The sequence below is a fragment of the Nannobrachium achirus genome, assembly GCF_963921795.1.
Source record: "Nannobrachium achirus genome assembly, chromosome: 13".
Taxonomy (NCBI): Eukaryota; Metazoa; Chordata; class Actinopteri; order Myctophiformes; family Myctophidae; genus Nannobrachium; species Nannobrachium achirus.
Genome location: NC_137833.1, coordinates 57,395,443 through 57,539,621, shown reverse-complemented (window position 1 = coordinate 57,539,621; position 144,179 = coordinate 57,395,443). Strand labels below are relative to the sequence as shown.

At 42.0% G+C, this 144,179-nt stretch overlaps 4 protein-coding genes across 10 annotated transcripts; 3 read left to right on the top strand and 1 right to left on the bottom strand.

The window, feature by feature from the left end:
• Window positions 1-43,899: 43,899 nt before the first annotated feature.
• Window positions 43,900-81,621, bottom strand: LOC308296578 (lysophosphatidylserine lipase ABHD12-like). 2 transcript variants are annotated; one of them, XM_080739890.1, is made up of 14 exons: window positions 81,530-81,621; window positions 80,383-80,602; window positions 60,840-60,961; window positions 58,115-58,220; window positions 56,693-56,812; window positions 56,440-56,470; window positions 55,119-55,164; window positions 53,118-53,247; window positions 50,966-51,003; window positions 48,100-48,179; window positions 46,464-46,546; window positions 45,865-45,943; window positions 44,785-44,912; window positions 43,900-44,030 (listed from the first exon to the last, which is right to left on the bottom strand). In XM_080739890.1, the coding sequence occupies exons 2-14, from the start codon at window positions 80,598-80,600 to the stop codon at window positions 43,997-43,999; spliced, it is 1,215 nt and encodes a 404-aa protein (XP_080596016.1). In that variant the 5' UTR covers window positions 80,601-80,602; window positions 81,530-81,621; the 3' UTR covers window positions 43,900-43,996. The 2 variants fall into 2 exon arrangements, with proteins under 2 accessions (XP_080596016.1, XP_080596017.1); XM_080739891.1 differs by lacking the exon at window positions 81,530-81,621 and having other exon boundaries at window positions 80,383-80,619.
• A 652-nt stretch (window positions 81,622-82,273) lies between these two features.
• Window positions 82,274-99,345, top strand: gins1 (GINS complex subunit 1 (Psf1 homolog); the record flags this gene model as incomplete). Of its 3 annotated transcripts, XM_080740527.1 has the most annotated exons (7): window positions 82,274-82,348; window positions 84,004-84,068; window positions 84,727-84,825; window positions 86,303-86,393; window positions 88,000-88,116; window positions 89,845-89,919; window positions 99,242-99,345. In XM_080740527.1, 7 exons carry the CDS (start codon window positions 82,274-82,276, stop codon window positions 99,308-99,310), a joined length of 591 nt encoding a protein of 196 aa, XP_080596653.1. In that variant the 3' UTR covers window positions 99,311-99,345. The 3 variants fall into 3 exon arrangements, with proteins under 3 accessions (XP_080596653.1, XP_080596654.1, XP_080596655.1); XM_080740528.1 differs by lacking the exon at window positions 88,000-88,116; XM_080740529.1 differs by lacking the exons at window positions 84,004-84,068; window positions 84,727-84,825; window positions 86,303-86,393.
• Window positions 99,346-101,764: 2,419 nt separating this feature from the next.
• LOC308296440 (uncharacterized protein) lies at window positions 101,765-112,020 on the top strand. Of its 3 annotated transcripts, XM_080739727.1 has the most exons (7): window positions 101,765-101,885; window positions 102,461-102,542; window positions 104,554-104,611; window positions 104,723-104,850; window positions 105,255-105,342; window positions 106,677-106,808; window positions 108,361-112,020. In XM_080739727.1, the coding sequence occupies exons 2-7, from the start codon at window positions 102,475-102,477 to the stop codon at window positions 109,771-109,773; spliced, it is 1,887 nt and encodes a 628-aa protein (XP_080595853.1). In that variant the 5' UTR covers window positions 101,765-101,885; window positions 102,461-102,474; the 3' UTR covers window positions 109,774-112,020. The 3 variants fall into 3 exon arrangements, with proteins under 3 accessions (XP_080595853.1, XP_080595855.1, XP_080595854.1); XM_080739729.1 differs by lacking the exons at window positions 101,765-101,885; window positions 102,461-102,542; window positions 104,554-104,611 and having other exon boundaries at window positions 104,735-104,850; window positions 105,322-105,342; XM_080739728.1 differs by lacking the exons at window positions 101,765-101,885; window positions 102,461-102,542; window positions 104,554-104,611 and having other exon boundaries at window positions 104,813-104,850; window positions 105,259-105,342.
• Window positions 112,021-131,507: 19,487 nt separating this feature from the next.
• LOC308296935 (uncharacterized protein) lies at window positions 131,508-135,842 on the top strand. Of its 2 annotated transcripts, XM_080740291.1 has the most exons (5): window positions 131,508-131,606; window positions 131,731-131,858; window positions 131,970-132,057; window positions 133,213-133,344; window positions 133,910-135,842. In XM_080740291.1, exons 2-5 carry the CDS (start codon window positions 131,833-131,835, stop codon window positions 135,386-135,388), a joined length of 1,725 nt encoding a protein of 574 aa, XP_080596417.1. In that variant the 5' UTR covers window positions 131,508-131,606; window positions 131,731-131,832; the 3' UTR covers window positions 135,389-135,842. The 2 variants fall into 2 exon arrangements, with proteins under 2 accessions (XP_080596417.1, XP_080596418.1); XM_080740292.1 differs by lacking the exon at window positions 131,508-131,606 and having other exon boundaries at window positions 131,777-131,858; window positions 131,974-132,057.
• The last annotated feature ends 8,337 nt before the right edge of the window (window positions 135,843-144,179 follow it).

The following is a 144,179-nucleotide window of genomic DNA, read 5'->3' as shown; positions in this document are numbered from 1 at the left end:
TTTTTGATCCAGTATTTATATTTGATATTAATTTAAAGGAGCTATAGTCAACTTTTTCATTGTAGGGCCAACACTTTGTTTACATCCTAGTCTATAGACTAGAATGTAAACAAAGTGTCGGTCTGACAATGGCCAAAATGATTATTTTATCATTATTTTACGCTTTTTGTGGTCATTTCTGAATAGAAACACATACACAAAGCTTATTTTTTTATAAAATATTTTCGAAACATTATTTTTATTTTAGCATCCGTTTTTCAAGAAAAAGTTGACTATAGCTCCTTTAAATATTCATGACACTCCCCTTTATAAACCCATAGTAACTCTATTTTACCCATTCTGGTGACTCTCTCTCTCTCTCTCTCTCTCTCTCTCTCTCTCTCTCTCTTCACTTTTCACAATGGTGTGGGGACCGTTTCTAGCCCAAGGAATGTTTTTTTAGTGCAAAATCATGAAAAAACCCTAGTTTGATCCCTCACATGCTACTTAAAGCAGATTTTATTTCTTTTGTATTATTTTACTGTAGCCTATAGAAAGTCAATGGGACCCCAACCCTTGTGTTTAAAGCTATACTGTGTAAGTTGCTCAACTAGTGGTCAGTAGCGTCCGCGTCTTTCGGCCATTTTTCGCCGCGGACCGGGCCTCACACCCCCGCGTCACCCCCGCGTCTGCCTCCACCTCGCCGAGATCTATCTTTGGAGGGGTCCCTGGTTCCTGTGCGTTCAGGCATTCCGGAGAAACGGAGTGTTTCACCCGAGTATAGATAGAGACATGCGCGCAGCAGATAGGGGGGGATGGGGGGGATTAACACCCCCACTTTTTTTGGGTTGGGGGGATATCCCCCCCAGTGTTCAGGTCCAAGAAAAAGCCGCAAATATGATCGATTATACTGTACACACTGAGTAGTTCTCATTTCAAGGCGTATTACTGCCCTCTAGAGGCACAGTCCCACCAGTGCAGTGCAGTCGGCAGCTCAGCTCAGCTGTTCTGAATGAGTTTAATTAATGCGATGCGATAGTGACAAGCAGGCAGGCAGTGGCAGAAGGAGACCGTCATTGCAGGTGCTGGACCTGCTGCTGGTGTGTGTAGGCTAGTCTCACATCATTCTCAGTCAAAATGAAACGGTCAAAAAACCAAAAAAACGTTTTCTGACAACAACAACAACAACAACAACAAAAAAAAGACAGCAGCCGACATGTGTCTTTGGTTTGACACTTGTCAACATGCACAGAACATAGTGATTTAATTTTCATTGTTTATGACCAGGCAAATTCAGACGACAACAACAACAACAAAAAGAAGGCAGCAGCTGGAGGGCAGCCAGTACAGGCTTTGGAGGAGGTGAGGAGAAACCTACAAATTATTAATTATACCATTAATGGCCCCCTTTAACCTTTATTTTCTTTATATTGCATTGTGTATGAAACTACTATTTCCTTCATGTTTTCAGGACATTTCTAATCATTTTAAAAATGCCTTGAAATCTGCGTAAAACAACTGTGTAATTCAGCTCAAGTGGAGGGGATATGTCCCCCCCTCCTCGGGGCAAAAGTGGGGGGATATCACCAAAAGTGGGGGGGATACCCCAAAAATTTTCGCGCGCGCTACGCGCGTGCACATACCTCCCAGATATGTCCCCTTCACTTTTAAAATGCCTCCTGCGCCCCTGGATAGAGACACACGGGCGCCTACAAATATGGCCGCCCTATTGTGATAGCTAGCGACCCCACTTCAAGATGCGCTGTGATTGGCCGGCAGTGTATAACCCTCGCTGTGATTGGCCGGTAGTGTATGATGACGTCATTTTGCCGGGAAATCCCGCCCCTGTCACTGCTAGAAGAAAATATATAAAGAGAAGGCTTCAGAAGCTGAAAATAACGGAGTGGGTGTTCTAAAACTTTAGCGATTTAAGAGTTAGGACAATTTTAAGATTTGTTTTATAAAAAAAGTTACATGGTATAACTTTAATTGAGTGGCTAACATGCTTTTTGGGGAAAAGTAGGTCCAGAGGAGCACAAAGATGCAAAATGTGGTGCTTGTATCACAAAGTGAACGATTCTTCCAAAAAAAATTAACTTAATTTCCCGCATTGATAAGGTGGGTTCCCCTTTTATGTTTCGCTTAATTTCCCCTTCATTAGGTCACCTTGGCTGCAAAGCTGAACTGGAAGCACACATGACACCTTAATGTGTCAAAACAGGGAAGTCAATAACAGTACTACTCATTTAGTTTGGTTCCCTTTTATCCTGAAGCCAAATGTTCACCTTGTACTCAAGTGACATGTTGAATTCAGGCCTTTAAGTTGTGCAAACAGTGGGTCGGGACCCATTTGTGGGTCACACTCGAGTTACAATGTTATTTTCCTATATTAATTATATTTCTTTAAATAATTGTTTACGTTTTTAACTGGAATGTCCGTGACAGGACATATCACGGACGTTACACAAACAAATCTAAGAAATTCCATGAATAAAATAATAATGATAATTTTGTATGTCTGTTAAATGGGAATGGAACGGAGCAGTGAGGCGTGGTCTAGACCAGTGGTTCTCAACCTTTTCAGGTCGCGACCCGCAAAACAATCATATTTCAACTGGGGACCCCCAAAATAATCAACTTTTCTAGATCTACATGCTCACAACGTCTCACGAGACGTTGTGAGCATTGTAGCTCGGCTATTTTCACAATTTCTGCCTCTAACATTTGACAATTTGGCCAATAGTCATTTCAGAGGTATTAAAAAGTCCTCAAATTGTCACTTTAGAAATGTGCAGATGCCCTCTATACACTTAAACTTTATGTTGGTTCGTTTACTGTTGAGAGACAAAACAATGTTGCAAATTAAGTTAATCATCTGGGGGTCCCGACCCCCAGGTTGAGAACCACTGGTCTAGAGGATGACACAGGAGTGGATTTTCACTCCCGTCACATCCCACTCCCGCAGAAAAAGATCCCGTCACGTCCCACTCCCGGTACAATGACTCCCAAATGTCCCAATCCCATACCACTCCCACTCTAAAAGCATCAATTTTTATTTGTAATATATAAATTCCCAGACTCTTCTCCCTCCTGGCCTACTGGCATACTGTGGAATGAATGAACTCCCCATTGCAGTCAGAACTGCAGACTCACTCCTTAGTTTCCACGGTGGTCTGAAGACTCACCTCTACAGACTCCACCTCAGTCAGAACTGCAGACTCACTCCCTAGCTTCCACTGTAGCCTGGGATCACATCACTTTTCGGGGTTGTAACCGGTCTGGAGCGGAAACCACAAAACGTCATGTTGTAGTACTCAAAGAACTACAATTTGCCGGAACTATCCACCGGAAACAGTTTTAACCCAAAAGAATTCCCCTGCGTTCAAGGAAATACTTTTAGGGGCCTACCAAATAAACTCCTTGATGCGGATTAGTTTTGCTTTTGAAAAAAATAGTTTGGTATAGAATAGTGAAGTCTGACGTAATTTACACATCCTACGTGGTTCGCGGTTTTCTTCCCCCATTCTGAATTCCCATAGACCTTTTTCATATGGCGTCATATAAGAACTGTGTTCCAATTATAAACAAATTATCTCAGCGGTTTGACTCATATGGATATGAAGAATCAACTGATGGTGAAAAAACGCTTATGTTACTGTCGCCGAATTAGTTACATTTTCGCTAGAAACAGGCTTTATCACTTATGAGTGACTGACTATCATAAACCATACAGAGCCACCTCGCCGATAATTCGCAAAGGCCGTTTGTTTATTTTTGGACCACAATGCCTATATGAGACGATTTAAGGTGACCCAATGTTATTCTCCATAGATAATTACTTCCGTGGAACCACGGGATGAGCGAGTCACGTCATGACTTCGCTATTCTATAATATGCATCTTTTAGTCCAACTCATAAGACTGGCAAGACTACACTAGGCTACTCGAGCATTATAATAGGGATTGGGGAAACAAACGGGGGGAACCAAATCAAAGCGACACCGCTTCTTCTAGTGGGTTCTGCGCTTTAGGCGGAAACCAAATGGCCTGTTGTGTGAACGAACACCAGGCTGCGAGGTTACTTCCACTGTGGTCTGATGACTCACCTCTACAGACTCCACCTTAACCTGTAGCACTTACCTTATACAGTATAGCACATGCCCTACAGTATAGCCTCGATGACCTTTGGCTTATGCAAAAGTGAACATGTACCGTAATTGCCGGACTATAAGCCGCGGCTTTTTTCCCATGTTTTGAACCTTGCGACTTATACAACGGTGCGGCTTATATAGAGATTTTTACAGCTAACGGCCAGTTAGTTAGTTTTACAATGGTCTTTAACTAGGATTTATATATCGATTTTTACCAGGGGCGCTCTAGCAGGGAGCAGGAAGGACACCTGCGGCTTATAGTCAGGTGTGGCTTGTATATGTAAACATTTGTTTTTTGTTCTAAATTTAGCTGGTGCGGCTTATATTCAGGTGCAGCTTATAGTCCAGCAATTACGGTACTTTAGATATCATGTTACATAGACTACCAGGTCAATGTGGACCCGTCATCCTATAGAACAGGGGTCTTCAACAGGGGGTCCGCGACCCCCAGGGGGTCCGCGGAGGTACTGCAGGGGGTCCGCGAAATTATTGGTTAAAAAAAAAATAATAATAATAAGATTTCAAAAAATGTTTTTTTTTTTTTTTTACATTTATGTAAAAATATAAATCATGATTCTATCCATTTTGAATAGCTTGAATACATGATTACTATGCAATTGACAGATTGTTGAAATTATTGACATTGGTTCTCAGTTAATAAGTAGTAGAGCTTAGATCGGGCCTAAAAAAGTGAGCCCGGCCCAACCCAGCCCGACAGAATTTCAGCCCGGACCGAGCCCAAGCCCGATACATAATTGACAATTGGAGACCGGCCCAGCCCGAAGACCGACATTTTTCTAAACAATTAGAAAATTACATTTTAAATGAATTGCTGAGTGCATGCAGTGGCAGCCTTTTTTTTGCATTACATTTTAAATATTGGTGAAGACAGAACGCTTTTCAATCAACTGTCTTTATTAGACAAGCAGCTTGGAGCAAATGGGCATATAATTGTATAACAAATCACAAAAACATTTCGAGTGGAGCCTCCCTCCGCTCCGGCCAGGCAGGCATATTATAGCAGTGAACTGTAGGCTACAATCATGAAACTGTTACAGTACCTTTTCTTATGCAAACTTCTAATAAACTCTTCAATACAGTACCTTTTCTTATGCAAACTTCTAATAAACTCTTCAATACAGTACCTTTTCTTATGCAAACTTCTAATAAACTCTTCAATACAGTAAACAAACAAATAAAATCGCGATTCAATTGTAAAACAGAGGCCCCAACTCCCGCGGACAATTTAACAAGCAACAATCCTTTGAGTTTACGTTGTGCGACATTAATGTGTGCTACTAAAATAAACAATCTCAAGTAAAATATGACATGTGGCTGTGCACATGAAATTAGCCTATAGGAAAAAATAAATAAAAGCCAAGATTAACGATTAAACATTACAGGAAACAATAACCAAAATATTAGAATGAATAGCCTTAATCAGTCACAAAACGAAACATTCCCTGGTTAAATTAAAATATATAAATAGGCTAAACAAATAAAATAACCAGCATTTGTTATTTTAGTCCGTAACACAACACTTTTCTTTGTATGAATCAACACTTATTCGTTGAGTTTAATAGTCCCAAAAATCCAGCGCAGGGCGCAAGGAGGCCGCAGGTCGCTCGCTCCATCGGCGAATAATTCAATCACACAGCAAGCAGCTGAAATTAAATAAAAGAAAAGTATAAATAAATTATAAGATCACAAGAGACCAAGAAGACTACATTCTACATTGGCCATTTATTACCAACAGTTAAAGGCTTGGCTACTACTCACCGATTTTATTTCTTCAAATTGTGATGAAGAAAAAGGATGGAATCCACCGTCTCCGTGTTCAACGACGTCCTTCGCTCGGAGATGGTTCTCCCTGCGGCGCTGAACACCCGTTCACTGGAACTGCTGCTGGCCGGGATGCAAAGCACAGATCTTGCCAATTGTGCAAGCTTTGGGTACACCTTCTTGTTGTCTCGCCACCAGGCAAGGACATCTTTTTCATCCTTCATGACAGGCGTCTGGGCGACATACAGAGACACCTCGTCAACCTCCGCTCCTTCTCCCTCGTAAGCTCTGTTCTCATTTTGCCACTCTGCAAATTCGTTGTCTTCATTTTGGGCAGGAGGAGCAGCGGCGGCGGCATCCTCATCCTCTGGTCTTGCTGCAGGCATGTCACGGAGAAGAGCGCGGATGTGCGCATACACATTGTCCCTCTCTGCAAGTGACAGCATTCTCAACTGATTATATATAGGCCAGAGGAATATGGCGACTTTGTGGCGGTCGTCTATTTTAACTTTTCGAACGAGCCACTCTTGGTGCCTTTTACGCACGGCGGCCTGCTGTGCCGAGTCAAGTGCGTGGGGTTGAACATGGCGAGTGAGTGACTGATTCTTAAGGAGCACAAGATTGAGTGTAGGATACTTGTCTCCTTCGAGTACTTTCTGTGCGTCGTAGAAAGGCTTCAAGAAGTCAACTAAAAAGCTCAGTGTGTCCGGCGCTATTCTTTCGACCCGTCCACTCTCTCCTCGCCTATCCAGTTTCTCATGCAGCTCATGGTAAATTGCCTGAACAGAGTCCAGACTGAGATAAACGGTACTGAAGCGGGTGTCCACCATTTGCAGCAGTGTTTTGGACAGTTGAGCTGCCAGCCCTGTCTGTTTCACATACTTCACCAATTCTTTGGCAGCAATAATTGTATCTGCTATGTCGGGAGCAACATCCTTCAGCTGTGCTACGTCAAGTCCATGGCGCAGCACTGTGTTGAGTACGTGATCAATGCAATCCAGTCGGTGGTATGGACGCAGAGCCAGTACAATGTTAGCTCCCTGGTCGGTAACCCACACAATTCTGGCCAGAGAAGCAGCATCAAGGCCAAATTGCATCAGTTTGTTGACAATCTCCCGTCGTATGTTCTCTCCAGTCTTGGCCTCATCTAAAGGGAACGACGCAGTTGAAAGTGTTTTTGACACAAGCTCCATCTCCTCTGTTATGTAATGGCATGTGATCGTCAGGTAACTTATCTTGCGATAATCGTCCGTCCACATATCTGTTGTCATGGCAATGGTTCCATCTTTCAACAAACTCTGGAGCTTCAGTGACAAATCTCCCCTCTTCTCGTCTGCCATCTTCGTACACCAATTTGCAATTGTAGAGTTATGTGGCATAACTGAGCTAACCGCAACTCTTCCATGTGCAGCCCCCACGTTAATGAGCTCTTGTGCGAGCTCTCCAAAGCCCTCTCCATTGACGATATTAAATGGCCTAATATCTTTACAGCACATGTGGACACATTTCTCTGTCACACTTTGTTTCACCTTTGCAGGCAAGGACACGACTTTGGGGACGGTTGAGAAAAACGATGCCACACTTGGTTGATTTGCCTCGGGAGGCGGCAGTCCCGTGCCTTCACACCGATCTGTGTGCCTTCCTAGCGTGGAAGTCCCCGTCTTTTTGCTGCTGTGAACCAACACAGTTTTGCAGCTTTTGCATTGGACAAAATCCACCGGGTCACCATTCTCATCGTGCACTTTGTCAAAGTGATTCCACACCTCGGACTTTAGTCTTTTGCTTTCTTGCACAATTAATCCGTAATCGCCACTTGCCAGTCTCCTTTTCACTTCATCAGTCTCTATGTTTGCTGTTTGTTTTCCACCTTTACCGCGCAGTCGTTTGCTATTATTGTTTCCTGGTCAACTCAACGCATCTGACACGTTATTGGTCAAGGCAGGTCAGGTGCACCTCACTCACTCACTCACTCAAACACACACAGACACAGTCAGTCAATAGCAGCGGCGCTCGAGCGCTCAGACCGCAGAGCAGATCAGACAGAGAGACAGAGAGACGCTTGCCTGCAACCGATCTGACTTATACATGTTGTTTATTGTGAATGTGAACACACACAATGCATACACACAGAGCTAGCTACAAATGAGTTGAATATATAATTTAATCTAAATTTATATATTTGTATAAATATATATATTTTTTTTTCTTTTTTTTCCCTCAAGCCCGACCCAGCCCAAAGCCCGACATATGCGTGACAAATTGAGCCCGGCCGGCCCGCGCCGCGCCGACCCGTCGGGTCCCGTCGGGCTCGGGCTGAAATTCTAAGCTCTAATAAGTAGTATGTTTAGAAATGGTAGTGGTACGGCCCACCCTGCTCGCTGTAACTTGTACATGTTTAAAATAAAAAATATGTCGTAGCCCCGACCCCCCCACCCTACGAGGTGGCAGGGGGTCCCTGCTCCATCTCCCCATCAGTTTGGGGGTCCCCGGCCTGAAAACGTTGAAGACCCCTGCTATAGAATATACATGTTATGTTTGTTTTTTTTTCCTTTGATTTCTTCATGAAATTATGAAAAAAAATCATTGAATAAGTGTTTTGCAAAAATCTGCCTGCTGGTGGCATGATTCTAGGCCAGCGTAAAATATGTCTTCCTCGGCAAAGTTTCTCGGCAATCGGACACTGCTTTCGTGATTGAGGCACAGGCACGTGCACACATAGACATCAAAAATGGTAAATGGTAAATGGTGCATTTATATAGCGCTTTTAATCCAAAGCGCTTTACATAGATTGTGCATTACATTCACCCATTCACACACACATTCATACACCGGTGGCGGAGGAAGCCATGCAAGGCACCAACCTACTCACCGGAGGCAATTAGGGGTTCAGAGTCTTGCCCAAGGACCCTTCGACATTAACTCAGGGGGAGCCCGGATTCGAACTGGGAACCCTTCGGGATTTATACCCTTCGTGCTCTAATACCAGTTTCTCTACCCCTGAGCTATGCCGCCCCAAAGGGGGCTTGAGCCCCTGCCCTTTTATCTGTCTGTAAAAAGTGCCCTTTCCAGACCATGAATTCAGTTTTAACTTTGGTGAAAGAAAGAAATTGATTATGCTTAGTTCAGTGGTATCACGCACCGAAAATTGCAGACCTCCAAGCTCACAATGCGTCGCAGCGCCAAAAGGCCCTTTTCGAAATTTCAGCCCCTGCCTCTCTAACATTCTCCGCGCGTCCCTGTTGAGGCATTTTGTTCAAAGCCAGCAACCCTTGATAATCTTAGATGGGCGCTCATATGAAACATGGGACAGATCCGTCTTGATCACAGGACTATAGAGATACTGTGCACCAATTTGTGTGATGTTTGTACAAAATCTGTAAGAGTAATAAAAATAAAATAAAACATGTTTTTGCAAAAATTGGCCTCCTGGTGCCTGAGTTTAGCTGTTCACAGACTGACTGACAGACAGACGGACGGACGGACAGATTGACGGACAGAGAGGGGTCAAAACATAATCTCCGCCTCGCCATCGGCCTGACGAAGACAATAAAAATACAAATGCATGAATGAATTCACAAGCTTTTCAAAAACAAATAAAACTGACTTACATTAATGGAATGATACACCTTGGGGTCATGGAATACGACCCCAAATCACCCCGACTATTACAGTACAGGTGACGTCTTAGAACACAGAGGATTCCCGAAGGGTTCCCAGTTTGATCCCGGGCAGGGGCGTCAATTGGGTATGGCAGGGGTATGCAGCTGCCATACCCTGGCTCCAGGGGGGAAAATAAAAGTTACTTTTAAATATAAATCCATGAATGTCTCTGCGCTGGTTATTATGTTGTTAAATTACAGTAAAATAACTACAAATGCAAAATTCAACATAATCACTTTAACAAGGTATTATAATTATATTCTCCACACTTGTATTCTCCCCAGCTTGACAAAATGGTATATTCCCAGGTAGCGTAGGTCAGCTGCACAGGTGCAATGCATTATTGTTAATTGTGGCACGTTTACTAACATGCTAAGTTTAGCTGCACTTGAACAACCGTTCCAGCCTGCCATATCCAGCCCAAGAAACCTGTGTAAAAAAAACTCGTTTTTTTCTTTCTTTTCTTTTTCTTTCAGACATTGTGAAAATAGCAGATCTACATGCTCACAACGCCTCGCGCTGCGAGGCGTTGTGAGCATGTAGATCTGCTATTTTCACAATAGAGCTGTGTTATCCAAAATGTAATGCCTATTTTCCATGAGGACTCCCATCTTTGCCATACCCTGGCTTTTGCTGAACTGACGCCACTGATCCCGGGCTCCCCCAGAGTTAGTGTGGAAGAGTCCTTGAGCAAGACTCTGAACCCCTAGTTGCTCCTGATGAGCAGGTTGTTGCCTTGCATGGTTTCCTCCGCCATCAGTGTATGAATGGATGAATGCAATGCACAATACGGCACAATACTCTATATCAGGGGTTCCCAAACTTCTTGCTCAGGGCACCCCTGTAAAAAGAAAAAAATCATCCGAGGCACCCCTAAATTATATTCATAATTTTCACAACCAGCATCTTAAATTCATGGCATATTTTAGTGATTATGTTGCAAGGAAAACTTTGAGATAATAGCCATTTGTAAAATTATTTTGTACTTCAAGTTTAAAATGATACAAATATCATTGGACAAGTGTCCAAATAAATTCCAAATATTATCAAAGTATTTTGCGGCACCCCTGGACTGCCGTCACCGCACCCCAGGGTGCCCAGTCACCAACTTTGAAAACCCCTGCCCTATATAAATGCACCATTTACCATTTATCATAAGGTATATTTCCTGCGTAAATACTTAATTAACTGTCTAATTAATGAACAAAAACCAAAAAAACACAACCATGGCAACATAAAATAAAAAGCGTTTCTAAGCGTGAGGGAGGAACACCCCAGATAAAGGGGAAGAGAGACAGAGACAAAAGAGAGATGATACTTCACTCTTCTCCAGTGTGTGTTTCACATTAGTCGTAATAAAAAGTGGACCGTATCACTTTAGAATCTAAGTCGTAAAGGTAAAGAAGTGGACCGTATCACTTTAGAATCTAAGTCGTAAAGGTATAGAAATGTCCGTGGCTTTGCATTCTGAAAACATTGAGATGGAGGAGAATGATGATGCAATCTATGACGACATCGACATCCCTCCACCTCAGCAGCAAGGTGATGCGGGCCATATCAACGTGGGCGACCCTCCACCGCAATGGCCACACCAAGGTTATAATAGTTTTGGATTTTTCCCTTAGTTTTTATTTTTTATTAGTTTTGAGGTTTTGTTTTCAATTACAGTTTAGTTTTAATTCGTTTTTAAAGTGAGGTTGCTAGTTTCGTTTCGTTTTTATTTTTTGAAAATGCTTAGTTTTAGTTTAGTTTTTATTAGTTTTAGTGTTAGTTTTAGTCTTTTACGTAATATGGGGTATTTGTCAGGGGTGAGATTAAAAAAGCTCCGGAAAAAGTATTGTCTAATAAAGAAAATCAATAAAACATCATATTTTTGAGAGTGGCAGGAATGTTGAGTTTTTTATTTTTTATTTCCACAAAAGACAAAAGACTAAAACTAAGGAGATTTTCTCTATAATTTTAGTTTATTTTAGTTAGTTTTGTAAACACACAATACCGTTTCAGTTAGTTTTCGTTTTTTTTAAAAGCTTAGTTTTTATTTTTATTTCAGTTAACTAAAATGTTTTTCCATTCTAGTTTTCGTTTTTTAGTTAGTTTTCGTTTACTATAATAACCTTGGGCCACACAACGTACTGAAGCCTGGTAAGATAAGTTACCATATAAAACTATCCCTTTATATGAGTTAAAGATATGTTATCACATAAAACAATCCCTTTATATGAGTTAAAGTTATGTTATCACATAAAACAATCCCTTTATATGAGTTAAAGATATGTTATCACATAAAACTATTCCTTTTGAGTTAAAGAGGTGGTGCCATAGTTTTGTACTGTTTCTGTTTTGTAGTCTAAGGAGTTAAAGAGGTGGTGCCATAGTTTTGTACTCTTTCTGGTTTTCATGTGTCTAGGAGGTTGACAGTATTTCATTAGACCCCCTGGTGTGGTTGTTATGAGCAATTATGAATTCCCTTTGCATTTTGAATTTATTTATCAAGGCTGCCACCTTGTGGGTCAAAAGTGCAGATCCAAAAACACAGATAGAGTGACATCACTCAATCTGGAGATAATCATCCCCTCCCCTTTTACCATTCACCCGACACACGTGGGTGTGGCTAACTTCAGCTGGATCACCATCCACCATGACAACCAGGCATACTTAATGAACTGGTGGGTGTGGCCACATAAAAAAAAAAATGATAATCATAATACCTGTTAATCATGCTTTTTTTCTATTGATTACTCACGCCATGGAGACTTCAGTTCAATGATATATATTTTTTGTCGCATTCCTAAGGCTGAAATTTGATTATGGTAAATTGATTCAATAAATGTACAGTACCACCATATTGATTCCGCATGGAGACCCAAATGCATTTGGGTCTCCATGTGGAATCAATTTGGTGGCACATTTATTGTAATCAAATTTTTGTCTTAGGAATGCGACAAAAAAACTAAAAATATTATTGAACTCAAGTCGTGAGTAATCAATAGAAAAAAGTGATGTTGGGGGGTGAACTACTCCTTTAAACATCTGCATTACGTACAAGATGTCTAGAGAATGAATAAGAACTTTATAGTCAACGCGTGTCTGTCATCTCTCCTATGGCACCAACATCAATACAGCATGGAAATGTGGACAAAATGTTCTCCAACGATAACAAAATATTTATTCTACGTTTTGGGTCTGAGAGGCTAAATGTCATCAAATGGTGGTTCCTGAATATATAATGGATAATGGATATGAAAAAGTTTGAAAACCACAATATTAATTGTGACATTACATCATCAACGATGAGAAGTACTGTACTCAACCCATTTAGGCCTGAACACATTATGACGCAATATTTTATGCTTTAAATATAAAAAAAATAGCAGATATACAAGCTCACAGCGCGGCACCGAGTGCCGCGCTGCGAGCTTGTAGATCTGCTATTTTTGAAAAACTCGTGAAAATGTGTGCAAATCTGTATTTTCAAAGTGAACGTTTGTAACTCCAATTTTGCTTCTGGGTGGTCCCTGGAACTAGATATTTTGAAATGGGGGTCCGTGGCCAAATAAATATCAGTTTGGGGGTCCTTCACATGAAAAGGTTTGAGAACCACTGACATAGTAGTCTCTCAAGAACAGACTAACTGAGCTCCAGTTAAGTGAAAAGGACCTTTTCTTTGACGATGGCTGGCCAGATTGCTGACATAGAAACATAGGTTTTTTCCAAAAATCTTAGAAGGATTCAAAAGACACTTATAGAATCGGGTCAAAATTCTAATTTTCACGACTTTTAAAAAATAGCAGATCTACAAGCTCGCAGCGCGGCACTCGGTGCCGCGCTGTGAGCTTGTATATCTGCTATTTTTTTTTATATTTAAAGCATAAAATATTGCGTCATAATGTGTTCAGGCCTAAATGGGTTAAGTACAATTTTGAGGTATTTGTACTTTACTTGGTATTTCCAATTTCCAACACTTTTACTTCTACTCCACTAGATTTCGGATCCAAACATTGTACTTTTACTCCACTACATATATTTGAGGACTTTAGTTACAAAGTTACTTTTCAGACATGAATTAGAATTATAAAAACATACGGAAACCACTTTAGCCCTATTTTCTACCGTGGCTATTTGAAAATAGCAGATCTACAAGCTCACAGCATGTCGCAATGCGACGCCTTGTGAGCTTGTAGATCTGCTATTTTCAAATATTTATGTACTTTTACTTTAGGTACTTTTACTCAAGGACATTTTGAATTCCGGACTTTTACTTGTAGTATTTCTATATTGCAGGATAGATACTTTTACTTGAGTAAAAAATGTGAGTATTTTTTTCCAGCACTGCTGACAGCATTGTGCGCGTCGTTGCCATTCACATGTGGCTGGCTGTCAGTGGTGGAGAAAGAAAAAGAAAATGATTTACTTAAAAACCATCAATACTGCAGTGTAGAAATACTGTGTTTACACCTGGTCAGGAATTCAAAATGTATACTGTAGGCTATTGAGTAAAAGCACTAAAGTATTGGCCTCAAAATAATAATACCAAAAGTAGAAAGTGCGCAGAATGTCCTATTTCATACACAAATCGTACCCAATTGTATGTAACATATTTTGGAAAATAGCTCAAGTATTGTGCTTTTAATTGATTGTTTGAAGTATGTATTAGAAGTTTGCGTAGTTTCATGATAGTACAGTTCACTGGTACAAGGTCAACTAAAATAATTTAGCATTGTTTTTAAGGGCAATACAAATCTGTCTGTCTGTCTGTCTGTCTGTCTGTCTGTCTGTCTGTCTGTCTGTCTGTCTGTGTGACCTCAGTCACTCCAGACAGGAAGTGCAGCTCCATGCTTCCTGTGTTTGCTGTGGGTCTGCTAGGTCTGCTGCTATTGGCTGGAATCACCATTGGAGTTCACAGTAAGCATCCATTCATTCACCAGTTATATATTCCACAAGGATGAAGGAGTGACACTGCTTTATTGAATAGATCACGATCATAGCCAGGTGCTCAGCTAATGTGACCAATTTTGCAACCCATTTTTTCACCCAGTGCCAATTGCCTCTGCCACGCCTGGGGAGCCCCGGCTGGCCAGGGGGAGGCAGTATAGAGACCATCATTACTGCATGTTTTTGTGAGGGTACTCCAAACAGAAAGCCCCTTTCGCCAACCCCACCTCTAGGGTGTGGGCGCTGATGACGCGGAGGAGGGAACACACCGCACAACACAGCGTCCCCTATTCTAGCTGTGAGGCGACAGCGCTACCCACTGCGCCACCAGGCCCCCCCCCCTCCCTCCCCCATTCTACAGTAGCTCTACAAGTAGCCCCCTGGACCACGTTAGGTACAACGTCTCGCCTCATGTCCCTGATGTTATCATAATTAAGCCCATTTCTGGGAATGCCCATATATGGACATATTGTGTCAGTCTCATGATAACCAGTGTGGTTGTCGCGACGCGAGTCACTTTCCGTCCTTGACCCTTTTATGCCCATACATGGAGATCCCTGATGTCATAAGCCCATATCTGGGAATACCCATACTGTATAAATTATGGACATATTGTGTCAGTCTCTGTTGTTTCAGCGCGACCTCTCCCTTTAGGGCGAGGTCGCTTCTCGCCCATAGGGCGTCTTACTGGTTTAATAAGAAGTGTAGGTTCATTATAATATACACGTATTGGGTTTGTGTGCGTTGCATGTATTTCCCCATATTTCCACACAATTTGTAACTTACACGACTACGAGAGAACAATATCTCTGCTGTGGCCGGGCAGAAAACAAATATGTCCAAAATATTAACATGTTTTTCAGGAAATGTAACTCAACACTTTTTGCCCCATCGAAGTTTGCATGGTGACACATGGTTTACACACTGTCAGATGCTTTGAATGTGTCCTTATTGTGACCGTCAGGTCGCACTTACTATCAAAACCTCCACCGGCTGTCAGTCCGTCGGTCAGTCCGTCTGTCACGCCACGCCACGTCACGTCACGTCACACTTTTGCCTTACTCATATCTCCGCCACCGTTGCCCCATCCATGCCAAACTTTGCACACACACTCCTTGCCTGCCAATCCACAACCTCCACCCCTCCAGGGACCCCCAGAGCTCCAGGGACCCCCAGGGACCCCCGCCAAAAAGCTAAAAAACTACCAAATGACACCCCCAAAGTAGCGGAGCAGCTAAGTACTACGATCTTTCAATTTATGATAAAAGCGTGAAGATTGGTATGAAGATTATTTTAGATTATGTTAAAGAACAACTTTTAACATAGATAGATTAGAAAAGTACCTGCACTACCAGGGCACATTGGTGATATATCACTGCTGTTAAACTCAGAATGGGGTTCAATGTCATCTAGTTAGATAGCCGCACCTGAATTGACAGGTTGTGCCAGTGCGGGAGAGCCGAGCCATGGGGTTTTAATTAAAAGGATGGTGTACAGATCGCACAGGATTTAAATGGCATTGGAAGAACGATTGGACTAAGTGTAGGGTTAAGGCATGAACTTAGTTGTAACCCATACATCAAAGTGCTTGGTAAAAGGTGGTAAAAGGATAAACCCTCTGCCTCTGCCTAAGACATGGCAGAAGCCATCATAACACTTGAGAAAACTAATTGGGACAGATGTTTCATTTGTCAATAGGTCACTGAGGAAAAACTAATTTAGCCGAGTTTATTCAGCAGAGAGCACAATCGTACTGGTTATGATACCATTGCAAGAAACGTTCCATTATTTCAGAACAAAAAAACATCCCATGGATGCACCTGGGACGTATCATCAGTGATGTAGCCCAAACTCATCGGGGTTTCGGGTCTCGCAACATCATGCCCCTCACTTGGGTGACCCAGCTGGGGTTGATTAAAGAGGTGGTGCCATAGTTTTGTACTTTTTCTGGTTTTCATGGTCTAGGAGGTTGACAGTATTTCATTAGACCCCCTGGTGTGGTTGTTATGAGCGATTATGCATTCTCTTTTTATTTGGGTTTTTAGCTGGAGGATGCCACCTGCTGGGTCAGATGTGCCGTTTCAAAAACACCCATACTTATTACATCACACAATCAACTCCTCCCCTAATTACCATTCACCCAACACTGTGGGGTGTGGCTAACTTCAGCTGGGTCACCACCACCATGACAACCGCGCATACTTAACTCATCTACTGCCATTTCTGAACCTTGACATTGAGGATTCCCTGCCAGGCATTTTAGCCATTTTTGAAGATGTTCAAGGACCCACCAAATATTCAGTATTGGCATGACAATGTCATGCCCCAATGGAAATGAAAGAGGAAAGTCTCTAGTTTTTTTAGAAAAATATTTGATGCATTTTGCATTTACCATTCTTTAGTTACAGCCATTTAAAAAAAAAGAATACTCAAATCAAGCCCTTTTGAAACATCAAATTGAGATAAATGCATTTTTGTGAATGCTGTCTTTTCAAGCAGAAAACTGACTTGAACATTGCCACACAATAGCTCAGATGAAAGGGGGGAACCTCTAATGTATTTTAGAAACATAATCAAGTTGTTTTTCATGTACTGTACTAGTTCTATTCAATTCAAAACCCCTGTTTCACCAAAATCAAGGCCTGGAGGCCTGGAGGCCTTTCACAACAAACTGGAGACAAAACAAAAATGTCCCTTTTCAACTGACTTTATTCAGTGACTGCAGTGACAGATCAGATACAGTAACTTCAGTGACAGATCAGATGGATGGATACAGTATGTCTTCCAAAAAATAAAATAAAATAATAAAAGCATTCTCAATTGTTTCTCAAAATCACATGCATTTTCCACAGATTACATAAGACCTTTTTAGACCCAGACACACACATGTGTACAAGTGTACAGACACACAAATGGAACCAAATGGACCTTTCCCCCCCCTTTCCCTCTGTAATGGAACCATAATGGACCCAAATGAACCCCTCTCTCTCAAATGGAACCAAGTTCATCTACACACAATGAATCTTCTCTTTGCACTCAAAATGTCTATTTCTTTACAGTTTATTCTACACACAGTGAAATTTTGCTCTTTGCACACAAAATGTCTCTTTTTCTTTACAGTTTACAGTTACACACAATGAATCTTGCTCTTTGTGCACAAAATGTCTCTGTTCTTTACAGTTTACACACACGTTTTTTTTTTTTTTTTTTTTTTTGTCTTTTTTGTACAAATAATGTCTGTTCTTTACAGTTTACACACACGTTTTTTTTTTTTTGTTTTTTTAGTTTTTTTTAGTCTTTTTTTTCCTTTTTTGTACAAATATAATGTCTCTCACCTCGCACAGGTTTGGCCGGTTACTTCATGGACTTCGTGGTACCGCTGGAAGCAGAATTTGCGGTGCAGGGGCACCAAGCACACAATGCATTGAAATGCAGTTTCACTCCGCAGTTTTGGCCGACAAACGTTGTGGTTGTAACTTGTAACACATGTAGCAGCGTTTGGTTGGGTGACGCTTCTTGCGAGTGGGTGGGAGATGGGCAAGGCGATGGATGCTGGCTGGGCCCCGGGGATCTGGTGCATGACGATGCCGCTGTGGTCCGGGGGTCTGCTGGGGACGGGGGGCTGAGCCTGGGGCATGGTCCAGGCCTCGACGATGAATCAAGCGATCTCCGGGGCGCATGTGTGATTGTCTCGAAGGCGTCCACTCCGAGCCGCTGTCTGAATCCGACGTTGACAAGGATCTGAATGGATTGAATGATTTAGTTAGTTAGAAAAGTTTACAAAAGGAACAAAGTAGGCTACAGTTCACTGACACAAGGCCAACGGATTATAAACTTACCTATGTGAATCGTAAGGGCTTTCAAGCACCCCCCTGGGTATCGGTACGGGGGTTCTGCGTCTCCTCAGCCCCAGCGAAGACAACTGTTCCGGCGTCACAGCCGGCGGCGGTGTGTGCCAATCTGCCACTTGTGGTTCGTCTTCCAGCTCGTCTTCTGTAACTGGAGCCGGGATAGACGCGAGTGTACCGGAGCTCTGCTTCGCTGTCCAGGTACAGCTCCATGTCGCCCACGGCCAGAACTACCCGGGGTCGGAGACCCACGGCCTCGTTGACTGAGAGACCCGCGTCTTCGCTGACTGCGAGACCCACGGCCTCGTTGACTGGTAGACCCGCGCCCACGTTGGCCAGTCAACGGCCAGTTGGCCAGTCAACGGGCTCATTGACTGGGAGACCCACGGCCCTGTTGTCCAGATGAACCCAGAGTCCGGTTCAGAGGCGCCCGCGGTCTTTTTTTAAGTTTTTTTTTATTTTTTTTTTTGCTTTTTTCTAAAAAAAAAAAAAAAAAAAAAAGGCTAACAGAAGAGAAGACTCAAAGGAACTATAAACTGTCTTTCAAATGGTTTGCTCTGCTGCTGCTTGCTTTACACGTCTGCACGGCTCGGCTTCAACTGGCAAATGCAAAGGTACCAAATGATTTCTCTTTGTATAGTAATCTCTTTCATGTGGGTTTGTATTCGTTTGTGTGAGCGTGTTGTTTATCTTTTGAGGCACCAGAGGGCCAGGGGCGTCAATTGGGTATGGCAGGGGTATGCAGCTGACATACCTTGGCTACAGGGGGACATGATAAAAATTTAATTTTCATCGTGCCTGTTGCTAAGGTATGGCAACATGACTGGTGACACCAGTCATGTTGCCATACCTTACCTTTTTCTGAACTGACGCCACTGCAGAGGGCGGGCTAAGCCTTTGAAGTGTCTGTGAAGTGTCTGTGTGTGAGTCACGTCAGGTCACACCAGGTAATTAGGTCTGTTTGTTCATGCAATCTTTACTGTGGGAAAATGGGGTTATTTTGCTGTTTTTCTCAAACAAATGGGGTTATTTTGCTGCTTTTATCAAACAAGCCAACTTTGATTTGTGATATTTTCATTGTTTTACATCACAGGAGCCTCAGACTTGGTCAGGGGGTAGATACAATTATAATTTATCATGCACCTGTCCAATTACAAACTCGTCATACTCGACATAAGCAGAGTGGACCCATAAATATAGCTCGTCAAACTCGACATAAGCAGGGGATGAGTTAATGAACTGGGGGTGTGGCCACATAAAAACATAATTTTAACTCTTTCTGTACACTTTTTGGGAAAAAATCTTCCTCCTAGTATAATCATAATAGTTGATAATCATGTTTTAGAGGGGGAATACATCATGGCACCCGCACTTTAAGTTATTAAAGGACAACTTTAGTTTTTTACAACAAGGGTTCATATTTTAGATTGTAATTAAAGAATATAAAAGATGAGTGTTAAAATTATTTAATTTACTTCTTTCTATTGTTTTAGGGATTCTTATTTCAGTGGTTAGGGGCATGCGTACAAGTGGCTAAATATGTCATTTTACACAAAATAAGCCCATTCCCAAGATACAACGCAACCTTTCATGGTTAGATGTGACTTATGGGTGCTAGAAGTGTTACTGTAAATAGCAATAAAGAAACTGCTGGCTTATTGTGTCTAAAAATACATATTTAGCCACTTGTACGCATGCCCCCATGCGTACGCATGACCCACATTTTAGCACAGTAAACAAGATAAAACAATAGAACGAAGCAATGAAAACATTTTAACACTCACCTTTTCTTTTCTCTAATTACAATCTAAAATATGAACCCTTGTTGTAAAAAAACAAAGTTGTCCTTTAAGACTTATGTCCCAATTGCTACCCACGATCAGTCCCATTGGGGAAAGACCATTCACTCCACCGCTCCGGAACTACTCTGACGAAACTGGGACAGGAAAATCTCGCGCATGGAGGGACTAGGCTTTGTGGATTGACTCCTGTCCGGGCCCCTCCTATGTCTCACCAGGTCCAGGACCTGTGCGTTGCACCAGACTCCAGCCCCAGACATTTCACTCAGGAGTGGTACATTCTTGAGCTGCAATGGTACTGTAGGCTCCACCTGGCCCAATGGTGGTGGCGGTGCTGCATTCAGGCTCCACTTGCGGCTTGAATGGCCCTCCTAACCGTGGGTTTGTTGGGCTTCTTCCTCACGGAAGACACAAGCTGAGGCACTAACCCAACCTGCTCCCGGATGCCGTCTACATTCCAGCTGTCACCCGTCTCTCCGGTGGTCACCAGACTATTCCTGGTTGTCACATAGTCTATTCTATGAGTCACTATAAATAAGATCAATGCTCTGCCTATCTTATTAAGTCCAACCCAACTAGATGAAGGTGATGGCATAGAAAGCACATTGACAAGACAGGGCAAAATATCATTCAAGCTGTAAACTTAAGTTCAACAACACAGAGCTGGAAAGGGCCCAAAAGAGAGCATCTACCGCTGCTGAAGACATCGAAGATACCAAAACTATCCATGTCAAGAGGCCAAGAAGAACCATGCCCTCAAAAGCTTTGTGCTTTATCTGTGAAGATGCGAGTGCAGCGTCCCCCTTACAGGACACAATGATTATGAAACTTAATGAAAGGGTTAATGAATGTGCCAGGAATCTAAGCGACAAGAAGCTCCTTGCAAAGCATATTTGTGTCCTGTAAAGGCTCTAACAGAGTCCAGGGTGAAGAGCTATTCACTTCACCGCGTTGTAGTGTCCTAGCTATCACCTAGGCTTTGTTATATATTTTTAGGTGATAGCTAGAAAACTACACCGCGGTGAAGTGAATAGCTCTTCACCCTGGACTCTGATAGAGGCTTAAGGTGGATGTTGCACTCTCATCTTCACAGATAAAGCACAAAGCTTTTTGAGGGCTGGGATCTTCTTGGCCTCTTGACATGGATATCTTTGGTATCTTCGGTGTCTTCAGCAGCAGTAGTTTATCCTTTTACCACCTTTTACCAAGCACTTTGATGTATGGGATACAACTAAGTTCATGCCTTAACCCTACACTTAATCCAATCATTCATGCCATTTAAATCCTGTGCGATCTGTACACCATCCGGTTTGTGCCCTGGTAGTGCAGATATTCACTCTTTTCTAATCTATCTTTGATCAACACATGTTGTATTTTGATGATGTGTTAAAAGTTGTTCTTTAACATAATCTAAAATAAAATGACACCAAATAGTCCTTAATGAAAAATAAATACATTTCTATGAGAAAATGGATCTTTTGAGGATCCAGGGGGCTGCCATCTTGAAAATAGAAATTTCAAGTGCCTGGAAGTGATTTCTTGTCATAGAGACTGATCATAATAATTTGCATACTTGTGTCATTAACTAAACAATTATATTGTTTAATGCTCAATTTAGGTGGTGGCAATCTTAACTCACTTACTGCCAATTTAAAATGCCCCTCGAGTGGCACTAGTGCCAGAAGCCTCCATAGACTCCCATGTAATTTATAGTGCACAGATCATGCACGCCCATGCACAGATCATGCACCATGTTTGTGCAGGCTGTTCACAGCTTTCAAACAAAAAAAAAAGATTGGAAATCCGTTCAGGCATTCATGATTTATCAGCCATAATGTTTTCTTCAGATGTAAACAAAAATGGCTGCCATGTTTGAAAGATGGGGTTGTATGGGGGGTGGAACATGCAAAATCGCGATTGAAATCATGTTTACTAGATTTAATTGGGTCCAAAAAAAAAAAAAAATTTTTTTTTTTTTTTTTTTTTTTCTAAGTAAAAGTCGCCCAAAGTCGCTTGGCAGGGAACTCCATAGTGAGAAAGTTGCTCTAAAAGTCGCCTGGCACTGTATGAGTTAAAACATGTCTGCCATCTTGAAATTTAAAGTGGTTGTGAGCATTTTCTTGTCAAATGAGCCTTTGAGACAGCTCATGGCAATTTTCATGCTTGTATCACCAAATAAACCATTATATCACTTAGTGCTCCCCTAAGGTGGTGGCCATCTTGAAAAAAGGCTGCCATCTTGACATTTCAAGTAGCTGTGGGTGGCTTATTGTCAAGTGACCCACAGAGACTGCTCATGCCAATTCCCATGCTTGTATCATCAAATAAACCCTTATATCACTTAATTGCTTCATTACGGTGGTGGCCATCTTGAAAAATGGCCGCCATCTTGAAATTTCAATTGCCTCGGACAATTTTCTTGTCAAGTGATCCATGGAGACTGTTCATACCAATTTTCACGCTTTTATCATGAACTGAAAGATTCTGATGAAAAAGGGCAGTTAGCCGCTCCGCTAAAGCGGCTGCTCACTGGGAATTCCCGGGGACCACCGACTCCTGGTGCTCCAGAACGGATGCAAAAGTGGTCGCGCCCCCTAGTGGAGGCCCCCCGCCACTGCAGCGCACATAAAATACTGTAACTCGAGCTAGGAGCAACCGGGAGAGCCGGGGCCGGTACCGGACATGGAGGGTTTAGAGGGGAGGGGGTAAGGGTGAGGTGAGGGGGGTTGGAGGGGGAGGGGTGGAAGGGGTTAGGGAGTGATAGTGTATCTGTGTTTGTACATGATTCCTTGTATTTCTGTGCATCAGGGGAGGGGGGGTTAGTTGTGGGGAGGGGGGGGGGGGGTGTGGGGGAGGGGGGAGGGTTCGGAATGGGGCTTCGGAAGGGGGGTGTTAGAAGTGGGGGTGACTGTGTGTCTGTGTTTTGGCATAATACTGTGTATTTCTGTGCATCTGTGCTTCTGGGTCAAAATGACCCGAACAGCACTAAAGGTTCAAAAAATATGAAGCGGGTGTAGCATGGGTGTAGTGCAAAAATATTTTTTTTACATGTTCATCTCAGAAGAATCTTTAAGGCCAGTGAGTTTCAGGTGGAAACATTTTTAACTTCTACCTTTTTTTTCCAAATGAAAATGTAAAACGGGTCAAAATGACCCGAACTGCACTTAAGGGTTAAACTTGTTCTGTGATATTCCTCTCCAGTGTATGTCAAGGTGAGCAGCACTGAGTTGGATGAAGGTAATTTAAACACACACACGCACACGCGCGCACACGCACGCACACACGCACGCACGCACGCACACACACACACACACATTGTTTGACAAATGCAATTCATATTAGATCCACGTAATTGACAAGGGAAATCTTTGCGATTGGGTCAAATCACATGGTTCACTCAAATGTGTTTTAATTCTAATGCTGGGATGATTCCAGCCCTCCTTGCTCAGCTGTCCAGCCTAGAAGTGAGGCTCAACTCCACTGAAATGAGGCTCAACTCCACTGAGAGACGCAATGCAGGTATTAGCTTAACCCTAACCCTATTAACTTAAATGTTACACCCGATGTTGTATGCCTTTAATTATAGCGTACATGAACCACTAAAACAAATGTATTTTTAATGTAAACTATTTATGATTTAATTCTAATTCTGGGATGATTCCAGCCCTTCTTGCTCAGCTGTCCAGCTTAAAAGTGAGGCTCAACACCACTGAAATGAGCCTCAACTCCACTGAAATGAGGCTCAACTCCACTCCACACAATGCAGGTATTATAACTTTACGTTTAGTAATTAAATGTTACACCTGGTGTTGTATGCCTTTATTTATAGCGTAGTGGTAATGTACCGTAAATTCTCTAATATTCAATAAAAAAACGGACCTCCTTTAATTTCCGGGGTGCCGTTGGAAAAAAAAAAACACTTACAAGCCGACGTTCCAATACAAGCCTCTAGAAGGCGATGTTTACTATGGTACTTCTGGGTGCATTAGCATGACAACAACAACACATAGGGATGCTAGTTTAGCTATGATGTAGCCACCATGTTCAGAGTAGATTACACCGGTCCGGGGACCCCCGGAGACCGTCGCGGACGATCGCGGACCCCCGCGATGGTCCACGGACCCCTTGATTCAATGCGTGACAAACTCAACCCAGTGTGAAGGATATCTACTCAAAAGTGAGTGATTGAAACATTTCTCTGTCTATTTCTCTCCTCCTCTCTCCCTCTCCTCCTTCTGTCTGTTCTGTCTGCATTTATGTTTTGCTTTGACATTGGAATGTGTTCTTATTTACGTAGTCATATCTGCTTAATTTGAAATGTTCATGTGTTGTTAAAGCTGTTATTTGCAGCTGAACTTAACTGTTAAGTTAAAATGACCAGTGTCCACTGCCCAAGTGCACTGTGCATTTAATACAGTACTTTGTTTCAATAAATGAACCCAGTACATTTTACTTTGTTCAAACTGACAAAATATTGATTTATTCATTCTGATATTTTTGGGAAATAGGAATATAGGCCTTCTCTCTTATACAAGCCTCCTTCCAATATAAGCCTGGTGCCTGCTACTCTTGAGACAAATAAAAGCCCGGGTTTCTATAAGAAGATTTACGGTATTTATTACAACGACCGGACTATATGCAATGATTCACATATATATATACATATGTGAATCATTGCATATAGTCTGGTCGTTGTCAACTATATATATATATATATATATATATATATATATATATTAGTAGATAGTAGATGACTGGACTATATGCAATGATTCATGTATATTTATTTAAGTAGATGACTGGACAATGATTTGGGTCAAATCACATGAACCACTAAAACGCATGTATTTTTAATGTAAACTATTTATGATTGAATTCTAATTCTGGGATGATTCCAGCCCTTCTTGCTCAGCTGTCCAGCCTAGAAGTGAGGCTCAACTCCACTGAAATGAGGCTCAACTCCACTGAAATGAGGCTCAACTCCACTGAGCGAGACAATGCAGGTATTATAACTTTACATTTAGTAATTAGATGTTACACCTGATGTTGTATGCCTTTATTTATAGCGTATAGTGGTAATGTATTTATTACAACAACCGGACTATATGCAATGATTTGTATATTTATTTAAGTAGATGACTGGACTATGATTTGGGTCAAATCACATGAACCACTAAAACAAATGTGTTTTTAATGTAAACTATTTATGATTTAATTCAAATTCTGGGATGATTCCAGCCCTCCTTGCTCAGCTGTCCAGTCTAGAAGTGAGGCTCAACACCACTGAGAGACACAATGCAGGTATAACTTACATGTATGCCTTTATTGCGACCGTCAGGTCCCAGTTACTATCAAAACCTCCTCCGTCAGTCCCTCTGTCCGTCACGTCACGTCACGTCACGTCACACACTCTCGAGTGTAATATTACGATTATACAACCGTTGCCCTTAAAAAAATGTGTCAACTTCATTTCATCGTAATTAAGATATTCGACAAAAATATGTAACTTTTTAATGCCATATTTAGCTACTATGTCCCTGAACTTCACATGAAAACTGCTAGCCTAGCGTTGGGAGAGGGAGCGCTTCACAAAGAAAAAGCTAGATACCTCATCCGCCGCTGCAGTTCATTAGCACGTCTGGTAAAACAGGACTGGCGGAAGTGTGGAACTGTGGAAGGCACTCTGCTGCCCCCTGCAGTGGGATCTGATTGGCCTACCGAGCATCCCATTCTGTTACGCACAAGGAAACGTTCTTCAGAATGTCGGAAGCTTGCCAGTCCTCTTTTACCAACGGCCCCTGACGGAGGAGGCGTCTACCTGTCTATGGCGCTTCAGCTCTTTTGCGACCAGCACAGCTGAGATCTTTGTTTGATGAGAGCCGTGTGGTAATGCTCATTATTCCCATGGGTAGAGACCTATTTCAACCAATCAGATTGCTTCGTCGGAACCTTATTGTATAATGCAGATTAATCTGACTTCATCGCCATCTACACGTGACGTGACATGTTTCTATACTTTAGATCAGTGTTTCTAAAGTGGGGGTACGCAGGGGTACTGCAGGGGGTAACGTGAGAAAAATAACTAGAAAATGAGAATATGTATTTTAGTGTGCACATTTTTAGCTGAAGTATAAAACAATGGTTAAAGTGATTATGCGTAAAAGTGCGTTCCCGGTCTGAATGGGTTGAATCACTGCAGTATCGTCCACGACAGACCAGAAGTCGACCGCCGACACCTGCGTCGCGGTCAGTCCGTGCGACAACGCCAAAAACATCAGCCTTCTGCGATCCACGACGGACAAGAAGCTGAGCGAGCTCCAGGCCGTCACTGATGCTTCGTTGACTCGCATCCAGACTGCACAGGCCGTCACCAACGCTTCGTTGACTCGCATCCAGACTGCACAGGCCGCCACCGACGCTTCGTTGACTCGCATCCAGACTGCACAGGCCGCCACTGATGCTTCGTTGACTCGCATCCAGACTGCACAGGACTCCCTGACCAGGCAGAATGCAAGTAAGCTCTGAAAATCAGACAACTCGAATGAATTTCCTTTTTGATAAAAATAATAACAACTAGAACTGCACTCTGTCGAGGTGCCAACTTGCGCCTCATGCTCAAGCAGGCCACACATGGCCTACTTGAGCGCGCCACGAGGTGTGCACTGCTCGCCCCTCTTGTCCTTAATGTCCCACAAAACTGTGAAAAGTGATCAAAAGTGACTTTTCATCACTAAACCATTGTTTTCTGGGGCCATTTGTAGCCCAAGGAATGTTTTTTTGTGCAAAACAAATGCTTGCAATGGATTCAGCATCATGACAAACCCCTAGTTAGACCCCTCACATCCTACTTAAATACCCAGAAAAAATGTTTTTCTGGGTATTTTCCTCCTGTATAGAAAGTTAATGGGAGCCCAACTTGATTTGGCCGCTGTGGCGACCCCGAAGGTCGCCGACTCGGGTGCCCTAGCTAAATCATTAGAGCATGCCCTGGGCTACATCTGTGCAAAATTTGCCGCTTTTAGACTGATTAGCACAAAATTACAATTCTATCTCCCTAAGGCCTCCGACTTAGCCTGACACTCAGCCTGAATTGACATTTCGTTTCACTTCATTATTCAGTCTGAAATCAGGTCCCACCATGGCATTTGCAGGGATGGGCGTTGCCAAAAAGAGGCAGTCTTCAGCGATTGGTTCACCGACCAACACATGACATAGTGTTGTTATGTGTGACTGGCTAGTGGCTAGCCTGTTGCTTGCTAGTGCTACTTGCTAACCAAAGAAACAGTCAGAATAAGAGCACTACGAACTAGTAATCAAACACAACATAACATGCCTGCTATTGGTGTTTCACAGCGTGATCGATACGATCGCATTTTACCGCAATTTACCGCATTTTACCGCGACACGATGTGCGGTACGGTACGGCGGCGGCGCTGGTGTACTTGGAAACACACATGAGTTCTGGGAAACCCCCACCCACGCTGATCACAAGACGCTGATTCACGACGCTGATTCGCCCGTTTGGATTTTCAACCGAGGCAGGCCTCCTCATTGAGAGCGATTCTAGACCTGAATCGCCGAAACAAAAAAATTAAAGGGGTGTGGCTAGCGATTCAGGGTCTGGAACTAGGCTACCTCCGACTAAGTGTGGAGATATAATTCTTCCAGCTGATCTTTGGTCTGAAATCTAGATATTTCTATGTTTCATTAATTCCACTAAGGGTTTGTTTGGTCATAATTCGGTCAATTATGAAGCGATTTTCTAAAATGAAAACATCTCTATATTCCTTGGAAGGTCCAGTTCCATGACCCATGACTGTATTGTGTCCCTATTAAATCTGTACATATTCAAACGTTGGCCGTTTGAAAATAGACGATCTACAAGCTCACCAGTGAGGCTCTCCAGTCCAAATGGACATTTCCCGACCGTGTTATATAAAACCATATTTGATAGATATAACTATCAATTACACTTACTGATTATAGAGAATGTTATATAATTGTAATCAGGTCTTTATATCCTGCAATGAAGAATTATGCGATGGCATGAAGCACATCGCAACTCATTTGAATAGACTATCGTCTTATATAAACAGAATTGACACAAGGAAATTACACTCTTAATTATGATTATGGGGAAAATAGAATCTCAGAGATGTGTGGATAATTAGGGCAGAAGGAGACAACTGAAGGTTGTGTCAATGTGTGCCAAGGCGCACAATGTGTCAGAGACTCTGGTATCCATGTACTTTCCATTGGCAGTGCGCACTCTACCAAAGAAGTGGCATAGCGGGTGGCAAAGCGTGTGGTATTAGGATCCTATACGCTTTCCAAAATATGTGTTGCCAAAATATCAACGCAACAACAAGCCACACCTCCATGCGCAAAGAACGGAGTCGGCATAATGGCTAGCAGGCATAGTGTCCCCAGAATACCATTTAGGGAAAGAGCAAGTTTCTTGCCCACAATTACCGGTATATATATACCAGGGGCGTAACTACCGCTGACGCAGCCGACGCATGCGCATTAGGGCCCGTGACGTCCAGGGGCACACGCAGGTGGAGGAGAAACTAGACCAGGTCACCTGGTTCTGCCAGACCCGCAATGAAAATCAGAATGCAAGGAAGGGGGGGGGGGGGGGGGGGGGGGGTGGATCAATCTTAGTCTGGCCTCTCTCCTTTGACCTGTCCGGCAAGCGTGACGCTGGCAGGAGTGCAAGACTCCAGCTGGTATAGCTCGTGGGATCCTTAAGGCACGCAAACCTCCCCACCACGATAAGGTGTTGATCCATGGGGAAGGGGGGGGGGGGTGATAGACAGACAGAGGACAGAGACAGGACAGTGACAGTCAGACAGACAGAGGACTAAAACAGGACAGTGACAGTCAGACAGGCAGAGGACTAAGACAGGACAGTGACAGTAAGACAGGCAGAGGACTAAGACAGGACAGTGACAGGCAGACAGACGGCTAAGACAGGACAGTGACAGTCAGACAGACAGAGGACTAAAACAGGAAAGTGGTAGTCAGACAGGCAGAGGGCTATGACAGGAACGTGGTAGTCAGACAGGCAGAGGGCTATGACAGGAACGTGGTTGTCAGACAGGCAGAGGGCTATGACAGTAACGTGGTAGTCAGACAGGCAGAGGGCTATGACAGGATTTATAGTGTCAGCAGCTCGTCAGCCAACTCAACTCAGCTGGTCCTGTACAGGTGACGGCACTCAAGGCAATCAGCCGAGCAAGGGAAGGGAGGGGCAGATGAGCAGTCAGAGGCAAACACAGGCACACTGAGGAAAAGAGGGACCGACCGACCGACCGACAGACCGACAAAGCCTTTTGTAGGCCGACCCCCTGGGTCTGGCAAAAATAAATAATCTAATAATAACAATGTATACAGACGGAGCCGCTTCTGTCCTGATCTGTTGCATCTATTTCCTGTAGTAGGCTGCTACCATTTCAAAATAAAACATGTGTTGAATGATCACTTTACAAATATCCAATACAATGACTCTTGTTTTGAAATGTCCACTGGTATGACAGGAAGCTATGACAGGGCCCCTTAGTGCTGCTGACGGAACACAGGCTGAAGAGACGTTCTGAACTTCTGAAGTAAAAACAACACTCTCGGGCATTATGGAATATAAAGTTTCAACACACGACTTTGGGGAACAGTTAATATTTGCCATGCTCTCTAAAACCAAGACACTGTGGAATATGGAACAAAACGTGCCCAACTGGTCTTGTTGTTGTCATCCACCTTACTTTAGCAGGTGAGTTAAGTAATTAATATAAATAATGCTGGTTTGCAGTGATGCATCACTGTCAATTAAACTGTGTGCTGTCATTAATGTAGGCCTAGTTGTCTTAATGGATGATATTTATAATGCTGTTTTGGAAAAACGGCGTGGTGATGTTTGTAGTGTGAAGACTAATGTCAGAGGCTTCAGAGCTGTTGTGTTGGAGTGCCATAGGGAAGAGTTCATTAGCACCAGAGAGAGATGGAGACAGTGAGACACTACTTGGTTGGGCTACATATTGTCATGAATTAGATGGCGAGTGTGTAGATGTCTTCTGTTGGAGCCTGGTGTCCCGCATTTGCGCTGTCTGCATTTGCGCTGTAGAAAAAAGGTGGTTGTTGTTGTTGTTGTGGGGCACTTGGTGAAAATCTCGCATCGGGGCACACCGGGGGCTAGTTTCGCCACTGATATACTATAGGGTATGGGGTGAGGATAACGGGTAACGGGTGGCAGAAATTAGACCTCAATATCTCTGAAATGTCAGTGATACAATGTGTCAGGGTATTATCATTTTATCTCAGTTTTAATGCTAAACTGTAGATCATTTTGTGCTCGCTGTGCAGTGGGGCTTTGACACAAAGCATTCAGTGAAGCCTTTTTACTAGGGGTGCAACGATACATTTGAACAACGATTCGATACGCATCACAATACATGGTTGAAGATACGATACATGGGAAATATTGGTTCATTCATGGCTATACGATATGATTCAATTCAATGATTTAAAATCGATATAGTAACTTATTTAGGAAAGACATTAAATCTGTGTGAAACGTGTCAATACAGTTTTGTTAAGGGAGAAATCGATTATTATGGATATAAAACACAGTGATTATTTAGCAAATACATGGACGTTATATTACAACACATGGAAAAACACGCACCTTGACATGAACACAGAGATTACACACATTTATCGATAGACGAAGAGTAGCTATATGGAATGGCTAAGTAATTAGACCCCTCTTTTTCATTTTCCCTCTTAAAATTGCTAAATACAAGGCACAAATACTCAGTTTCCATACAATCGATTATTTGCATTGCAACACGATTCGATACCGATATATTCAATACGATACGATATACAGAGCCAAACGGTACGCTCGGTTTGCTTTTGCATATCGATATAGTAGATCATTGCAAATTAAAAAGATTTTTCGATTCAGTTACTATATCGTTACACCCCTACATTTTACTGCATGTGTCTTAATGTGTTCACAGATCTCACGTCACAACTGACCACCTTCAACAGAGACCTGGGAAACCTCAAGAGAGATGGTAAGTTAAGAGAGATGGTAAGTTAAGAGTGATGCCTTGTTACGAATAATTTAATTAACTAGCTGAATATGCTCCTTGGAGCTAGGCCAGGTAGTGGAAGTCAATCTTAGCCAATCAGGATGAAATATGATAAATTGGACGGGTCTGTCTTGGTGACATGACGATAGAGCAGTGGTTCCCAAACGTTTTAGCTTGTGACCCAAAAACTAAATTAGACATAATTGCCTGGGACCCAAACTAGTGAAAACAGCAGATCTACAAGCTCACAACATGTCGCTGTGCGCTGCGTGGCGAGCTTGTAGATTGGCTATTTTCTCTACTTCTAAAACATGTGTGTTCTAATTTATGGAATTTCTTCGATTTATTCATACTGAAAAAATATCATTGAACTTAGTTTTTAATTCATATTTTTTTTTGCTTTTTTGGAATGTTTATTGATAATCTTTTGAAATGATTATAATAATTAAAAACGGATTGTAGGAAACAAAATAAAGGCACCCATAAAATGTGTCTGGGACCCAAGTTTCACGATTATCGGATGCAGTAAAATAGCATCGAAAGCTATGACTTTTCACGGAAGCTTGCCTTTAGTAACGGTTGCTAAGCTAGCATTGGACAAAAGATTTTCGGGAGGGGACAGGCTAACTATAAAAGCTGCAATTGGAAATTGCAAGTATGGTTGCTGATGTGACTATATTCTGCAGTAAGCTAACTGTAAGCCAAATGATTCCCTATCGATTCCCACTCCCATTGATTCCCTACTGATTCCCACTCTCATTGATTCCCTATCCCTGTCAGACAGATGTCTGTCTGTCAATTTCCAATGGCAGCGGAAAAGTTACCCTAGAAGTAAATAAAGTTTCCCCAGGACTGTAATGTGTTGCCCTGTTGGGCAACCACATTAATTTTATGGATTAGACAAATGGCAAATCTGTTTGGATTATTTGTATGGTATTGATTGACTGAACTGATTTATGGATTAACCACAAACGTCAAAGGAAATGTAGTGAAATAATGATAAATTGTATGTTTTCTCCCTGCTTTCTTCCTCTTTTGTTCTCAGTTGGTCCCACTCCCAAAGTGGCCTTTTCAGCATCGTTGGCAGATGACCGAAGTGTGACCGTTGGACCTGCTGCATCCCAAACCATCGTGTTCAAGAATGTCTTCTTCAACAACGGCAACGCCTACAACCCTGCTACCGGTACTGACAGGGGCGTCACAAGCCTTCTTTCCGCTGCTTTTTTCCTTTCCTACCTTTTCCTGGCTTGGCCACTTTATCGCTGCTTGCAGCTATATTTATTATTTATTTTTGTCACATTCACAAGACAATTTGATGGCGGATCATCGATCAATAGGAGACTGTCATCAAATTACTGGATTAGGAATAGGATTAAAACTAATTAATCTCCCTCAGTTAATGGAGAGAGAAGAGGAAAAAAGAAAAAAGATTTGACGGCGCCCCCTGTGGATCTTGATTCCATGGTGGTCCATTATTATTTCACTCAATTCATCATTCAGACTAGAGATCTTCGGTTAGGTCCGAGATCCGAAATTACCCGGGGTCCGCCCCGCCCCGAGTAACGGGGCCATTTATGCGCAGTGAGGTCGGGGCCGGGTCGGAGCCGCCGCCGTATGTCCCAGGTCCTGGGTATCTGATAGTGAAATCGCCGGTTCCTGATACCCGAGGGGAACCAAGTCAGCCGAAATTGAATTGAATTGAAATTGACATTCCGTCATTTCGGGGCCACAGGTTCGGGTCTCGGACCTCTCGTTCTGCGGGGGTAACGGATTTAATTTGCCTAATAACAGTACGGGGCCGTCGGACCGGGTCCATCACGTTTCGGGGCTCCTCGGGTAACGGTTCTCAAATTCCAAATGATAGACGGGGCCATTTGGGTCCGGCTCCATTTTCCCCGAGTCCATTTGGGTTCGGGTAGTTAAAATTGGACCCGTGAAGACCTCTATTTCAGCCATAGAACAGACAGGGCTCTAATGATTCCATGTTGTGTGTCTCAGGTATATTCACGGCTCCTCAGAAGGGGGCGTACCTGTTCACCTTCACAACCTTCGGCCGCAGTACTTACTACTCCGGGGCCAGGCTGGTGAAGAACGGCCAGGTTCAAGTCAGCACCTCTCAATTCCAGGACGATGGCGGCACCACCAGCGGAGCAGTGATTCTGTCTCTCGATGCCAGAGACATGGTGAATGTGATCACTAGGGGGAGTGATTATCAAGTATATGACAGCAGTGGCCACCACACTACTTTCAGTGGTGTCCTGCTCTTCCCACTGTAGACGTTCTGTACTGCAGACCAAGGGTTTTCGACGGGGCACCCTGGGGTGCTGGCTGCGACGGCAGTCCAGGGGTGCCGCGAGATCATTTGATAATATTTGGAATTTATTTGGACACTTGAACAAATATTTAGTATTATTTTGAACTTGAAGTACACAGTTATTTTCAGTCAGTTCTAACCAAACTGGCTATTATCTCAACGTTTTCCTCGCAACATAATAATACTAAAATATCATTACTGTCAGGCAGAAACCTCTGTCGCACAAAACTAGTGAAAACAGCCGATCTACAAGCACACAACGCCTCGCGATGTTGTGTGCTTGTAGATCTGCTGTTTTCACTAGTTTAGTACATTTTATAGATGATGAATACAAAACGAACGGTTTTGTACATACAAGGTTTCCACCCGACAACGATGTTATGCTATAAATATAAGGTGCTGGGAGTGAAAATTATAATGTAGGGGTGCCTCGGATTAAAAAAAAATATTTATGGGATGCCCTGAGACGTTTGGGAACCCCTGCTGTAGACCAAGGGTTCTCAACCTGTTCAGGACATAACCCCCCCTTGATGAATACATAAACAATCATATTTATATAACTGGGGAACCCCCAAAATTATCACATTTGAATTGGGGAACCGTTTATTTTATAATTACACTTGAAGGGGTATTTAACGTCTAATATAATAATACAATATCTAAATACAGTATATTTAGATACTTGATATACAATTTAATATTGATGACACTCCCCTTCCCATATAAACCCATAGTAACTTCAAACTCCATTTTAACCAGTGACTGATATTGTCCTAATGCCATGATTTTTCATTTACTTTTTCTTTTTTATATCTCTATATTTTTTGTTTTATTATACACAGCCACACTGTGAGCTTGTATATCTGCTCTTTTTCAATAGTTAAAGCATAACATAATTCCAGGTCTTGATGGATTAAGACGTTGCGTGGTTTGAGGGGTCATTGACGATGACGCTCTCCCAAAAAGAGACAACTATGGTTTTGATTGCTCCATAAACACTTCTTATAGGCCAGTCAATCTAAGGTTAGACCCAAAAGGCTCTTTTCCATCGGCAGCGATAACAATGACGATAACGATTTAAAAAAGTGGGTCTTCAATTGAAGTGGATCGGCAGCATTCCCCCAACACCGATAAAGACAACGATAGCCAACAACTACATCGTTAGGATCAACAACGATGTGGTTAAGATCACAGTGATATGGAACTGGGTCTCTGACAAACAGCTTGCGATGCAGAGCGGCTGTTAATTGGCGCCTCTTCACATTGATGTCCGATAACTTTATCGGACATCAATGTGAAGGCATAATTATCGCTGTGATATTTTATGGCTATCGTCATCGTTATCGCTGCCGGTGGAAAAGGGCCTTTAGGGTCATCCAAAAAACATGTTAAAAGTTGTAAAATTATATATTTAGTGGATCAAGGTGAATTCAGGGGGTTCAAGTTTGGGTCCATTCACTTACTATAGGCCTACAGGAAAAAAAGAACCCCCAAAAAATCTTCTTTAAGTAGCATGTGAGGGGTCTAAAGCTGGTTGCACACTGCTGCGTTTTTCGGGCCGAATATCGGAGTGAATTTCGGAGCACGCAAATAAAAAAATCAACCTCACGTTGTGTCAGTCACGTTTGCACACTGCCGCCCGTTTCGCGCACCACTCAGTCCCTTGCTCTCTCTATCTCCCTCTCTCTCCTTGTCCTGAAAAACGCATTTCGCAACGAAAAACGCAGCAGTGTGCAACCACCTTTACTAGGGGTTTTTCATGATCCTGAATCCATTGCAAGCATTTGATTTGCACAAAAAACATTTGTCGGGTTAAAAACGGACACCACAAAACGGAGCTGAGCCCAGAAAAGTGATGACTCATCACTAAACCATTTTTGTGCATGGCGTCCGTTTTTAGCCAGAGGAATGTTTTTCGTACAAAACAAATGCTTGCAATGGATTCAGAATCATGGAAAATCCCTAGTTAGACCCCTCACATGCTACTTAAAGAAGATTTTTTGGGGGGTCTTTTTTCCCTGTATAGTAAGTGAATGGACCCAAATCTGAACCCCCTGAATTCACCTTGATCCACTAAATATATAATTCACAACTTTTAACATGTTTGTTGGATGACCCTAAGGATCATAAAAAACCTTGAACCATTACTATTGCAATTTCTTTTGGGTCAGGCCCTTTTTTAGCTTAGATTGACTGGCCTATTATGCGAAGTATGCAATAACGTCTTGCTGCGCGGTCATTATGGCTTATATGGACACGACACAAGGAAGTGCTGATCAGATAGAATCCATTTTCTGACTGCGTCGTCTATTTCTCGCCTCAAATGTTTTGAAAAACATTCTTGAGAGCAACGTTTAGTTGTAAATGACGCTGTGTGTTTGTTTACAAGGCTGACATGTTGGACACTAATAGGCCAGTCAATCTAAGCAAAAAAAATGGCCTGACCCAAAAGAAATTGCAATAGTAATTGTTCAAGGTTTTTTTATGATCCTTAGAGTCATACAAAAAACATGTTAAAAGTTTTCCATTTTATTCTTAGTGGATCAAGGTGAATTCAGAGGGTTCATATTTGGGTCCCTCCACTTACTATACAGGAAAAAAAGACCCCCCAAAAAATCCTCTTTAAATTAAGTAGCATGTGAGGGGTCTAACTAGGGTTTTTTTTCATGATTCTAATTCCATTCCAAGCATTTGTTTTGCACCAAAAACATTCCTCGGGCTAAAAACTGACCCCCAATACTATGGTTTAGTGATGAGTCATCACTTTTCTGGGGTCAGCTCAGTTTTGCTGTGTCCCTTTTTAGCCTGGGGAATGTTTTTCGTGCAAAACAAATGCTTGCAATGGATTCAGGATCATGAAGAACCCCTAGTAAGACCCCTCACATGCTACTTAAATAAGATTTTTTGGAGGTCTTTTTTTCCTGTATAGTAAGTGAAGGGACCCAAACGTGAACCCCCTGAATTCACCATGATCCACTAAGAATATTTTGGAAGATTTTTAACATGTGTTTTGGATGACCCTAAGGATCATAAAAAACCTTGAACCATTACTATTGCAATTTATTTGGGGTCAAACCTCAGATTGACTAGCCTATAAATTCACGCAGTGCAGCCTGACTGCAGTCTGCAGCAGGTGTTCTGAGCCACTGATTAGGCAGCGGTGAATTATAGAGCGGAGCGTCATTATACGCCTATAATTCACAGCTGATTTCAGCGCTCGACCAATCTGAATCAAGCATTCAATCAAGCCGGGTACTAATGCAGTAAAATCCACAGTGATCATTTATCACAGATAGCGATGTGCAAATGTAACCAAATGGACCCGTCAGTGTCAGTCACTGTGGTGCAAAGAATATATAAATAAACACTGAGTTTTTTACTGTTGTACCGTATTTTATACTTTTTTTGTCAACTGTTAACCTGAGTGTGTGGAATCTATGTGACAACAACCTTGTAACCCTTTAAGCCCGGATCATAGTCGGGTCCGCAGTGGAAGGCTATCCACCGCGGTGTAGTCTTTTCGAGTCTTTTTGAGTCATGAAACTACAACGTTACATCATTCCTCGCGGTGGAGAGCATTCCACCGCGAGTCCCAACACATCTCTCTGTTTTTACTATCAGACAGACAGGCTCTACACCCCGTTCACTGATTGGTCGACCTGAACCGGTCTAGACGGGGTAAAGGACTTCACCGTGGGCCGTGACTATGATGGCCTGCACTTATTTTCTGACTTGAGGTGGAAAGCTTTCCACCTCAAATTTGCGGTGGATAGCTCTCCACCGTAGACTCTGATACGGGCTTGAGTCACAGTTTAAAAGGGTTAAAGGTATATTCCACTTTCAAAAAAGCTTTTGGTCATTTTATTGTCTAATCAGGCTTTTATGAACACCCTGAACATATTTTAATTTGCTTGATTTAGTATTTAGATATTTGATGTACATGTTCAGGCCCTCCTCCTCCAGGGCTTCTCCCCATACACACCCATTGAAACTTCAAACTCCATTTTAACCATGATAATTTCATCAAAAACACCCATTATTTTTTTGGGTGACTCATACTAAACTCCTAATACGTGAGCAGGCCATGTTTTTTGTTAACTTTTCCATTTTCCCAAAGAATTATTAAAAATAAATGAAAAATGTTATCAAAAAAGCACAGCCTGCTCACATATTAGGAGGGTAGTATGAGTCACCAGTAAAAAATTATGGGACCATCAGTGGTCCTTCAGGGGGTTCCAGGTGGTCCCCAGCTAAATGATGGAGAGTTGGTAACCAAATGGACCCTTATAGATCTATAACTCTCGAGCGTAAAATTAAACCAAATGGACCCGTATGGGTCCATTTGGTTTAATTTTACACTATCGAGAGTTAAACTACTGTTAAACATCTGCATTACTTACATAAAAATGTATCATAAGTGTCATAAAATAACGGTTAAAGTGATAATGCGTAAAAAATGCGTAACTGGTCTTAATGGGTTCATTCAAGTTTATATTGGCCTTCAAAATAAGACAAAACAAGTCCTGGATACAAAAATGAAAATGAAAGTCCTCCATTTCTGGAATAAATCATCGCTATAGGCAGAACCTTGTGTCTCCGTATAACTATCGCATGTTAATCTTTTTGGTAAATTAATGCATTACCTACTGTACGTTGTCGTTCAAGAGCACGCACGCAACTACGAACTACAAGCGCACAACGTGGCACATTGCCACGTGTTGTGGGCTTGTAGATTGGCTATTTTAGCTATACGTACTCCTGAAAGATTTTGGAAGTGTTTAAATGGATATTTCACTTTAAAAAAAAAGGGGAAAAATGTAATTTTATTGTCTAATCAGGCTTTTATGAACACCCTGGACAGATTTTAATTTGCTTGTTTCAATATTTAGATATTTGATGTAAATGTAGGACGCCTCCCCATACATACCCATTGTAACTTCAAACTCCATTTTAACCATGATAAATTCATCAAAAACACATTATTTTTTTCTGGTGACTCATAATACGCTCCTAATACGTGAGCAGGCCGTGCCTTTTTGATAACCTTTTTCTATTTTTAGTCTTTGGGAAAATGGAAATAATAATAATAATAATACAATAGAAGATTACTAAAAAAAAAAAAAAACGGCCTGCTCACGTTTTAGGAGGTTAGTTTGAGTCACCAGAAAAGGATAATGGGTGTGTTTGATGTATCTATCACGGTTAAAATGGAGTTTGGGTGTGTATGGGGAGGCATCCTGCAGGAGGAAGGCCTGGTAACATTTACATCAAATATCTAAATATTGAATCAATCAAATTAAAAACAGTTCAGGGTGTTCATAAAAGCCTGAGTAGATGATGAAATGACCAAAAGTTTTTTTGAAAGTGAAATATCCTTTTAAGTTTCTGTGTGGGTTGTATAAATACTGAATTAAAGAGGTTGTGACTAACTAAAACAAATCTACATCAGACCTGTTGTAATGCAAGTTTTTCTTTTTTTTACATTTCCTGAAAAGTAACAGTTTTGGACAGGGGTATTCAACGTTTTCAGGCCAAGGACCCCTTAGTTGAGAGAGAGATGAAGCAGGGACCCCCACAACCTGTTCATAGATTCCATAGTTTCATCGTTTGACAGCACAATCATCAGTTTATTTGGGATTCATGTCAAGTGGTGTTTTCAGATATTCAACCACTTGAACTGTAAATACTTAAATTTGACCTTTCACTCTGTACTTAGTCTGCTCTTTTCCCCTCTACACCAAACCTCTTTGCCGAAAATAGCCGATCTACAAGCTCACAACGCCTCGCAGATCCAAGTATACCTGATTGCAGACTGGAGCACGGGGCGGAGTGAACGCGGCAAGGGGAGTGAACACGGCAAGGGGAGTGAACGCGGCAAGGGGCGGAGTGAACGCGGCAAGGGGAGTGAACACGGCAAGGGGAGTGAACACGGCAAGGGGAGTGAACACGGCAAGGGGAGTGAACGCGGCAAGGGGCGGAGTGAACGCGGCAAGGGGCGGAGTGAACACGGCAAGGGGAGTGAACACGGCAAGGGGAGTGAACACGGCAAGGGGAGTGAACGCGGCAAGGGGAGTGAACACGGCAAGGGGAGTGAACACGGCAAGGGGAGTGAACGCGGCAAGGGGCGGAGTGAACGCGGCAAGGGGAGTGAACACGGCAAGGGGAGTGAACGCGGCAAGGGGAGTGAACACGGCAAGGGGAGTGAACGCGGCAAGGGGCGGAGTGAACGCGGCAAGGGGAGTGAACACGGCAAGGGGAGTGAACGCGGCAAGGGGAGTGAACACGGCAAGGGGAGTGAACGCGGCAAGGGGCGGAGTGAACGCGGCAAGGGGAGTGAACGCGGCAAGGGGCGGAGTGAACACGGCAAGGGGAGTGAACACGGCAAGGGGAGTGAACGCGGCAAGGGGCGGAGTGAACGCGGCAAGGGGCGGAGTGAACGCTACTGTAAGTGAACGCGGCGGTGGGCGGAGGCGTTTGATTATTGTCCACGACATTGCAAGCGGCGCGAAGGCCAGCGGACCTTGGTCCTGCTCTTCGCCCCCGAGCGCCGCAGGCGCGAGTGGCCGCGAAGAGCGGGCGAGTTACGAAGCCGTGGTGAATGCAATCGTTATATTTATGCCCAGGCCGTAAGGCCTGGGCAAGCCCACGATAAACATCAGCATTGATGGCTGAATGGATAGCGTCGCCGACTTGAGTGCCAGAGATCACTAGTTCGAATCTCACCGTCGCCCCACTGCACACGTCACCGAAGCCCACGATAACCGCCGCGTTCACTCCGCCCCTTGCCGCGGTCACTCCACCCCGTGCCGTGGCCTGCAATGAGGTAAGGCTCCGCAGATCTGCTATTTTCGGCTACAGTTCTCAGAATATGGACACTAGGGTTCACTTGAACCCTTGTTTATATAAAAAGGTTTGGAAGATTTGGAGGACCCCCTAGGGGCCCCGGACCCCCTGTTGAAGACCCTTGGTTTTGGACATACAAGGTTTTCATCCAACGACAGCGACCAAATCAGTCAAACTACCAGATGGGACTCATTTTAAATTAAAACAACTTCAAAGACAGAAAATAAACACACATTTTCTTTAAAAGTTCCACTTCATTTCTGCTGACAGGTTATGTGCCATGCTGCTAATGATCACGATCAAAACCGCTTACAATGGAGGCATTTAGCAGAGACGCTCAACACCCAAACTAGTGAAAATAGCTGAGCTACAAGCTCACAACGTGTCACTTCACACCGCGTTGTAAGATTATAGATCTGCTATTTTCATATTTTTTGGACCGTTTTTTATTGAAGTCTTTTTTTTTTTCAAGTGAAAAACTTGTTTTCAATTGATTTGTTTAAACAGTTTTAAATATTTGGAAAAAAGTTTGGGAAACAGTGTAGCTAAATGCCTACATAGCATTTTTTATTTAGGCCTATTTATTTAAAAACAAACACACACTGTTCGTCACATTGTCTTCCAAACACACTCAAACCAATGTACAGTAGCACTCCAGTCCAAAAACTCCACTTCCCAGGGTCCATTGCTCCGCCGATTCCGATCAATTCGTTGATTGGAAAAATCTGTATCGATCGTTAAAATACCCCTCTAGTCAATCGAGATCAATCGGCTCCCACAGTTAGAGAAATCATCAAAAAGGTTTGAAAACATGATAAATCCAAAAAGGTTTGTTTTTTCCTTCTCTTTTTTTCATTATGGTCCATTTTTTTTAAAACGTCGCGTCGTGAGTTTAGTGCATAATATTCCAGAGCCATCCGCTTGTCACCGTGGCAACGAGTCACAGTGCACGCAGGCTGTTGTCGGGACGACCATCCCACGTCCTGTAGGAATGCTGAGGTGAAGGAATGGCTCCGCTTTGTAAAAGTTCAGGTCCGTTAGCTTGATCTCTGAAGACTCAAAACAGCACCTCAGAAAGCTGTGCGTGTGTGTGTGTGTGTTTGTGTGTGTGTGTGTGTGCGTAAAAGTGGATTCCAGGTACTGTGTTCCTTTGGAATGGTCTAAATTGACTCATACAAGTCTGTTAACTCTCAGTGTACAAATGGAACCAAATGGACCCCAACGGAGGGGTCTTCAACAGGGGGTCCACGGGGATACAGCAGGGGGTCCCCGAAATTGTTGGAGAAATTAAAAAATATATATATATTTTATACATTTTTCATATTTATTTAAAAAAAAGAAAGAACAAAATTTAAATTGTCTTTAAATACATGTACATAAAAAAAAAAAAAAAACATGATTCTGTCTCTTGATATACATGATTATTGTGCAATTGACAAATTGTTAGCAATAGATTGTTAGTATTGACATTGGTTCTCAGTAAAATAGGTATGTTTATAAATGGCAGTGGTACGGCCACATGTACATGCATGTTTAAAATAAAAGCATGAACGTATTAATCTTATCTAAGCTAATGCACAATAACATGGTATATTTAAACACAATTTTATACAATATATGTAGCCCCACCCCCACCCTACGAGGTAGGGGGTCCCTGCTCCATCTCCCCATCAGTTTGGGGGTCCCTGGCCTGAAAACCCCCCCCTGCCCTAACGGGTCCATTTGGTTCCATTTGTACACTGTCAGAGTTAAGGGAAGACCTTGAAATGTAAACGTTTGAGAACCAATGGTGAACACAATGGGCTTAATTTATCAACAACATAGATTTACTTTAACCTGTTCAAAGTGTATAGAAAATAAAACCCAAACTTATGCTTCGTCACGCAACATTGTAGGCCATGCTACGTTTGAAATGCGACACTGTCGTGTGGCGAAGCATTGGGCTTACGGCATCATCTAACTTGCATTGCACATTGTTAAAAAGGTGCTGTAAGTGAATATTGTGGACGGGAAAACATTCTTTGTGCTTTTACCCCTCAGGCCGGGAACACATTTTTGTGTAGTACGATACATGTACAGTAGCAACATAATTGTTTTTGTAATTTTTGAATAATATTTGAGGTTTTTCAGAAAACTTAGGTCAGGCTTAGGCTTAGGAGGCCTTTTTAGAATCGGCCTCAGGCCTAAATGGGTATATATATATATATATCGTCACTGTCGGGCAGAAACCTCGTATCTCCAAGTTTCAAATGTGTACGTTTTTTTCGCGAGGTAAAGCCATGCTTCATCAGACTGGCTGTCACACATCAGACAGGCTGTCGCACAAAAGTAGTGAAAACAGCAGATCTACAAGCACACAACACCTCGCATTTGTGGCGTTGTGTGCTTGTAGATCAGCTGTTTTCACTAGTTTAGTTCATTTTTTTAACTGATAAAATCGAACGGTTTTGGACATACAAGGTTTCCACCCGACAACGACAATATATAGCTCTATATTCTGATAGCGATCACTGCTATAGTGTGTGTGTTGAGTAACAGGAGGCTCCCCCGTCTCTCTACAGCTCTTTCGTAGACAGAAAATACAAAAAGGAAACGGACAAAAGTGGAACTCCAACGCTGTGACATTGAAGCTCGTTAACTCTTATACTGCTTTGGACGTTCCTGTTCGCCCCAATTCTCAAGAGACCTCCGCGCCAATACGGCGCTCGTTCGCGTTCGTTCGTTTACCTTGTTGATGTCCTTAAGCTGATGAGGGGTCGCGCCGCCGTGTACTGTAAACACATTTTCCGCGGTGATGGTGTAAAAAATCCATTATGCGTTAACATCAACGGAGACCAATTCACTTCCTTGTTGATTTCTCTGGCTGTGAGGCTCTGTGGCCAGTGACTGGTCTGAATGCACGGCAACACATAACAGGCAAATTCACATTCATTCTCGCATGACGCCGCCCTCTGCTGCCTGGCAGACCAAAGTGCACTATTGCACAATCAAAAAATAATAATAATAATAAATAAATAAATGTCTATCTATCTACTATAACGTCGCAAAGGTAAGCCGCTTTTTGATGGCACCAGACCCAATAAATAAATAAATAATCTGGCAGTAGGAGAGTTAATGGGTTCTTTTTTCCTGATCGGGAAGAAATTGGCAACCCACCTGAAAATGTTACTTTCTGTTTCTACTGAAAGAGCCGTGGAGATGGGGAGACTCCTCTTACTGAACAAACACGCAATGTATTACTATCACAATATAGAGCTTTGACTTTTTAATGAAAAAATGTTTTGTTTTGACCCCAGAAATGTCACTTTGCGGCACCTTTAAAATCCCTGTGATGAAACTCTACTTTCAGTACATTGATACACAATGTTTGTTTCAGTCTGTTCCATTTCACCAGGAAACGTAATTATTTACAAAAATACACAAATGAGACCCACTGTGTGTACAGTACAGTACAGTGTGTGTGTGTGTGTGTGTGTGTGTGTGTGTGTGTGTGTGTGTGTGTGTGTGTGTGTGTGTGTGTGTGTGTGTGTGTGTGTGCGCGCGTGTGCGTGCGAGAGCGTAGAATAGTTCCTGATTGGTTCCCCTGGCTGTCAGTCTTATGCGTGAGGGTGATCCCTGCCCAGGAAGTCACTGGAAGACAACAAGAACACACAACCAGTGTTAGATCATCACTGCATGCATGTGCGTGTGCGTGTGTGCACAAACATATTTGTAAGGGGTGACCATGTAACGATACGTTTTAACAGCGATACGGGTACGATATGCACATGGTTGACGATACGATACATGGCCGATATTCATTTGTTGATGACAATACGATACAATGATTTAAAATCAATACAGTAAAACATTTAAATGTTCAAATATCAAATATGGACAATCTCACACCTTGACACGCATGCAGAGAATCCACACATTTATGGAGATGACATATAGTCAGTGTTGGGTGTAACGGCGTTACTCTAACAGAATACTTTTTGCTTAATGGAGTAACCTAACAAGTTTGTTTAGCAATTTAGTCGTTTCGTTAAGACTCCAAAAAATAACACAGATATTTGGTGCATTTAAGAGCTATATTTCCCTGTTCTTTCTGTTGCCACAAAGGACAAATAATCCATCTGACACATTTGCGCTGTTTCCTAAATGAATCAGCTCGTCTGCGTCTCTGTCAGCGGAGACATGCATGCACGGTGACGGTCCCACTCGACTCCCGGATGTTACACGAAAATCGGCGACCGACACCTTCTTGGTCTAATCTACAGTATTCGATGGGTCACTGCTTTTGGTGTCACACACGAGTGATGCCAAACCCGAAAACGATATTGATCCAAGGCCAGTATGTGTGTGTGTGTGTGTGTGTGTGTGTGTGTGTGTGTGTGTGTACCTGAGGATGTGTGGCAGCTCTGGGCTCCTGTAGATGAACTTGTGCTTGTAGGCCAGCGACGAGGAGAAGGGAACAAACTGGACCTTCTGACCGCTCAGACTCTTAGACTGGGAGGCCATGTTGTATAACTGGAGGAGACACGGATGGGTGAAGATGGGATTTTAACATTTTGAAGACCTGAGCACGATTCTACAAATGCCTTCTAAATCAGTAGTTCTAAAACCTTTTCAGAATTCAAAATGATTCAACGGTTTTCAAACAATCTTGAGATTTTTTACCACAAATGTTCAAAAATAGCAGATGTGCAAGCTCGAAGCATGGCGCGAAGTGATGTGCAGTGAGCTTGTATATCTGGTATATTTTTTAATAGCCAACACAGAAATCTAAAATGACACGGATGCTTTCCCGGCCTCGATGGGTTCAATTCTGCTTAATCACATGAACCCTAACTGCTGTGCAGCAAGATGGCTAAAGTAAAAACCAGATACACTTCTAATGAGCAGTCAGAACAAAATGTCAGGGGTTCATAACGGGTGTTTCTTTGTAGGAAAGCAGTGGCTCAGGGGTAGAGTTGCCATCTTAGAACACAGAGGGTTCTCGAAGGGTTGCCAGTTTGATCCCGGGCTCCCCCAGAGTTAGTGTCGGAGATTCCTTGAGCAAGACTCTGAACCCCTAGTTGCTCCCGGTGAGCAGGCTGGTGCCTTGCATGGTTTCCTCTGCCTGTCTTTGTATTCTGCCTTTTGTATTTGATGTTATGCTTTTGAAACTGATATTATCCTAGATAAAGTACTATGTTCTATCCGTCTGTCTTTCAATGTTATATGAGATACTTAAAGTGTGGTTCCTGTGGAAATAAGCCTCGGCTTTCTAGGATCTCCTTTTAGTTGACCTTGTACCAGTGATTTGTACTGTCATGAAACTGTACTTTTTTCTATTGCAAACTTCTAATAAATTCTTCAATCAATCAATCAATCGGTGTGTGAATGTGTGAGTGAATGGGTGAATGTGATGCACAATCTACAGTATGTGAAGTGCCTTGGATAAAGGAGCTCTATAAATGCACCATTTATTTATTTGTACCTTCTTCCCCAGGTGAAACGGAACCACGCTGTCGTCCTCTGCGTGCAGGATGAGAACAGGACACGAGATGTGGTTCACACTAAGAGACAGACAGACAGAGAGAGGCAGAGGTTCAATGTGAATATGAATTAAATAAACATATCGTTGTTGTCAGGCAGAGATGTCCAGATTTAAACTTTTCATAGTTTTTCGTAAATTAATGCCCTACTTCAATCGTTCTCAACCTGTGGGTCGGGAAATCATTTTTGGGGGTTCCCAGATGATTAACTTAAGTAGAGTACTTAAGTAAGAGGGGGTCCCAAGATGATTAACCTAATGTGAAACATTGTTTTCTCACTCAACAGTAAACAAAACAACATAAAGTTTAAGTGTATAGAGGGTATCTGCACATTTCTAAAGTGTCAATTTATGGGCTTTTTAATAGCTCTAAAATGACAAATTAAACATTGGCCAAATTGTCAAACATTAGAGGGAGAAATTGTGAAAATAGCAGATCTACATGCTCACAACGCCTCGCAGTGTGAGGCGTTGTGAGCATGTAGATCTGCTATTTTCAGGAAAGGAAGGAAGGAGAGGAAGAGGAGGAGTGCTGTACGTACTTCTCGTCGCTGGCAAAGCGGATATCACTGGCTGTGATGGGGTCTAGGAAGAACCAATCAAAACCCGGCAGATATCTGTACACCTGCACACACACACACACAAACGATAAAGAAAGCAAAAAAACAACAGTTGTCAATGCACGTATACACGAATCAATATTCATGTGTTTACTATGAGTAAGTATAGTTTGTGTTTGTGTCTGTGGGTGTAAAGTCAAAAAGTAGCCGCTTGAATGCAAAAGATCTTTCTTTTAATCCTGCTGCCATGAGCTAAATAAAATTGTTTTCTACTTTGAACTGAACAGAGATGCCTTGGATCTTCCCCACCTCATTTTTGCACATTTGTTTTGTTACAATGGAATGGAACTAGATTTGTTTGTATTAATATCTATATACCCTCTCCAAAGAGCACCTGTCAACAGTCTATTGTATTACTCACGGACCCACGCAGTGCTTCTTCTACTTTTATTCTATGAATGCAAAAGATGTTGGAGTTAAAGATAAACATGCTATTATATTTCACATTGATAACCACCTAAACTACACCAATTGTATACTTGGTTCAAAGAGATTAAAGATACAGGAGGAAACTCCTTCCTTCATTGTTTCACAGGGAGGTTTTTAGGGTGCAGTGTCCACTTCTACCCAGCAGGGGGCATCAGTGTGTGGCAGAGACTGCATGATGACAGCAGTCATTCAGCTCTTTGATGCAAGGTTATTATAGTAAACGAAAACTAACTAAAAAACGAAAACTAGAATGGAAAAACATTTTAGTTAACTGAAATAAAAATTAAAACTAAGCTTTTTAAAAAAACGAAAACTAACTGAAACGATATTGTGTGTTTACAAAACTAACTAAAATAAACTAAAATTATAGAAAAAATCTCCTTAGTTTTCGTCTTTTGTCTTTAGTGGAAATAAAAAATAAAAAACAACAGTTGGTGAGGTCAAAGAGAGAAGTTGTATGTCTCAACATTCCTGCCACTCTCAACAATATGATGTTTTGTTGAATTTCTTTATTAGACAATACTTTTTCCGGAGCTTTTTAAATCGCACCCCTGACAAATACCCCATATTACGTAAAAGACTAAAACTAACACTAAAACTAATAAAAACTAAACTAAAACTAAGCATTTTCAAAAAATAAAAACGAAACGAAACTAGCAACCTCACTTTAAAAACGAATTAAAACTAAACTGTAATTGAAAACAAAACCTCAAAACTAATAAAAATTTAAACTAATGGAAAAATCCCAAACTATTATAACCTTGCTTTGATGTGAGCAGTTCATTCTGGGCCTCTGGGCCAGACTGATCTTTGGCTACGGTAACTTCTTGTGCCATAGTTTTCTTATAGTTGCTCTTTAATAAAAAAGAAAATACATTTTCAGGTGTGTTACGACTGTCTTCCGATCGAAAGAGAGAACTCCACAACATCATTTTAACACCTTGTGTCATTCGTTTTTACCCAGTTTGTTATAAAACAACCACGACCACAAATCACGTCTAAGAGCATAATATGCTATGCAATGCTATGCTGCGTGTGTGCGCACAAGTGTGCGTGTGTGTGAGTGTGTGTGTGTGTGTGTGTGTGTGTGTGTGTGTGTGTGCGTGCGCGTGTCCGTGTGTGCGTGTACCATAGAGAATGGGTGACTCTTTGCTTCCTCTCTGATGTTGGTGAATGGAGACTCCAGGATGAGAGAATCTGGAGGCGTTCCTGAAAGTGAATACAAAAATAAAAAAATAAATAAAACACTGTTATTATCTTATTAAATCTCATTCAAATATTAATTTCATGGGGGGCGCCTGCTGGCCTGGTGGTCAAGGCGCACACCACATACTAGGCTATGATGCCTGCTGGCGTCGCCGGTTCAATTCCCGATCCGGACGACCTTTGCCACATGTCATTTAGTCCAGTAAAAATAAAGCTGAGGTTGGAAAAAAAAGTGTTATTTAGTTTTTCAACTGATTCTGACAGGAAATTAGGTCTACTAGCCAGGATAAAAAATCTACCATAATCTGCTCACTGCAAATACCCACAGTGGCCAAATCAAGTTGGGCTCCCATCGACTTTCTATACAGGAGGAAAATACCCAGAAAAAAAATCTGCTTTAAGTAGGATGTGAGGGGTCTAACTAGGGGTTTGTCATGATGCTGAATCCATTGCAAGCATTTGTTTTGCACAAAAAACATTCATTGGCCCCAGAAAACGCCCACAAAACTGATGAAAAGTGATGACTCATCACTTTTCATCACTAAACCATCATTTTCTGGGGCCATTTTTAGCCCAAGGAATGTTCTTTGTGCAAAACAAATGCTTGCAATGGATTCAGCATCATGACAAACCCCTAGTTAGACCCCTCACATCCTACTTAAAGCAGATTTTTTTCTGGGTATTTTCCTCCTGTATAGAAAGTCGATGGGAGCCCAACTTGATTTGGCCACTGTGGGTATTTGCAGTGAGCAGATTATGGTAGATTTTCTGATCCTGGCTAGTAGACCTAATTTCCTGTCAGAATCAGTTGAGAAACTAAATAACACAATTTTTTCCAACCTGAGAGGATTTTTTTCCTAGAATTACTGGACTAATTCCCCATCTCTCTCCCCATTTCCTGCCAGTCTACTGTCCTGTCAAATAAAGGCATAAAAAGCCCAAAAACAAATCTTAAAAAAAATATATATATATTAATTTCATTATGTTCAGATTCCACCTCAGCACGTAGCACTTGTCATAGCAAGTTTGCCCTAGCCTCGACGACCCTGCAGGCTTATGGGAAGGCCAAATGTAATTTAGACAGCATGTTATGGAGACTAATGCCATGCCATTGTCGACCCGTCATCCTATAGTGTGTGTAGTTTCAATGTACAGATTATTGATTTCTTTGGATTTTCTACTGTTAGACTGATGATAGGTTCTTGGATTACCTACGATCCTAGATTACTATAGCTATGCATTTGATGAATCACCTTGTGTTGTCCTTGTCTACTGTAAATCGTTCTGGATTAAGAGTCTCCTAAATGCCTAAATTGTAAATTGTATCTGTGAACTTATTACCTTATGCAGACTACCTTCCTATGTGGACCTGATGTTGTGCTGCTACCTATTCTCTGTGTACCTTGCGTCTAACCTCATATACATACTGTACCTGCTACTGTTTTATGGATCTAAAGCTGGCCTTACATTAGCAGATAATTGGGCGTGATTGAATCGGGTAGCATTAAACACTACAGGATCATTCTTTCAGATTCACACTAGCCATTTTGAAAAGTCGGGCACTCCGCACGCTACAGGATTCTATTCAGATTGAGTCGGGCCTGAACAAAGCAATAATACGTAATATAATGAATACAAAATGTCACGTGGGTTGTTCTTCGCCTTGCAACACACACACGCACGCACACACAAACACATTAACGTTATCCACACAACACACCATCGCATCACTTCGCGCAATGGAGAAAAAAAAAACGCTTCAATAAGGAATTTGTGTCCCATTTTGATGATAATATGAGTTCACTTTGACACGTTTCATGTCCATCCATGCCTCTGTTCAACTCTGACTTTTACCCTCTCTCTATCACTGCTAAACTTGTCAAGTGCTGCGTGCTTCTCATGGTGCCTGATTTATGATTAGTCGTATGACTGTGTGGCCCACCGAACATTAGATTTCCAAGATCAAACTGTGTCCCTCCGCGTCACGTTGTAGGGTTTGTAGATCAGGATGGGCGTGTCTACTTTGCCTTGCAAGAGCAAAGCGAGATGTGTCGTGTCACTCTTGTGCTGTTCCCAGTCTGTGACTGGTAGTGATTTCTGCTGATATAAAACAAACCCGCTACCATTGCGTTTTAATTCCCATCCCAAGCAATCATGATACAACCTAATGGACGGATGGACGGTATGAAAAGAGTGTCTGCGCGCGCGCGCGTGTGTATGTGTGTGAGTGAGAGAGAGGGAGAGATGGAGAGAGAAAAAGAGAGAGAGATCTGTCGATCAGCAGGTGTCTTTCTCTCGGTCACGGTCACCCGCTGCTCTTCCAGACCAGTAGAGATCCCAGAAAAATATCAAACATTTTTGAAAAGAGTCAGGCCGGCCCAGATCGCCCTCCGGCTCAGATTGAATCTGTGAGACCTCACGCTAGACGACATTTATGCCCGATTGTCGGGCCCGTTTCAGTCAAAGGCAGCCAGATTGTCGGGAGGGTAATTAAATGCCCGATTATCAGCTAGTGTACGGCCAGCTTTATCTTAAGATTTTTATGTTTATTTTCCTGTTTTTGTCCTTGTTCTCCTTTCATCTTTTACAATAAACTATGATTCTATGACAATTACCTTGACCTGATCACCCGGCCCCCCACCGAGCCCCCACCGGGAGGACATAGCGGTTCCGTCCTACGCCTCCCATTGAACCTGTGTGTGTGTGTGTGTGTGTGTGTGTGTGTGTGTGTGTGTGTGTGTGTGTGTGTGTGTGTGTGCGCGCGCATGCGTGCGTGCGTGTTTTCCTACCTCTGTCACAGAGTCTTCTCACCAGGTTGGTGGCCACTCTGAAAATAAACAAATGACACAAAACAATGTGCATGTTAGGAGACAGGAAGGGGATGACGGCCAACACTTCCTATTTAGTCCACTTCTATAATGCCATTTAATCTGCTTATAACACTGTATAATTATAGTTATAAACAATATTACCGTATTTTCCGGACTATAAGGCGCACTTAAAAGCCTTTAATTTTCTCAAAAAACTACAGTGCGCCTTATAGTCCAGTGCGCCTTATATATGGATCATTCATTGACATTGACATTCCCTTTAGCACAGCTCCATCTGTTGGATGCATAACGCAACGGTATTGTCTATTATGTGCGCCTTATAGTCAGGTGCGCCTTATATATGAAAACAGTTTGAAAATAGACCATTCATTGACAGTGCGCCTTATAGTCAGGTGCGCCTTATAGTCCAGAAAATACTGTATATACTTTATTTTATTACACTTGCTGGTCAGTCGAGGATGTTTTGTTGTTGTTGCAAGGATGATAATGTAATTTATTACACAGCTTGATTGAATGCTTGATTCAGATTTTTCAACGTTCTGCTATTCTTTTTCCCCAATATTGGCCGCTGCTAACAATATGGGGGGAGGTTACCTAGATGACAGTGAAGTGACAATTTAAGGACTTTTAAGACCTTTTTAATACCTAAAAGAAAATAATAATAATTTAAAAGACATACTATAAATGCTGGTCAAAATTGGCCAAATTGTCAGATAATATAAGAAAGAGGCAACAATTGTGAAAATAGCAGCTCACAATGCCTCAAAAGACTATTTTTCACAAGATTTATCTATGGAACCGAGGTAAAAAAATGTTACTCCTACTCCTACAATTCCAAGTGCTTGTCAAATATGATTATTATTATATTTTTTGAATGTGTGAGACCTAGTGATTTAGAACAGTGGTTCTCAACCTTTTCAGGCCACGACCCCCAAAATAATCATATTTTAACTGGGGACCCCCAAATAATCATATTTTAACTCATTGAGTGCCAATCCCGAACTAGTTCGGCTTTATTATCGTATCGCAGAGTGCCGATCCCGAACAAGTTCGGCTTTAAAAAAAAAAATTGAAAAAAAAATTGAAAAATTTTTTTTTGATTTTTTTTTTTTTTTTTTTTTTGGACCCCATCAAATCTAGTGAACATGATTTCAATCGCGATTTTGCATGTTCCACCCCCATACAACCCCATCTAACATACAGGGCAGCCATGTTTGTTTACATAACATGTAAAACATAATGGCGATTATCTCAAGAATGCCTGAACGGATTTCCAATCGGATTTTTTTGTTTGAAAGCTGTGAACAAACTGCACAAATCCACTCCAATGCAATCCAGGATTGCATTGGATTTTTTAGAGCTCATTCTTCTCTGTTTTTTTCCCATGCATGAGGTGTGCAAGGTTTAATCATGGCTAAGTTGACAAAAATAAGGCTTCTAAAATGCTTGGTAGCCAATAGCTAACTTCAAGCTAACTTCATCCTCTTCCTGTACATGCACAAAGGAAAGTGTTCAGGCAAGTCATGGCTGCAGGGCTTCTGCATATACCAGCATATCTCTATGGGATTTTCTATGGCCACTGGGCGCCCTCTAGTGGTGAAAGGGGTGGCACTAAATGAGTTAACTGGGGACCCCCAAAATAATCATATTTTAACTGGAGACCCGGACCCCCCCCCCACCATGACGAACACTAAGAGTTGAGGCATTACATTTTGTACAATACGGTTCTATTGTGAAAATAGCAGATCTACATGCTCATAATGCCTCGCATCGCGAGGCGTTGTGAGCATGTAGATCAGCTATTTTCACAATTTCTGCCTCTAATATTTGACAATTTGGCCTATGTTTAATTTGTCATTTTAGAGGTATTAAAAAGTCCTCAAATTGTCACTTTAGAAATGAGCAGATACCCTCTATAAATGTTATGCTGGTTTGTTTACTGTGAAAACAATGTTGCACATTAAGTTAATCATCTGGGGACCCCCCAAAATAATTTGGGGACCCCCTTGGGGATCCCGACCCACAGGTTGAGAACCACTGTTTTAGAAGGCATTCGTAGAATATGGGCCTCAGGTCTTAGTGGGCTACATGTAAGTGGCAGTGTGCGTACCCTGTTCCCAGTGAGTGCCCCCAGATGTACAGAGGTTTGTTCCCTGTCTGTTCCCTCAGCCACAGGTAGAGGAACAGAGCGTCTGACGTCATCATGTGCTCTGAAGGACTGCCGTCCGAGTCCCCCCAACCTGCCGCACACACACACACACACACACACACACACACACACACACACACACACACCCACTCCGTCAAGATGACGCAATCATCTGCCGAAACATTTACTATCAGAAAAGCTGGGTAACTGTGATTAAAGTGATAACCTATTAGATTAAAACTCCATTTAACACAATTAGTGCCTCTTAATCTGAAGGTTGCTTGGTGCCTCGGTGCCACGTGGTTTCCTCCATAGGCCTCCGCTATTATTTTGAAGGGCTGGAAGGGGGTTGTTTTTGTTTTTTTGGATTATCACTTGACGGCAACGATTACGTCATCTAGTCACATGACAGTGTGGGACAAGAAGATGAAGATGGCTGCGCCCTGCCTTGTGCCTTGTTTACATTTAGATCTGCTGCAAAATGTCTCAAAATGGCTATTTTGTTTAAATGAAGTTTCTTTATGGGCCTCTCCATTGACTTAACATTGAGGAGCTTCACTTCGCGTGCACGCCCAACGTGCGTTGTAAACAAATCGCCGACATTACCGATGCGAGCGGGACCGGAGCGACATTAAGTAAGTAATAATATCTTTACTGTATATACAGTAAGATTCACAGTCCTCACCGTCAACGGCGCCATGGTATTAACCCTTTCAATGACAGTCCTCACCGTCAACGGCGGCAGAACAGTTAAAGGAGCTATAGTCAACGTTTTCTTGAAAAACTGATGCTAAATTCAAAATAATGTTATATGCGAAAATATTGTATACAAAATATGCTTCATATGTGTTTCTGTTCAAAAATATCCACAAAAAGCGTAAAATAATGATAAAATAATCATTTTGGCTGGCTGTCAGGCTGACTTTGTTTACATCCTATCAATCAATAGACTAGGATGTAAACAAAGTGTCGGTCTGACAAATAGAGCTTAGAAATTCAGCCCGAGCCCGACGGGACCCGACGGGTCGGCGCGGCGCGGGCTGGGCCGGGCTCAAATTTCCATGTATATGACGGGCTATGGGTCGGGTCGGGCTTTTATAATCCGGTAGGCAAGCGCAGCGCAGTATCATGATGTCTCTGTGACTGTGTAAACTGCGCGCTCATGACTCTATGGCTGCACCGCTGCGCTGTTTCGCAACTTGACAGTTGAGCGTGAGTGTGTGTTTGCGTGCGCTGTGTGTGTGCGTGTGGCTGGCTGCTGTGGCGTGTGCAGTGCATGCATGCGCTGCCAGCGCTGGTCGAGCAGAGCAGAGCGGAGGACATCGTTGAAAGTCCACAGACACTTTTTGTATCGTAATAATCATAATAGACGTTGTGTGAACGTTGTAGCTATAATAGCCTGTGCGCCTGCTGTCTGATTTAGCGGCGGCCGTCAGCTGTTTTTTCCAGCAAGGCTTTTTGATTGATTGAAGAATTAGGCTCCGATGTTTTTGTTCCATAATTAGCACGGTACTTGCTACAATGTCTTATATAGGTCTATATAAAGACAGTTGGAAAAGGACTCTATTCTTAACAAATCACCATATGAGAAAAAAGGCTGCTGCAGCAATTAAGCTTGTTTATAATGTCGGGCTGCGGGCTGTGTCGGTCTCCAATTGTCAATTATGTATCGGGCTTTGGGCCGGGCTCGGGCTGCCGTTCTGTGGGGTGGGTTGGGCCGGGCTCATTTTTTTTGGCCCGATCTAAGCTCTACTGACAAAGGCCGAAATTATTATTTTATCATTATTTCACGCTTTTTGTGGACATCTTTGAACAGAAACACATATATGAAGCATATTCTTTTTATATAAAATATTTTCGAAACGTTATTTTTATTTTAGCATCCGTTTTTCAAGAAAAAGTTGACTATAGCTCCTTTAACTAGTCAACATGATGACAATAAGCTGCCAGGACTTCACCTACCTCTGTAATCGAATGTTACGACATGATAGCCAAACGAACTGAGGACCTGAGAGAGAGACACAGAGAGAGAGAGAGAGAGAGAGAGAGAGAGAGAGAGAGAGAGAGAGAGAGAGGGGGGGGGAGACACACACAGACAGACAGTCAGTGATAGGGTGAGAGAGACAGGATATCAAGTAAGAGTTAACAGCATATCTACAGTGACATTAGGGCTGGACGATATGACTTAAAATCTATATTAAAGCCACCATTAAAGCAGCACAACTATGTCCCACAACCTTATAGAGTTGCATGTTTAAGCAATAACAATCGCCCTTCCATAAATGTCTAGACTCAGGGGGAGGTCCCTGACTGTATTACTATGTGTACTGTAGGGGCGACAATGCATTGTCATCCTGGCATTTGCCTAGGCACCAAGGCAGGACTGCCGGTCAAAGCGAAGACTGGCCAATCACAGCGCGTCCTCGCCGGACATGCTTGCAGAGACTCTTGGGTAATGAAGTCAAAGACTTGTGGCCACTGATACCCCGAAACTACATTGTGCTGCTTTAATGGACAAATGGTGAATATTGGTGAAACCTTGGTTCAATAGGACTACAGTATTCTTGATTTATTTGCACTGACTATGGACACTTATTTTTGGCCCTGCACTATTGGGTTGTGTTGGTAGAACTGAGTATTGTTGCTGTGTTGACATGGCGGTGAGATGCTTGTGTTGCACTGACTAGCATCGACTGTTATGTACACTTTTGTTTGGCACTGCATTGTTAAGTTGTGCTTTGAGTATTGCTATTTGTGTGTGAGATGACACTTCTAATGAATGTTTCTTGGACACTTTATGTATATATTCTTCTTTTATTGTGACAGCTTTTTGACAATTTATGTTTATATTCTTATTTTATTGTGCCTTGCTTTTTTTTGACTGTACCGTTTCCTTTTTCGTACTTCTTTGTAACTTGTAAGCTTAAACTGCTGTGCTGCCTCTGGGCAACTGATTTTCCCCCTTGGGATAATAAAGTATCTAGTATGTTCTTATTCAACCCATTTAGACCTGGAGTGCCTATACGTTGTTATACCTATCAATCTGCAAACACCTTTGTGTAACATTAGCGGTTGCTATATACAGTATAGGCTATTGTTTTTCACATTTTCAATTATAATCTGACGTTTTTCAGAAACTATTTGGGGCCCCACTTGCAATACCCTCGCCGGCCACCAGTGGCCACTGATCTACATGAGCAAGAGTACGTAGGTCGTTGGTTTGAAATATCAGTTGCTACAGTATATATTGTACACAGGTGTGTGTGTGTGTGTGTGTGTGTACCTTGTACAGTTGCACTCTGTGATCTCCACCCCTGTAGGGACAAGTAAGACAGGTTTATATGAGTCAAAGGTCAAAATAAACACACGTGCATATATGTATAGTACAGTAGTTAATGACACATCCACAGAGTTCTACGAATGTGTGTGTTTTGTAAATATTGCAACTTGACACTAGAAGAGCTGTCACTTTGTGTGTGTGTGTGCGTGTGTGTGTGTGTGTGTGTGTGTGTGTGTGTGTGTGTGTGTGTGTGTACCTGGTGCCTGCGTTTCCATGGAGGTAGAGTATTATGGGATGGTGTGATTTCAAAGTGGATTCGTACCACAGCTGGTCTTTCCCCTGAGCCTCTTTCCACATCGATGCTGGAACCGTATGCCTGTAGGACGAATGAATGTTAGATACACTGGTTCCCAGACAGTGGGTCGGGGCCCATTTGTGGGTCGCGGACACATTTTTATGGGTCCCTTTTTTTTCACTAGTTTGGGTCACAGGCACACGTCTAATTTTTATTTTGGGTCTTGAGCTAAAAGGTTTGGGAACCACTGCTCTAATAAACCCCCATGTGTGGTTATAATATCCAAATATGCCAACTTCAGCTCGGTCACCACCCACCTGAAAACCAGGTATACTGAACAGGTGGGCGTGGCCACATGAAAACATTCTTTTAACACTTTCGCTCCACTTTTTTTAAAGTATAATCATGATACTTCTGCATCTGGGGCTGCCGAACCCCAACCAGAATAGTGTGATGAGAACAGTACTTCAAAGAGCTTTTTTCTTATATTAAAATGTTACTCAAACATAAATTGACGAGTCCTTTATAGATGAAATTGTGTTTTTCTATTTTTGTACCTTATTTTTATGTAAGTGAATATTGGTTATTGTTGTCTCTGTTTTTATATGCAGAGCGATTTCACTGTTTTTGCTGTAAACTCGATTTTGTCTATTTTAGATAGCAACATTGCTACTATTGTGTGTTTTACTTTTTACTGTACATTTTTGTGTGGACCCCATGAAGACTAGCGACCACTTTGTGGAAGCTAATGGGGATCCTAATAAAGAATAAAGAATATCTGATGATCATGTTGTAGGGGGTAACACACTTTGAAAAACCAGAACGAGTGCAACTGCTGGTTGTAAAAAGGTAGCATTGTTTTTCATGAATAGCCAATTTATGAAGACAGAATGCAGTTGCCTGTCTGGCAACGTGAAAGCAAAGTCCATTTGCCCAAATGAGTGAGTGAGTGAGTGAGTGAGTGAGTTTTGATTGATTGATTGAAGAATGTATTAGAAGTTTGCAATAGAAAAAAGTACAGTTTCATGACAGTACAAATGACTGGTACAAGGTCAACTAAAAGGAGATCCTAGAAAGCCAAGGCTTATTTCCACAGGAACCACACTTTAAGTATCTCATATAACATTGAAAGACAGACAGATAGAACATAGTACTTTATCTAGGATAATATCAGTTTCAAAAGCAGAACATTAAATACAAAGGCAGAAAAAAAGTAAGTAGAGAGAGACACAGACAGACAGACAGACAGACAGACAGACAGACAGACAGACAGACAGACAGACAGACAGACAGACAGACAGACAGACAGACAGACAGACAGAGAGAGAGAGAGAGAGAGAGAGAGAGAGAGAGAGAGAGAGAGAGAGAGAGAGATATTCTTACCACACTCCTATCTTCACTGTGTATTCTGGTTCAAGGTAAAAGTTACAGGTGTGGTTCAACCCCTGGTCCTGGGGCCTCTTCAGGTCAATGAAGAAGGGCATCCTCACTGCACACACACACACACACACACACACACACACACACACACACACACACACACACACACACACACACACACACACACACACACACACACACAGTTAAATAATTACCGGCATCTTGGCAAATATTGTTAGTGTGGAAATAGCAGCTCTACGTACTCAGAACGCATTACAATGGGACGCGTTTTGAGCTTGTGGATTTGTTTCCACTATTCATGGGTTGCATTTGTAGTCCTATACCAGCCATGTTGAGGACCAACACAGGTATGCCAATCAGACACATTGAAACACCTGTGTTGGTCCTCAACATGGCCGTTTAGGACTACAAATGCAACCCATGATTTCATGTTATTTGTCATATCTGCTCAGTCAAACTTTAGTCCACGAGGCCTAAACAGCCAAACTGCATTTTTTTTCCTAATGTTCCAATAAAGTTAAAACGACAGAAACACAATTAAATCGGTAATCGCAATTATTTTAGTGACAATTAATGTGTGTGTGTCATTGATCTGTAGTACTAGGCTAGACTCATGAAAGTTTCAGCAGTAACTTGTTGCCCGTCACTTGTAGAGTCCCAGCTACTGTTACACCACCCCCCCCCCCCCTCCCACACACACACACACACACACACAGAGCCAGATGCACCGCGGTGGATTCAAACGCCTTGTAGAGGCTTGTAGATCGGCTTTTTTCGGCAGAGACGTTTGGTGTGGAGGGGAAAAAAGAGCAGACTAAGTACGGAGTGAAAGGTCAAGTTTATTAAGTACTGACGGTTCAAGTGGTTAAATATCTGGAAACACAAATTGACATGAATCCAAAATACACTGATGATTGTGCTGTCAAACGATGAAACTATATGGAATCTGGGGGTCCCTGCTTCATCTCTCTCTCAACTAAGGGGTCCTCCCTGGCCTGAAAACGTTGAAGACCCCTGCCCTAGCGCCACCCAAGCACCCTTCACCTGCACCACTCCTGTGTTTCATGTGTTGTTGCTGCTATGACACCAGAGTTTCCCTTTCCCCCCCAACGGGGATCAGGTAATAAAGGATGCCCTGGTCTCTGGAGAACAGGTTGTTGTCTCACACCATTCACTAATGCTTCCTCCATACAGGCTGTGCAACGGAAACTGTGTAATGACAACAGGAGTGTCCAAAGTGCAGCCCGGAGGCCAAATACGGGCTAATGACAAATGTTATAGGGCCCGCAGCTTCATTCCTAAATTGACCGTTTGTCAGCCTTCTGATTGGTCCCTGAGACTCCCTGACTGGCCAACTAGAAAAAAACATTCACTTTTCGCTACCGGGGGTGGAACTTATGCAGTGGGAGAAAGTGGCTTCAGTCTTCAACGCGGTGCCGTGATGCGGAGCACGGCCGGCGCGCAGTACGGCGCTGCGCGGTCATAGCGATTTCGATCATTATAATGAATAAGCTTCAACAGACTAGTTCACATGAACGATATCAATGTAACTAAGAGTTTCGATTGGGTAATATATTTTAAATGAATTACAATTAAAATACATTTTATGTTGACAGCCAGCCTATAACTCCACAACTTCCTACCCAAGATGCACTGCGCTTTCTCTCTCTGTATCTCTCCTCCGACTTTTTCAGAGGATTAAACTAATTAAAAGTAAAACATGTATTTTTGGGGGCAAACCCCTGTTTTGCAATGTAACTACTGTACTTTTGTCTTCCCGTTTTATTAATATAAATGAGATGTTTCTCTTTTGGTACATTAAATAGCAATAATGAGGCAATGAAAATACCCCCTCCCCTCATCCATTTCCATTATAAAAACAATCTGCCCTGAATTTTCTGTCCCACTGGGATTAAACAAATTAAAACATGTATTTTCGGGGGGAAACCCCCTGTTTTGCAATTTAACTACTGTACCTTTGTCTTCCCTTTTTATTAATATCACCTAGATGTTTTTCCTTTGGTACATTAAATAGCAATAATGAGGCAATGAAAATACCCCCTCCCCCCATTCACTGCCATTATAAAAACAATCTGCCCTGGGTTTTTCGTCCCACTTAGTAACAGAGCAGAATGGGGCGGGATTTGACAAACAGTGAATTGTACTATAAACGGCCCGCCAGCACCGTCAAACAAGAATATTTTATAGTAGGAGTCCTTGTTCCCTGTTGTCTCGTGCTGAAGGGGTCAAAGAAAGGCTATTTTGTTGTATTTTGTACCTCGCATGTCTGGTTACATTTGGTAATGTTAATTATTTGTGTTCTGTTCAGAGCACATACATGACAAAAAATAAAATTGATATTAAATATTGATGATGATAGTTAAATAAAATTGTATGTGACTTTGTTATGGTCCGACCGAAAGTATATTTTGTCAGGAGATAGAGTCGGCCCTTGGGTGTTTTAATAGTTTAAAAAAAGTTTGGACACCCCTGCTTACACTCTCTAAATCTTTTTTTTTTAACATATCTTCTCTTTTAGGGGCCCATGGCACTAAAAACGTTTTAGAACTACTGGTATAGAAGGCATTTGTAGAAATGTCCTCAGCTGGTCGGTAAATTAACACCATCAAGTAGTATTTTCCATGGCCAGCGCTTGCAGAACACCCTGCACTGTGTGAGTGCTCATATGAAAGGTAAACATACTCACCAAAGTTTAAGAAGACCAGCTTGGCCTGGATGGACGGACACAGTTTGACGATGAAGGGGATGGCGATGTAAATACCCAGGAACCACAGGAAGAGCCGCTTAAACCGACCCACCATGGATAACCTGAACAGACACACAGAGAGAGAACAAGACCTTTAGCATTCGTGATTATGTAAAAACGTCTGTATCATTTCTAAGAATTCAGCACATAAAGGGGCCAAATATTGAGATGCTTTTGAAAATGGGAGAGGAGAGGAGGTGTGTACAATTTAGAACGTTGGTATTTCGCAAAGGTAAGCATCAGTCTAAAGTCAATCTGGCAAAGACAAGGGAAATAAAAACAATAATGCCTCCCCCTGGCCAGCCGGGGTGCCTGATGGAGGGGAAAAGGAACTGGTTGGAATAACGTGTTCCTTCCACGTGCTACGTCTATCCCAGGGAAAATCTCCCCTGTCAGGTGAAAAGAAACAACTTAGACTACTCATGCATAGAAGGAAGCATGAGGTCAGTCCATTGTCTCCCCAGGTGCGGCAGAGGGACCCTTAAATAGGGTGACTATTTTCCACCTAAATGTAACCTCTAATTATCTAACACTAACCACTAAACATAAGGTCCTTTTGACCGTGCATTTCTCTGCTGCGGACAAGGAAAATGGTCTTCACAAAGTCTACTTTGTACTGTAGGTCCACATTACATTACATTACTATATATCCCACAACAAGTACCGGTATATATTTCACTCTCACAGTCACAATTATTACCATGTATAGTAATACAAGTGCACACACACACATACTCAAGCACGCACACAAGGTTATCTGAGGGACGCAGCGTCTATAAATAATGCAAACAACTGTAAGAGAGAGAGGAGATACTGTAGCACAGAGAGCTCACCTTACGCACGCGCGCGCGCGCACACACACACACACACACACACACACACACACACACACACACACACACACACACACACACACACACACACACACACACACACACACACACACACACACACACACACACACACACACACACACACACAGCATCTGGGTCAAACTTTAGCTTCAAATCATCCTCACGGTTAGCATCAGGTGGACACAATGATGAAAACACATTGACCTGTTCGTCACTTTACAATCCCCTACCCCCCAAAAATGCACCTTTTCAGATTTCATAGTACAGTGGTTCTCAACCTTGTCAGGCCGCGACCCCCAAAATAATCATATTTTAACAGGGCTGAATGTTCATATACCCTCTATGGCTATGCACTTAAACTTTATGTTGTTTGTTTACTGTTGAATGAGAAAACAATGGTGCACATTAAGTTAATCTTCTGGAGACCCCACAAAATAATTTGGAGACCCCCCCCCCCCCTGATTGGCAATGGTAGCCAATCAGGAGGGAATATGGGAAATGGGACAGATCCATGTTGATGACATGACTTTAGAGATACCGTGTACCGCTTTGTGTGATTTTAGGCCAAAATCTGTAGGAGCAGTGTCCAAAAATGTGTTTTGCAAGATGGTGGCGCTACAAGAGGGGCATGTGAGAAATGAGGGCTGGAGGTTGTGGTTTGGCAGCCAAGGAGTGTGTGTGGAGAGTTTGGCATGGATATGGGCAACGGTGGCAGACATATGAGTAGGGCAAAAGTGTGACGTGTGACTGACAGACTGACAGCCGGTGGAGGTTTTGATAGTACTGCGACCTGACGGTTGCAATAAGGATTATCGTCCCATCCCTCGACAACGGCCAGTGACCCCAGGAGGACTGGGACGACCTCGCTCCGCCGTCTGCGACCTTTGCCCCAGTGTGTTGTGCTGACTGTGACCCCGGTAAGTAAAGAGTGGTGCTGACTGGGCTCCTCCTGCATGCTGTGCTCCCTGCACTTCCTTGCTGTTTAATATGTTAACATCAGGGGTGTCACACCAAATTCTGGGCCCTGGGTACAAGATTCACTGCAGGCCCCCCATGAATGTTCTTCATAGGGGGAGGGGGTTTAACCCATTTAGACTGAAAACACATTATTATGCATTATTATGGAAAAATAGCAGATATACAAGCTCACAGCACGGCATAGAGTGCTGCGCTGTGAGCTTGTAGATCTGATCTGAAAAATCGTGAAGATTTATGCAAGTCTTTGAATATTTCAAATCCTTCCAAGGTTTTTTGAAAAACCTATGTTTCCCATAAGCAAAACTTGAGTTACAAACGTTCACTTAAAAACTACATATATTCAAAGATTTGCACACATTTTCACGTCTTTTCAAAAATAGCAGATCTACAAGCTCACAGTGCGGCACTCGGTGCCGCGCTGTGAGCTTGTACATCTGCTATTTTTCGATAGCTAAAGTATAAAATAATTAAGGCCCCTCCACCTTGGGCCCTAGTAACTCGGTCCCACTTCCCCCCCCCCCCTTGTGACGCCCCTGGTTAACATGACTAAAGGTCTGGGAGCTTTGTGCTGCTGACCTTGCAGATGTAAAAATACAACTGAGACTCGCCAAATAAAAAATAAAAAAATGTTTTGTGGAAGTGGAACTGAAACAGGACATGGTATACAGGCTACAGGCCGGGCCAAACATCACGTATTCTGGATTAACATACCGCATATGTGGAACCATGTACCGATGAAGTTGAGGTGATAATCAGCACCAAAGCCATAATGCAGACATAATGTTTTAAAATGATAAGGCATGTTATAGTTATCTATGGACAATCGGGAAAATCGATTGAAAACTGATGTAACGTGACAATGGATGTCCTTAAATAAAGAATATAAAAAATGATAAGGCAATAAATGAATGTCACCATTAAAGGCAGACAGACAGACAGACAGACAGACAGACAGACAGACAGACAGAACACACGCACTATAGATTAGGGCTGTCCTCGACTAAACAACGGTGCTATTGATGGGCTGAGAGCCAGCTCATCTCCTAATGGAACCCGATGTGTGGAGTCAAGTCACACTTTATTATTATTGGAACGCAACCTTTTCAGAATGGTTGAAAACTCAATACATTCCATACAGGGGAATATGATCTCACCGATGTAGTGAGGAAACTGCACACTGAGAATGACCGTTGATACAGTGATACACTAGTGTACACACACATCTGCAATCCTAAAAATAGGACCGGCCGCTGTGACAGACACCTCACTCACAGTGTGTCAGCACTCTGTGGTTCTGACACACAGACAGACGGTGTAGATCGATTGGATACAAGAAGAGTTGGCACTAAAGAAGAGTTGGCAGAGGCACCTTGATCAGAAACTGGCTATTTTGTCCAAAATGTTAAAACATCAAATATTAATGTAAAGCACTGTTTCCCAAACAGTGGGTCGGGACCCATTTGTGGGTCGCAGACAGATTTCTATGGGTCCCTTTGTTTTTTTTGTTTCCAACATTTTGTTTGTTAATTATTATTATTCAAAAATGTTTTCAAAAAACATTCCAAAACATTTTTTTTTTCATGAAACAAAAACTAAATTCAATGTTTTTTTTCTTCTTCCTCTAAGTAATTTCATGAAGAAATCAAAGAGAAATCTGAGAAATGTCATAAATTAGCAAACATTTTTGAGGAATTAGTGGAAAAGCCAATCTACAAGCTCACAATGCGGCCAGAAGTGATGCGTTGTGAGCTTGTAGATCTGCTGTTTTCACTAGTTTGGGTTCTGGGCAAAAGTCTATAATCTCTCTTCTGGGTCACGAGCTAAAACGTTTGGGGACCACTGATGTAAAGTATACACGATCTGAACATGCAGCACGGTACATCAATATCAGACCTAAAATGATCCTTCAACTTCTTGTTTAGGCCCAAAATGATGGCATAAACAGGTTTTGCAGCAATTTGTTACAGTCGTGCAAATAGTAGGCCTTAATTGGCAAATGCTCAAGCATGTTCTTAGTTCTAATCATGTGCACTTTACATTACTTAAGAGACCATTTTCCCAAAATAGCCAATTTTACATCGACGTGCCCACTTTTGTTTTGTCACACTTCCAGTTGACGATCGGCTATGTTTGGTAAAGACAGTTTGTGCAGATCGAAAAAGAAAGTACCAAGTAGGCCTACCAAGTACACTATAGAGGTGCTAACTGCTAAGTGGTTACACTGAAGTGTTATTATCAAAGTATTCTGCGCTAACACCCAGGCTCTGGGAAAGCCTCTGGGTTTCTCTCTACTCTTATCAATCACATTAAAGAGTTGGATCACACAGCTAAGTGCTTCCTGTCAGATCCGGCCAATAGGGGTGAGTAAAATACAATCTACCAGCCGGGGATTCTGGGAAATCCTTCCTTGCGTTAATACCGGTACATTTAGCTGATGAGTGGTAGAGTTCAGGCTGCACACATCCATTTTCTTCTTAGACATTCCTTTCCATTGATTACGTCTTACTTTTTTAATTGAAAAATCTAACGTTTTTCATATTTATATATACCTGTATAAAAATATAAGATACTGACATATCAATTAATCGTTATCATGTAATACATGGACACACCACAGTGTCATGCATAAATAGAACTGCTATTTCCCCTTCTTCTTGTGTCTTGTCATCTCACAAAGACGTGCACACACACACACGCACACACACACACACACACTCACACACACACACAGCAGAGGTCAGTGCGCAATGTCAACCACACAGATCATTGCCTCCAGTAGCAGGTTACTGGCTCAGTGCCCAGCTCAAGGGCACAAGGGCCCTTGGCCAAGCTGGGTCTGAGTGTATTACTGTCAGAGAGAATCAACTACTGTAAGTCATAGTATTCTGTTGGGAGCATCATGTGTTACGTTTATGCTTTGTTCTATGCTGCTTGCTCTTGGCTCTGCTCGCACTCTTCTGCTGATATTCTTTCTTATTCTTATTAATCACTGGGAGTGGGAGTGCTATTTTTAAAAAATCGTGAAAATTTGAATTTTGACCCGATTCTATAAGTGTCTTTTGAATCCTTCTAAGGTTTTTTGAAAAACCTATGTTTCTATGTGTCAGTGGTTCTCAAACTTTTTCATGTGAAGGACACCCAAAATGATATGTTTTTGGCCACGGACCCCCATCTCAAAATATGTAGTTCCAGGGACCACCCAGAAGCAAAATTTGAGTTACAAACGTTCACTATAAAAATTTGATGTTCAACAACGTGCACACATTTTCACGACTTTTTCAAAAATAGCAGATCTACAAGCTTTGCCGTGCTGTGAGCTTGTATATCTGCTATTTTTCAATAGTTAAAACATTTAATAAATCTAGGCCTAAATGGATTAATTCACCAAACGTGTGTATCTGTGTGTATCAATCTGTACTCACTCATATACTATAGTAGTGGGCAGACTGGGCACCGCAGTGGGTACTCTGACGGCAACGGGTAAAACTGATGCCCTGACAACAAGTATAAAGTTAGTACTACAAGCACAACAAGTAGAATTGGTCTTGCATAAACCACCATGACAGGCATTCCCTTCCCAGTTTGCATCCTTCCCGCCCTGCATTGTTCCTGGGTAGATTTTCCTTCCCAGTTTGCATCCTTCCCGCCCCGCATTGTTCCCGGGTAGCTTTTCAGTTATTTGTGTATGAAAACCATATACGTCATGACCATGACACCCTTCCTAGTCAGAACAGAAGAGGAGCTGAGAGATCCAGCGCACAGTTCCTACAATAACTGGACAGTGGGTGGACACATGGCTTTCACCAGCACGTTCTGTCCAATTTGTTCAGTGCACTATACTTAACAATTTAACATTTTTGTCTGGTTAGGCCTGTCACAAACAATTATTACATAATCGTCTAATTGCAATTATTTTTCATAATCGTGATTATTTTTCATAATCATAATTGTTTCCATGTTTTTTTAAAGTAAAACATTTTGGAAATAGCACAATAGCACATCGGCTATTTTTTCCACATAGTGGAAATTACATTTCCACTATCAATGCTCTTTTTTAAGTATAAAGTTGTCAAATATGTCAGTAATGTCTTTGTAGGTTATGTGTCATATCTGCCATGTGCAACTTCAAAGCCTAAAAGCAAAACAGAAATGTAATTGTCAACGACAAAAACACAATTAAATCGTTAATCACAATTATCTGAGTGACAATTAATCGTCATGTAAAATGTCATAATCGTGACAGCCCTATGTCTGGGAGTGTGGTTTGTCTTTTTAAGAGCAAACTGACTTTGTCTGCAGTGACACCTTACGTCTAACCTCATTTTCCTTCCTCATCAGACATCTGTTGACTCTGTTAAGGAGAAGAGGAACCGAAACAAGCACACGACAACACCAGAGCACGCAGCAGAGAACGGCTCTGACCAATTTAACTCCATATACTTAGTTGACTGGAGTCGCCCCAGGGCTTTATACTAAGGCCCCCTGCTATTTTCCCTCTGCACCAAATCTCTCAGCAGGAAACTAGCCAATCTACAATCCCAAGACATTGTGTGAGCTTGTAGATCGATTCGTTTTGCCAAGTGTTTGCCACCAGCATATAGACGTTAGGGTTCATGAGTTATTGATTGATTGATTGATTGATTGATTAGGGTTAGGATAATAATGTATTTAAATACATTATTATCCAGATTGTTAACAGTACAGAAAGTACAGTTAAAGATTATGCTAAAAGAATTGTGGTCCATGTTAGTCAATTCATCAATATAAGAATGCATTTTTTACCCATGTTTTGAGCTGAATTATGTGGTAAATGATCTAGTGCAGGGGTCTTCAACAGGGGGTCCGGGACCCCTAGGGGGTCCTCAGAGTTACTACAGGGGGTCCTCCAAATCTTCCAATATGTTTTATATTAACAACTTGAATGAACCCTAGTGTCCAAATTCTGAGAACTGTAGCCAAAAATAGCAGATCTACAAGCTCACATCGGCTATTTTCGGCAAAGAGGTTTCATGTAGAGGGGAAAAAGAGCAGACTAAGTGCAGAGTGAAAGGTCAAGTTTATTAAGTATTGACGGTTCAAGTGGTTAAATATCTGAAAACACAAATTGACATGGATCCAAAATACACCGAAGATTGTGCTGTCAAACAATGAAACGATATGGAATCTATGACAAGGTTGTGGGGGTCCCTGCTTCATCTCTCTCTCAACTAAGGGGTCCTTGGCCTGAAAACGTTGAAGACCCCTGGAGTAGACGATTATGTAATAATTGTGACAGACAGGCCTAATACATGTCACCTAAACACTGTAAACTGGTGACTACTGGTGACTTCAGTGAACTGCTGCCTATAATCTGTATGGACCCTGACATCATGGTTATTGTTAGTGCATGGTTTTAACACCCATGCTGACACACCAGCAGGACAAAGGGACTAAAGAACAGTGTTGTTCTTGATAACTATGGACTGACTCAGCATGTGACGCAGCACACGCACGCACGCTCACAAGCACACAGAGTCTGGACTGAGGCCCAATCCACGCTAAGCTGTTTTTGTTTGATCATATCGGGGGGTGTGAATATGTCTATTCTGTTGTTGTGATACTGCTCTCACTCATCACTCCCGTTTTATGTGAGGGTACTATCTATCCATCTATCCATCTATCTATCTATGTATCTATCTATCTATCTATTTACCTACCTACCTACCTACCTACCTACAAACCTACCTACCTACCTAGGTTTGCATGTCTGTCTGTATACCTACATATCCATAGGCCTGTTATTACGTAATCGTCCAATTGAAATAGCAGATCTACAAGGCGACGCGTTGTGAGCTTGTAGATCGGCTATTTCCACTATCAATGTTCTTTTTTTAGGTATAAAGTTGTCAAATATGTCAGTCATTTCTTTGCATATTTAGGTTGTGTGTCATGTCTGCCATGTGTGCAACTTCAAAGCCTACAAGCCAAACAGAAATGTAATTGTCAAAGACCAAAAACACAATTTAATCGCAATTATTTGAGTGACAATTAATCGTCATGTAAAATGTCATAATCGTGACAGCCCTACGTATCTATCTACCTCTCTATCCATATATCCATCTATACCTACGGTATCTACCTACCTACCTGCCTGCTACAATCACACATACAGTACACAACTATCCCACAATGAGTGACTGTAGTGGGTTAGATGTGACGCTGTAGAGGGGAATAAGAATGGGTGTTTGTCTTCTTTCACTGCCATCAATGAGCAGGTAATGTTGTTTCATGAGTGTGGCAAACTCTTGACACCAGGTCTGGAATTTCGACCAATCAAAGTCGCTGGATTGGTTTAAAGATGGGGAGTTATGAATTCTGAATCTCAACAAAAGACACTGGTGTCTACGTGACAAGAAAGAGACAGAGGAGAACGTGGTACAGTCAGCTGGGGCATTAACCCATTTAGAACGGGTACACATTTTGTGTATCATTATTTTATACTTTAACTATTGAAAAATAGCAGATATACAAGCTCACAGCGCGGCACCGAGTGCCGCGCTGTGAGCTTGTAGATCTGCTATTTTTGAAAAATTGTGAAAATTAGAATTTTGACCCGATTCTATAAGTGTCTTTTGAATCCTTCTTCGATTTTTTGAAAAAACCTATGTTTCTATGACAGCAATCTGGCCAGCCATTGTCAAAGAAAAGGTCCTTTTCACTTAACTGGAGCTCAGTTAGTCTGTTCTTGAGAGACTACTATGTCAGTGGTGCTCATACCTTTTCATGTGAAGGACCCCCATACTGATATTTATTTGGTCACGGACCCGCATCTCAAAATATCTAGTTCCAGGGACCACCCAGAAGCAAAATTTGAGTTACAACCATTCGCTTTGAAAATACATATATTCAAAGATTTGCACACATTTTCATGACTTTTTCAAAAATAGCAGATCTACAAGCTCGCAGCGCGGCACTCGGTGCCGCGCTGTGAGCTTGTATATCTGCTGTTTTTCACTGGTTAAAGCAGTCAATAATTCTAGGCCTAAATGGGTTAAAGCCACTCTGACCTCAGGGCATGCCAATTGTTTTAGGGGCACAAGGCCAAACCGACGGGCAACGACGGCCATGGCCTTCATGGCCTCCCTGGAATTCCTGCCCTGCTTGGCACATTACTCGATAATAATACTGTCATTCCGTATTTCTGTGTTGTCATCAATTATCACTGTTGTTCTTATCAACAGTCAGGGAGGTTTTTAGAACAAACACACTCTCTCACTTCTGTAAATACAAATAACACGCTTCCTCTTTCCTACAAGATTGTCAGCTCATCGTGACTGGTTAGATTCTCTACAGTACACATATAGCATACAGTATGTATATGAAGTAGGTTAACAGATATATGTGCGTACATACATACTCAGGCATTGACACTAAGGCTTGCCCACCTGCCCCCGGCAGGTAAATAAAACTTTCGGGCAGGTGAAGTTGGCTTTCAGGTTGCCCGACCGGGGCAAGTGCTCATTTGAGAGGTAACGCAACAGTCTATAAACACAACATGAGATATGTCTAAACACCTGAATGTGGCCAGCATGCTCTGTCTGGTCTGGGGAATATAAAATAAGAGCACTGTTTACCTATAATGTGCTGTTTTTACTGTTGCTACACTTAAAAATATAAAATAACAAGTGTGAAACCATAGACATATTCAATCATAGCTATGTAGTTATTTGGTATTTGGATTTGGAGGTATTGAGGTTTCACAGTTTATCGCACAGACCCAGAAAGTAAAGAAATAAGTGTTAAATTTAGCGGTAATTAAAATCGTACCGGTCATCTTATAACAGACAATTTACTTTTCGGGCAAGTGGGCATGACCTTTGGGCAAGTAGAACATGACCTGTACTTGCTCGACGGGCAAGTGCCTCTGAGACCTTACTTTCAATCCCTGCATACTGTATGAACATACAGTATAGTGTTACGCTACCCACATTAAGTTGAATGACAATTAGTGTAGAACATGAGTGTAAAAGAGTGGAGCACAACAAACAGAAACCTACAAGCTCACAATACGTTGCACTATTTTCAGCAAATATATTGTCCAGGGTGCTCACAAAAGCCTGAGTAGACGATAAAATGACAAAAAAGTGAAATATCTCTTTAAAATTAAATGTGTTCTTGTTTGTTTCGTTATCACTGACAACTTATAAGATATATGTGAGATGAATGACTGTGATATGGTAAAACCCCACCTATCTAGTACACAAAGGAGCCAAAACAACTCTTCTAGCCATGCAGTGTAGATCAATGCAGAGCAGGGTTTCTCAAAGTCAGCGGTGCCGCAGAATGGTTTGATAATATTTGTAATTTATCACTTCAGCTTAAAACACTTAGGGCCCTATTTATGATCCAGGTCTTATGCCTTATGCCTTAACTTCTTTGCCTTTTTTTACTATTTTGTTTTTGTTTTTTTAAATATTTCAAATAGCTGATCTGCAAGTTCACAACGTGCAGATGTAGATCAGCATTTGAAGTATTTAAAAATGTTTTTTCAAAATAGTGAAAAAAAGGTAAAGCAGTTAAGGCATAAGGCATAAGACCTGGATCATAATAGGGCCCTTAGACCCTATACTCATTACTTGCACTGCCATCGGTGCGTTCTTTTTCAATCTACACCAATAAATCTCTTCGCCGATGTAGATTTGCATATTGGAGGAATTTGGGGGCTTGTAGACGGAGCATTTTCTGCGAAGACATTTGGAGCAGAGATGAGGGGGCGTAGGACGGTGTTTGTGTGTGTGTGTGTGTGTGTTAGGGCTGCAAGCGAACCTTCGGGGATTCGAACGTTCGTTCGTTACGTTGGCAATCGAAGTTCAAAATTAATGGGTTCAGGTTTTTTTTTTTTTTCCTTCTTTTTTTTTACACGAAAAATAATTATCAGAATGTGATAGGCCTATTCAGAATATCACAGTAGTAGAGATAGCCAAATACGAAATAAGTTAGGCCTACCGGTAAACACTAACAGTTAATGGTGACGTTATAGTAGTTATAAAACGCACCAGAACAGCTTGGAGCGATCAAGGACCGTCCTCCGCTCCAATTCCGCTCCAATTTGGGGCCGCGCACACACGCTTGATGACAGTAGAGTGAGAGCAGCTGCAGCTGAGCTGGGCAGAGACAGACGTGTGTGCTGCTGTGCTCTGAACAGCGAACACCCATCCATGCACCCACAGATTAAACAGCCTTTCTCCTAAGAATGAGCAAAGATGGATTTCATTGCAACCCCCTAAAGGATTATAATGCGATTTCTGGGGTTGTTACATCGAGACCAGTTCAGCCCGAACGCGACGCGCTCCGACGCAGTCACCAAGTCTAATCATCATCCGTGCAACTCCGCTATACATTGAGCCTGTTCGTCAACAAACTGCACAACATTTTCTCCCGAGTGGGTTGGATTTTCCAAGTGTTAGCCTAGGTGTTAATGCAGCCACGCATCCACGCGTCAATGGATAAAACAGCGCATTTAAAACATTTCCTACACTTTTAGCTGGTTAAAGGTACAGTACGTTCGATGGTTCGGAGGTTCGAACGTTCGGTTTTTAATCAATTGAACGAACCATCTAAGGTTCGATGGTTCGTTCGGAAAATCCCCCCGAAGTTCGAATCCCTAAAACAGGGCTAGATTACAGCCCTAGTGTGTGTGTGTGTGTGTGTGTGTGTGTTAGGGATGGGACGATAATCTGTATTATCGTTTATCGTTATAAAAAACACTCACAATAATCGCATTGCGGAGTAGCCTCGTACCCGCCTTCTTCCGGAAACCATTTCATTTGAATCCTCCTGGATAACGGAAGTTGGTCGTTTACTAGGCTAATCGCGGAGATCATGGAGATCGTGAAATTGTCCTCCGTCATGCAGACTCTACCGAATCTCTTTGCCAAAATTAACAGATCTACAAGCTCACATCGCGTTACGTTGCAACGCGTTGTGAGCTTGTAGATCAGCTATTTTTGGCAAACATTCCGCCTGAGAACAAGGGATGTTGGGGATATTTTGATCATCGCGATAATATCGTAAATCGCTTACTATTTGGTCACAATAATCGTGACATGGAATTTTCATATTGTCCCATCCCTAGTGTGTGTGTGAGTGTGTGTGTGTGTGTGTGTGTGTGTGTGTGTGTGTGTGTGTGTGTGTGAGCAAGGTGAGCGTGCCTGTCCGTGAACCTGAACCGTAACCCAATATAACCCCTGACATTCTATCGTATAAGCCCACAGCACAGAGTCGCTCATTTTTTAGTAGCTTTGTGTAGAAGTGTTCAGACAAACACACTGTGTGTGTGTGTGTGTTCAGACACTCATTGTAGTGCCGGCATGTGTCGTGTTGACAAGCTGTTACAGAATACTGGTACAAACAGAACGCTGTTAATTGACCATAAATAAATGTGACCGCGCTGCTGAAACTGTCTATCTCAGGGGTCTTCAACGTTTTCAGGCCAAGGACCCCTTAGTTGAGAGAGAAATGAAGTAGGGACCCCCACAACCTTTTCATAGATTTCATATAGTTTCATTGTTTGACAGCACAATCATCAGTGTATTCTGGATTCATGTCAATTTGTGTTTTCAGATATTTAACCACTTGAGCCGTCATTACCTAACCAGTAAGACTCCCTAATCGGGAGATAAGCGACCGTGGGTCTCGCTAGAAGAGGGCCATGTGAGAAATGAGGGGTGGGGTCTCCGCGTTGCCTTGGCGGACGAATAGGTACCGGCCCCGGCTCTCCCGGACGCTCCTAGGCCGAGTTAGGGCATTTTATGTGAGCTGCAGTGGAGGGGGTCCTCCACTGGGGGCGCCACCACTTTTGCATCCGTTCTGGAGTAGCAGGAGTGGGTGGTCCCCGGGAATTCCCCGTGAGCAGCCCCGTGGGGGTGGTCATTTGGTCATTTTTGCACATTTGGTATTTTTTTTACACCTGGGGGTCCCCCAGGGACCTGGGGGTCCCTGGAACTCCGGGGGTCCTTGGAGGTTGTAGTTTGGCAGGTAAGGAGTGTGTGTGCAAAATCTGGCATGGATCGGGGCAACGGTTGCGGAGATATGAGCAGGGCAAAAGTGTGACGTCTGACGTGTGACGGACTGACGCACGGACACCTGGTGGAGCTTTCTGTAGTAAGTGCGACCTACGGTCGCAATAAACTTGACCTTTCACTCTGTACTTAGTCTGCTCTTTTCCCCACTCTACACCAAATCTCTTTGCCGAAAATAGCCGATCTACAAGCTCACAACGCCTCACAGGGCGAGGCGTTGTGAGCCTGACCTCCTGACCCCCTGACCTCCTGACCGTAGTGAACTGTTACCATCTGACCCCGAGTGCTGAGCTGTCAGCCTGCTGTGATTAGGGCTGTCACGATTATGACATTTTACATGAAGATTAATTGTCTCTCAAATAATTGCGATTAACGATTTAATCGTGCTTTTGTCGTTGACAATTACATTTCTGTTTGGCTTGTAGGCTTTGAAGTTGCACATGGCAGCTACGACACATAACTTTATACTTAAAAAAGAACATTGATAGTGGAAATAGCCGATCTACAAGCTCACAACGCGTCGCGAGCTTGTAGATCGGCTATATCCACAATTTTTTACTTAAAAAAAATATATAAAAACCTTTTTCAACATGGAAACGATTATGACGATTATCACAAAATAATTGCATTTATGTCAGATAATTGCGATTAGACGATTATGTAATAATTGTGACAGCCCTTGCTGTGACCGTGAAATAATGAGATCACACACGCGCACACACAGTCGCACACACCTCCCCAGGCTGTCCTTGACAACCTTCCACAGTTGTCTCCTCAGCAGTCAAATGGGACTAAACTCATCTAAGTGCAAAACATCTCCCCCACCCCCCCCCCCCACCCCGTCCTCATTTTTCATCTTCTCCCGTTCTGAAACACTAATGATGGCACGAAAACGCACTCATGTCACACACTTTTCTTTACCCCTGTAAACCTGCACTGTGACAATAAAGTGGATTTGTATTTTTTATTCTTTCAAAACCCCTAATACATTACCTGAAAAATGTCTAAATCCAAGTGGTTTTCTGAAAAACCGCATGTTTCTTTATCTGTGGCGCTCAAGGTTTTTCATGTCAAGGACCCCTAGTACGCCCATCTCAAAATAATTAGTTCCAGGTACCCCCCAGAAGCAAAGATTTTAGTAAAAGATTTGTTCGCTTTAAAGGAATATATATTCAAAGATTTGCACACATTTTCACGTTTAAAAAAATAGCAGATCTACAAGCTCATGGCTTGTATATCTGCTATTTTTGAATAGCCAAATCAATGGCTAAAGTAGTTATGTGACACAGATGTGTTGATTCTACAAATGCCTTCTAAATCGGTATAGCTCTCTTTCAACACACAAAAAAAAGATATTGGATGCACAAGCTGCAAGCTTGTATACCTGCCATTTGTCGATAGCTGACGCTAAAATCTAAAGTTACAAGGATGCCTTCCCACCCAGTTTCAGTTGGTCAAACTAAAAACTGAAACTGGGTGTGTGGAAAAAAAGACTCTCGTTGTTGCTCTAAATGGGATTCAATGCAGTCATTGCAGTGCTAATGTCTATTTACATGACAATACTCTAATCGTCTAATGATACTCTATTTTTTATCACTGGTGTGTTTTTTTGTTGATACCGATACTGCATCTATTTGCATCTTTTAGCATTACTATTAGTATCTTGTTGCAACTCTCAGGCTGTATCTGTATCCATGGTTAATACTTCTGTGCTGCCTGGCAAATTGATTTCCACTGTGGGATCAAAACAAGCATGTGTTCAAATGCCTTAACAAAGTGTTGTTGGGTTAGACAGCAGTGTTGAAATTAATCAAACTGAAACTAATAAAAACTAAACCAAAACGATTTTCTTTTATCTTGAATTGCTGTTTTTGATCAGAAATCGACTGCATACAGAAACGCTATTAATATGCCTGCTGTCTAAGACATGTTCTTAAGTATTAGTGTAAAATGATTAATAGGCAAATGGTTTTGGAAAAATAGCAGAGCTGCAAGTTCACAATGTTTAGTGATGATGCGATTCATTGGTTGTAAACTTGTGGATGTTCACAATAGGGCTCAAGTTGTTAATCGATAAAGAGTCAGATAAAGAGTCAAACTAAACTTGACACTAGCATAGGAAACTCACTGCTAGTTTCTAACTGAAACTAGCCTAAATTGCGATGGGATGTGAGAGTGTGGTCTAGCCAACACCAAACCCGGGACTCCTGAATCACACTTAAACGTCTTGAATTGACTCAGTTGAAAACAAACATTTGAAATTAAATTCCTATCCAACAATAAGGTCCTTGCTCCAACTACATCTACTGTACAATATAGCGTTCAAGACAGAAGAAGGGACCTTGTACTGGGCCTCCTGAGTTCTAAATATACAATCACCAAACCTAGAAGTAGCACTCGACTCCAGTAGGGGCCCCGACATGAGAACCGAAAGACACAGAAAGATCGCCCCTCCCATTCCTGACATGTCTTTGAAATGACACCTTACTGTACATTCTAAACTCATTGTTGTTTAGGCTTTATGTGTGACATATATTAACACACAGCCCACACTCTCCTCATAACTGGAGCGATACTGTAACTCGCTTTGCATGCCAGTTTGACCAGTGCAACCACTGGCACGCACACACGCACACATACACAGTACACACACGTGCGTGTGCACACACAAAGCGGGTCTGCTAGCTTTCATCACAACATGAATAAAGGATTAATAAAGCCTCATGGACCTCATGGCTCTACCAGGCTGGTTGTTCAAGTTTAAGAGAAGTGTGTTCAAAGTCACTGCCTCTCAATGTCTGAGTTTCGGGGAACACCAGGGGTCCAAATCAGTGTTGTTTTTGACAGCAAATTTTGATTTTGTTTTAGCCATAGTCTTTTGAATAAAATGTCATTTAGTTTTAGTCATGATTTAGTCACCTGAAAAGTATTCGTTTTAGTCTAATTTTAGACTAAAAATGTATTTTGGCAGGCCTTGATGGCATCGTAATGACAGATTTTACACTTGGTTGTGTGCTGACAATAGCAGATCTACAAGCTCACAACGCGTCGCAGCGCGACCCGTTGTGAGCTTGTAGATCGGCTATTTTCAGCATGCAACACCTGAGAGCAACCAAACATAAAATGACTCTCTTCTCCACTAGTCCCTCCCTAACGTTTTAGTCTAGTTTTTATTTTGTTGACGAAATTGTCAATATATTTAGTCTTAGTTTTAGTCACCACAGCTTAGTTTTTATTTAGTTTTCGTCAGTGAAAAAAAACACAGTCGACAAACATTTTTCGTCATATTTTTAGTCGACGAAATCAACACTAGTTAAATTAACACAGTATTTCTCAATACTAGCTCAATGGCATTGTTATTATGATAATGTAAAAAACGAAATGATCAAAACACAACACAGCCATGGGAATTGAATATTTAACTTTTAGAGTATCATGACAACTAAAGGACCTTACAGTTACAACTCAGACATATTCACATCAAAACCCAGCATTAAAAGGCAGAAATGCCACCCCCCAAATCGGACAAAGGTGGACCGATATTGTTCCAATATATTCTGCTCTGCCTATTGTATTTATGTACTTACTTTTAAAGTATCTATGAGAGTGTACACATGCATTTGGACCCGTACGGGTTCATTTGGTTCCATTTGTACTTGAGAATTACATTTTCTGTTGTTCTTTTTTGGTTTATTTGTTCCATTTAGATAGTATTAACAACTTGAACCCTGAGACAATCTACAAGCATACAACGCCTCGCAGCGCGAGGCGTTGCAAGCTTGTAGATCTGCTCTCTTCGGCTAAAGTTCTCAGAATATGGACGTTAGGGTTCAAGTGGTTTATATAAAAAAAGGAGAAAAAAAGGTTTCTATCACACAAAGAGATTTGACGTTTCCCCTGTAGTAACTCTGAGGACCCCCTAGGGGTCCCGGACGCCCTGTTGAAGATCCCTGCAGTAGCAGATCTACACTGTTGTGAGCTTGTAGATCTGCTATTTTGGGGGGCGAAGCGATTCAGGTGTAAGTAGATGGGGGAGAAAAGAAAACTGTCCAACAAAAGTACAAAGTGCAACTCTGTTTCACTCACAACAGAGGTTTTATGAGAGGTCAAGAACTTCATTCCATTTCTACTTAGCATAAATCCATTAGCAGGCTTAAGTGTTAATTCACAGAAACGCTGAGAGGGTACCAAATGGAACCAAATGGACCGTAATAAGAGTTAAATTAAGACTGAGGGTTTTACTGCCTGCCGTGTGGATTTAAGGCAGACCTAATTCCAGGCCCTGAGTGTTAAGCAACCAGACCCAGTGGGTCAGCACACCTAATGACACTAATGGGATTATTATGGTCTGGACAGGCTACTAGTGTTGCCAACCAACCGTTCCTTTAAGTAAAGGAATTGTCCCTTGTTTGGACACTGTGTCCTTCATTGAACCGATGAAGGGGACACGGTTTGTTCCTTGACCCAGATTAAAACCGGCAAAGCATATCATTCTGTGTAATTTTAGATTTTAAAAAGAATCGCATTGGCTATTGAGAAATAGCATATATACAAGCTTGCAGCACGTCACGGACATCTGCAATTTATTTATTTGTGAGTGTGAGAACTGCTGATTTAGAAGGCATTCGTTTTTTGTTTGTATTTTTTGGCTTCAGTTCTTAACGGGTTGATTGGAAACTAAAAGATGTGTCCCTTATTACAGTGGTTCCCAAACTGTTTAGCCTGTGACCCAAAAGAGAAATCGGAAATGTTGTTTGGTATATGCATCTTTTAGACCAACTCGTAGCGACTGGCAAGACTACACTATAGGCTACCCAAGCATTTTAATAGGGATTGGGGAACCAAAACAAAGCAACACCGCTTCTTCTGCTTGTGGTTTACGCCTAGTCCAGATCAAACTGCCCGTTGTAAATCGCGTCAACGAGAAAGCCTGGTGACGCGAGGTTAGTAAACTGGACCTGAGTCTGACCACTTTTTCAGTCTACACCAAGTCTCTTTGCAAAAGCAAAAAAAAAGCCAATCTATGAGTTTGTAGATCAGCTATTTTTAGGCTAATGTTCCCCCTCCCAGAATACGGATGCTGCCTGAGGTTCAAGTGGTTATAACACAAACAATTGCACAGTACAATCAGTTGACATTGTATCTTTTTGTGTGACCGATTCATGTCAATTTGTGTTTTCAGATATTAAACCACTTGAACCGTCAATACTTAAATCCTTTGACGAGGAGCCATTGGAGGGCAAGTCTGGTGCCAGCAGCCACGGTAATTCCAGCTCCAATAGAGTATCTTAAAGTTTCTGCAGTTAATAAACTTGACCTTTCACTCTGTACTTAGTCTGCTGACTCTGCTCTTTTCCACTCTACACCAAAAGTCTTTGCCGAAAATAGCCGATCTACAAGCTCACAATGCTGAGAAAAAGTCACACAAAGATTTGGAGGACCCCCTGCAGTAACTCTGAGGGCCCCCTAGGGGTCCCGGACCCCCTGTTGAAGACTCCTGTGGTAGATAAATAGGGTCATCGCCATGCTGGCTTGAGGTGGACATTGTTGTCCAAATAAAACATTTGCCATGGACATGCAAATTAGTGGACACTAATATTACCAGAAGTAATGACCAGTACAGGTCTGTAACTCTGATAGTGTATAGAAATCCATGTGTACACTCTCAGAGAGTAAAGGGGGGTCCTTGAAAATAAACAAAGTTTAGAACCACTGGCACTAGTGAACTCCTGATATGTCATAGCATCATAGTAAATCAATGTACTGTAATCGGCCTACATACTCTGAAGAAAACCTTGAGACTGACATTCAGGAACTGGGTCATCAAAGCATTATAATGTTATATAAAACCAGTGGTGTAAAGTAACTAAGTACATTTACTTAAGTATGTTTTTTTAAGTACAATTCTGATGTATTTTTACTTTACTAGAGTATTTCCAATTTTCAGTACGTTTTCTACTACTCCACAAAATTTCAAGAGGGAAATATTGTACTTTTACTCCACTACAATCATTTGAAACCCTTAGATACTAGTTACTTTTAGATTTTGATTATTATTACAAAACTTACATTAGCCCTATATAGGTGTACATTTTGGCCATTTGAAAATAGCTGATCTACAAGCTCAGCTCACAATGCGTCGCGAAGTTGTGTACTTTTACTCAAGTACATTTTGAATACCAGACGTTTGCTTGTAACAGAATATCTCTACGTTGCAGTATTGATACTTTTACGTAAGTCAATTATTTGACTACTTTTTCCATTTGCTCTTGAAAATGATATTATCCTAGATAAAGTACTATGTTCTATCCGTCTGTCTTTCAATGTTATATGAGATACTGTGTGGTTCCTGTGGAAATAAGCCTCGGCTTTCTAGGGTATCCTTTTAGTTGACCTTGTACCAGTGATTTGTACTGTCATGAAAGTGATGAAACTGTACTTTTTTCTATTGCAAACTTCTAATAAATTCTTCAATCAATCAATCAATCAATCAATCAATCAAACCGATGTATAAAAACAACAAACCCCAAAATGTTGCCATGGGACAAGGCCAAGTCTTGCCATGCAGGGACACAGATCTCTTATGTTTACCTTCTGAAGGGTCTGCCCATCTTCTCGTCGTGGAGCAGGGGGGCTCCCAGTCCCGTGCTCGTCCCAGCAGCAGCAGCAGCAGCAGCAGTCTTCGGGGGGCTCAACAACAACTCGGACCCACCCGGTCGAGGAGGTTCGAGTCCCTGCCTGACGTGTTGACAGCAGTTCAGCTCATCGGGGTGGTGGTGGTGGTGGTCCGCGATGGTCCGCTGTCGCATCACTGCAAAGTGCAGATGGGAACAGCGGTACAGTGAAATGAGAGGGGTGAGAAACTAAAAAAATATGGGGGGGAAAAGCGAAACCCCCTAAAAAATAAAATTAAAAAAATAAAATAGCCTCTTCTTTTTGGTGTCCAGGGCGATTGGTTCGGTTTGATGTTGTTGCCGGTGGTTCAGGTAGTGGTGATCGTATGTGTGCTGTTCCAGTGTTGTTATGTAGTTACATTGTTACCACACTGAGTGTATGTATGTGTGTTTGTCAGGTTATGTATGTGTGTGTGTTTGTGTGTGTGACTGCATCTGATCTGCAGAGACCAGCTGATCACGTCAACAGCGACGCTCATTGGCTGTTCGCCTCGGCCAACCGGAGGCGAGCCGCAAAGCTCGACAGGGAAAAATTAAAAATACAAAAAAATCTACAAGCTGCCTGTTTTTGGAGCATATGCAGCTTGTACATCTTTTGTATTCTGTAGGGTTCATTTGAACTAAATATAGGATTATGTAAATGTAAATACCAATTATTAAGGATATAAAAGCATCTGTCTTTTACTGAATGTTCACAAAACATTCCTAACAAGCACGGGTTTTATTCTGAAGTCCACCAACGGAAGTCTTGGTTGTTTAGTTTAGCGCCTCACTTTATCTTATATCACAAAAGTTTAAACTAAATAATAAAACCACTGTATTATGAAATGAACCATTTTAAACTCCAGGTTTTACAGTACATTTACAACTAGCATGTATTTATTTTTACAAAGCTACAATGTCAACGATACACATACATTTACGTTCTAGGTTGCTTGCGTCAATAGAGAACCTGTCTGACAACTTTCTGCTGCTAAAATAAACACAGTATAGTCTGTCTCTACAAAGAGACAGAAACCTAGAGTCCACTTTCATTCCATATGACTCAAAAGCTCATGAATTACCTTGGCATGTGAGCTATTAGCTGGTCGGCACGACATTGTCGTCATAAAACGTGATAAAGTAGTGGAGTGCTGTTGAAAGCACAACAACTGCCTCTGACAGTGGACTTGTGTCAGACTTCGAGAGCTGGTTGACAGACTTGACACTCGTCAGCATCCGTAGTTTCCTGCGATACACCGAAACCCACAACCTATAGAATGATGTCTCCAGAGGCCAGGGATTTTATTTGTTTCCTACATTTTGTTTTGAATTATTATTTCAAAAATCATTCCCCAAAAAAGCAAAACATGTCGTTACAAACAATAAACAATAAAATGCAATGATTTTTTTCCCTAAGTAATGCAATGACTAAATAAAAGAAAGTCGTAGAAGTTCCATAAATTAGAAAACAAATGTTTAAGAAGTAGTGAAAATAGCCAATCTACAAGCTCACAACGCGGTAGATCTGCTGTTGTCATTAGTTAAATATCTAATTTCTCTTCAAGCCATATTTGTAGAGTTTGCACATCAATGTCATTTTACAGCAATAAGGAACAGCAGTCTCACATTCCGATGGGTCACAAATTCCGGTGTAACTCACACAGTCACGTGATCATAACAAGGCTTCAGGAGCGAGTTTTTTGCCGCGAAAAGCCCATGGTTCCTCAATAACTGTGTTTATAAAGATAAACAGGTTTTTAAACAGAAGAGGACAGCGTGTAACTACACATTAAAGTAACTTAGTTTAAACCTTCACTTCAGTCAGGATGTTTTGTGAGAAATCAATCGAACTGATCAGGGAACTTCATCGGATGGGTGACGGACAGCTGCCTGCCTTCAATGTAAGTGATCATGTTTGTTATCAGCCAAGGAATCATTGTAGTGTAAGTTTTCCTTATCCATTCTTAATGATCAGTAATTCAATGTAAGGTCTATTATCCGGGTGCCCCTATTATCCTACTATCATGTCAGTGAAACACTGTCGCAGTGAAGCAATCTCTAAATCAGAATGTTTGCAAAACAAAGATGTAGAGAGTTACATTTCTGGTTAGAATGTCTATGGATATCCTAAAGTGTCAAGAACATCAGTTTTCTAGTTTGTCAACCTGAATTTTTAGATCAACATGATATATAATAACAATCATAGCCTAAGTGTCCTGTTCTTCCAGAAATAAAGTGTGTTTGATGGATTGAAGTAGTTATTAGACGTTTGCATACAATTTCATGACAGTAGGCCTACATTTCACTGGTATAAGGTCAACTAAAAGGAAACTCAGGTGATCCTTGTGGCTTATTTAGCCTACATTGAGATCCTTTTCTTTAACTCATGACATAACATTGAATGACTGACAGACTGAACACAGTATGCAGTGCATATAATGAATAATACAGCTGTATTATCCATTAACTTTATTACTTGCAGGAGTTATCTAGACAGATTTGTGGTCATAATGATTTGTTCTATTAAAACTCCTAGAACTGGTCCCATCAGGCAGAGATGTGGCTTACATTATGTTACTAGGAACAGAAGTTGGGAATATAATAATTCTACTGTGCAACACTGCAAGCAAGTTTCTTTTTTTTTTTTTTTTTTTTTTTTTTTTTACTGTTGCTCCCCTCCATGAATCAATATGGATTTGGATTGATTGTCTACATGGAGTTTACTTTAATTTAGTTAAGTTTAGTTTAGAAGCAAATAACCATCCAATCAGACGATGAATGCGTTTGGAGGATCAGAAGAACCAAACATGTCCAGGATTTTAGTTATTTCCATCTAGCTCCTCTCACAAGCAACAGGGAAAACAACCGTCTGTTTTCCAATGATTAAAACCAATTTGCAACACAAAACAAACTTGACAGTGACCTAAGTCCCCCAGAGGCCAGTGTGTAGATGGGGTGTGTCCCTAGATAGATCAACCTGTCAAGTGATACCGGGAGGGAGTATCACAAGCATAACAAGTGACTGTGTTTCTAGCAACTGCCAGGCTGCTGGACAAAACCTAAGCCTGGCTGCCTGTGCCTAACTGATTTGCACTATACTGATGCACATTTAATGCATTTTAGGACTTCCATTGGGACTAAAAAAAAAAAAAAAAACATGACACTGACATGCACTATATTGAATGCACCACATGTGATTTAGGACCTCCTTTTAATGACAAGATACTGATTTTTCAAGGAGATGTCGCACACAACGTAGCCAAAGTGACAAAAGTTTTATTGTAGGACACAGAGTAACAATAAACCGACATCTCGGCAGTGCAACTAACTGCCTTGTTCAGGGTAGATAATGATTTTTAACATGGTACTTTCTCAGGCTTTGTGTGCGGTCTTGTTTTTGTTTCTTTACGGCTAATTCTTTCTTTTGCTCCTTGAGCTGCAAACGGGGAAGCCTGCAGAAACAAAGAGTTTCACCTCACTGTCACCTGTTATTGTGTTGTGACAATAAAGTTGATTGATTGATTGAGAACTAACGTCAGACCTCTGCTCTTAACAGGAAGATGGAATCCGTCAAGTTCTGGAGGAGATGAAGGCCTTGTATGAACAGAACCAAACTGATGTGTGAGTGCACACAACACGCGCACACACACACAGACACGCACCTATCGCTCTCTCGAACATACTTTAAAAATGACATTGTGTGGAGGGGTGGGTGATATGGTGATAAATATCGTTAAGACGATACAATGTCTCCACGATATGCCTTTTCAGAGATATCGTATGTATCATGATACAATGAGGGAGCCTTGTAAAATAATCCTGTTGAATTGTTAATACAGAGATTCATTGCAGAATTCATTTAAACCTGCACTTTGGTCTAAATCAGTTGTTCTCAAACTTTACGATGTCAAGGTCTCCCCTTAACTCTGTACAGTATACAAATTAATTACGGGTCCATTTGGTTTCATTTGTATACTGTCAGAGTTACATACTTTTAAGGGTCAATATAGACCTCCCAAAAGGAACCCAGAGAGTCCCTGGACCCCATTTCGAGGACCACTGGTCTAAATGGTCTGTTACTCCTTTTTCTTTTATTTTCTGTTACCTTGTAGGTGGTTGTACTGTTAAGTAACTTGAAAAATAACCATAAAAACCAACATAAAAAGGAATCGTGATGAGATTGTGTATCGTGATACCGCTTGGAAAAATATTGTGATATTGTATTTTTCCATATCGCCCACCCTAATTGTGTGTGTCTCTGTGTCTCTGTCTCTCATAGCAACGAGGCTAAATCAGAAGGCAGAGCTGAACTCATTCCGACCATTAAGTTCCGTCACTGCTGTCTACTGAGGAACCAACGCTGTCTCACGGCTTACCTGTATGTATGGATGTCGTATGTTGCTTTACAGAAACAGAATAAACTAGAAGCAGTGCTCTTCCGAGCACAGGTCTCCACCAGGCCACACAAATCGGCCTGTTATAGCGCCACCATGAGGCTGATTTAAAAAATGTGGGGCAGAGGTTCTGAATTAGCATCCAGGGAGTGTGTGTGCTCAGTTTGGCAGCGATCGGGCCAACGGCGCCGGAGATTAGCTGGTAACAACCAGGCCACACAAATCGGCCTGTTATAGCGCCACCATGAGGCTGATTTGAAAAATGTGGGGCAGAGGTTCTAGATTGGCATCCAGGGAGTGTGTGTGCTCAGTTTGGCAGCGATCGGGCCAACGGTGACTGAGATTAGCTGTTCACAAACTGCGAGGACGCACGGACGCACACACGGACGCACGGACGGACGGACGGACGGACGGACGGACGGACGGACGGAGGGGAAAACATACTCTCCCTCAGCCTTCGGCTGGTGGAGACAAAAAACAACTGTATTAGGAAACTATTAGATGAGGTTCCAAGTGTTCCAAGTGCTTGTCAGGGTGGGGGGGTCCCCAGTCCAAATATGATTCTTTTTTGGGGGGTCAGGGCCTGAAAAGGTTGAGAACCACTGCCGTCAATGTAGAGCAGTGTTTCTCAAAGCGGATTCAGGGACTCTGTGGGTTCCTTTAGAGGGGGTCTAAATTGACCCATACAAGTCTGTAACTCTAACAGTATACAAATGGACCCTTATGGGTCCATTTGGTTCCATTTGTATACTGTCAGAGTTGAGGGAAGACCTTGAAATGTAAAAGTTTGAGAAACACTGGTGTAGAGTATAGAAACCCATCCAGAACCTGTTACGCGACACGGTTCACTTGGGGGCGGTTCAGTGGCTCGGGGGTAGAGAAACCGTCATTAGAACACAGAGGGTTCCCGAAAGGTTCCCAGTTGGATCCTGGGCTCCCCCAGAGTTAGTGTGGAAGAGTCCTTGAGCAAGACTCTGAACCCCTAGTTGCTCCCGGTGAGCACATTGGTGCCTTGCACGGTGTCCTCCGCCATCGGTGTATGAATGTGTGGGTGAATTGGTGAATGTAATGCACAATCTCTGTAAATCGCCTTGGATAAAGGCACTATAGAAATGCCCCATTTAGCATTTACCTTTTTTGTTGTAACGGAAAAGAGCCATTATGAGCCAGTGATTTAGTTGGTCTTCCAGGTATCGTATCACAGACAGGCATCAGTGTTTAGTTTGGGATGTACACTATGTATGTACTGTATGTATAATGCAGGGTTTCCCAAAGTGGGTGCCATGGTACCCTAGAGTGCCGTGATGCCAGTCCAGGGGTGCCGTGAGTCAGAAAGGTTTGAAAACCCCTGGTATATTGTATGTTATGATGTATTCCAGGTATGACAGACTGCTGGGTGTATCATTGTTTAGTTTGGAATATACACTATGCATGTATAATGTATGTTATGATGTATTCCAGGTATGACAGGCTGCTGCGTATCCGAGCGCTGAGGTGGGAGTACGGCAGCGTCCTGCCTCCTAACATCCGCTTCCACATGTGTGCTGAGGAGGTGAGTCCATGTCCTCGTCTCCTTTGCTACCTCCTACTGGGGAGGTGAGTCCAGTCCACTTCCCCTTTCCTACCTCCTACTGAGGAGGTGAGTCCAGTCCACGTCTCCTTTGCTACCTCCTACTGGGGAGGTGAGTCCAGTCCACATATCCTTTGCTACTATACAGGGTTCCAACTGTCATGAAATTCCTGGAAATATTTTGAAATTAGAAAAATATTTTTCCAGTACTGGAAAAGTTTTGGAATTTAACAAGGGTCCTGGAAGGTCCTGGAAAAAAATATCTATGCATTGTCTTTGGTTATTGATTTTGTTAACACCTCTGAAATGACAAATTAAACATGGGCCAAATTGTCAAATATTAGAGGCAGAAATTGTGAAAATATCAGATCTACATGCTCACAACGCCTCGCAACGTGAGGCGTTGTGAGCATGTAGATCTGCTATTTTCACAATAGAACCGTGTTATAGAAAATTCCTCAACTCTTAGTGCTCGTCAGGGTGGGGGTCCCCAGTTAAAACATGATTATTTCGGGGGTCACAGCCTGAAAAGGTTGAGAACTACTGGCATACACTACCTGTCTTTGGGCATTGCGCATAGGAGTAAGCGACCTGTTATTGAGCTGAATTATTGTTATATAGTCCTGGAAATTCGGTTAAATATTCTGGAAAAGTTTTGGAAATTAATTGGTAAAAATGTGTGGGAACCCTACCGGGGAGGTGAGTCCAGTCCACGTCTCCTTTCCTACCTCCTACTGAGGAAGTGAGTCTAGTCCACGTCTCCTTTGCTACCTCCTCCTGAGGAGGTGAGTCCTCCTCAGTAGCCAAATTCCAATACCCCAAATCTCTGCTCATTCGGCTCACTCACACTCGGGCCTCCAGCTTAACCTGGAAATAGTTTTGTCCCCATTTGTCATTAGATTTTTGGAGGACCCTAGCGGAGTGTAATTAATGTGTTGGCTCCGCAGAGGTTCTAAAAAATGTTCCAACATTAACCACTTGAACCCCAGCATCCCTATTCTGAAGGGACCATTAGCTGAAAATAGACGATCTACAAGCTCTCAACACCTCGACGTAGATCATCTATTTTCGGCAGAGAGGTTTGGTGTAGAAGGAAAAAAGAGAAGACCAAGTAAAGAGCAAACTGTCTGGTTTACTAGTATTGTTTTACTTAGTATTGTGGTTTTAAAGTGGCTAAATGTCTGAAAACACTTGAACATGAATCCTGCATTTTAATAGAAAATATAATGTGTAAACAAAAAACAAAACAAAAAAAACATTAATTTACACAACACTGATAGTGCTATCAAACAAGTCTATGAAGCTATCTATGTTGTTATTTATTTTTTTAATTGCACTTTTTGACCCCAGGAAGAATAGTCACTGCTGAGTGCTGAGACAGTCACTAATGGGAATCTAAAATAACGATCTATGAAAAGGTTAAATCTGCAACACAATGTTATACAATATAGCCTATTGTCCCTGCTTCATCTCTCAGCGAAGAGGTCCTTGAAAAACAGAAAAACATACATTGAAGACAATGATTACTATGGGAGTGTAAACCTATTTAACACTTAATTTAAATAAACATAATGTTGTTTTCTTTAAGCTGGAGTGGTTCAACCAGTATAAGAAGTCCCTGGCCGGGTTCATGAGGTCCGTAGGGGGAGAGGAAGGCCTGGACATCACCCAGGACATGAAGCCTCCAAAGAGTCTCTACATCGAGGTGAGAAGTGGTACTCCAAATTACACTAGATATTAACCAGTTAACTAGTTAAATGGACACTGAGTTTGACTGAAAATACTGACAGTGATAGTTTTACAATGTCGACATTTAGCAGGCGCTTTTAGCCAGAGCGACTTGCATAACAAGCAAGGTAAATAATCACATACATAGTGAGACAATGCAGTGCCTCAAGAGAATAGGATACCAGGTAAACAATGGACCTAGCATCTGTATAAATGACATGCTATCAAAATTACATTTATCATTGTGGTCAAGGTTTAAAAACATATCAAATAACTGAAGCTAATATACAACATGCATAAGATGTACTGTATGACAATGGGAATGACTCTACCACTATAAAGGTCCTATGTGGCCATCTAGTGACCACATCTAGTAACAACAGGTTAAAGTGTGCCATTATAAAAGTCACCCTCTAAAGCGGTTCTCACCCTCATTTGATATGCATTAGGCCATGGACCTCCATTTAATATGTCTTTAAATCTATGGGACTCCAATTTGCACTGTACAATCCTTAGTGTTAATTTAACTGATCCAAATAGACCCACAAGTTGAATTGGAGTAACGCTTGGAGTTAGAGAACGGTACAGGTCCATTAGGCTCCTAGGCCTAGCTATCAATACTTTTACCCATGGACCCCCTGGAACCCCCCCAAGGACCCCTGGGGGTTCCCTCTCCCCACATTGAGAACCACTGTTCTAAAGCATGTAAATAAATCTAAACAGCGATTGATGGCGTTACACTAGCTTTATATTCTATATCTATATAGTTGGTGCATTTCCGATACTTCTGTGACTGTGGAGAGCTAAGTTCCATTTCTCAGTGGTTTTTGTCATCTATGAAGGTTAAAGTACAAAAATGGCAGCACAATTTGTGAGAGCCGCTGAAAGTTTTTTTCTCATTCACTTACTCTAGTCTACACTATACTATAAAGGAAAAAATACCCCAAAAAATCTGCTTTAAGTATCATGTGAGGGGTCAAACTAGGGGTTTTTAATGATTCTGAATCCATTGCAAGCATTTGTTTTGCAGGAAAAAAATTCCTTGGGCTAAAAACGGACCCCACGAAACTGTGAAAAGTGATGACTCATCACTAAACCATAGTTTTGTCGGGCCGTTTTAGCCCAAGGAATGTTTTCTTTTTTTTTTCTTTTTTTTTGCAAAACAAATGCTTGCAATGGATTCAGAATCATTAAAAACCCCTAGTTAGACCCCTCACATGATACTTAAAGCAGACTTTTGGGGGTATTTAGTAAGTAGTATAGTAAGTATTTAGTTAGTATTAGTAGTATAGTAAGTGGATGAGACACACACTTTCAGCGGCTCTCACACATTTTGCTACGATTTTGGGAGGGCCATGGGAGCTCAATTTGTTATTTTACCTTCATAGATGATAAAACCACTGAGAAACAGAACGTTGCTCTCCACGGTCACAGAGGTATCGGAAACGCACCAACTAATAGTATAGAATAGGGTCTTTTTGTTTTTATTGTCAAAATTGGAACTGGAACACTCAATTGAAGCTGATGAATGGCTACTTATAAAGAACCAGAGAGGAGGTCCCTGTTACTCAACAAACCATCTATAGCAGCAAGGAATTATACTGTCACAATACAGAGCTTTAACTTGGTTTTCACGGACAAAACATTTGTGTTAAAAAAAAAAAAGGAAAAAAAAAAGTTTTAATAAAATTCATGTCGTCCACAGGTGAGGTGTTTAAAGGACCACGGCGAGTTTGAAATAGACGATGGAACCATTATTCTGCTGAAGAAAAACAGCCAGGTAAAGTTTAATCTGATCATTCTGATGAGTTTGGTTTTGATATCCTCATGGATTAAAGCAAAATAAAATCTCTGGAAAAATGTGATTTGTGCAAGTCTGACTGAAAGTCTTGAAAGTCCGGCCTCAGGTCTAACCTAAAACAGGCCATCTACAAGTGTTGTAAGCTTGTAGATAGTCTGTTGTTGTTGCATGACATGCTTCCATCGAAGACGTGCTGGCGACTATGGAATCCAACGCAATTGAGAACTTAAATCCATCATGCATCCTATAGATCAGAGGTTCCCAAACTTTTTTGTCTCAGGGCACCCCATAAATATTATTTTTAATCCGAGGCACCCCTACATTATAATTTTCACTCCCAGCACCTTATATTTATAGCATATCGTCGTTGTCGGGTAGAAACCTTGTATGTCCAAAACCGTTCGTTTTGTATTTATCATCTAAAAACTGTACTAAACTAGTGAAAACAGCAAATCTACAAGCACACAATGCCTCGCATTGCGAGGCGTTGCGACAGTCTGATGAAGCAGGGCTTTGCTTTACCAAAAGATGTACACATTTGAAACTTGGAAATACAAGGTTTCTGCCTGACAGTGACGATATATTAGTGATTATGTTGCGAGGAAAACGTTGAGATAATAGCCATTTTGGTTAGAACTGACAGAAAATGACTTTGTACTTCAAGTTTAAAATGACACTAAATATTAAATAGTGTCCAAATAAATTCCATATATCATAGACTTATCTTGCGGCACCCCTGGACTGCCGCCACGGCACCCCTGGGTGCCCCGTCACCCACTTTGAAAACCCCTGCTCCCAGATATAGAGTGCGTTGCGATTCTGCCTACTGTTTTTTTTTTTTTCCTTCCTGGGACAATTAAGTGTCTTCTCAACTCATGAATGTTATGCATCAAAGGAACATGAATATTAACACATCTACTGTCGGTTATATCATTAATTCCTAGGTCCAAATGTAATCAGATTACTTCCTGGAACGGACGATGATTTAGTTTTTTCTTTCACCCGGTAAAGAAGAACAATAACCGTGGCCATCCGTACTTTTGCTATGGTCCGTAGAGGAGGGCTTGTTTTAAACAAGAACGCAATCAATCCATAAACCAACAGAGGTTTTCATTTCCTGATGACTATATCTCCTGAAGGATTATGGGAATTTGAGTTTTTGCATCAATGTCGGTGCCGCAGACCACACGCTACACGTACGGTTTACAATAAGAAACATTATATCCCAATTTAAAGGGATATTTCACTTTCAAAAAAACTTTTGGTCATTTTATCGTCTAATCAAGCTTTAATGAACACCGTGAACAGTTTCTAGTTAGCTTGATTCAATATTTAGATATTTGATGTAAATGTTACCAGGCCCTCCAGGCACAGGGCCTCTCCCCATACACACCCATTGTAACTTCAAACTCCATTTTTTTTTTGTTATCAAATATTTTTATTTTCCATAATCAAAAGAAAAATGCAATTAACAGACAAACAACACAAACAATAGTAAAACAAGAAAAGGAAAAGAAAACCCACCCACCCCCTTTCCCCGGACCAACACGGAATGTACAATAGTGCATGCCTGTGCTAGGCTGTTACCACTATATAGTGATTTCTTGAATCATAGCCTTAAGCTTATCTGCAATGTCCGACCACATATTAATGTTTTCTTCTTTTGCTCCGTGTAACCTTGCTATCGACTGCTCTAAATATACTATATCTAGAAAGGTTAAGGCCCACTGGCGAAACGTTAACGTATGAGGAGGTTTCCACCGCGTAGCTACCATCTTCTTCGCCGCCGTTACACCAGCAAAGAAGATGCGCTTGCGTATATTGTTTAGTTGCAACTGTGAGACGTCATTTAATAAAAATAAAGAAGGAGAAGATATGATATTGATACTAAAAATAGTTGAAAGTTTTGAGGCAACCATATTCCAGAATGACGACACATTTGGGCATTCCCAAACCATGTGAAGGAAGGTACCAATACTATTTGAGGCGCAGAGAGTGCAGTTGGGATTATTCAAAATCCTCATAGCACATAGTCTGCGGGGAGTTAAATAAGTCCGATGAACAAAATTTAAATGAATTTGTTGATGGTCTGGATTTCTAGAAGATAGCCTAATGTTAGACCATACTGTGTCCCAACAAAAGTCAGGGTCCAAATTTGGTACATCATTCCTCCAAACAGTATCAACAGATAGGGGCCCATAACTACAGTCTAATAAAAAACCATAGAGGGTGGAAACCAAACCTCTTGTTCTGTTACCATCACAGATAAACTCATGGAAGGGGTGCAATCTAAGGGGAGCTTGCCATGGGACCCCATAGGTCCTCATGGACGTTCTCAGTTGGAAGTAGAAAAAAAGGGTATTTCCAGGCAGATTGAAGATGTCACACAAATCTCGAAAAGGTCGTAAACCATTTCTATCAAATAAGTCCCCTAATGTACGAATCCCCTTAGCCCTCCACCTTGGAAAGCGAATGGGGCGATCCTCGATTAAAAGTCTTTGATTATTGAACACTGGGGAAAATAAGTTCCATTTACAATCAATCTTACACATCTTTTCAGCTGCCCTCCATACTGCCACTAAATGAGAAATGATAGGTCCAAAGCGAACTTTGCATTGATGTGTAGTTATGTTTGAATAGATAAGATCTCTCAATTCAACAGGCTGCACTAAACTCTCCTCAAGCTCTCTCCAAGAAACCTTATTTGCTGGGTTAAACCAATTTAAAAGGGGGCGGAGCGTGAAGGCCCAATAATAAAATTTAAAGTTGGGCAATGAAAGGCCGCCATCATCTCTAGCACGTTGTAATAGAGAAAGTTTAAGACGAGGGCGTTTCCCTTTCCACACAAACTTAGATATCGAAGAGTGAAGCTTATTCCAGTATTGCGGCGGTGGTGGCAAAGGGAGCATAGAGCTTACAAAGTTAACCCTAGGAAGAACATTCATCTTTATGATTGAAACTCGAGCTTGGAGAGAGTTGGGCAAAGATGACCATCTATCTAAATCAAGACAAATCTTATTTAGAGTGTCACCATAGTTGTTCTTAACAATAGCCTGAAGAGAGGGGAAAATATCTATGCCAAGATATTTGAATTGGCTTACTACTGGGATTATGGGCGGCAGGATAGCAGATCTCATCTGATCATTTAGAGGTAGAAGGGCTGACTTCGTCCAATTAATTTTGTAGCCGGAAATGGAACTGAACTGATCAAAAATTTGAAGGACGTGAGTAATTGACTGTGGTGCATTCTCAAGGAACAGTAGAATATCATCAGCATATAGGGAAATGCGATGCTGTGTGTTGTTAATCGAAACAGGAGTAATATCTGCAGACTGACGCACTGTCTGAGCCAAGGGTTCGAGTGAAAGTGCGAAAAGGAGAGGACTAAGGGGACAACCCTGCCTTGAAGATCTGCCAATCGTGAATAGCGGCGAACAGATCTTACCGGTTAGGACCATGGCTGACGGATTAGAATAAAGTACTTTAACAAAATGTATGAATGAAGCACCAAATCCCATTTTATCTAGTACAGCCCACAGGTAAGACCATTCCAGACGATCAAATGCTTTCATCGCATCGAGCGACAACACTGCGGCGGGGGTCCTCAGCTCCTTAGCCCTATCGATGATATGCAATAGTCGTCTAGTATTATCAGAGGCTAGTCTAGTTCCTATGAAACCTGTCTGATCACAGTGTACTAAGGTGGTCATAAAACCCTGCAAGCGACGCGCAAGCACCTTAGCAAAAACTTTTAGATCAGAATTCAAAAGTGAAAGCGGTCTATAGCTTGCGCAATCTGTGGGATCCTTGTTCTTCTTCAACAATAATGATATAATAGCTACATTCACATCCCTGGAGAAAGAGCCACTTTCAATTGCATATCGAAACATGTCTAGCATCAGCTGACCTAGATCTTCCCAAAAGATGGCATAAAGTTCAGGGGGTATCCCATCCAAACCAGGCGACTTGCCCCTACGCATTGCGAGCACAGCTTCCTGTAATTCCGCCAGATGGAGCGGTCTATCTAAGGCTTCCGCATCCGCCTCGCTAAGGGTTGGTAACTGTATGTTGGATAAAAATTCATTGCATACTGCATCATCGTGAATGACCTCGGAGGTGTAGAGCTCATCATAAAAAGCACGAAACGTGGCATTGACCTCTTTGGGTTCTGTAACCATGGCTCCAGTTGTTGATTTGACACTAACAATATCAGCAAAATGCTCATTGGATCTAAGACGTAAAGCCAGTAAGTGACTGGGTCTTGCACTATTAAAATAGTAGTTTTGCCTTGTGCGTTTCATTTGAAATTCTGAGCGGCGCTTGAGAATGGAGTTAATTTCTTTCTTAACTAGCTCCCTCTGGGTTGCTGTACTAACATCAAAGTTATTTTGGAGAGAATTATCCAAAGTAGAAAACCGAGATTCCAATTCCACCAGTTTGGCTGACCTTAATTTTCTCTGAGTGGACGCATAGAGGGTTGTATTACTCCTGATAAAGCCTTTAATTGCATCCCAAAGAATTCTGGGATCCTCAACTGAGCCTGTATTGATATTTATAAATTCGCGCAAACCAGTTTGAAACTGAGCTACAAATGCCGCATCGCGCAGCAGTGTGGTGTTAAACCGCCATCTAGGAGCTCTATCTATAACCTGTTTCAGTGAAGCAACACACAGCACCGCCTTGTGATCCGAGAGTGACATTGGGAGCAACTCTACCTTGGCAATTTTATGAAACAAGCTAACAGGGGCAAAAACGTAATCGATCCTAGAGAATGAAGCATGCCTACCCGACAGAAAAGAAAAATCTCTAACCGTTGGGTTCATTAAACGCCAGATGTCGAGTAAGCCAGTTGAGTTTGCCCAAGCACGTAGTTCTGCAGAGGCTAGTGCTTGTTCTCTGCTTTCTACCCCAGTGGATCTATCTAGGTTATGTTGCCATGTTGCATTGAAGTCAGCACCAACAATGAATTTGAAATCCGTCAGTTCCAATAAGGTTTTAGTTAGTAATTTGTAAAACTCTTTGTCTAAAACATTTGGAGCATACACAGAGACTAGTGCTAGCATTTTACCCTCCAAGCGGATTTTAGCAACAGCTATCCTCCCGTCACTGTCAGACCAATCACCCAAAAAATCCAACCTAAGGTTACGTCTAGCCAATATGGCTACTCCCTTGGTTTTGGAAGAAGCAGCTGAAAAGGCTAAAACACGATAATGTTTATTAGCCAATCGGTTGGAATGCTCTTTTAAAAGATGAGACTCCTGTATAAATGCAAAGTCAATTGATTTAGATCGCAAAACCCCCAAAATGCTGGTTCGCTTATGCGGTATATTCGCTCCCCTTACATTGAAACTTAGAAATTTATATTCTGTCATAATTGTGGTTCAAACCATACGCACAGCAAGCACAGTAGAACATTTTAGAATTTCCTAGTTGGTCCCTCACAACAAACCTTCCCAACAGAAAAACAAAACAACCCCAAAAGGAACAGAAAGGAAAAAGCAACATCAAACGAACATAAAAAAACACATAACATTGAAGCTTGAGGGGGAAAACCCCATTAGCATCAGAGTGCACAAAAACAGTTCCCCACCCCATCAACCTATTAGTCAACCTTCATTTCACTCTGTCAGAGAGTGCAAACAAGTAACTGCCCAAAAGTAACCATACATTGCCCTCTGGTGGTTATGTAAATATATAACAGATCACCAAAGTAAAAACAACAACAAAAAAGTGCCTTCTTGTGGCTGAATAGCTCTCAAACATTCCATCCGCTCAAATTATGATCAATCTCCCCACTTCATATCACTTAAATAAATGAGAATGGTATGTTAACATTTCTAGTAAAGAAGGGGGAGAGAAAAAAGAAAAGAATAAAGGGGAAAAAAAAAGAGAGGGGACTATAACAACTGTAATAATAATAATCAGTCCAGCATTAGGCCCACTTAGAATGTGATAAAGCCCTATAAGCCACGTTAATGCAAATAACCAAACACTTGTGACAGATATGTGGAAATAAGGCTGTCACCACGACAAGGCACTAATATAATATTAATAATAAAAATAAATAAAAAAGGAAATCAGTGTATATGATATAAAACATATATGCACTTACATATGTAGTTAGAAATAGAAATTAAAAGCACATACGGGGGGCCATATGCAGCAAAGCACACACAGTGTTAATGCATACTGCGCCACACACAGCCCCCCCCATGCATCCATGCATACAAACCACAATTACTAATTAGAAGGGGGAAAAAAAGAAAGAAAAGAAAAGTCTGTATACATAAGTATTTACATAAAACACAGTTATGTATGATCAGGAAACCATATACAACACAGCACACATGATGCATACTGCGCCATATACAGCTCCCTGTACATGCCCAAAAGGCCAGTGCAAACTTAGATAAATGTCAATCATATTAGTTAAGTCTGTTTCCGTCTTAAACAGTAAACTACCATACTTCAAACAGTGAACATACCCAATCACGACTACAAAATAAATATCCCCAATTCAGAGCTCCCCTCTCCCCCATCAAGAAATTAACATCTTAGAAGACAACAAGTAAAGTAGGTAAATAACTACCCCCCCCCCCCCCCCCCCCCCCCCCAGACAGCGGATCCACGAGCACGTAGAGCCAACGCGCCACGAGATCGTACATCCGCCAGCTATTAAGATTAGGAAAAAAAAAAGGAAAGAAAAGAACGAGTCAATGAGCCAGGGAGAGAGAGAGAGAGGAGAAGCAGAGATAGGTAGAGAGACATAGAGAAAGGGCGGGAGAGCGAGTGGTCTCTGGAACCGCGGAGCCTTCACAATTTAGACCATATTATTTATATCTGTTTCGCCTTAAACAGTAGGCTACATTACTCAATACAAAGGCCAAAGCCCAGTCTCGCCCTCCTACCCGAGAAAGTAGCGTTTTAGGAGGCATAAACGAACCATAAACTAACAACCAACATAGCCGCCATTACCTAACAGAAAGAGAGAGAGAGAGAGAGAGAGAGAGAGAGAGAGAGAGAGAGAGAGAGAGAGAGAGAGAGAGAGAGAGAGAGAGAGAGAGAGAGAGAGAGAGAGAGAGAGAGAGAGAGAGAGAGAGAGAGAGAGAGAGAGAGAGAGAGAGAGAGAGAGGGAAAGCCGAGATAGATAGAGAGACACAGAGGGAAGACGAGAGAGAGAGCAGGCTCGGAACCGGGACACGGAACACGTTAGACAAAGCTTAACAGAGAGAGATAAAACCCTCTAGACCTATATAGTAAGCAGCACAACGCTCAATAAGAGCAAAGAAAAAGAATACAATAATAACAAGAACAATGTCCATTATATTCAAACAAAAAAGACAGTGAATTATGCTTATAGCTTTATCAGCCCTAAATCCTCTCTCCTTGCGGTAACCTAAATTAAACGAGTAACACCCATCTGCTTACAGATCTTATTAAAAAATAAAATATATCTTATTCTTCAATACAAATAAAATAGGCATTATGAAACGAAACACTTGAAAACACAACGTCAATTCAGATGATGAGTCCAAAACAATAAGTAGGCTTACATTAACAACTCACCCTTTGGGGAGGAGGAGGAGGAGAGAGTGAGGAAAGAAAGACGCTGCGTAAAAGTCATCTCCAAAGTCCCAGCCAGCTTACCAACAGTCCATTAAAGGCAAAAGGATATCACATCGGCAGAATGTGTTTGAAAGCACGCGATCACAAAAGCAAAAGTGTCCCTGGTAAAAGTTAGTTCTCTGTAACTGTCGTCTCATCATCCTGCGTAGCTAGAGTCTCGTCCGCAGCACCTGGAGTCTTGAACTTATCCTTGCAAAAGGCCAGCGCTTCCTTGGGTGAGTTGAAAGTAGAAGTCGCCTCATCCACGGTTATCCAGAATTTGCTCGGGTGCCTTATTCCGTATTTAACTCCTTCCGGTGATGGAACGTAGGAATTCCTTTACTGGCCCGAAAGCTGCCCTTCTCTTTGATGTTTCAGCAGCCCATTCGGGGAAAATATACACCTTTTTGCCATTGTATGTCAGTTGGCCTGCTTTCCTGGAGAGCTGGAGTATGCGTTCCTTTACCCGGAAAAAATGGATCCTTGCCAGGAAAGCCCTTGGTTTATCAGAACGTGGATTGCCGGTCCGATGAGCACGATCCACCTCCGGGGGGGAGTCGGGAAACTCGTCGGGGAATGTTTTCTGCAAAAAAGACTGGATAAAGGCCACTGGGTCAGCCTTTTCTAGCCCAGGAGAGATCCCAATCACTCTTATGTTGTTCCTACGACTCCGGTCTTCTGCTATGACGAGCTTCTCCTCCAGATTAGCACATCTTCTCTCCAATTCAGTGATACACATCTGCAAACTGTCCATGGAGGAACCAAAGTTCTCAATGGCCTCCCCATGTTCAGCCACGGTCGTGTTCAGCGTGGCGACTGCAGGACGCAGCTCCTTTCCGAAGTCATCAATCTTCTTCAGTAATTTCTTCTCCAAGCCAAGCATCATGGGTTGAATAAAACCATCCATAAACTCTTTCAGTGATTCCTTGAGGACCTCGCGCAGCATGCTCTTTGTAACCGGAGCGTCAGCGTCGCCCTGCATTGCGCCAGCCATGTTGTCAGCGTTTGCGGTCGGAGACCTGGTACTCCTCGACCTCGTGTTAATCGTATTCGGCATGAAACACGAAACAACTGCAAAAACAGACACTCACCAGTGTTTTGGCGTTTAAAGTCTCAAAAGAACTATAAAGGCAGTAAAAAATGGGCTTAAAAATGTGAAAACTTTGCACCTCTACAGAGCTCAACAAACGCGTCCTACTCGGTCGCCATCTTGTCGGAACTCATGTGTCTTCAAACTCCATTTTAACCATGATAGATTAATTAAAAACACCAATTATTTTTCTGGTGACTCATACTACCATCCGAATACATGAGCAGGCTGTGTTTTTTACATAATGTTTTTCATTTATCTTTAATAATTCTTTAGTGTATTCATCTTTTTCCATTTGCCTAAAGAATTATCACAAATAAATGAAAAAAGTTATTGAAAAAACACAGCCTGCTCACTTATTAGGAGGGTATTATGAGTCACCAGAATGAATCTATCATGGTTAAAATGGAGTTTGAAGTTACAATGGGTGTGTATGGGGAGAGGCCCTGGGCCTCTCCCCATACACTGTTCAGGGTGTTCATAAAAGCCTGATTAGACAATAACATTTCCAAAGGTTTTTTTTAAAGTGAAATATCCCTTTAAGTTGTTTTTTGTAATCAACCGTTGGATTTGAAAACCCAACTTTATCTCCTTGTGTTTTCACAGCACTTCCTGCCTCGGTGGAAATGTGAGCAGCTGATTCGTCAGGGCGTCCTGGAGCATGTGATGTCATGATGAGCAGGCGTGACACGGAGAAATGTGTCCATGGCAAAGATTTTGAAATATTAATAATACAATAAAAATATGAACAATACAATGTTCTCATTTCGTTTCTGCAATGTGCGATGAAAGCATTGACTGTACTGATAAAGACCCAACTATTGATATGCCTGTGACTTCAGGTTTTCTTCTGAATAGTTAAGCGACACTGATTTTATTTCGGGGAGGTGTTTCCCAGAGAAGTAGTCACTAGTCGGCACTCCTGGGGGAACTATCAGTTCTGGACTAGGGCATTAACCAAAACATTCAACAAGTCAACTTCATTACACAAGTCGACTCTCACCAGGGAAAGTCAAGTCGAAAAAAACACAAAAAAACTAAAAACATATATTTTTTTTTAAGGCTGGGACTTTAACTGATTAATTGCGATTAATTAATGACAGAAAATTTACGCGATTAAAAAGATTAACGCATTTTAATCGCACTTCGTTTTTGCACCACAGAACCTTCAGTTTCGGGCATACCGATCATAGCGATGCACCAACCAAGAAGAGACAACAAACGCAAAGGGAGAAGTAGCCGATCAGAGCGCTTTGCTTGGCCCAGTGGATGCGAAATTTAGATTTCGCATCCAAATTTAGACACTCGTTGATTCACTCATACAACAAAATGTGTTTTACTTGAAAAAAAAAAACGCTTCTCAGGTCAAATATCGATGTGCGATTAAAATGCGATTAATTGTGATTAATTAATCAGAGAGCCTGTCATTAATTAAGATTACAAATTTTAATCGCATCCCAGCCCTAATTCTTTTATCATTATGTTTTGCTCCATGTGTACGTGTGTGTACAGCATTCAAACTGTAGGATTGCTTATCGTCAAGGAAAGAATGATTCTCTCCTTTCCCAACTGTGTTTTTTCAATGGAATTGAGCACAGGGTTTCGGGTTTTGTCCCCCCCGCTCACGCACAGTGTGATGACATCATCAAACTATAAAGTCGACTTCAACTCAACTTTTTACTGAGTCGACTTCCAAAAATCACAAGTCGTTAATGCCCTATTCTGGACTGGAGACAAACACATGTAGTCTGGTGGATTGAGAGGAAAATCTTTTTCATAAAAGTATGAAACTTGTACATTTTTGGTCCCTGATCATTTTCAGATATTTGTAACACATTGGTACACATTATATATCTAATGTCATGTAATCAAGACAGATCTGTAAGATATTTCATATTCTGTCTTGATTGGTGAATTCCAAACATAATACAGTAACACAATAATAACTGGCAGAGACATTTGCTCTCATTTTCTAATTTGATTTGTTTCTATCCTGTGCTTTTCTCATTGCTCTTCCTCTTTCCTGAAAACTATGGAGCTTGAACAAAACATAATAATAAATGTAACCCACTTTATATCGTAAACTTGTAATGTGACAATAAAGCTGATTCTGAACCAAATGGTTAACATGCAACGTGTTGCTGATTTCCTCAAACGATATCTTATAACTATATCACAAACCTAGTAAAAGAAAAAGAAAATAATGCGTGAGGTTAACAGCTGACGGACAATTAAATAATTTAGATCATATCTAATAGTCTGGCTGCCAACAGACCTTTTTTGGCTTAAGTAAGACATTTTGTATATAGTTATTATTATTATTATTATTATTTCCTAAAATCTTGTCTATAGATTCATGAAACCACCTGCTGACCGGCTGTCAGCATTAGTTTGGGCCCATGAGCCCAATGAATATTTTTCATGCAAAACAAATGCCTGCAATGGATTCAGAATCATTAAAAACCCCTAGTTTGACACCTCGCATGCTACTTAAAGCAGATTATTTGGGGGGTATTTTTTTTCTCCTTTACAGTATAGTGCAGTGGTTCTCAACCTGTGGGTCGGGACCCAAATTATTTTGGGGGGTCCCCAGATGATTTAACTTAATGTGCAACATTATTTTCTCACTCAACAGTAAACACACCAACATAAAGTTTAAGTGTATAGAAGGTATCTGCACATTTCTAAAGTGACAATTTAAGGACTTTTTAATACCTCTAAAACGATAAATTAAACATTGGACAAATTGTCAAATATTTGAGGCAGAAATTGTGAAAATAGCCGATCTACATGCTCACAGCGATCCGTGAGATCTGCTGTTTTCACAATAGAACCATGTTATCTTAGTGCTCGTCAGGGTGTTGGGTCCCAAGTTAAAATATGATTATGTTGGGGGTCACAGCCTGAAAAGGATGAGAACCACTGGTATAGTGTATAGTAAGTGATGGGCCCCAAACTTTTACCCCCTATAAAATAAATTGCTCAATGCTGACAGGTGGTCAGCAGGTGGAGTCATGACTTTATGTATATAGACAATATTTAAAACTATATAGGTCTACCAAATGTCATACCCCACCTCAGGGGCAGCCAGACTATAAACCAGCCTGAAGGAATCAAAGGTCGTTTAAAGCAGCAGTGCCACAATTCTGCTGTTTATTACTGTTCTGTTATCTCTGTGGAGTTGATTCACGGACGGACACATGCAAACAAACAGGCGAACAGGAGTGAAAATATAACTTCTGGCTAACTGGTAATGTCAGTTTGCACTTGTGTATTTTATTGAGATGTGTGCAACATTGGACAATGTTTTGCTTTAAGCTATTTTATATTGTATATTATGTTCCCTTTTCCAGAAAACTAAATGGGTGGTTGTCTAATTCAGCTTCTACTTGGGGGGTAGCAGGATATAGGCCTATTCTGTCAGCCATTGAGAAACCTTGTGACATTTTGGCCGTACCATGAGCTTCTGTTTAGCGCTAGCGGTGTATTTTAATGTTATATGCCATGTTAATGTTCTTTGTTTAGCTACGGTTCAAGGCATGTTTGCATTATTAGAAGAATAGAGTCCGCAACACTGGTAATACTCAGCTCTGTTTTATTGCTTCAACGTTTCGATCCGTTTGGATCTTCTTCAGGAATAGTATCCACGCAAATGTTTGCATTATTGCATTGCATTTTTGGTTGCCGCCTAGTAGAAGATAAACTACTAGTGTGTGTGTGTGTGTGTGTGCGTGCGTGCGTGCGTGTGTGTGTGTGTGTGTGTGTGTGCGTGCGTGTGTGCGTGTGTGTGTGTGTGTGTGTGTGTGTGTGTGTGTGTGTGTAAAGGTCTCTGCTCTACCATGAGTGAGTCTGGAGAGAGATGGGGAGGAGTGGCCTCTAAAGGCATTCTGTCTGAACAACATGAGAGGTAATACACACATCCATCCACAACTTTCCAACATCCCATCGTTGGAATAGCCGAGACTGATCTACAAGCTCACAACGGTTGCATCTGCGACGCGACGTGAGCTTGTATGTCCGCTGTTAACCGGAAGTGTCCCGCAGATAATGCTACAGTAACCTCGCCGTTTGGTTTCTGCCTAAAGCGCGGAAACCACTAGAAGAAGTGGCGTCGCTTTGATTTGGTTCCCCCCGTTTGTTTCCCCAATCCCTATTAATGCTCAAGTAGCCTAATGTAGTCTTGCTAGTCGCTAACAGTTGGATTAAAAGATGCATATACCAAACACATTTTTCAAAAGCAAAACTACTCCGCATCAAGGAGTTTATTAGGTAGGCCCTAAAAGTATGTCCTTGAGGGCAGGGGAATATTTTGGGTTAAAACTGAATCCGGTTTGATCTTTCCGCCAAATTGTAGTCCTTTGTGTAGTACAACATGACATGTTGTGGTTTCCGCTCCAGACCGGTTACAACCCCGAAAAGTGAAGTGATCCCAGACTAATGCTACAGTAAAGTCTTGCGGAAACAGGTGGATAGACTATAGACCTTTTTTCCAGAGCGCTGGCGTGTAGTTGCGGTGTTGGCTCACCGCACGCACACACACACACAGACACACACACACACACACACACACACACACACACACACACAGGTCCCACTTTAAGCAGTTATGGTTGCCGATCTGAAATCGGTCTATAGTGGACAGTAACAAAGTATAGTCCTGGTGATGCCAGTGGTGATATGTCAATGGCGGAGAGCGCACTTCATGGCGCGTTCTGCTGGCACACTACTTGTGCACAAGGAGCAAGTTGGCACCTCGACAGAGTGAAGTTCTAGTTGATATTCATTTTATCAGGAAAGGGAGAAGCGCACGGTTGGTGCATATACTTTAATTTAAACCGTTTCGACTGTAGCAGTCTTCCTCGGGGTTTAGCATATACCCTTTGTATACTTGTTGTGTTCACACTTCAAGAAATAAATGATTAACAGGTGTTTATCAGAACATAGAGCTCTTATTTTAACAAGTTAATCAGACTGATCGATTGAGTTGATTATAAAAAAAAAAAGAAAAAAAAAAGATTACATATGTTTGGTGTCGATTATGTATAAAAAGAAAACATGTGTTAACAGTATAACAACAACAACAACACTTTAAATATCAATTCAACCCATTTTTCACCCAGTGCCAGCGCCTAAGCTGTAATCCTGGGCGCTACTTTCTCTCTGCCAACCTGGGGAGGGCCCCGAACTGAGCTCATGCTTCCTTCAGTGCATGAGGAGTGACAAGCCACTTCTTATCACCTGACAGGGGGGAGCTTCCCCGGCTGGACGTAGCGTGTGGAAGGAACACGTTATTCCAACCAGTTCCTTTCCCCTCCATCAGGCGCCCTGGCTGGCCAGGGGGAGGCATTAAACTAAATAGATGTATAACTGGTAACCCTAACCCTGATAATGTCTCTTTTTGTTTTTTAAAGATTTGTTTTTGGGCTTTTTATGCCTTTATTGATAGGACAGTAGACTGACAGGAAATGGGGAGAGATATGGGGAATGACATGTGGCAAAGGTCATCCGGATCAGGAATCGAACCGGCGATGCCAGCAGGCATCATAGCCAAGTATGTGGTATGTGCCCTGACCACCAGGCCAGCGGGCGCCCCCTGATAATGTCTCTTGTACCCAGCTGTAACTCCATGAAGAGTGACCAGTCCAAGATTGCACCTGTTGTCTTCAAAGATGGACACCATTATACTGACCAGAGAATGCAAAAAAAGGATATAATAATAATAATTACAGAATCAAGAAAGTTTTATTTGTCAGTAACTTATTATACTGGATGTGTGTGTGTGTGTGTGTGTGTGTGTGTGTGTGTGTGTGTGTGTGTGTGTGTGTGTGCGTGTGCGTGTGCGTGTGCATGTGCGTGCGTGTGTGTGTGTGTGTGTGTGTGTGCGCGTGTGTGCGTGCTTGCGTGTGATTCCTCTACAGAGACCAACAGAAGGAGGAGGTCAGTGATCAGTCTGTTCAGGAGCATCAAACTGATCTGGTGAGTCAGTTTACAACATATTTACTTAATACTTGGTTAAAAAAAGAAGAAACGGATGTTTTGAACACTATAAGTTTAACTGAATAATAATGTAATGTGTTATTGTCGGAGGGTTCTCTGGAGCAAGAGAAGACGCTCCGCATGGACCTGGAGAGGGCTGAGAGAGTCAACAGAAAGCTGGAGGAGGATCTGAAACGGGCCCAGAAAACCATCATGGATCTGGAGGATGAGATCAAGAAGTAATGTGGTCAACCGTATGGGGGGGTGCTCTCCATTCAGACATGCTGCCATTCAGACACTAACTTCTAATGGTCTGAGTGGCAACACTTCCATAGAGGTTAGGGTTAGGGTTAGGTATAGTGTCTGAATGGGGAATTTGAATGGCAGCATGTAACCGTAACTCTGACAGTGTACAAATGGAACCAAATGGACCAAGACACTAACATGATGTACTGCAGTGTTTCTCAAACTTCAAAATGTCAAGGTCTCCCTTTAACTCTGACAGTATACAAATGGAACCAAATGGACCCGTCAGGGTCCGTTTGGTTCCATTTGTATACTGTCAGAGTTACAGACTTGTATGGGTCAATTAGCTACCCACAGAGTCCCGGGAATCCACTTTGATGTTTACTGTATTCCACAGAAAGGACTTTGAAATAGTCCAGCTCCTGAATAAGATTGATGATGAACAGTCTTCTACCTTTCTACAGAAGAAGATCAAAGAGCAGCAGGTGTTTTGCCACTCTACATGTGACTGTGTGTGTCTGTCTGTCTGTCCGAGCACAGCATTAAAATCTGCAGCTGATTGCAACACAAAAGGTGCAACCAATTACACAAATTAAACAATTCATGCGCACACGCATGCACACGCACGCACACGCACACACACACAGGCCCAACAGTCAGCACACTCATGAAGTACCGTTTGTATAGACCATCGCAGCGGAAGTGGTTTACGGATCCCACTAAAAAATCTTCCCCATAGACTTTTACAAAAATATTTATAACAATTATGTTAGGCCTATAACCAAGCCATCCATGATCGCAGTGAATCATGACCATCAAACCTTTGATCCTATGAGAAAACATATTTTAATATTAAATTATTTGTTATACTACATTTAATAACTATCCTTTGTTTAGCGATTTTCAAAATGTTCTATTCATAGAAACAAAGGTTTTATGGTCATGATTCACTGCAATCCTGGATGGCTTGGTTCTAGGCTTAACATATTTGTTATAAATATTTGCGTGAAAGTCTGGAAAATGAACAGGATTTTTTTTAGTGGGACCAGTAAACCACGCCCACTGCAATGCTCTATACCAGCGCCCACATATCAGATCAAATAGAGTAGTACCGCCCTGAAAAGCAGTGCATACACATCAAATACATTAGTAACGCCTGAATGTCAGCACACACTCATCAAACGGAATAGGCATTGGCTTAAACAAACTGGGTGTGAATCATTATTTTAATATCTTTATCTAATTCACTGAATGGGGACCACCTGGGTTACAAATGGACCCTTACACATCTATAAGTATGAGAGTGTACAAAATAATGAAACCAAATGCCCGCTTACATCAAATGAGGGTCCATGGTCTAATGCCTATACTGGGGGTCCTTTACCAGGGGCGGCCTTATTAATCTGGAGGCCCGTTTCAAGAACTATTGATGAGGCCCCCCCGCACCGCCGCCAGCGCACCGAGGCCACAGTAGCCGCGCAACAATCGCACACAGAAGTTGACCTATAGTCAATGACTGGCTGCTATTTATATATTATTATTAAATCACTACATAATGTTATAGCATTGACCTAAATGGTGTTATAGGATATATGATTATTAAAAAGTGTTATAAGTGTGTTGCAAGTTGAACAAGGCTTGCTGGCTAGCTCTTGGAGGCCCCCTGGTGGCTGAGGAACGTTTCAATTGAAACTGGTGAAACATGGCTAAGGCCTCCCCTGTCCTTGACATGCACAACGTTGAGAATCACTGAGTAAGAATAATAAGTAAGAGTGAATGAGGATTGTCACACGATAACCTAATATCATGGATTTGAAAGGCTCGCATTAAAGAACTGGAGGACGAGATGGAGGTCAAGGTTGAGACGCAGAGAGATGACCTCTACAGGGATCCGGAGGAGGAGGAGTCTGGTGGAGCCACCGCTGTTCAGATGGACATGAACAACAAGCAGGTAGAATAGTATGCATGTGTTATTACCAGGGCAGGAATTTCAGGGAGGCCATGAAGGCCATGGCCACCGTTGCCCCTCAGTTTGGCCTTGTGCCCCTCAAACCAATTTGCATGCCCTGAGGCCACAGTGGCCTTAATGCCCCAGCTGACTGTACCACTTTCTCCTCTGTCTCTTTCTTGTCAATATGTAGACACCAGTGTCTTTTGTTGAGTCCCCATTTTTAAACCATTCCAGTATCTTTGATTGGTGCAGGGCTGAGCATGGATCAGATTGTAAATATCAATTTATTGCAGCAGATAGTCTACATCCTTAACCCTTAAATTCAATTAATTACTTCAATGGATTAAATCTTGTTTTATTTGATGGCCTTCCTGCCTTGGTATTTGGCCTTTGTGCCAAACACCAAAGGCCAAGTGGCCACGCCAAATGAAATTCCAGGCCTGGTTATAACCACAGAGTAATGCTTATCCTTTATTCTATACTAAAAGAAAGTAGGAGTCCGTGTTGAAGAACTGGTAATTTAATAACAAAAAATAGATTCAATGAACAGAACATTCTCACAAATAGTAGTCCGATATTGACAAATTGGGCAGAGGAAATGATAGAGCTGCAATGTCTGACAATTTGGGGTAAAAAAGTGATGCATTGGGAGTGAGCTAGAGCTTTGTTCCCCGCTTACCTAACCCCTAATGCTAACCCTAGGCCTAACCTAAATCCCTAACCCTAAGGTAAGTTGGGAACATAGAACCTGGGGAACATAATGGATAGGAACCCTGCAACCCTAACTTCATGGAGTTTGAATCTTGCTGCTGGTGTACCTTTGTTTCCCACTTCAAAGCACGTCACGTTTTTTATTTCTCTGAGGTTAGGTTTAGGCATAATTGTTTGTGAGGTTATGGTTGTGAGGTTATGGTTATGGGTTAGGGTTTGGGTTAGGGATAGACACAATTTCGTCAAGATGTGCCGTCACACTGCTGACCTGACATATCAAATGTTGACATTTCAGGGCTACTGATAGTAACCTTGCCTACCAGGCTTTCTGGGGGAAAGCCTGGTGTTCGTTCACTACAGGCTGTTTGGTTTCCGCCTAATGCGCGGAAACCACTAGAAGAAGTGGCGTCGCTTTGATTTGGTTCCCCCCGTTTGTTTCCCCAATCCCTATTAAAATGCTCGAGTAGCCTAGTGTAGTCTTGCCAGTCGCTAACAATTGGACTAAAATATACCAAACATTCTTTTTCAAAAGCAAAACTACTCTGCATCAAGGAGTTTATTAGGTAGGCCCTAAAAGTATGTCCTTGAGCGCAGGGGAATATTTTGGGTTAAAACTGAATCCGGTTTGATAGTTCCGGCAAATTGTAGTCCTTTGAGTACTACAATATGACGTGTTGTGGTTTCCGCTCCAGGCCGGTTACAACCCCGAAAAGTGATCCCAGACTACTGATAGAACTGCAAAATGTGAGGAATTATGGAAGCGAGTACAGGTTGCAATGCAGGTTGTTGGTGTAAGTGAAGTACCATGCAATAACTACAGTTGTTTTACTTTTATTCTCAGGGTGATGTGGAAATGGCCTCTCCCAGCAGTCTCAAGTCCCTGTGTCCGTGTGGTCTGGGTATCTCCACCACTCCATGTGGACACTGTAACACCTGCATCAAACTTGAAGAATCAAATAGGCAGAAAACACCTTCCAACACAAACCAAGAACCTGCTAAACCAGACGAAGAAAAAACTGCCAACAAAATCCAAGAACCTGCTATACCAGATGACGAAAAAACTGCCAACAAAAACCAAGAACCTGCTACACCTTCCCTAACCCTCACCCAAATCCTAACTGTACTAGCTGTAATCCTAGGCATAATCCTAGCCTCAACCCTGTATCCGTTCAGCCCTGGGTCAGATCACAAGTTCCATCAATTTGAACCTCTGACAGAGGAATATGAAGGAATGGCTGAAGTTCAGCAGAAGATCCAGCAGAGACAACTGAAGATTCAGGAGCTCAAACACTCGGTGGAGCTCAGCAAGAAAGATGCAGACACAGTGATAGCAGACAGGATGAATGCCTTCACTGCTCTGATCGGCTGTATTGAGAGAAGCCAGGCTGAGCTCATCGGTGTGATTGAAGAGAAGCGTAAAATAACTGAAAAACAGGCTGAAGACTTCATCAAAGAGCTGCAAAATGAAATCACTCAGTTGGAGAAGCAGCTCTCACACACTGACCACCTCAACCTAGTCCTCCTCCTCCAGGGTGTCCTAACCATCAACACTCTTCCAACCGTCAAGGACTGGACAAACATCAAAGTCCATCGGTCTTCTTATGTGGGGACTGTGAGGACAGCTGTGGCTCAGCTGGAGAAGACACTCGGTCAAGAGATGGAGAAGCTGCGTGGTGCTGAGCTGTGGGTGATCCAGAAATATGCAGTGGATGTGACTCTGGACCCTAATACAGCACATCCTGACCTCAACCTGTCTGAGGATGGAAAACAAGCGAGTCATGGAGACACGAGAAATAATGTCCCAGACAACTCACAGAGATTCTCTAATAGTCCCTGTGTCTTAGGAAAACAAAGTTTCTCCTCAGGAAGGTTTTACTACGAGGTTCAGGTTAAAGGGAAGACTGAGTGGGATTTAGGAGTGGCCAGAGAGTACATCAACAGGAAGGAATACATCTCAGCGACCCCTAACGATGGTTACTGGACCATATGCTTTTGGAATGATAATAAGTACAGGGCTGCTGCTGGCCCTGCTGTCCTCCTCCCTGTAAGAGGGAAGGTCCAGAAAGTGGGGGTGTTTGTGGATTATGAGGAGGGCCTGGTCTCCTTTTATGATGTGGATGCCAGAGTTCTTCTCTATTCATTCACTGGCTGCACCTTCACTGAGAAACTCTACCCATTCTTCAGTCCCGGGTATAATCATGATGGTAAAAACTCTGCTCCTCTGATCATCTCACCTGCTTTTTACTTTTTATGACACCACAGATCATATCAGGAACAGCATACACATATCGTATATTCACACACTGGGTTCCCAACATGCACACGTACACAAAATAAACATCCTACACAAAAAGGGAAAAACTAAAACAATACAAAAATGAATAACATAAACTACAGCAATAAAAAACAAACATCACACGGAGAGAGAAGAGTCCAATGACTCGTATGACTCTTTTTTTTAAGTTGTGTAGTGTTCCAGATTACATTTTGTCTGCTCATTTCTTTGTTTCATCATTTCCCATTTCAACTGTTCATTTTGAATCCTGTATGAGTTCTCTCTCCTGATTGGATGACATTGGTAGGGCCTAAGGCAAGCCTGAATAGGCAGTTTCACATTATGAAACAGGCTACATTTTACTAAAGCAGCAATACATTTTGAATCCTGTATAAGTTCTCTCTCCTGATTGGATGACATTGGTAGGGCCTAAGGCAAGCCTGAATAGGCAGTTTCACATTATGAAACAGGCTACATTTTACTAAAGCAGCAATAAATCAATACAATTGCAAATCCTATCAAATGAGGCTTCATGGATCTATATCCAACCTAACTGGAATGTTATCCTAATTTAGCTCAAAACCCCGGCAGAAGTGGATGTTTTAATGAACAAGTTGACAACATTTTCCTCTCTGGATTATTTGACAATTGACAGCGTGAGAAATAAGATGTGTGAGTGAGTGAGTGAGTGCGAGAGAGTTGGCAGCGGTGTATTAAATATGTCCCTTTAAGGGCATTAGCGACTTGTGATTTTTATTTTTGCCAGACCCATGAAATGGGTAGGCCTACATAAGCAAATGTCGGTCCGGGTTTTCTATATAAAGGGTATATATGATGATGACATGATGATGACATGCCTACAAAAGGCATGATGTCATAAATGATGATGACAGACAGGGGGTCTGGCGCAACCAGGTTGACCTGGTCTAGTTTATTTTGCCTTAGTAAAAAGTTGAGTTGAAGTCGACTTTATCGTTTGATGACGTCATCACATCACACACGACCCCCCAATTATTTTGGGGGGTCCCCAGATTATAACTTAATGTGAAACATTGTTTTCTCACTCAGCTGTAAACAAACCAACATTAAGTTTAAGTGTATAGAGGGTATCTTCACATTTCTAAAGTGCCAATTTAAGGACTTTTTAATACCTCTAAAATGGCAAATTAAACATTGTCCAAATTGTCAAATATATAGAGGCAGAAGTTGTGAAAATAGCCGATCTACATTGCGAGGCGTTGTGTGCATGTAGATCTGCTATTTTCACAACAAAACAGAACGTCTGGTGGGAGTTGACTTGTGGAATGAAGTCGACTGAGTCGATTTGTCGACTTTTTCGTTAATGCCCTAGTCTCTTTTACTTATCTCGTGCGAATAGATTTTTTTTTAAAATCACAAGTAATATATAAATACATATACGTAACTAATATGAGAGGGAATCAAAAGGTAATGGTAGCTCCTTCGACAAGGCAAATAAATGAAATAGAGATTGTTGGGAAAATGTGGATGAGATAGAATAGTAGGATGCTTTCCATGCCCCTTTATTTAAACAATGGTCCTATTAGAACCATAACATAATAATACAATCTATTTTTAGCCTTCTCTAAGCTAACTTGTTGCGACTGTAGGTTCAGCTGGCACATCTTGTTCCGTACGTCATTCTTTCCTTCTGTAGCGCCTCAATTTTGACGTCATCTCATGGTGATGGTGGTCACATACACAGAGATGACTGGATAATGACCTAGATCTCCATGACTTCTAGATCTGATTCCCAGATGATGCCCTGTTAGGGCAACCACACTAATAGAATCCCTTTTATGCCCATCAATATTAAGGCCATATCTGGGAATGCCCATATATGGACATATTGTGTCAGTTAATTTAACCAGTCCAACTTAAACAACCAACCGCAACTCGAATCACGCTTGCAAATGAATTCCGTCGTGCTACACCTCACCCTTTAGGGCTTTTTGCCCTTAGGTGTCTTTCTGTCTTATACTTTATTTTTGAATTCACCGGCCCTTCTTTGCCACTGTAAACTTGTGAATTGACAATAACGATGGTTCTCAATCTCACAGACTATTACAGTCAGTCTTGTGGTATACTTAGAGTATAAAGCTTGTGAAGGTATCTCTTGCAACACGTTTATAGCTTGTAGATCTGTCACTTTTTGTCGAGTGGAAATGATGCATGAGCAGCCTGCAGGCAGTGGCACATTGCAATAAAACATCCCAGAACCAAGTGTGTTTGCAGCTCTGTTTATTTCATAGTTTCATACTGGAATGTGAGCTGGACAAAAAGCGGGCTCTGCAGTGGGTGGTAATCCACTAAGGATGTTTTACTTCTTTTAAATAAATATGAATCATTGCCCTGGGTGATGCTGACAATCATGCCGCAAATGTGAACACAATAACAGAGCGCAGAAATATACAGTAAATTGCAGGTGCTCTATGAAAAACAAACCATCCTCCAGCATGGCAGTGTTACCTTCAAATTGGTGACCTGACAATCATGTGACCATAAACAACAAATGCAGAGACAGTGTAGTGCCTCATTAATCTAGAATCATTGGTTGCGACCGTCAGGGAGCAGTTTACTATGAAAACCTCCACCGTCCGTCCGTCCGTCCGTCCGTCCGTCACACCTTTGTGACCATCAACAAACGTCACACCTTTGTTGATGTTTAAATCGAAGAGTCTTGGTCAAATACTTCTGTTGGTTTCTGCACTGATCATTTATACAATTCAGCTGTGTTTGCTCGTGTCATCATGATGAGGTCATAAATCAGCCATGCCCAAATATAGATTTTACGGGTTTACATGCTTACTCAGTTATTCGTTATGTGAAAGTCCTATGACGTCTATGATATCTGACATCATCATACATACATTCCCTTTTATGCCCATAAATGGAGATCCCCTCTGTAGAACCAGCCACTGACATCACTGTAATGTCAGGGGAACCAAATCCCTTTTATGCCCATATGGAGATCCCTGTGATGCCAGGGGAACCAAATCCCTTTTATGCCCATATATGGAGATATGGAGATCCCCGTGTTGCCAGGGTAACCAAATCCATTTTATGCCCATATATGGAGATCCCTGTGATGCCAGGGGAACCAAATCCCTTTTACGCCCATATATGGAGATCCCTTATGTCATCAATATTAAGCCCATATCTGTGAATATCCTTGGGTACCAGATGTCTCCATATATGGTTAAATGGTCCGATATACATCACTGGCCAGAAGACCAAGAAATGGTGCAACCTCGCCCTTTGCTTTTCTCCCTATAGGCATCTTACTGGTAGGTAGTTTAATGAGGAATGCAGTATGGTGGTAGGTAGGTAGTTATGGCCTTTGATGTAAGATTTTCACTTTCTAGGATAACTATATTTGCTATTCCCAGATGATGCCCTTTTAGGGTACCCCTCATGCCCATATATGGAGATCCCCAGGCTTTACTAATTAACATAAGTTTTATGCCCATATATGGAGATCAGTGTCCCAATGTCATCAGATATATGGGCATAAATGGACACAGGCAAACTAGATGGGCTGTATGGATATCCAGATGTGTGATGTAAGTGTTTTATTCCAAATGTGGCACCCCACAGACATATTTCCAGAAACAAAATCCCTTTCATGCCCATATATGGAGATTTCTGATGTCATCAATCCCAGGCCCTGTAAAAAACATGGTTGCTATGGTATGAGCAACTTATGTCTCCATATATGGAGATTCAACTTCAATGAGTAACCATGGCAAACTGTCAACTGCCCGTATGTCTTGATAATTGGTAAAACAAACTTTTGGCCTATTTGTGGAGATAAGCGACCAACGGTCGCTTATCTCCCGATTAGGGAGTCTTACTGGTAAACCTAGAATCAGTGTTAATGTAGGCCTAATAAGTAACAAAATAACCTGGTATCTGTCTAACAAACATGCAATCTAAGGGCCGGATCTAGGCATAGGCAAGGAGGGACAATGCCCCCCTAAATGCCCTGTCTGCCCCACCAAACATGATGGCAATCATGGCATGCAAAAATTTCAAAAATATTTAACTATTTAAAATGTTATGCTCGGTAGATGCATAGGCGAAAATGCCACGGGGGTCGGGGTGGACACTAGACTGACATTTGACAGGAAGTCCCGTGGGATTCCCGCAGGACAGGAGTCACATTTTGTATTAGTGCCAGGATCGGGACGGGACAGGAATGAAAATCAACAGGAGTGGGCAGGAACGGGAATCATCCCAGACCAGTTCATCAAATTGCAGAAATAAATTGCAAAGGAAAGTGAGGTCTTTGAACTGCGAACATTATAAAATTATACATTATATAATAACCAGTAAGACTCCCTAATCGGGAGATAAGCGACCCTAGGTCACATGTATACACAAAGAGCAATGTGTAGACATACTGTGTACCGATGTGCGTGATTTTAGGGCAAAATCTGTAGGAGCAGTGTCCAAAAATGTGTTTTGCAAGAATCGGCCTCATGGTGGCGCTAGAAGAGGGCCATGTGAGAAATGAGGGGTGGGGTTTCCGCATTGCCTTGGCGGACGAATAGGTACCGGCCCCGGCTCTCCCGGACGCTCCTAGCCCGAGTTATGGCATTTTATGTGAGCTGCAGTGGAGGGGGTCCTCCACTGGGGGCGCCACCACTTTTGCATCCGTTCTGGAGCACCAGGAGTCGGTGGTCCCCGGGAATTCCCCGTGAGCAGCCCCGTTGGGGTGGTCATTTGGTCATTTTTGCACATTTGGTCATTTTTTACATCTGGGGGTCCCCCAGGGACCTGGGGGTCCCTGGGGCTCCGGGGGTCCTTGGAGGTTGTAGTTTGGCAGGCAAGGAGTGTGTGTGTAAAATCTGGCATGGATCGGGTCAACGGGTGCAGAGATATGAGCAGGGAAAAAGTGTGACGTGTGACGTGTGAGCACATTTGGTCATTTTTTACATCTGGGGGTCCCCCAGGGACCTGGGGGTCCCTGGGGCTCCGGGGGTCCTTTGAGGTTGTAGTTTGGCAGTCAAGGAGTGTGTGTGCAAAATTTGGCATGGATGGGGGCAACGGTTGTGGAGATATGAGCAGGGCAATAGTGTGACGGACTCACTCACAGACAGACAGCCCGTGGAGGTTTTGGTAGTAAATGCGACCTACGGTCGCAATAAACATGATATCAAATATAATATGGATCAAAATAGAAAAACATCTGCATTTTTCGGGAGCGGGATGTGAAATTGAGTGATTTTGACCAGGAGCGGGATGGGACCAGGAGTCATTTTACAGGAGTGGGACAGGACGGGATTTCTTTTTTTACTCTGGCCCAGGATTGGGATGGGATAACTCTATGGATGGGACAGGATTTTTTCTGCGGGAGTGGGACGGGACCTTATTATTATAGCTCTATGGACGGGACAGGAGTGAAAATCCACTCCTGTGTCATTACATCCTCTAGTGGACACATCCCACTCCAAGATCACTCCGTCCCCCCCAGTCACTCCCAGAAGTCCCCCCGTCCCCTCCAGTCAGGGACCGGAGTGGTCTAAATTCTGAAATCATGCACTAAACACGATCAAAGCGATTTACGATGCTTTTTGAATGATTTATAGATGCTATTATATGAGAACACCCCTCTGTTTTCCTGCAAAATGGTTTGGTCTGTGTTGCCAAGTTCTTAGAAACAAGCAGCCAGCTATATGAAAACCACAATATTCCAGGGTGGTTTTCATATAGTCTGGGATCGCTTCCAATTTCGGGCTTTTGATCCGGTCGGGAGCGGATGACGTCCTACGTCATTTTGTATTCAAAACGGACTACAATTTGGCCGGAACTACCGACCGGAATCAGTTTTAACCTGGTTTTGCGCATGCGCTAAACTGGGATAAAACTGATTCCGGCGGTAGTTCCGGCCAAAGTGTAGTCCGTTTACATCCGGTCTAGACCGGATCAGACGACCTGTTTAGTAAACGAATACCAGGCTTTCTCTCAGGAAAGCCTGGTGAGGCGAGGTTAGTTTTCATATAGCTGGCTGCTTGTTTCTCTCGCAAAATCTGGCAACATGTCTACGGTCTATGGATTTTCGTTTGCTGCAAGCCTGGTAGGCGAGGTTATTTGCTGCCTGCTAGGAAATGAAAGTTAACTTATATTAAGAAACCACAGGAGACTGCTGCTACAGCTGAAACTGAAACACAATATTTATAACTTTGGTTCTACCATTTCAAAGAGTTAATATAAGGAATGCAGCCACCCTGGACAAGGAAAGGATTATGTTGTTGTTTTTGTTGCCACCCTGGCATGCACAAGGAAACTAAAGGACTTTGTTGTTACTTTTGGGCTGTGTGTGAGAGGACTGGAGGAGGAGGAGGAAGGATATTCAATTCTCAAGGTAATGAATGACATTTATACCGTATTTGTTCTGGACTGGCGGCCTGTTGTGCCAACTGCTTGTGGGCTGTATTATTGCATTGTGTGTTCAGTGTTCTGACGGCTGGGCGGCTGTCATGCTTCGTTCTGAGTAGGCTACTGTATTTTATTGTGGCCAGTGTTTTGAGTGATGAACGGTCGCTGTGTCGCTGTGCCAAATTGCTGCTATAGTCGGTGACGGTGTTCTTGAGGCAAAAAGTTAACCATAGAAACATGAAAGAAACGTTGGTTATGACGAGAGGACTGTTTAATGTCAGAGTGTTTGTGTTGAAGTGTCTCTGAGAATACATGAAAGGTCGACCTAAAACAAAGTCGACCCAAACTCGTTTCCCAACGGGTCTGTGGCCTTATAAGCTAGATGCAGAATAGACAAAAATCTAATCTTTGCTTCTGGGGGTCCCTGGAACTATATATATATATATATATATATATACACACCAGTAAGACTCCCTAATCAGAGACACATACAGCTACTGTGCGGACGTATCGCTGCTTGCTCCCGCTTAGGCTCGCTTGTGCTTACATTCTTCTGCTGATACTGATGTTTTATTTTTTCTCTGAGAAACTACAAATGGATCTTGGATAATTATAAAACTCCGGGATTGTTTTGCTGTACTGCAATATACTATTTTTTGCCACTTGGTGACTGGATACGTAGCATCTAGCTAACTAGCAAGATGGCCGGACCAACCATTTCTACAAGGGTTTATCAGAAACTGCTTCAGAGGATTGCAGTACTGGAAACGGAATTATTCCAATTAAAACAAACCCAAAGACTGGATAAACCACTCGCCTGGAATTCCCTTGGTGCAAAGCCAAAGATGAAAGAACGGACGACGGGCAGGACACCCTCCCAAAGCCCTCTTATCACCGACGAATGGCCGGAATTACCCCGGCACAGCGCTGCTTCGACCCCCCTTCATAAATGGGCAACTGCCAAGGGGAAAAACACTGCTAAAAAGTCAAACGCAGTCCAATCTCCACACACACCGAGTGTGCAGCTGGCAAACAGATTCACGCCACTGGCCGAGGATGACAGGGGTAGCATCTCCCCAAGCTGGCTAACAGAACAGCTACTAGAAGCCCCCCGAAGTCCCCCTGTTGACAGAGAGAACGTCCCACCCAGCAGGGTAAGAACCACCTCAGTGATTGATCCTGACATTTTGATTGTGGGCGATGCTGCTTTAAAAGGTGTCAAAAGCATAAGAAAGAAGAAGGCAAAAGTTATGTGTTTTCCCAAAGACACAGTCTCTGACATGAAAGACAGAATTCTGGATCTTGTCAACAAACACCAAACGGTGAAAACCCTGATTCTACATACTGGCACATATGACACAGAAGAAAAACAGTCAGAAATCTTAAAGGAGAATTTCAGGGCTCTATTCAACACATTGAGCTTCCTGAACAGTGACATAGAGCTTTGGATCAGCGGTCCCCTACCGCCTATGAGAGGCACAGACGAGAATTTCAGCAGACTGTTCTCTCTGAGCAAATGGCTTTTAGCTGCATGCACCGACAAAAATGTGCATTTTATTGACAACTTCAGTTTTTTCTTCGACAGAAGACACCTATTTGCTGATGAACGGCAACTAAATAAGCTAGGAGCAAAGATATTTTTGCAGAATGTTCTCCATGCTCTGGCCTTGGCCAGAACACAGCAATCCAAAACAACAGATTGTGATGAACAACTCTTATCTGCAACCCACGAAGAATCCATAACAAGAGATAGTGTTATGGTTACTGAACTGCCCCCCTCGGCCGAGGGGGGAACGGCCTTGGTGAACGGAGGAGCTACCGTTGTCCCTGCCCTCCCTGACGAGGAACTGATTATGGTGAACGGAGGAGCTTCCGTTGTCCCTGCCCTCCCTGACGAGCATGACAGTATGGTTACTGAACTGCCCACATCGGCCGAGGGGGGAACGGCCTTGGTGAACGGAGGAGCTACCGTTGTCCCTGCCCTCCCTGACGAGGAACTGAATATGGACAACATCTCCGCTGAAGAGTGGAGTAGACGAATGAATGCAGAGTTGGAGTCACTCAGGGAAATGTTCGAAGAGGACAGTAATGAAGAAGAGTTTTGTGGATTCCCTGCTTCAGCCGTGGCTGGCCCGAACAGTGAGCAAAGTGAACTGGCAACTGACAACGGAGAGTTGACAGAGGAAGAGGAGGGGGCGGGTACAACCGCCCCATCACCCCAATCCTCCTCTTTCTCCCTATCTCCAATGCCTCTTCTAGAATTCACGAATGGAATGAATGAACTCATTAACACTGCGTTAAAAATGACCCCGGCCAGACACACGGTCAATGGCCCGGCGGCACAACCACCACAGGACAAACGCCCGGCACCACAACCACCATCCCTGAAAACGCCTGAAATTGCCCCGGCCGTGCCCCAGAAATCTGTGGCCTGGGTGTTTTCGCCCCCACCCATCCCTCCACGACCACAACGACAGAAGACCCAGGCCTCCCAGCTGGACAATACGTTTAGCCGTTGATGTCAGCTGGGTCCATTATACCCAGCAACTAACGTATCTGGACCCGATGCTCCTTCAAGCGCTTTTATTAAGCAGGCTCACAACATTTCTACTGTAATTTCAAATAGAGAGTCCAGGATAAGCAGTGGCTCTGCTAATTTAGCTAACTTAACTTACATTCCCTGTAGGGGCTATAGTACAGTAAAATGTCATAAAATAAACCTGGCACTTTTTAACATCAGGTCACTTTTAAACAAGTCCTCCTCTGTAAATGATATAATCTGTGAAGAGAAATTAGATATAATCTTTTTAACAGAGACATGGCTGGGCAACGATGGAGCTTTTGCACTTGGCGTCGCCTGCCCACCAAACTATCACTTTATTCAATCAGTGCGCGAAGGAAAAAGAGGCGGAGGCTTGGCATACATTTTCTCTGACATTTTTAAATTCAAGTGCCTGTCCTTTGGAAGTTTTTCATCCTTTGAATATCAAGCTAACTTATTTGAGAGTCAATCCTCTGTTCTAATGATTACGATATATCGCCCACCAAAATGTAGCAAAGCCTTATTTCTTACAGAAATATCTGAACTTCTATCTATCTGTTCCACGGACTATGAGAGAACCCTTATTGCTGGTGATACTAACTTGCATGTGGACACTGTTACTGATCTTACAGCTATGAGTTTCTTACAGTTACTGCATTCCCTTGATTTTGATCAGCATGTTACCGGGCCAACCCACAATCAAGGCCACACCCTTGATCTTGTGATTTCTAAAGGGCTAAATATTTCTATGGACAGGATTATCGCTAAGCCTGATTTATCAGACCACTATTTACTGTGTTTTAATATGACTGTCTCTGATCTAGAAAAAAACAATAGAGAATATACTATAAAAAAGAGATTTTTCGGTTCCTCGGCAGCAGAAGAGTTTGCCAGCCTTCTTGCGTGTGCACCCCGCCTTCCTGATATTCCCTCAGTAAATGATATGGTTCAACGTTTTAATCTTAAATTGGAGTCAGCTCTGGATATAGTGGCTCCTATGAAAACTAAAAAGAAATATAATTCCAAAGTAACACCCTGGATAAACGATCATATACGTTCACTCAAAAAACAATGCCGCAGAGCAGAGCGAGCTTGGAGAAAAAATAAATTAACTATCCACCTACAGATATTTAAGGCGTCAACAGCCACCTATAATAAAACCATGCGTCTGGCTAGGCAGGCCTATTTTTCCGGAATTATTAATGAGAATAAGAACAATGCTAGGGTCTTATTCTCTACCATTGAACGCCTTTTAAACCCCCCCCAGTCCTACAAGCAGTCACTCCCTGCCTCTAAAGCAAAGTGTAATGAGTTTGCATCCTTCTTTGACAACAAAATTGTTAACATTCGAGCTGGTATTACGAATAATACTGTCACAAATGCAAATGCGGTTAATGGTGCCATGTGTAAAAGCATCGATAAATCTAGGGGGAGCCTAGTATCATTTTGTGCAATTGATGAAGAGGAACTTCGTAAAACCATATCGCAAATGACATCGTCTTCTTGCTCGCTGGATGCAATACCCACGCCGTTTCTTAAAGAGGTTGTAGACTGTGTTATTGAAGATATCCTAAAAATAGTAAACAGCTCTATACAATCAGGTGTCTTTCCAGACTCACTGAAAACGGCTGTAGTTAAACCCTTACTCAAAAAACCCAACCTTGACCCGTCCGTGCTGGATAATTATCGACCCATCTCTAATTTGCCTTTTCTGGGCAAGGTCCTAGAAAAAATTATCTTTCATCAATTGGATGTGTTTCTGCAGAACAATAAGGTGCACAACAAATTCCAATCCGGCTTCAGGAAAGGACACAGCACAGAAACTGCACTTTTAAAAGTTATTAATGATCTTAGGGTGGCTGCTGATAACAAAGATGTGTCCGTTCTCCTACTGCTGGACCAATCGGCGGCTTTTGACACAATTGACCATACAATTCTAATACAACGTCTCGAACACTGGGTAGGACTGTCAGGTACAGCTCTGTCCTGGTTTTGCTCTTATCTGACAGGCAGAAGCTACTCTGTTAATCTAGCTGACTTCGAGTCAAACAAACACAACATCTGCTCTGGTATTCCACAGGGCTCGATTCTTGGTCCTTTATTATTCTCCCTCTATATACTGCCGCTGGGAGAACTTATTTCCGCTCACGGTGTGAATTTCCATTTCTATGCTGATGACACCCAGTTGTACCTTTCGGTGGCTACGGACGACCCCTGTGCTCTAGACCCATTGCTGACGTGCGTGTCCAGCATAAAATGCTGGATGAGTGAGAACTTTCTCAAGCTAAATGAGGACAAGACAGAAGTTCTCATAATAGGTTCTACTGCCCAGAGAGAATCAATAATAAATAGACTTGGTAACCTGGCTAAAGAAAATAACACCTCTGTTAAGAACCTGGGGGTGATCATTGATGCTGAATTAAATTTTAATACACACATTAATCATGTCACGAAGATTGCCTTCTTTCACCTTAGAAATATTGCGCGAATTAGAGCCTATCTGTCGCTGAACGATGCAAAAACGCTGATCCACGCTTTTGTTTTCTCTCGGCTTGATTACTGCAACGCACTTCTCTCTGGTCTGCCAAAGAAAACAACTGACAGATTACAACTTGTTCAAAATGCAGCAGCCAGAGTTTTAACAAAAACTAAGATAAGAGAACATATTACTCCAGTTTTAGCGTCGCTACACTGGCTCCCGGTTGTTTTTAGGATTGATTTTAAAATTCTTTTACTTGTTTATAAAGCTCTAAATGGTCTGGCACCTTCGTACCTCTATAACTGCCTGCATAGATATGTTCCAACCCGCCCACTCAGGTCCTCTAGTGCAGACCTACTTGAGGTGCCAACAATGACATATAAAAAATATGGTGAAGCAGCTTTCTGCTTCTATGGACCGACAGCTTGGAATAAACTACCACTACACCTAAGACAGGCAGCCTCGGTGGATAGCTTTAAAGCACAGCTCAAGACCTATTTCTTTACTCTTGCTTTTAGCTAAATTTTTTAATCCCTATGCTGCTATTGACGTCCGCACGGCTCTGAAATTGTTCTTCAATGTTCTATGCTTTTATTTTTTCTTGCTTTATTGTAATCATTTTACTTATCTCTTTTTTATGTATTTTTTATTTCTATTTTACTTTTTCTCTGTTAAGCATGTGTGCTTCATTTTATGCTCTGTAAAGCACTTTGAGCTGCATTTCATGTCATGAAAGGTGCTATACAAATAAAGTTTTATTATTATTATTTTTATTATTATTAATCGGGAGATAAGCGACCGTTGGTCGCTTATCTCCACAAATAGGCCAAAAGTTTGTTTTACCAATTATCAAGACATACGGGCAGTTGACAGTTTGCCATGGTTACTCATTGAAGTTGAATCTCCATATGGAGATAACCTACGCATCACACTAAGTCTGACCTCACCAGCCCATATTTGGGCATGAGCAACTTATGTCTCCATATATGGAGATATGATGACATCACACAGTCCTCAGCCGATGATGTGGCGTGATGTCATACAATACACAAACGAGCCCTACAGTATAAAGGGGCAATTCTTGCCAGGAAAGAAGCATTTCTTCGACTCAGACCTTATCGCCAGGGTTGGCTTATAGCAGCTGTCGGTAGGACCATATATGGATTCTGTTAGTGTGGATCTCCTAACAGGGCATCATCTGGGATACAATCCCTTTTATGCCCATATATGGAGATCCCTAACAGAATCCCTTTCATGCCCATATATGGAGATCCCTAACAGAATCCCTTTTATGCCCATATATGGAGATCCCTAACAGCATCCCTTTTATGCCCATATATGGAGATCACTAACAGCTAACAGAATCCCTTTTATGCCCATATATGGAGATCCCTAACAGAATCCCTTTTATGCCCATATATGGAGATCCCTAACAGAATCCCTTTTATGCCCATATATGGAGATCCCTAACAGAATCCCTTTTATGCCCATATATGGAGATCCCTAACAGAATCCCTTTTATGCCCAGTTGGTTGCTAGGGTAAAAAAACATGGTTGCTATGGTAAACAGTTGGTTGCTAGGGTAAACAGTTGGTTGCTAGGATAAAACCATGGTTGCTAAGGTGGTTGCTAACGTATACTAACAGACCAGCAACAACAGACTGTTGCCACAGCAACGTACACAAAGGTTTGTGTACACATGTGGTGTGATGTCATACTGAAGATATATGACATCACACCGTACACAAACAAAGGTGTGACGTGTGACGTGTGACGGACGGACGGCCGGTGGAGGTTTTCATAGTAAACTGCTCCCTGACGGTCGCAATGAGCAGCTGATTCGTCAGTGCGTACTGGAGCATGTCATGATGAACAGGCGTTACACTGAGAAATGTGTCCATGGCAAAGATTTTGAAATATTAATATTAATACAATAAAATAAAAATATGAACAATACAAAGTTCTTATTTTGTTTCTGCAATGTGCGATGAAAGCAGTGACTGCACTTATAACCAATTATTCATATGGCTATGTCTTCAGGTTTTCTTCTGAATATTTAAAGGAGTCATCCAGACCAAAACTCATGTAGGGTTAAATCTGTCTTTTATCATACCCCTTTATACCTGCTTTATTCCATTTTTTTCATAGCTGCCCCTGTTGCTAGATTTCGGCTTAACCCTATATGTGTTTTGGTCTGGATGACTCCTTTAAGATACACTGATTTAATTTCGGGGAAGTGTTTCCCAGGGGGTAAAGAGGTAGTCACTAGTCGGTGTCGGTGATCCTGTGGGAACCATCAGTTCTGGAGACAAACACATATAGTCTGGTGGATTGAGACAAAAATTGTTCACTTTTTCATAAAAGTATGAAACTTCATACACTTGTACATTTTTGGGCCCTGAACATTTTCAGATATTTGTAACACATTGTTACACACTATCTATTGTCGTGTGATCAAGACAGATCTGCCCCATTTTTCCAAACATAATAGCTGGCAGAGACATTTCCTCCAAGGACCACTTTTCCTAATTTGATGTTTCTATCTGCTTTTCTCCAGTGGCGTCAGTTCAGAAAAAGCTAAGGTATGGCAACATGACTGGGACACCAGTCATGTTGCCATACCTTAGAATTTATTTTATTTTATTTTTTATTTTTATTTTTTTGTGGGCATGATGGGTAGCAAGGAATTTTATTTTATTTCCTCATGGGAAGGATGGGTAGGTAGCTTTTTTTTTTTTTTTTTTCCTATGGCAATGATCGATATGCTTCTTTTTAAATATATTCTGTTTTCCTGAGTTACCAATTTCTAAATCATTAAATGGTTCATGTACACTGCACTTACAAAATAGTGTCTGAACAGATGGGAGATGGGATAGATGGGTAGATGGGATCCGCAGGTCGTCGTCTCTGGGACCGAGAAGCCGACTTGTCTCTCTCGTAGTAAGTTTAGTACGTCGTTAAACAACTCCTCCTTTTTGTTCTGAGCTTGTTTGGCGGTGGGCTAGTGCACGTTACATTGGGCTGCAAACAATCGGTCAAATGCTGACTGAGGGGCAGATGCATGAGACGACGAAGGCTCCGATTCCGAGGCTTCCTCCTCGCATCTCAGGGCTAATATTTTGCCCTGAAGTGCGTGTGCGATTTTTTTTGACCTTTTTTGGGTCGGTAGGGTGAATTTGCACAATTCTAACTGGGTAAAACAGTGACTTACTCATATACAATACATGCAGCAAAATTGGACTTACTTGGACCTTGGACTTACTTGGACCTACCAATTGTTCTATCTAGATATAATGAAGAAAATTATAAATATAATATAGCCTACAGATATAGTTATAGGAATAACCTATAATATTTAGGGACTTGTCTTTAATAGACAGGCATAGACACAATGCACGCTGTGAGCTTGTAGATCGGCTATTTTCTTACTTCTTAAATAGGCCAGTTTTCTAAGATAATTTCTTAGATTTTTTATTTTATTTATTCATGAAATTAGAAGGGAAAAAAACATGTCTTTATTTTAAATCATTAAATGTTATTCTTTTTGGGGGAGAATGTTTTTTGAATGTTTTTAAATGATACAAAACTAAATGTAGGAAACCAAACATTAACTCTCCTACTGCCAGATTATTTATTTATTTATTGGGTCTGGTGCCATCAAAAAGCGGCTTACCTTTGCGACGTTATAGTAGATAGACAGACAGACATTTATTTATTTATTTTTATTTTTTTGGGTTGTGCAATAGTGCACTTTGGTCTGCCAGGCAGCAGAGGGCGGCGTCATGCGAGAATGAATGTGAATGTGCCTGTTATGTGTTGAAGAAGAAGAAGACCAGTCACTGGCCACAGAGCCTTACAGCCAGAGGAAATCAACAAGGAAGTGAATTGTTCTCCGTTGATGTTAACGCATAATGGATTTTTTACACCATCACCGCGGAAAATGTGTTTACAGTAGACGGCCGCGCGACCCCTCATCAGCTTACAGTCATCAGACGAACGAACCGAACGAGCGCCGTATTGGCGGAGAGGTCTTGCGAATTGGGGCGAACGTGAACGTTCAAAGCGTGGGGAGAGTTAAGGGACCCATAAAAATATTTTAGCAACCCACAAATGGGTCCCAACCCAGTGCTTGGGAAACAGTGTTGTAAAACCACAGATGATTGTTGCTTTGAGAACTGTCTGTGACTGCCTCATTTTTCTCTCACCCTCTCTCTGCCTCATCTTAAAATAAATGCGAGAAATCTCTGTTCTGAGGCAGATGGAACGGCATGATAGCGTTGATTTAGCGTTAGCTCTGCTCTGGTCCATAGTGGAGTTCTCCACTAACGCTATGGACCAGAGCTAATTTAGCGTTAGCATGTAGCAAAACTATCGCATCACCGTTGAGGAAAATCAACAAACGTAGGCTATAGTCGATTATGTCACGTCACCGCATCGATGCAAAAAAAAGTCCAATCCACAACTACACCACATGTCCTCCGTTTGAGCTCTCCGGCTGCTGAGCGCTCCGCTCAGCTGCACTGGACAGTGGACAGAGTCAACTCAGTCAAGCATGGGTGTTGACGTCACAGGCGAGAAAGCGAGCGCTTGATTTGTTCAAAAATAAAACGACCATATCCCCCATCCACCTTCACCACTACTGCACTGACAAACCGGACGGAGCCAAGAAGAGAACAAAAGCGCTCCTCTTCTCACTGCTGCTCAACGCAGCCTAGATGACATGACGTGCGTCAGGCGACAGACACGGCGACCCACCCAGGAACAGAAAGGGAAAGCCAAATACAGGAGCGGCGAGCAGGCCACCGCTCAACAAAACATTTGCGCACATTTTAGACGAAAGAAAACTTTGATTAAACTTCGCGAATGTGGTCGCACCAAATATATTTTTTGTAAGACGTTTTTGATCGACTCGGTCGGATTTTGACTTAATTTTATTTATTTTTTTATTTTCACTCCAAATGCCAATAAAATCATCTGGGTCGCACGTATTTAAAGGTGATACACCATGCATTTAAAAAGTATTTATGTCATATTGTTTATGTCCCAAAAACGTTTTTCAAAAGGTTTGAGGCTAAATTACCACTCCTGAATAGAGAGCCTCTCTCATTTTTGAATGGCTCTCAGAGCATTTCAGCTGCAGTACCACCTTTGGCCTGAACTGCGCCACCTCCCCCAAAATCCTTTTGAAAAAAAAATCTTTTTTTGAAAAAAGATTTTTTTTTGAAAAAAACATTTTTTTAGATTAGTTTTTTTTATGATGAGTCACAATCGGCAGATGACGTCACAATCGGCAGCAAATCTGGATAGCCTGTTTTGAGAACCCGTGGGATACTTTTAACCTTCGCCTTCTCAAAACCAGAGAAAGACACATCGGTCTGAAATGGGACTTTGTGAGGATAGAAGGTGCTAGTGGGGCCCTAAAAAAAGGTTTTAAAATAGGAAAAGTGAAATTTCATGGTGTATCACCTTTAACACTTATGTTGCAATGATTTTTTCTCTTCAATGTCTCGCGTTGCCATGGTTACCATAGACTTCCATGTAATTGTGCAAGTGTGTAAAAAGTGCACGCCCATGCCTAGATGATGCACCACGTGTGTAGATGCTGTTCACAGCTTTCAAACAAAAAAATCCGCTTGGAAATCCGTTCAGGCATTCATGATTTATCAGCCATTATGTTTTCTTCAGATGTAAACAAACATGGCTGCCATGTTTGAAAGAATGGGTTGGTATGGGGGTTAAACATGCAATTTCGCGATCGCGATCATGCCTAATACATTTCTGGAGGTCCAAAAAAAAAATTTGAAAAAAAAAAATTGAAAAAAAAAAAAAAAAATCAAAAACGGCCCAAACTCGGGAAACTCGGGGTTGGCACAGCACTAGTACCAATACAAACTCGGGAAACTCGGGGTTGGCACCATATGTGTTAATAGAGTCGGTCGCCAACCGGAAACCAAAGTATTTTTTTGTTAGGCCTAATAAACATGCCACAATTAACAATAATGCATTGCACCTGTGCAGCTGACCTGCAGAACCTGGGAATATACCATTTTGTCAAGATGGGGAGAATAAAAGTGTGGAGAATATAATTATAATACCATGTTAAAGTGACCATTTTGTTAAGTTTTGCATTTGTAGTTATTTTACTGTAGTTTAACAACATAATAACCAGCACAGATAGACAACGAGACATTCATGGATTTATATTTAAAAGTAACTTTTATTTTTCCCCCTGGACCCAGGGTATGGCAGCTGCATACCCCTGCCATACCCAATTGACGCCCCTGCTTTTCTCATTGCTCTTCCTCTATCTCTGCCTATCTTTCCTGAAAACTCTGGTGCTTGAACAAAACATAATTATAAATGTAACCCACTTTGCATTGTAAACTTGTACAATAAAGCTGTACTACTGTATATTTTACAGTCTGATCGACCAAACACAAACAGCTATTATACTATGGGGCGGCATAGCTCAGGGGTAGAGAAACCGTTATTAGAGCACGAAGGGCTCCCGAAGGGTTCCCAGTTCGAATCCGGGCTCCCCCTGAGTGAATGTCGAAGGGTCCTTGGGCAAGACTCTGAACCCCTAGTTGCTCCCGGTGAGCAGGTTGGTGCCTTGCATGGTTTCCTCCGCCACCGGTGTATGAATGTGTGCGTGAATGGCTGAGTGTAATGCACAATCTATGTAAAGTGCTTTGGATAAAAGCGCTATATAAATGCACCATTTACCATTTATTTAAAAAAAAAGAATGCATGAGGTTAACAGATGACAGGTTAAACAGGTTAAACCAGCCCGAAGGAAGTCAAAGGTTGTTTATTGTGTTTCTTACTGTTCTGTTATGTGCTGTGAAGTTTACACACAGATGGACACACCGACCCACGCAGACGGGCGAATATAACTTCTGGCTAACAGGTAATGTCAGTTTGCACTTGCGTAGTTTATTTAGATGTGTGCAATATTGCAGTATTGCAATATTGGACAATGTTTTGCTTTAGTTAAGCATAGTTATTTTATTTGATATACTGTATGTTCCCTTTTCCAGAAGTAATTCAGCTTCCTGCATATCTAAGGTTTTTTACTTGTGGGTAGAAGGGTATATATTGTCAGCCATTGAGAATCCATGTCACATTGTGGTTGTACTTGTACCATGAGCTTCTGTTTAGCGGCAGACTGTCTGGGAGAAGAATTAAAGTGTATATGCCATGATAATTTTCTTAGTTTAGCTACGTTTCAAGGTGTGTATTGGCATTGCATTGCATTGCATTTTTGATTGCCCGCCTAGTAGAAGATAAACTATTTCAGCATGTTCAGTGATTGAAGTGTGTGTGTGTGTGTGTGTGTGTGTGTGTGTGTGTGTGTGTGTGTGTGTGTGTGTGTGTGTGTGTGTGTGTGTGTGTGTGTGTAAAGGTCTCTGCTCTACCATGAGTGAGTCTGTGGAGAGAGAGGAGGGGGGCGTGGCCTCTAAAAGCAGTCTGTCTGAACAACATGAGAGGTAAGAAAGATACACATCTATAGACCTTTTTCCAGAATGCTTCCATGTAGCTGCGATGTCGGTGCACAGCCGCACACACACACACACGCGCGCGCACACACACACGCGCACACTATATATATACATCACTTGTAAGGACATTACATAGACTTCCATTCATTTTTATGCAAGTCCTGTGGCCTTACCCTAACCTCTATCCCTAAACCTAACCCCTAACCCTAAACCTTAACCCTAACCCTAACTGTTAGGTCCCCTGCAGGTGACTGTGTGAACATGCGTTTAGTCCCCATAAGTATAGCTAGACAAACTCACACACACACACACACACACACACACACACACACACACACACACACACACACACACACACACACACACACACACACACACACACACACACACACACACACACCACCCTAAAAAACAACAACTTTGTGTTATTTTATTGTCTTATCAGGCTTTTGGGAACACCCCAGACAGTCTCTAAGTTGCTTGATTCAGTATTTAGATATTTGATATTCATTTTATCAGGAAAGCACAAAGGGAGAAGCGCACACCTAGGGTGGTGAGGTGCTGAGCTGACCACGCAGGTGAATAATGGTTAAAGAGAAAGAGGCTGCACAGCTCTTCAGCCACAATGCATACACTTTACCGTAAACCCTTTGTTTACTGCACACTTCAAGAAATATTTTAGATAATTAACATGTGTGTATCAAAATATAGAGCTCCTATTTTAACGAGTTAATCAGACTAATCAATTTAGTTGATTATTTAAAAAATATAAAAAACATATTTTTGGTGTCAGTAATAACAACAACACAACTTCTAAATATCAATTTCAATTTATGTTCCGTTAATTGTCCAGCCCTAAAACAGAGGTCATGAGATTCCTAACTGGTCAACCTAACCCTGATAAATAAATAGATTTATAAATGAAAAAACTAAATGAATGTCTCCTGTACCCAGCTGTAACTCCATGAAGAGTGACCAGTCCAAGGATGCACCTATTGTCTTCAAAGATGGACACCACTATACTGACCGATGTGTTTCAAAACCTATAGATTAGGGACAAAGCCTGGATTTATCAATTATCCTGGCTTTAATTAGCCTGGATCAGAGCTCAAGTGGTTTTATGAAAGCTGCATATCTTGGCAGATTAGCCTTGCCAGTTAACCTGGATATGTTAAGCCAGGACTCAGTTTCATGAAAGTTATTCCACATTAGTTACCATGGAGATTAAGCTGTGAAGCTAGCCTGCTCCAGACCAGGCCAACAGCCAAGATGTGTTTATCCAGTGACTTTTTGTTCTTTTTGTGAAATAGCTTTTAGTCCAATGACTCCAATTGTAAACTAATGACTTTTCCCACAGTTAATTCAACACCTATGTAGTATATAGACATATTTTAATTACCCTGCATTAGAATAGAATAATAAAAAATAGGCATTCTACTGAAATAGTGAATGAATCATTAATCATATTGTTTCACAAAGACTCATGTGATATGTCATTGTCAATCACTCTGGTATAAGCACTAATAGTTCATATTGTTGTTAGATAATATTTTAGCTTACTGAAGTTCTTGAGATAAAAAATGGCTGACAATGTTGAAAGGGTGTTTTCAATTAAGTTAGCAATAAGAGTAATATAACATTAACAGCCTGTCTTGTGATTATTAATAGTAGCCAGTGGTGTAAAGTAAGTAGGCCTAAGTACATTTACTTAAGTTTTGTACTTAAGTATAATCTTGAGGTGTTTGTACTTTACTTGAGTATTTTCAATATACACTACATTTACTTCTTCTCCTCTATACATATTGTACTTTTACTCCAGTACATTTATTTGAAAACTTTAGTTTCTATTTACTTTGTAGATTTACAAGCTCACAATGTAACACATTCTGAGCTTGTAGATCTGGTATTTTCAAAAGATTTTCTTACATTTGAAAACTTGAAATGGGACATTCTGCATAATGAGTACTTTTAAGTACATTTGGATAATTTTACTCAAGTACATTTTGAATTCCGAACTTTTACTTGTAACAGAGCTCTTTTATTCGGTTCACCATGATTGGTCACGATCAAGGAATCGACGCTCGACCGCAAGGAATTAGGGATGGGTATCGTCTGTGATACTTTTAATGGTATCGATCGCATGACGTCGATACTATCGGGTATCGATTCACGTAAAAAACAAACGATACCTTGTTTCGATACTCTGGAACGCACCCCTGGCCGGTCGCATCTGTAACATTTGGGCTACTGAGAGTTTAATGACTGCTTTAGTAGGCTACACTCGTTACTGTGGAAAATAGCCGACAATAGCCTATAATGTTTATTATTTTGATGATTATCCAACGTCTATACTCTCCGCTCCGCCACACTGTGTGATCATCATCATCATCACCTCTGCTCTACCGCAGCAGCAAGTCACCACTCTTTCCATGTTGAAGTTAAACTTAAATAAAAAGTATCGAAAAGGGTATCCATTTGGACATGGACGCGCATTCAGCCTGGCTTTACGATCCTGGCTTGACAAAGTCGCTCCTTCTCCATCCTGACTTGGCTTTCGTGGAACGGAATAAGGCTTTGTCAAGTCTGGATTTGGCTTAAATCCTGACTTCGATTATTCACTTTCGTGAAATACCCCCTGAGGTCAGGATGTAACAAATAGATAAATACATTACAGAATCAAGAAAGTTTCATGTCGCTAATTATTATAATGGATGTAATATCGTGTGTGTGTGTGTGTGTGTGTGTGTGTGTGTGTGTGTGTGTGTGTGTGTGTGTGTGTGTGTGTGTGTGTGTGAGTGTGAGTGTGAGTGTGAGTGTGTGATTCCTCTACAGAGACCAACAGAAGGAGGCTCTCCGTGATCAGTCTGATCAGGAGCATCAAACAGATCTGGTGAGTCAGTTTACAACTTAATACGAAAGAAATGGAAAATACTTGGCTGGAAAACAAAGCAGAAACAGGTGTTTTGAACACTATAAGTTTAACTGAATAATAATGTAATGTGTTATTGTCGGAGGGTTCTCTGGAGCAAGAGAAGACGCTCCGCTTGGACCTGGAGAGGGCAGAGAAAGTCAACAGAAAGCTGGAGGAGGATCTGAAACGGGCCCAGAAAACCATCATGGATCTGGAGGATGAGATCAAGAAGTAATGTGGACATGACATGCAGAAAAACCTACCTGAAGAAAGACACTAACATGATGTACTGTTTTCCACTGCAAAATGACACTAACATATATAATGTACTGTATTCCACAGAAAGGACTTTGAAATAGTCCAGCTCCTGAATAAGATTGAAGATGAACAGTCTTCTACCTTTCTACAGAAGAAGATCAAAGAGCAGCAGGTGATTTGCCAACAGTCAGCAGCATGAAATAGAGAAGTACCGTCTGATTATCAGCACCTATAAATCAAATAGAGTAGTACTGCATGAATACCAGTGCCCACACATCAAATAGAGTAGTACTGCCTGAATACCAGTGCCCACACATCAAATAGAGTAGTACTGCATGAATACCAGCGCCCACACATCAAACAGAGTAGTACTGTCTGAATACCAGTGCCCACACATCAAATAGAGTAGTACTGCCTGAATGCCAGCGCCCACACATCAAATAGAGTAGCACTGCCTGAATACCAGCGCCCACACATTAAACAGAGTAGTACTGCCTGAACACCAGCACACACTCATCAAACAAGAGTAGCCACCAGCTGAAACACACTGGGTGTGATTTATTGTCCTTACAATTATTAATTCACTGGATGGGGACCACCTGGGTTACAATTGGACCCTTACACGTCTTTAATTCTGAGAGTGTACAAATGGAACCAAATGCCCGTTTACATCAAATGGGGGTTCTCAACCTGTGTGTCGGAACCCCCAGAGGGGTCCCCAAATTATTTTGGGGGGGTCCCCAGATGTTTAGCTAAATGTTAACTATGTTGTTTTCTCACTCAACAGTAAACAGACCAACATACAGTATAAGTGTATTCAGGGCATCTGCACTATTCTGAAGTGACAATTTAAAGACTTAAAAGACCTTTTTAGTACCTCTGGTCAAACATTGGTCAAATTGTCAAGAGGCAGAATTTCTGAAGTGACAATTTAAAGACTTTAAAGACCTTTTTAGTACCTCTGGTCAAACATTGGTCAAATTGTCAAGAGGCAGAAATTGTGAAAATAGCAGATCTACATGCTCACAACACCTCGTGTTGGGAGGCGCTGTGAGCATTTAGATCGGCTATTTTCACAATGGAATAGAGTCAAACTAAACGCAATGCCAACTCCTACAATTCCAAGTGCATGTGCAGGGTGGGGGGTCCCCAGTTCAAATGTGATTGTTTTGGGGGTCATGGCCTGAAAAGGTTGAGAACCACTGCTCTAATGCATATCCAACTGGGGGTCCTTGACATGCACAACGTTGAGAATCACTGAGTAAGAGCAATAAGTAAGAGTGAATGAGGATTGTCACATGTTAACCTAATATCATTGATTTGAAAGGCTCGTATTAAAGAACTGGAGGAAGAGATGGAGGTCAAGGTTGAGAAGCAGAGAGATGACCTCTACAGGGATCAGGAGGAGGAGGAGGCTGGTGGAGCCAACACTGTACAGATGGACATGAACAACAAGCAGGTAGAATAGAATGCATGTGTTATAACCACAGAGTAATGCTTATCCTTTATTCTATACTGAAAGAAAGTAGGAGTCCATGCTGGAGAATGGTGATTTAATAACAATTCAAGGAATAGAACATTCTCACAAATAGTACTCCTGTATTGACAAATTAGGGAGGAGAAAGGAGTACAAAAGTGTATTGGGAGTGAGCTAGAGCTTCGTTCCCCACTTCCCTAATCCTAGACCTAACCCTAAACCCTAACCCTATCCCTAAGGTATGGGGGTGGGGGACATAGAACCTGGGGAACATATGGATAACCCTGCTGGAACAGCAAATCTCAGCTGAGTAGTCAATTAGAGTGCTTTGTCTGCAGCCCTAACTTAAAGGGGTTTGAATCTTGCTGCGGGTGTGCCTTTTGTTCCCCACTGCAAAGTACGTTGTGACACGTTTTGGGTTAGTATTAATGGGGAGAGTCGGACGAACGCAACATCGGAGTAATGCGTGTCGGAACAACAACACGCACACCTGATAGAGCTGCAAAATGAAGTATCATTCAATAACTACATTTTATTTTATTCTCAGGGTGTAGAAATGACCTCTCCCCCCAGCAGTCTCACGTCCCTTTGTCCGTGTGGTCTGGGTATGTCCACCACTCCATGTGGACACTGTAACACCTGCATCAAGGTCAAAGAATCAAATCAGGAGAAACCACCTTCCAACACAAACCAAGAACCCGCTAAACCAGATGAAGAAAAAACTGCCGACAAAATCCAAGAACTTGCTAAACCAGATGAAGAAAAAACTGCCAACAAAAAACAAGAATCTGCTAAAGCATCCCTAACCCTCACCCAAATCCTAACTGTACTAGCTGTAATCCTAGCCATAAACCTAGCCTCAACCCTTTATCCGTTCAGCCCTGAGTCAGATCACAAGTTCCATCAATTTGAACCTCTGACAGAGGAATATGAAGGAAAGATGGCTGAGCTGAGAAAGGCAGAGGCTGAAGTTCAGCAGAAGATCCAGGAGAGACAACTGAAGATCCAGGAGGTCAAACACTCGGTAGAGCTCAGCAAGAAAGATGGAGACACAGTGATAGCAGACTTCTTCACTGTTCAGTCTTCACTGATCAGCTGTATTGAGAGAAGCCAGGCTGAGCTCGTCGGTGTGATTGAAGAGAAGCATAAAATAACTGAAAAACAGGCCGAAGGCTTCATCAAAGAGCTGCAAAGTGAAATCACTCAGTTGGAGAAGAGACGTTCTGCGCTGAAGCAGCTCTCACACACTGACCACCTCCACCTAGTCCTCCTCCTCCAGGGTGTCCTAACCATCAACACTCTTCCAACCGTCAAGGACTGGACAAACATCAAAGTCCATCAGTCTTCATATGTGGGGACTGTGAGGACAGCTGTGGCTCAGTCTTCATATGTGGGGACTGTGAGGACAGCTGTGGCTCAGCTGGAGAAGACACTCAGTCAAGAGCTGTGTGGTGAGATGTGGGTGATCCAGAAATATGCAGTGAATGTGACTCTAGACCCTGATACAGCACATCCTAAACTCATCCTGTCTGAGGATGGAAAACAAGTGAGTCGTGGAGATATGAGAAAGAATTTCCCAGACAACCCAGACAGATTCTCTAATAGTCCCTGTGTCTTAGGAAAACAAAGCTTCTCCTCAGGAAGGTTTTACTATGAGGTTCAGGTTGAAGGAAAGACTGCTTGGTATTTAGGAGTGGCCAGACAGTCCAGCAACAGGAAGGGGCCAATGAAAGTGACGCCCAAAGATGGTTACTGGGTTATATGGACGTTGGATGGAAATTCGTACTATGCTGGCTCTTCAGTCCGCCCCCCTGTAAGAGGGAAGGTCCAGAAAGTGGGAGTGTTTGTGGATTATGAGGAGGGCCTGGTCTCCTTTTATGATGTGGATGCCAGAGTACTTCTCTATTCATTCACTGGCTGCACCTTCACTGAGAAACTCTATCCATTCTTCAGTCCCGCAAATAATCTTGATGGTAAAAACTCTGCTCCTCTGATCATCTCTCCTGTTAGTATGGACTGCATTTGATATCACTTTGTTTTTCTTTCTTTTCTTTTTTTTTCCAATTACTTTTTCTTTTACTTTTTATGACACCACAGATCATATCAGGAACAGCATACACATATTGTATATTCACACACTGGGTTCCCAACATGCACACGTACACAAAATAAACATCATACACAAAAAGGGAAAAACTAAAACAATACAAAAATGAATACACAGAGAGAGAAGAGTCCTTTCGCACACACACTATCGTTGCTGTCAGGTGGAAACCTTTTATGTCCAAAACCACACTTTTTAATATTGTTTTAATAAAAATGTAAAATAGTGAAAATAGCAGATAAGATCACTACGAGTCACATTGTGGAGGTGCAGCTATATTCCACTTTATGTACAGTATGTTCACTGTATTCAAAATACAAGTGGACATAGACAGTTTAACTCCTTGTACATCTTGATGGTAGAATGCTCTGCTCTGCGCCCCTCACCTCTCCATTGTCTTTTATTACTATATGTTTTGTATTGTATGTATTATACTGAATAATTGAGGGAAATGAACCAGAATGTAATGTTAATAATGCTGTTAATAAAGGATGCAATCAATCAAGGTCTGCATGGTTTTGACCGAATGTCCTGTCAAATCAAGGGAAGCTTACGGTGGAATATAGCCTCCTAGTGTTTGTTCAGTAACCGGGGTCTCCCCATTTCTCCAGCTCTTAAATAAGACGCAGAAAATATAGTTTTTTTCCCCCCAGGTGCATGGGTTGCCAATTCTATCCAATCTGGAGAAATCAGCATCAAAATTATGTAGTGTTCCAGATTGCATTTTGTCTGCTCATGTCTTTGTTTCATCATTTCCCATTTCAACTGTTCATTTTGAATCCTGCATGAGTTCTCTCTCCTGATTGGATGACATTGGTAGGGCCTAAGGCAAGCCTGAATAGGCAGTTTCACATTATGAAACAGGCTACATTTTACTAAAGCAGCAATAAATCAATACAATTGCAAATCTTATCAAATGAATCTTAACAACTGAATTTGTTTTAGCTCAAAACCCTGGCAGAAGTGGATGTTTTAATGCACAAGTTGACAACATTCTCCTCTCTGGATTATTTGACAATTGACAGCATAAGAAATAGCATGTGTGAGTGAGTGTGTGTGAAGAGTGCGAGAGAGTTGGCAGTTGTGTATTAAATACATGTACACTTTTCGTGCAAATAGTTCTTTTTTTTATCAGGAGTAATATATGAATATAACTAATATGAGAGGGAATCAAAAGGTAATGGTAGCTGCAAGGCAAATTGAAATAGAGATTGTTGGGAAAATGTGGATGAGATAGAATAGTGGGATGCTTTCCATGAACCTTTATTTAAACACAATGGTCCTATTAGAACCAGTTAATATAATAATACATTTTATATTTACTAGTAAGACGCCTCAGGGCGACATGCGACCACACCCTAAAGGGCGAGGTTGTGCCAATTCTTGACCATCTGGCCAGTGATATACGTATACCCATATATGGAGATTCCTGCATGATGTGATGTCAGAACATGCCCATACCAAATATGGGCATTCCCAGATATGACCTTGATATTGATGACATCGGGACAGGGATCTCCATATATGGGCATAAAACGGACAAGGACATAATTAATTTGCAAGTGTGATCTGGGAATGTCCATATATTAGGGATGCGAAGATATACCGGTACGGATCGTAATCGCGATACAAACGTCCGCGATACGAGTGAATCGGTTCATTCAGTGTGTACCGGTACAATAGACGGCTGAAATCGTGATGGATCGTACCGTGAGTGTCTGGATCGGTAAATTCCGCGATTGTATCGGTTCTTCCATATAGTATTTCATTCTATCCTGTGTTTCCGAGGCGCCATGAATGCACCATCATCAGCGTTCAGCCCCCTCCCCAAAAGCCAGTGAGTCTTTAACAGTGTTGCCAGACGTACGATAATTATCGTATTTGTACGATAATTTGACCCTCTGTACGATGTACGATCAATAATTCCAAAAATGCCCAAATGTACGATAATTTCGGCATATCATCAAAAAGAGCGTGAATTCACTATTTTCCCTGGCTGCTGATCTGGGATCTGGTTTGGCTTCTCAAAATAAGCCAGGAAATCAGTCGACCCTAGATCTGTACTTGGAGGCATTAAAAACACTGGTTGCATCTTTCCAGACCAGTTTCAGGCTTTTATTTGTGTAATCTCCAAGAAGTTGCCTGCCTCCACACAGCAAATCTGATGCGTTTTTGTCACGCAGGAGTCTAAAACGAGGTCGTTTCTTACACTAAAGACGCATTTTTTGGTGAAATTACGTTTTTACGCGAGTGATTTCTCTTTTTTGGCCGTGTACGATAGTGTCATGTCAAATACGATAATTCTGAGCCTCCGGTACGATAATTCAACATTTCCCATCTGGTAACACTGGTCTTTAACGTGAGCTGCGACTCGGACAACATCTGCGCTCTGCATGCAGGGCTTGCAGGCAACCAGGGGGACAGACAGTGCAGCGAAATGCGAGTGAATCAAGTCAACACAGACTAACAGCCCCGCGGGTTAAAAAGATGCAAGATTAGTAGTACAGTAGCCTACTTAGCTTTATAACATCCAAGTCCGCTGCGCTGATTGTTGTCACAGAGTAGCACAGGCTGAGTGATACAGTATGTAATCAACAGCCGTTTCTTAGCGAATCTCCGATGGACAATTGATTGAGATCATCTTCTGCGCTATATTAACTGCACACACACAACAACAATGTTGCTGGGTGTTGTAGGACTACTGCTTGCGTTTAAAACAAAGTATTTGTCACTGTTCTACAACTTTCCTGTTTGATGCAAGCAACTCTCTCACTTTCTCTGCTGCTAGTTCTGCTCTGGGAAAGAAGCCTAATTTATACATCGCAGTACAAGGGTGTCGCACCTAAAATAGCAGATCCTCAAGCTCACAATGCGTTGTGGATGCGACGCGCTGTGAGCTTGTTGGTCTGTTTTAAAACATTTTGGCTATAAAAAATGCATAATCCTGGATTAAATATAATATAATATAATATATATTATATAATATTATATTATATTATATAATATTATTATATAATATAATATAATATAATAATAATACAAACCAGGGAGGGACTTTATTGTTTTTCAGGTCAAGGACCCCTTAGCTCAGACAGAGATCAAGCAGGGACTCTCGCTGTAGGCTAGGCATTATAGCCTACTGTATCACACAAATATTTGGCAGGCCCCCTGTAATAACCCTGGATTGGGGACCCTGACCCCCAGTTGAAGACATATAGTATACTAATAATGACATAGGCCTTCTATATGATTAGTTATCAAACAATTCTACAATAGCCAGCAGCTTTGTGTTCTCCCAGAATACTATATGTTGGGTTGGTAGACAGAGCCTATACTACAGTGAAACAATAAATTGCCTTGAATTTAATTTCATACATTTTTAGTCGCTATGTTTTGTACATTTTGGGATGTGGGCTTGAATCGTGGTGAATCGTGAATCGTATCGCATCGTATCGGGAACAGGGGTGTACCGTGATGTATCGTATCGGCAGGATTTCAATGTATCGCAATTATATCGTATCGCTGGCAGTGTATCGAGGTGCGTATCGTATCGCCTCAGTGGTCGAGATTCGCATCCCTACCATATATGGGCGTGTTCTGACATCACATTGTCGACTATATACGGGCATAAAAGGGACATCAAGCCACAGCGTGATGTCAGAGCGGCAAACCCATTATGTTAAGAGTGGTTCCCCTGAACAGAGACATCAGAGCATGATGTCAGAGCGACAAACCCATAGAACCATACACAAACACATAGAACCATAGAGTGTAAAAAATGTGTACTGACTGAATGATTGACTGACACAGACGGAGACAAGCTGTGACATTTCTCATGGTATACTGCGACCTTTGGTCCAGGGACGGATTAACCCCCGCGAGGGCCCCTGGCCTATAATCTTTTAGGGCCCCTCCACCATAACCCCCCTCCCTCCCGACACGCACTACTCAGCTCGGATTTTAAGCCATGATGATCATCTGTGGACCAAAAAAAGGGGCCTGCACATTTGATTTTTAACTAATGTATACATTTAATTTGAGTAAATTGTCAATGACCATGCGGTCCAGTTCCCCCAAGGGCCCCTGAGAGCCAAGGGCCCCTGGCAACGGCCCCACCGGCCCAATGGTTAATACAGCCCTGCTTTGGTCGCAATAATTAACTTTACTTTGAAACAAATATCAAAGTGCTTTCTTCCCCAGCAAGTTCAAATATTGAATATCCGACCTATTTTATCCTTGCTTTTCTCCCCCCCCACCCACCCATCTATTTTTTGCCTTCTCTAAGCTAGCTTGTACAATACTTTCTTTTTTTTATCCACCCTTCTTTACCACTGTAAACTTGTGAATTGACAATAAAGAGGATTCTCAATCTCAGACTATTACAATCAGTCTTAAGTTGTGGCTAATAGTATAAAGCTTGTGAAGGTATCTCTTGCAACATGTTTATAGCTTATTAACAGATCTGTCACTTTTGATTGATTGATTGAAGAATTTATTAGAAGTTTGCAATAGAAAAAAGTACAGTTTCATGACAGTACAAATCACTGGTACAAGGTCAACTAAAAGGAGATCCTAGAAAGCCGAGGCTTATTTCCACAGGAACCACACTTTAAGCATCTCATATAACATTGAAAGACAGACGGATAGAACATAGTACTTTATCTAGGATAATATCATTTTCAAAAGCATAACATCAAATACAAAGGCAGAAAAAAAAAGAAAAGGGGGGGGGGGCATGGGGGCTTAGTCTATTTACAAGTCACGGGTAGCAGCTGTCTGAAGGTGACTTTTCATACCAATTTTGAAGGAGGCTAGGGATTTGCTCTCCTTTAAGGCTTGTGGAAGGGCGTTCCACATGTTGATGGTATAGCAGGAGAACAAGTTAGCGCCTTGTTTAGTGTTAAATCTACGTTGATGATGATTAGTGGAGCTGCCTCTGGTGTTGTGATCGTGAACATCCTTGACCTTTAAGAAGTAGTTTGCCAGGTACATGGGTATCTTGGAGGTGTAGTGAATCTTGTACACCAGGCCCATTGCAAGATGCTGTATTCTGTCAGCTACTTTGAGCCACCCCACGCTTTCGTGGTGATGATCGGTAAGGTGGGTCTGAGGTGGAAGACCAAGCACAACCCTAATTAGTTTGTTCTGGGCTGTTTGGAGCTTTAACTTTAAGGCAGCTGGGGCGTCGCGATACCAGACAAGGACTCAAGGGACCGGACCAGCCTACCACGTGCCTCAAGTCTACAGCCCTGATTGGCCCATTCAATTCGCCCGCTCCTCGGGCGAGCTTGAAACAAAATAAAATATCTCCGGGTTCAGTCCAGTGTCACATTGCAATAAAACATCCCAGAACCAAGGGTGTTTGCAGCTTTATTTCATAGTTTCATACTGGAATGTGAGCTGGACAAAACTCTGCAGTGGTAATCCACTAAGGATGTTTTACTTATTTTAAATAAATAGAAATCATACGAGGATTGCCCTGACTGATGCTGACAATCACGTTGCAAATGTGAACACAATAACAGAGCGCAGAAATACAATATAAATTGCAGGTGCTGTATGAAAACAATTCCCCCCCATTCGCCATTCTCCAGCTAGCACGGCGGTGTTACGGTCAAATTGGTGACCTGACAATCATGTGACCATCTTGTGGCCTTCACAATTTACAATTTAGGCTTTATGCAGAGTGCAAGGTAAACACCAAATGCAGACAGTGTAGTCATGCCTCATTAATCTAGGATCATAGGTAAACCAAAAACCTAGAATCAGCTGTGTAATATAAAAATCTATAAAATGTACATTGAAACTATACAAACTACATGTAATGATGCCATGGTCATAAAATGAACCTGGTATATGTCTTACAGACATGCAATCTAAATTACATTTAACCTTTGTGGTGTTAAGGTCACATATTGCCTACTTTGAAGTCTCACAAGATGGTCACAGATTTCGGCAGGTCACCAATTTCACTGCAACACCGGCATGCAGGAGTACGGAGCAGGCCAGGCGGCAGGAATTTGAGTGTCGTAATTTGGCTATTAAGGAGTGTCGCTTGCGGGAAATCCATGATAAAGCGGTGAGCAGGTGCTCAGTCACACAGAGCCAGGAGGCTCCCTGTGCCAGTCTGGTGGATTGAGACGAAAATTGTTCACTTTTTCATAAAAGTATGAAACTTCATACACATTTTGGGGTCCTGAATTTTTAGATATTTGTAACAAATTATTGGTACACACTATCTATTGTCATGTGATCAAGACAGATCTGTCAGATCTTTCCCATTCCATTCTGATTGGTGAATTCCAAACATAATAGCTGGCATAGTACGGAGGATTGAGGTCAGATTTTAGGTGAATCGTTCACTTTTTCATAAAAGCGTGAAATTTGGTACACTTGTACAGTTTGGGCCCCTGAACATTTTCAGATATGGAGCCATCGCAAAAACGCCCCCTGGTGGCCATGGCGGCCATTCTAATTCCCACCATTACCAATTAATGTATTTTGCAACATAACTCCTGAACCAAACATGATAATACAGAATAGGTGATGTCTACACCTATGTTTTGATGGCCAAGGATTTCATTGATATCATGTAAAATGTCATAAACTGTTCAGATGAATAATTATATTGTCAATTCAGTGATGTTGTGAGGTAGTCCTGTGGTTTTGTCCAAACATTTTTCACTTTTTCATAAAAGCGTGACATTTGGTACACTTGTACAGTTTGGGGCCCTGAACATTTTCAGATATGGATTCCACCATTACCAATTAATGTATTTTTCATCATAACTCCTGAACCTAACATGATAATACAGAATAGGTAATGTCTACACCTATGTTTTGATGGCCGAGGATTCCATTGATAATGTGTACAACATCATAAACTTTTCATTTGAATAGTTAATAGTCAGTGAGGATTGCATGAAATAGATGAGATTAATATGCGGAATTACATTTCAAGCATATTTCATGCCATCCCGCTAGCTGGGGCCTAATTTACTGTTATGATACTTATTATTATTGTCCACAATAAGTCTTTCTTTTGGTTGAAGCTTTCAGAAAGGACTCTGCAACTCGCTATGTTCGCTTGGACAATGGCTTCCATCCAACCACTACCTTCTAGCCAGTCCCCCAGTATCTTGAGAGCCACCATCTCAATATGCAGTCCTCCTAAGACAATCACAAAATGATCTTCCCCTTCTCCATGTGAAAGGGGCAAATTCCACTGTATTTGTTTGGCTAAATTGTGCAGAGGTCCATAGTCACAACAGGTCATCCAAAGCTAAAGATGCACATGGGCTTGACACAAACTTTCTTAAAACAAATATTGACTCTCTGGTGGCACCAATCACACATCTGGTAAATCTGTCCATAAGAAAATGCACTGTCCCAACTCAGTGGAAAGCTGCTGTCATAACACCTATATTCAAATCTGGCTCAAAAACGGACATATCAAACTATAGACCCATAAGCATCTTACCTGTTATATCAAAAGTGGCTGAAAAGTGGATTGTAAAGTCTATTGTTAAACATCTAGACAAAGGCTACACCCCTCTGCATCCTATGCAGTTTGGGTTTCGAGCCTTCCACTCCACTGAGTCAGCAAATTGCTTATTCATTGAAAAGTTAAAGTGTGCTTTGAACAAAGCCCCATGCGCAATGGCAGTATTTTTGGATTTCAAGAAAGCATTTGACTCTGTCAGCCATCAGGTCCTCTTGTCCAAACTAACACATTTCAACTTGTCCCCAGAGGCCATCAAATGGTTTACATCATACCTATCAAATAGAGAACAGTGTGTTAGTATAAATGGCATCAAGTCTCCTTATCACACTTGCTCGGTTGGTGTCCCCCAGGGATCAATAGTAGGACCAATTCTGTTTTCTCTGTTTATAAACGATCTACCTGATGTATGTAAAGATGTACATATTCAGATGTACGCAGATGATGCTGTTATACTGACTCATGGAAAGAGCTATGCAGAGGTGTCAACGGTTTTAACTTCTGTTCTGACCAGCGTTCAGGACTGGCTTACAGACTCATGCCTGCTCCTGAATGCAAAAAAGACGGTCTGCATGGCTTTTTCCAAAAGACCAGTTGTGATGGAATCATCAAATGTGTTTCTGGGTGGAGAGGAACTTGAACTTGTGTCAGAGTTCAAGTACCTCGGGGTCATGTTAGACTCAACCCTAACCTTTAAAAAACATGTAAAAAAGGTTACAAACACAATCAAGTTCAACCTTCAGAACTTTAAACAAATCACACCTTTTTTGGCAGTTAGTGCTGCTAAATCGTATCTCCAATGCATGATCCTATCACACATTGAGTACTGTTTCACAAACTGGTCTTGCGCAGGTATAACGACTCTCAAACCCATTGAACAGCTATATAAGAGTGCGCTTAAGGTATTCGATAGGAAACCCCACTCATATCACCATTGTAATATTCTTCAGAGGTACCGTTTTTTGAGTTTCGCTAATTTTAAGGTTTTTAAACAGGTCAGTATCATATATAAGACACTAAATGGTCTATGCCCACCTCCCCTAAAGGAATTCATAAAAAGGAAGCCTGATAGAGGACTCAATACTAGAGCAATCACTAGAGGGGATTGCGAAGTACCGTACCGGGTAACCGCTTTTGGAAAAAACACCCTTTCAGTGCAGGGATGTTCAATCTGGAATGACCTACCTCTAACAATAAGAGACTGTTTGTCAT

What these genes read in the sequence shown, in the direction of transcription:
- LOC308296578 (XM_080739890.1), bottom strand. Translation starts at nt 80,600, where the DNA reads ATGCGACAGCGGACCATCGCGGACCACCACCACCACCACCCCGATGAG. An exon ending in GGGCACTCACTGGGAACAGG is followed by an intron (nt 51,004 to 53,117) that starts GTACGCACACTG and finishes GTTTATTTTCAG; the next exon opens with AGTGGCCACCAACCTGGTGA. An exon ending in CGCTTTGCCAGCGACGAGAA is followed by an intron (nt 45,944 to 46,463) that starts GTACGTACAGCA and finishes TCTGTCTCTTAG; the next exon opens with TGTGAACCACATCTCGTGTC.
- LOC308296440 (XM_080739727.1), top strand. Translation starts at nt 102,475, where the DNA reads ATGAGTGAGTCTGGAGAGAGATGGGGAGGAGTGGCCTCTAAAGGCATT. An exon ending in CTGTCTGAACAACATGAGAG is followed by an intron (nt 102,543 to 104,553) that starts GTAATACACACA and finishes ATTCCTCTACAG; the next exon opens with AGACCAACAGAAGGAGGAGG. An exon ending in TGGACATGAACAACAAGCAG is followed by an intron (nt 106,809 to 108,360) that starts GTAGAATAGTAT and finishes TTTTATTCTCAG; the next exon opens with GGTGATGTGGAAATGGCCTC.
- LOC308296935 (XM_080740291.1), top strand. Translation starts at nt 131,833, where the DNA reads ATGGATCTGGAGGATGAGATCAAGAA. An exon ending in AGAAGATCAAAGAGCAGCAG is followed by an intron (nt 132,058 to 133,212) that starts GTGATTTGCCAA and finishes TTGATTTGAAAG; the next exon opens with GCTCGTATTAAAGAACTGGA. An exon ending in TGGACATGAACAACAAGCAG is followed by an intron (nt 133,345 to 133,909) that starts GTAGAATAGAAT and finishes TTTTATTCTCAG; the next exon opens with GGTGTAGAAATGACCTCTCC.